This window comes from Haliotis rufescens, unplaced genomic scaffold, assembly GCF_023055435.1.
Source record: "Haliotis rufescens isolate VD_foot unplaced genomic scaffold, xgHalRufe1.0.p SCAF_18, whole genome shotgun sequence".
NCBI classification, from domain to species: Eukaryota; Metazoa; Mollusca; class Gastropoda; order Lepetellida; family Haliotidae; genus Haliotis; species Haliotis rufescens.
The window spans coordinates 10,984,900-11,092,500 of NW_025963868.1; the positions used below are offsets into that span (position 1 = coordinate 10,984,900).

The window sequence follows — 107,601 nt, forward strand, 5'->3', positions numbered from 1 at the left end:
AAAGTAGTGATGCTTACATGTGATGGTTATTTGGGGCCTGGTCTGTAGGAATTAATCCATAATCCCCACCCAATGGAGTAGTGAGTGAGTATGGTTTTACGCCGCTTTTAGCAATATTCCAGCAATATCACGGCGGGGGACACCAGAAATGGGCTTCACACATTGTACCCATGTCGGGAATCGAACCCGGGTCCTCGGCGTGACGAGCGAACGCTTTAACCACTAGGCTACCCGACCGCCCCTTCCAATGGAGTACTGATATAAAGACGAGTCGTTGACCAGGATGGTATTTCTCGGACATGTCTGCACTGTGATAACGGCCTTGACGTCCGTTGTTATTTCCAAGTCTAATCCATCTCATCTCGTGCTCTCATTAACCAATCCCTCTGCGGCCCTGACAGAAACCCGGCATTTCCCTTTCATCAAATACGACTGTTTCATTGGTTGATCACATATCATGAAACCAATCAACTTCCTTGTTGAACTACTGAAAAGTATCATCTGCGTATCCCAACTCAGACGCGGCGCTGAATACCTTTCAGTTGACAAAATTGCCGTTGTCAACCCGAACCATGAGACTAGAACTTGTGTCTGTCTTGCTGTGCTCACTTGCACCCCTGACTGTTGCTGAAGGTAAATAGTTTTCATTGCACTATTTCATACTCTTGTTTATTTTTCTATCGCGCCAATAGATCTTGCCTGACCTCTGACGTCTTTACATTTTATGTATAATCCAAATATACTGAACAGAAAACGGGATCAAGATTATTTTGGGGGATAATTTTTCGATAAAATTGTATGCTCAGTTTTCACTGCAAAACATCCCCCAAATATTCATGATTCCTAACTTTGCTTGTTCAATATATAAGGTGAGTGTCTGAGACAGAGGCTATATTAAAGGTCACAGCTTCAAGAACTTTCTTCTCTGAAACGAGGAGCCGGTCGATTTATTTTGAAACATTACCACCAAAACACTTTTCAAGACATAATTATAATAATCCAAGTTACCTTCTTTAACCAAGGGGGCGGTCGGGTAGCCTAGTGGTTAAAGCGTTCGCTCGTCACGCCGAAGACCCGGGTTCGATTCCCGACATGGGTACAATGTGTGAAGCCCATTTGTGGTGTCCCCCGCCGTGATATTGCTGGAATATTGCTAAAAGCGGCGTAAAACCATACTCACTCACTCTTTAACCAAGGCTTTCAATAACAGCGTATCACATCTGTGTCTTCTCTGTTCTGCAGGCATATGCCCATGTCCCACTGGATTTGTTCAGTACCAACAAGCCTGCTATTGGTTCTCCAACATAGCGGGATCATTTGCTGAGGCAAGGGTATGTATGATGTTTATCAGAAGAAAAGTCACACCAAAACCGGAGTATCGGTGGTTCGTACCAAGCTCCTTCCCAGCGCGTGACACCTTCGTTACACTCTCGGTAACATCGCTGCCACCAGTGTGGGCGCGGCCATTACAAGAATCTTGAAATTTACCCTCTAACCCCAAATGTAGCAACGTTGATACTTTTGTTTATGTCTTTGGGAATGAAATGATAATTCATTTTGAAAAGGTTTACGACTGACCATGTTTTCCAGAGGAATTTACTTTGTTGTTTTAATAATCAGATTGGTTCGAGATTGCATTCTAACGGAAAATCAACCAACTTCTCCCTTCCATTCTTACTATATCAATAACACGATAGTTTTAATGAAACAGAAATTCAAAGTGACCAACGAATAAAGTAATTAAGCAGCGGTAAGTGTATTCGGTGTCATGACAGTCGTCACTTGTTTGTAAACATAACGGTCATTCGGTTGTGAGTTCAACTCCAAGCATGGTTGTGGCCACCTATCACAGTGGGGAGTTTTGACTGGTGGCAGCGATAGTATAGAGAGCTCCGCGAACGGGCTATCGCTGTGAGGAGCTTGGGTTCGTACTGAGAACGGGAGATCACTCTAAGTACATTCTGGAGCCGTCTCCGCATTCGTGACCCGTTGATCGATGCTCATGATGTCAATCACCGGATTGTCTCGACTCGATTTTTTACAGACCGCCGTGAAATAACTGGTACATTGCTGAGTGCGGCGTTTAACAAACAAACAAACAAACACCAAAATATGTATTGTGCAGTGACCTCCGCCGCAGGTATACAATGTCTATGAAGTTTTAATAGCGTCATTCGATAACACAATTTTGCAAATATAGTTAAAAAGCAATAAATCTACTTCAAATTAAATTTCGAGAGGCAATCGAACTGCTTTTTCCACAATCTAATTATGAAGGTCAATAAGTGCGTGTGAAAGTATTGTTTTACGCCGCTTTTAGCAATATTCCAGCATTATCACGGCGTGGGATGCCAGAAATTGGTTTCACACATTGTACCCATGTCATTAAATTCAGATCTAAGATCTGGCTGTCACTAAACAAAGATCTGAGGACATCCCAGTAGGGGTCACGTCAGAACGATCTTTCGCGAAGTTTGACCGACATCAGCCAATAAGAAAGCAGCTTTCTCGAGCTTTACGGCACTCGTTTCAACCTGGCGACATCCATTTCAGACAACACTTGAAACATAAGTTGACACAGTTCTCGATTAAAATTTTGAAAACTGAACAAACGAACATTCCGGAATGTCCTTTATATGGTTGCGATTGTATGGCAGTGTTGCCTACGCACTGTGTAACGCCTCCTCCGTTCAAATGTTTATCCCACGGAAGCGAGAGACATGCGATAATTTTGACGGAATCGGTCGTATGGGCCGTACATATCGTTCGGAATACCCCGTGTTAACCTTTTCGAGGTTGCATGATAAGAAAACACATCCCGGCTGTCACTTTCATGATCTGGAAAGCGACGCTTTGATTGGTCGGATGAAAGGTCGTTCTGACGTGACCCGTTATGGGATGTCCTCAGATCTTTGTTTAGCGATAGCGAGAACTAAGATCTGATTTGAATGAGATTGACATTGTACCCATGTCGGGAATCGAACCCGGGTCTTCGGAGTGACGAGCGAACGCTTTAACCACCAGGCTACCCGACAGCCCTTGAAGGTCAATGAACAGGAAAATTATGTCTAAACCTGTATTTAATGAGGCAAGCTAATGACGATGACATCAAACTTTTATGGAACTTGTCCACAGAGTAATCTGTCATACAGTTTGAAATATCATGTCGTGTAGAAATGAAAGGTACATTATCACCTACTCAAGTCAGTTCATTTGGAATAAAAAATATAGATTGTAACATACAACGTCTTTTAGCAACTATTATACTAGTCATAAATCATTGTTATGTTGTCGTCATTGTCACTGTTAAATAGGGGGCACGGGTGGCCCAGTCGTCTAAGGCGCCGCGATTCGCTGTGCAGAGTTGCGTCCCTTAGGCACGCCAGAAACCTATGATTGTGGGTTCGAATCCCGGTTCGCCCCGATTATGTTTCTAGGTTTGTGAGCACCATACCCGTGCTTGTGGGTTTCAACGAAGTGGTTAACATCTGAGACCTGCATCACTTCGTGCTTTCCTCCCACATTAAGCTGACACGCGGTGATATAACTGGAATACTGTTAAAAGCGGCGTTAAACCCAACTCACTCACTCACTCATTGTTAAATAAGCTCACAGTTTGAACATGTTTATCATTCTGATGTGTTTAAATATCCTCGTGGTTTAATTAATCCAAACAAATTGACTTCACACCAAAATATTGTCGACGTCATAACAACAATAAGGCGGGGGGGTGATGGACTGTGCATTTGTGTTCCTTGTTGACGTCAACATTAAGTCTTGTTCACTCGTCAAAATGCAAAATAATGATCATAACATATGCAAAAAACGTAGGGGATATTTTTCTAGGGGACACTGGTGAACTGGCAATGAAAGTAAGTGACTGATATGCAAGAACATTACCGAAGAAATCAAGCTCCCAAACAACATTGTGACATGAATTACGTGACCTCGGACAGCACGGACACATTTACCATTGAATCGGTTATAAGCAGACGCATATTGTGTTTTTTTAGAACTAAACGCTCAAAGACACTTTATTAAACACATTGAATCATTTAGGAAGCAACAGCATTGATCATGCGACGTTTGGAACGTGCTGAACGTTCACCTGCCTTAGGCATGCTTCCGGTGGGTACACGTCATAGGCGCCGCGATTCGCTGTGCAGAGTTGCGTCCCTTGGGCATGCCAGAAACCTATGATTGTGGGTTCGAATCCCGGTTCGCCCCGATTATGTTTCTAGGTTTGTCAGCACCATACCCGTGCTCGTGGGTTTCACCGAAGTGGTAAACGTCTGAGACCTGCATCACTTCGGGCTTTCCTCCCACATTAAGCTGACACGCCGCGATATAACTGTAATACTGTTAAAAGCGGCGTTAAACCCAACTCACTCACACGTCATAGTATTGATGCCCAAACGCTGCATGTTTCTCACTGGCATCAGACGATTGTGGGCCCGCTTCCAACAAACACCGTGTTGTTTCAGGTGACCAATTGACTTGTATTTGCATGTGTTTGTGACGGGTGCCACCGGTATAGCAGGATACGCTCACCTTTTCGCGAACACCTGGTATCATTACTAGTTGATAGTGATTCTCATACACATGCTCATGAGGCAGTCGGAATTGTACAATCGACTCTGCTTTATGCAGAGATTTCTATTGGATATAGAAAGGGTTTTGTCGCTTTATGTATTTGTATGTGTTTACATGCTAAACACTTGTTACACTGTAGTCTGTTCCACGGTTAAAGACGTTAGCTGATATCGATTGTATCTCAAAAGTTGTGAATTGTAGACTCATTGGGCTGGAGCTGATTGCATAGTGTTAGAAGAGTTCTATACGTTCGCCCTAATGTTCTCTTGTTAGAGGAATAATATTAACGGCGTTAATCCCAACTCACTCATTCACTCACTCTCTTGTTAGAGCTACTGTCAGTTCTTCCGGAGCCACCTTGCCAGGATAACAAGCAAAGAAGAGGACGACTTCGTCAGAAGCTATGCAAAGGAAACAGGAAGAGGTGAGATGTGAATTTATCTTCAAATGGCGTTGTAAAGCAATATGTAAACCTTCATTATCTTAGTCCTACCCAAAGCCTATACTCACCCAGGGCAACCCCTCCTCTTAGTTGCCACCTTGTGTTATTCCTCCAAAGCCTATACTCACCCAGGGCTACACTCCTCCTCTTAGTTGCCACCTTGTGTTATTCCTCCAAAGCCTATACTCACTGAGGGCAACACTCCTCCTCTTAGTTGCCACCTTGTGTTATTCCTCCAAAGCCTTTACTCACCCAGGGCAACAGTCCTCCTCTTCGTTCCCTCCTTGTGTTATTCCTCGTTAGCCTATACTCAACCAGGGCTACACTCCTCCTCTTAGTTGCCACCTTGTGTTATTCCTCCAAAGCCTATACTCACTCAGGGCAACACTCCTCCTCTTAGTTGCCACCTTGTGTTATTCCTCCAAAGCCTATACTCACTCAGGGCAACACTCCTCCTCTTAGTTGCCACCTTGTGTTATTCCTCCAAAGCCTATACTCACTCAGGGCAACACTCTTCCTCTTAGTTGCCACCTTGTGTTATTCCTCCAAAGCCTATACTCACCCAGGGCAACAACCCTCCTCTAAGTTGCCACCTTGTGTTATTCCTCCAAAGCCTATACTCACCCAGGGCTACACTCCTCCTCTTAGTTCCCACCTTGTGTTATTCCTCCAAAGCCTATACTCACTCAGGGCTACACTCCTCCTCTTAGTTCCCACCTTGTGTTATTCCTCCAAAGCCTATACTCACTGAGGGCTACACTCCTCCTCTTAGTTCCCACCTTGTGTTATTCCTCCAAAGCCTATACTCACTCAGGGCTACACTCCTCCTCTTAGTTGCCACCTTGTGTTATTCCTCCAAAGCCTATACTCACCCAGGGCAACACTCCTCCTCTTAGTTGCCACCTTGTGTTATTCCTCCAAAGCCTATACTCACTCAGGGCAACACTCCTTCTCTTAGTTGCCACATTGTGTTATTCCTACAAAGCCTATACTCACCCAGGGCAACACTCCTCCTCTTAGTTCCCACCTTGTGTTATTCCTACAAAGCCTACACTCACCCAGGGCAACAGTCCTCCTCTTAGTTGCCACCTTGTGTTATTCCTACAAAGCCTATACTCACCCAGGGCAACACTCCTCCTCTTAGTTGCCACCTTGTGTTATTCCTACAAAGCCTATACTCACCCAGGGCAACACTCCTCCTCTTAGTTGCCACCTTGTGTTATTCCTACAAAGCCTATACTCACCCAGGGCAACACTCCTCCTCTTAGTTGCCACCTTGTGTTATTCCTCCAAAGCCTATACTCACCCAGGGCAACCCTCCTCCTCTTAGTTGCCACCTTGTGTTATTCCTACAAAGCCTATACTCACTCAGGGCAACACTCCTCCTCTTAGTTGCCACCTTGTGCTATTCCTACAAAGCCTATACTCACCTAGGGCAACACTCCTCTTAGTGTTATTCCTCCAAAAGCCTATACTCACCCAGGGCAACACTCCTCCTCTTAGTTGCCACCTTGTGTTATTCCTCCAAAGCCTATACTCACCCAGGGCAACCCCTCCTCTTAGTTGCCACCTTGTGTTATTCCTCCAAAGCCTGTACTCACTCAGGGCTACACTCCTCCTCTTAGTTGCCACCTTGTGTTATTCCTCGTAAGCCTATACTCACTCAGGGCAAAACTCCTCCTCTTAGTTGCCACCTTGTGTTATTCCTCGTAACCCTATACTCACCCAGGGCAATACTCCTCCTCTTAGTTGCCACCTTGTGAAATTCCTCGTAAGCCGATGATCCTCAAGGGCAACACTCATTGCATTCCCACATTGAGATATCAGTAATAGTCCTAGACTTATCTGGAGCAGCACAATTCTCCTGAGTTGCCTCCTAGTGCTATTCGTCATAAGCCTTTACTCACTTAGGCCAACACTTTGGTTGGTTGGTTGGTTTGTTGTTTAACGTCGCACTCAACAATATTCCAGCTACATGGCGGCGGTCTGTAAATAATCGAGTCTGGACCAGACATATGTGATTGATATCATGAGCATCGATCCACGAAATTGGGACACGATGACACGCATCAACCAAGTCAGCGAGCCTGACCAACCAATCCCGTTGGTGGCCTCTTACGAAAACATGGGTTACTGAAGATCAATGTTACCCCTGATCTTCACGGGCGGTCACTCTTTGTGAGCAAGAGTTCATTAACTTTTTGTGAAGGCTTTTGTTCTTTTCCATTTGGATCAGAAGTGTGCATATCACATGGTGTCAAACTGCAACAGTAGAAATAGTACTTTCTCTCTCCAGCCCCAGACTACTGGTTGGGTGCCACTGATCTCATCACGGAGCGGACGTTTGTGTGGGAGGTTGGCGATACCTTAAACTACACCAACTGGCACTCTGATGAACCTAATAAAAAAACAGAGAACTGTCTGGGGTACAAACAATTATACGATTATCTCTGGAATGATTATCGTTGTGATGTAGCGATAAACTTCATATGTGAAAGGAAAGTGCCCAGATGTTGCTAGATTAACGGACGTTGACTTTTTGATCATGTTTGTTTTTCTTTTGTTGTTTAACGCCGCACTCAGCAATATTCCAGCTTCACGACGGCGGTCTGTAAATAATCGAATCATGACCAGACAATCCAGTGATTGCGATCATGAGCACCGATCTACTTAATTAAGGTACGATGACATGCATCAACTAACTCAGCTAGCCTGACCACCCGATCTAATTAGTCGCCTCTTACGACAGGCATTGGTTGCTGAAGACTAATTATAATTATTTCCCGCATCATCACGTGATTCTTTGATGATGGAACATTCTATACTGAAGCGAGTTTTCGGCATTGCACCTTCAGTATATTCGAAATTCAACAATTAATAAAACAATATGATATTTTTTGTTAAAATATATTTTTCTGTATATATACGATTTGTAAAGAAAATAAAGTTTCATAAATTTAGGAATGACTTTATTGTACTTTTCAAATGTCCTTTTCTGAACGATTGTTGGAATCCCTGGAAATATGCTATAAGCACAGACTGGTTCTGATATAATTTGGTTATTGTATATGTTGTTGTTTAACGCCGCACTCGGGAAAAATCCAGATATATGACGGCGATCTGCAAATAATACAGTCTGATCCAGACAATCCAGTGATTGGCACCATGGGCATCGATCCACGCATTTGGGATACGATAACATGCATCGCCGAGCATGACCACCTGATCCCGGTAGTCGCCTCCTACGAAAGGCATGGGATGTTGAAGACCAATTCCAACTAATTCTGACTATTGCACATATAGCATTAATCACTGTTTTACACATATGGTACTCAGTTTTCGAACGTATTTGTTTATTGATTGACGCTTTACTCAGCTATAGATATCTATATCATGGTGGTCTTTTGTCATTAAATCTGGACCAGATAATCCAGTAGATGGTTTTATAGATACCTGACCATGCTGTAGGGAAACGAGGTAACGCTTTCAACGATGCAGAGAGCCTTCCACCCGATTGGGGCAACGTGTTGTAACTCATGTCCCCATGTGGTGACAAGATGTTTGGTTGTGTGTGTGTTATTTAACGGCACACCCAGGTATATTCCAGCTGTATGACGGCGGTCTGTAAATAATCGATGTTTGTCTTAAGAGGCGACTGACGGGATCGTGTCTTCAGGCTCGCTGACTTGGTTGATGCATGTCATCGCATCTCAATTGCGTGCATCGATGGTCATGATGTCAATCACTGGATTGTCTGGTCCAGACACGATTATTTACATACCGCCGTCATATAGTTGGAATATTGCTAAGTGCTGCGTTAAAAAACAAACAAACAAACATCTCCTACTTCCACATTTACCTCTACCACTAACCCCGTACCTCTATGTCTACCCTACCCCTGGGCGGTCGGGTAGCCTAGTGGTTAAAGCGTTCGCTCGTCAAGCCGAAGACCCGGGTTCGATTCCCGACATGGGTACAATGTGTGAAGCCCATTTCTGGTGTCCCCCGCCGTGATATTGCTGGAATATTGCTAAAAGCGGCGTAAAACCATACTCACTCACTCACTCACTCACTCTACACCACCCCTAACGTCAACCCCAACACACGATGACGGTGCACGATGACAGGTGTGTGCTACAGGGATTACACGTTGTACGTGAGACCGTATGCTAATGCAATCCGACCGGATATCCTCCTCACTTTCGTCACCATAGGAAACTAAGTTATTTACATTTAACTTTGAACCGGTTTACCTATATCACACTAACATATCAAATATTTTTAAAAAATATTCACCTTTCATGGTATCATAAACATCCGTTACAGCAGGCGCAAAATAGTAACGAATGATCGATGTACCTCATCTTCCCGAAGCCTAGTGGTTAAAGCGTTCGCTCGTCACGCCGAAGACCCGGGTTCGAATCCCGACATGGGTACAATGTGTGAAGCCCATTTCTGGTGTCCCCCGCCGTGATATTGCTGGAATATTGCTAAAAGCGGCGTAAAACGAAACTCACTCACTCACTCATCTTCCCCAAGCAAGCAATGGAGTTAACTGACTATAAAAGTCAGTGAGTGAGTGAGTGGGGTTTAACGCCGCTTTTAACATTATTCCAGTTATATCACGGCGTGTCAGCTTATTGTGGAAGGAAAGCCCGAAGTGATGCAGGTCTTGGACGTTTACCACTTCGGTGAAACCCACGAGCACGGGTATGGTGCTGACAAACCTAGAAACATAATCGGGGCAAACCGGGATTCGAACCCACTAGCATAGGTTTCTGGCGTGCCCAAGGGACACAACTCTGAACGGCGAATCGCGGCGCCTTGGAGGACTGGGCCACCCGTGCCCCCTATAAAAGTCATATTCAAACTGGATAATTAACTCCCTTGACTCGGGAAGATGGATTTAACTCTACTGTTGATTGTAGACATAGGTATATGGTGTTTAATACAAATGTGAAAATTTGGTCAACCTTCGACGGACTTCGTCAATCATAATAAAGCCTGGCTGGTGTTACAGGCAACGTATAAGGCATCGTCCCAGGTTATGTCCTAACTGCTTTCTGTTTCGTCGCTCGGTCGACCGGCTCGAGCGATAGGTAACCCTGGGAGCAACGTTAGAGCGAGGTCTATAACACATCTACAGGAGGTGAGGTGAAATGGTGTTTAACGTCGCGTCCAAGATTATTGCACTTAAATAGCGACGTGCATGCACGTGTGTGTGTGTGTGTGTGTGTGTGTGTGTGTGTGTGTGTTTGTGTGTGGCTGCTTGTACTTGTCCGGACTCCGAGCGGTTTATTCACCCTGCAGTGTCTTATATAATTGTACTATAAACCACGACCACGAGTCATTTATTTGTTATATGAAATATCAATCTTATGTACCGCCTCTTTAAGGATGTTCATAAAATGTTCAAGCTTTATAATTATTTAGCCGTATATAGATAATGATGTATGACTCCCTGAATAGAATCCGAAATCGGCAATATCGGACAAGTCCATTTTATGAACAGGGGGGTTATAGTGATTTGGCCTTTCCCGCATATTCTTATAACTTGCACGTCACATACCTGTACCTTTTCTCCCAATAACGACTGTCATATCTCTCCGACTTTTGGATGCGAGCGTTCGGCAATTGTGTTTATCTACGTTGCCCAGCTACATCTACGGGGAACAACTCACTGGAGGCCCCCATCTGAAGTTGCGAGCGCATGGTCGAATCTCCAGAAATGACGTCATGATTGGACAATGTTTTACCACACATCGTTCTTCATTGGTATTTTTGTGATTTATCGCATAGCTATCTTATAGACAGGAATATAAGCAAATAAGTACTGTTAACAAATCAGTTCGTTTGCAAAGACACAGTGACCGAATCAAGAAGGTATCTTTTCTTGGCTTAGTTTTCTTTGTATACGCCGCACTCAGCAATATTCCAGCTATATGACGGCGGTCTGTAAAGCATCGAGTCTGGACCAGACAATCCAGTGATTGACATCATGAGCATCCATCCACGCAATTGGGATCGATGACATGCATCAACCAAGTCAGCGAGCCTGACTACCCGATCCCGTTAGTCGCCTTTTACGACAAGCATAGTCACCTTTTACGGCAAGCATGGGTTGCTGAAGACCTATTCTACCCCGTATCTTCACGGGTCCCAACTCTCTGTGACTGACCTCAACTGTTGTTCAAGCTGACCTGAGACTTCAACATGTTCGAGTGATTTCTCTGACTTAATCCATGCTATAGTTGATACATTTTCTATAATTTGGCATAATGACCCATATTTGCGTCAGTTTTACTTGCACCTTCAGAATGGATAGTGAATTCCTGGCAATAGAATAGAGTGCCGTCATCATAAGGTTTTAGTTGTTGTTTGGTTGGTTTGTTGTTTAACGCCGCACTCAGCAATATTCCACCCGATCCCGTTGGTTGCCTCTTACGACAAGCATATTGCCGCCTTTTACAGGTCTCATAACGACAAACAAAACAAATCTTATCGTGCGTCTTCCTCTGCATTAATGTAGGGTTGAGATAGCTATATAGTTCAACAAATGTGGCAGCGTTGCTATGTCTGTCTTCATACCTCTCTGGGGGCACGGGTGTCCCAGTCGTCTAAGGCGCCGCGATTTGCTGTGCAGAGTTGCGTCCCTTGCAATTGGGCACGCCAGAAACCTAAACATGTGTGTTCGAATCCCGGTTTGCCCCGATTATGTTTCTAGGTTTGTCAGCACCATACCCGTGCTCGTGGGTTTCACTGAAGTGGTAAACGTCCAAGACCTGCATCACTTCGGGCTTTCCTCCCGCATTAAGCTGACACGCCGTGATATAACTGGAATACTGTTAAAAGAGCAGGGTCAGTGAGTAACCTATAAAGCGATCTTGTTGTTAGTATTGTACCTCTGGGTCGGCCAGAACGTGGTCGATCAGCAACCCACCTTATTTGCATGTGACGCGGGGCAAGTCTTGTGATCGTGGTGCGGATAATGACATCGTAACTGTCTGGCTCAAGCAGTTGCAGTATTCCAAGGGCCATTACACTTTGTACCCTTACAGGCGGCAGTCTGGCATCGTTGACTTCATCTGTGGACCTTTAAATTTAGTGTTAATATTGAACCGGTGTTTGTGTGAATATTGAACCGGTGTTTGTGTGAATATTGAACCGGTGTTTTTGTGAATATTGAACCGGTGTTTGTTTAAATATTGAACCGGTGTTTGTTTAAATATTGAACCGGTGTTTGTTTGAATATTGAACCGGTGTTTGTTTGAATATTGGACCAGTGTGTGCGTGAAAAATAAATCGGTGCATGTTTGAATATTATTGAATCGGTGTTTGTGTGAATATTGAACCGGTGTTTTTGTGAATATTGAACCGGTGTTTGTTTAAATATTGAACCGGTGTTTGTTTAAATATTGAACCGGTGTTTTTGTGAATATTGAACCGGTGTTTGTTTAAATATTGAACCGGTGTTTGTTTAAATATTGAACCGGTGTTTGTGTGAATATTGAACCGGTATTTGTTTGAATATTGGACCAGTGTGTGCGTGAAAAATAAATCGGTGCATGTTTGAATATTATTGAATCGGTGTTTGTGTGAATATTGAACCAGTGTTTGCGTGAATAATAAATCGGTGCTCGTTTGAATATTATTGAATCGGTGTTTGTGTGTATATATTGAACCGCAGTTTGTGTGAATATTAAATCGGTGCTAGTTTGAATATTGAATCGGTGTTTGTGTGAATATTGAACCGGTGTTTGTGTGAATATTGAACCGGTGTTTTTGTGAATATTGAACCGGTGTTTGTTTAAATATTGAACCGGTGTTTGTGTGAATATTGAACCGGTGTTTGTTTGAATATTGGACCAGTGTTTGCGTGAATAATAAATCGGTGCATGTTTGAATTTTATTGAATCGTCGTTTGTGTGAATATTGAACCAGTGTTTGCGTGAATAATAAATCGGTGCTCGTTGAATATTATTGAATCGGTGTTTGTGTGAATATTGAACCGCAGTTTGTGTGAATATTGAACCGGTGCTTGTTTGAATATTGAATCGGTGTTTGTGTGAATATTGAACCGGTGTTTGTGTAAATATATTGAACCGGTGTTTGTTTGAGTATTGAACCGGTTTTTGTTTGAATATTGAACCGGTGTTCGTTCCACAGAATAACGTTATATGGACGTAACATCCGCAACGTTACCACAACGTAAACACAACGTTATCACAACGTTCCCACAACGTAAAATACAACGTCATCACAACGTTGTGACGACGTGAATATGACGTAACACAACGTTAGGCCATGACGTTGTGACAACATAAATGGGAGTCCACAGAATAACGTTATATGGACGTAACATCCGCAACGTTGCCACAACGTAAACACAACGTTGTCACGACGTTGTCACAACGTGAAATTGTTAGCTGGGTATATTGAACCGCAGTTTGTGTGAATATTAAATCGGTGCTAGTTTGAATATTGAATCGGTGCTAGTTTGAATATTGAATCGGTGTTTGTGTGAATATTGAACCGGTGTTTGTGTGAATATTGAACCGGTGTTTTTGTGAATATTGAACCGGTGTTTGTTTAAATATTGAACCGGTGTTTGTGTGAATATTGAACCGGTGTTTGTTTGAATATTGGACCAGTGTTTGCGTGAATAATAAATCGGTGCATGTTTGAATTTTATTGAATCGTCGTTTGTGTGAATATTGAACCAGTGTTTGCGTGAATAATAAATCGGTGCTCGTTGAATATTATTGAATCGGTGTTTGTGTGAATATTGAACCGCAGTTTGTGTGAATATTGAACCGGTGCTTGTTTGAATATTGAATCGGTGTTTGTGTGAATATTGAACCGGTGTTTGTGTAAATATATTGAACCGGTGTTTGTTTGAGTATTGAACCGGTTTTTGTTTGAATATTGAACCGGTGTTCGTGTGAATATTGAATCGGCTTTTTACATCCACTTTTATAAGATACTTTAGACTGAAAATTCACACCCTTTTATTCCGGATCATGACTCCATGTGCAAAATCGATGTTTTTTTGTTTTTTGTTGAGCGCCATATTGCTTGGCATCAATTCATCTGTCGTCATTTCAACATTTTCCAATCAAGATAGACACAAGATAGACACAATTTTATGGATAACAACTTCTTTAATACTGTAAAAAACGACGTTTCGGTATAGATCCTTATACCGTTGTCAAGCAATTTTCCAATCAATTCAAACAATATGAAATATGGTTGAACTTATAAAAAATTGAAAACATTTGGAGCATTTCTTTTGCTGTTCAGTATAAGAAAAAAGAAAAAACGGTTACGAGCAGATTGACTAGTTTTTCTCTGGGTTCATATGAAGGCGAACGTTTGTTTGCATGTAGCTTTATTATTGTGGTATTTGGCACACCTTCAACCTTTGACCTAAATTCGACTCTATTCCGCCAGTTATTCATTTATTAATGTGGTTCCAACATAAACAAGGTTCTCGTGGAATATTTCGGGCTTTTGAACACGCAGTGGCCATAGTAAACGTATCTCTCTTCAAAACATGTTTATTTCTAACTTTAATAGGCCTACGCCTGTTATATCCCCGTGTTATGGGCTTTCGGACGCTTAAGAAACATTCGTGGTTTACTCGCTAATCACAAGAACAACTGTAAAACATCTCACTCACTTATAAAACCCAACTTTCTCTTAAACACGAGCCATCATCTGGGTATAAATTTACAATGTCCAAGTGACGCCACACCCCTTGTAATAGCGCGCATAATCGCGATAAACATGGCCGTCCGATAACGTATGATATCCGAAAAATTATGATCCGACGATACTTGTCGATTTTTATTAATTCACTTATCAAGAACTATTCATGCATTTGGCTAACCATGTCATGTTTTTTTCCGATTTATATTTTCACTCGACCAAAATGAGAAAGTTTGATTTCGAGTTACTTCCCTTTAGGCGTCTCTTGAAATGAGGTGTGTTTGTGTCAACTTCCTGTGACGTGCCGTGTTTTGTTTTGATGATTCGTATTTTCGTTAGTTGATGTAATAGAACACGTATTACAAGGTGTTCAGTATCGACTGCGCTGTTGTGAACCACGGCCAAGCACCATGGGAGATGCTGGCGGTGAAGAGAGTCCACAGCCAGAGGTTTTGAGGAATGAATACCCAGCTTTAGTCACCACCGTGTTTTCTACAGGTATTTTGTTTAGCCAATTAATTAAGGGACCGGTCATTTATTATAGGGGTGGGTAGTTCAGAGGTAATCAGGGGAGGGTCACCCAAAAATATGCTAGTTTCTAGGGGAGGGTCATAAAAAAATAATACACGCATTTGGGGAGATTCATGAAAAAACGGACATTTAAATAAAAGTGTTTTTTATTTTGGCTTTTCAGGGTGGGTCATGAAGAAAATGTATCCGTGTGTTATGAGTTTCATACACTGAGGAAAGATGTTTAGTTTTCTCTCTAATCACATGAACAACTGTAAAACATTTCATTCACTTCTAAAACCCAATTTTCTCTTCAAAACAAGCCATCATCTGAGTATTTTCAATGTCTGTGTGATTCTAACCTCCCGTAATAGTGCGAGCAATCGCGATAAACATGGCCATCTGAAATATATGATGTCCGAAAACCTATGATCTTACGTTACAAGTACATGGGGAGGGCTATCCAAAAATATGACAATCTGTCCTTATTTTCAGTATGTAAGTGCATCAAAAATGTGTGAGTTTACATAAAAATGATCAATACCCGAAACACAATTTTTTGAATCAATAGAAGACGATACACTTGCAAAAATATCTAACTTACTACTATATACTACTGCACCCCCTCCCCAGCGTTTTTGTCCGTAAAAGAATAATAGTAATTAACATTTCAATTTCACTGCTAAAAATAGCCACTACGAACATGGGTCTACAGCTATATCTTTGGAACCTGCCCTTTGGAATATTTATAGTGAAGATGTTTCCACATGGTTTGAAGTGAATATGTGATTCACAATGCATATATCCCATTGTGACCTATGTATCGAGACACGTATCATATCGTGCCCTATCTTCCCGAGGCAAGAGAGTTAACTGACTATAAAAGTCCAGTTTCCACCCTTGCCGAACTAGGCTGGGATTATGGAGTTACATTTTGGCTGGACTAACAAGTCTATGCATAGTCCAATCAAAATCACGCACCGAAATTGAAATTCGGTTCGTAAACTGTAATGCAGAGTTTGGTCGATTGCAGGATTTGCAAAGCATGTGCATGGCCAACTCGTTGTCAAAAGATATGTTCCAAATCTTTTCATGTTTTTAATCAAGGTGCTCACGTGATTTGATGCACTTCGCGAAGTAAGAACCGTTTTATCACAAAATAGATCTTGATGGTCGATCAGATCGTCTTGACTAGGCACCACCATTTTGTTTGAAACAAATGCATGTGATACGAGAGGTGGAATCTGATTGGTACATATGGGAGAGGCATAGAATGGACATAACTTGTAATAGCCACTGGTGGCGCTACGATCGAGCCCAGGAATTCCAGCCTAGTTCGGCAAGGGTGGAAACTGGACTTGTAAAGTCAGTTAACGCTCTTGCCTTGGGAAGATGCTCGTGCCCACTCTCCTACCCAGAGTTCCATGCGGCCGGCAGCCAGCTAGCATAGTACCTCTGCCACAGGCCAGCGCCATGTGACGATTCGTCACATCTTTCACAGTCCATTCAAGATATTGCATATGCTTTTCATCCGTTTCATGTTTGACAAGTCTACACATTTTCAGAAACAAATGTCAAATAATGGTTAACTTTCATTGAGAAAGTATGCAAATACGTAAAAATCTACTTGTTTTTGTGTAGTTATCCTATGTTTACATTGGTTGTACGGCTCCACGTGCTGTCATCGAAGCCCAACGGAGAGCTAGCGACACGGTCACTTTGATGCATAAATATATATTGTCATGCAACTCACTGTCGCAATTGTAGTAGCATATCTATATAGTTATGCAAAACAATATGTAAAGCGCCCCCAAATACTTGCATTAGTCCGTTCTATACTGATTTCTGAAAAAAGGGCGTTTGTTTACAAACAAGAGAAAAGTCCGGTCACGTGATATGCAAATTAGCCTGTGGCAGTGGTGTTATGCTGAGTCACCAGTGCGCCGGAGTGTGGATCGTGCCCTTGTTGTTGTGTATCACCCCTACAACCTAGACTGATCTCTGTGGGCATGTGTTGCAGGTGTCGAGCTAATACAAAGCTATGGCTGGTTCCTGCTTGCTGCTGTTCTGCTCCTCCTGTACCTGCGGAACAAGTTCCAGGCCACATGGGACAAGATGCAGAAGTCTCGAGAGGAAGAGAGCTACAAGAAATATGGTAAGCAGAGATTTGTTCTCATAGGCCAATATTCAACTACAGGCCTAGATCAAGTGTTCTGAAATTTTCGAAATTAGAATTAAAAATTTCCAAATTCAGTTTGTGATTACTCCAGAATGTATATTTTGATTTGAATATATTTGTTTTGCAAAGGTGATTTGTATTTCATTGATAACAGGACAAATAAGGAGCATTCTCGATCTTTATGACATTAGTTTCAAAGTGGCTACAGTAATTCCTGACTACGCTCTGAAAAATATTTTGCTGAAGAAAATGTCATGCATCCTGACAGAAAAGTTACCAGCCATCGGGAGTCAGGCAGGTAGTTATTTCGAAACTACTTGAATGTCTGTGGTAAAACTGTTGAACTCATTGCTTGCTCCAGATGTAGGTGCAACACAGAGCCGCCTGGAGGCCATGGAGCGATCCCGCCAGCGCATGCAGGAACAGCTCGATGCACAGGCAGAAGAATATACAGAGAAGCAGAGAAAGGTAGGGGCTTGGTGCACACCCATGGGATACCGGGGACAATAGCTCCAGTACTTTGTTTCAACTTATTTCATGAATGAAGATGGAGTTGATGGCTGCTCTTGTTTTCAGTCTCTGGTTGAACATTTCTTTTGCCTTTGAGTATACAGTCATGCCCCGCTTATACGGACTTCAGATATCCGGAAACCTCGGTTCCTGGACGATTTTCATTCATAACGAAATAATTACTATATAAATTTACCCGTATATACAGAAATTCAGTGTCCGGAACCAGATGGTCATTTTCATACACAAAACACTGAAATGCACACAAAATTGTCTCACTTACCCGGACAATACACTTCCGCCTGTGGTAATCCTTCCGCTGGTGGTAACCCTTTTTTTCGTGAGAAGTCAATTAACCAAGTGACACTGAGTTACGTTTGAGACGAGCTTGTTTATTGTACATGTAATCCCATTCGATATATATGGCGTCTGTGGAGGTCAGAGGTCATGTGAGTATGGCCTGTCAACCAGCAAAACATAAGCGACACTCAGTTACAGCACGCGAAAAAAGGGAAATTTGTCTGTTTTAAGGAATAACACCCATCAGCAAGTTTGGAAACCATCAGTAAGCCTTATGGCACTGAATTTGGACATACCAGAGGAAAATCGACAATTGGTGACATTTTAAAAGACAAACAGAAGTGGCTAAATCTCCCCGGATAATTCAAATGACTTATCAGGATCCCGTGTAGCAAAACACCAGAAGCTGGAAGATGCATGGTAGAGAATAGAGAAAGTAACTCTTCCAGTAAGAAGCTGGTTTCAGTTATACGGAAATTCGTTTATACGAACGAATTGTGAAATGACGCAAGTGTCCGTATAAACGAGGCACGACTGTTTATCATAAAAGGTCAGACCCCAAAAGGTCTGCACTGAGTGGGCCTTTCTGCAAAATATTCCGTGGCCACGGAATACAGTGGGGCTGATCATACCAAAAAAATGTTTAAAAATGTTACTTGTTGTTACCCTGCCTGGCAGTATTCTTTGCCTGAGTGGGATATTCGTGTTGAGCTGCAGCATGGTATGTGAGTGGACTAGCACAATAAAGTCTGAACAAGTGCAATCAGCCACGGGTCGGTCGGGTAGCCTAGTGGTTAAAGCGTTCGCTCGTCACGCCGAAGACCCGGGTTTGATTCCCGACATGGGTACAATGTGTGAAGCCCATTTCTGGTGTCCCCAGCCATGATATTGCTGGAATATTGCTAAAAGCGGCGTAAAACCATACTCACTCACTCACTACAATCAGCCACACCCGTATACATACATTCACGTCATTACACAAGTGCAATAATGTTGCACGTGGCGGTAAACCCCATTTCTCCTCACTTCACCCCCACTCACTCACTCACTCACTCACTCACTCACTCACTCACTCACTCACTCACTGATTCCCTTTGACAGAAAGAAGAAGAGAAGAGGAAACAAAAGATCGAAGATTGGGATCGTCATTTAGAAGGGAAAGGCTACAGATCCAAGTACAAGCCGGTATGTTCAATTTATCTGTCGTCATCACTGTTGTCATGGTAACCAATTCATGTCCATTGTACTTTAATTTTAATTCTCCTAATTGTATGATTTGATGATGCATCGCAAATTTACGGCTGAACATAGGCGGATGCAGAGGGAGGATCTGGGACCCCCTGTTTGAAAACAAAACCCAATGTAGTGGTACGATGTTGAAGGTAGTAAAACTGATTGAAGAGGATTTTGATATTTTGGACCAATCCAATTGGATCCGCCATTGCTGATGATACGATACATGATACACCTATCTAAGTATCGATTCATGTTTAGTTCTGTATCGATTGTCTTTATATTTACTGTTTTGGTAGACCCCTACTGCTCTAGGTAGAATACACATACATACATGCTAAATCTGAACTCCTCAAAACAAGCCTCAATTACTTCTTTGAGAAGCTTTTAGAAGTTGGAGTACTAAGTAAGGATAAGATAAATGAATCTTGACCATCCATCTGTTTGCTTCCCTTCCTGTGGCTCTAGTCAGTGATTCAAGGGAGATAACTCTTTATGTTTTAGTTTTTAAAACATCAATATTTGCTGGTGTTTCTGAGCTGTCAAAAGCTTGGCTTATTGTTAGTTTTTGTAGCTTCAACCTGACACAAGGCTCCATGTTGGTTTTCTTCAAAGGAGCCAAGTGGCTCCTGATCGTAAAAACATAGGAGCCAGTTGTGAAACATGGGTGTTTAATGTCATATTACAGGGATAGAAATGTTTTTGTTTTCAAGTGACCAGGGAGCACTCATCAACATGTTCAGCTGTGCCCTTTAGAATTTAAGTGTGCCAACAAGAAGAAGAATTTGATATTCGAATCAGGCATATCCAAAACATATGCTTGGTTCTTGTTACCCGACCGGACTTACACACAATCTCATGAAAATCAGATCTTCGTTTAGCGGTAGCGGCAACTAAGATCTGATTTTCAGAAATGTGCCCTTATGAATTTAAGTGTGCCAACAAGAAGAAGAATTTGATATTCGAATCAGGCATATCCAAAACATATGCGTAGTTCTTGTTACCCGACTTGGCTTACACACAATCTCATGAAAATCAGATCTTCGTTTAGCGGTAGCGGCAACTAAGATCTGATTTTCAGAAATGTGCCCTTATGAATTTAAGTGTGCCAACAAGAAGAAGAATTTGATATTCGAATCAGGCATATCCAAAACATATGCGTAGTTCTTGTTACCCGACTTGGCTTACACACAATCTCATTAAAATCAGATCTTAGTTCTTGCTACCGCTAAGCAAAGATCTGAGGACATCCCACTAAGGGTCACGTCAGACCGACCTTTCGCGAACTTTGACTGATCAATGGAATGACTAACAAGAAGTCGACAATAGCCAATCAGAAGGCAGCTTAATTGAGCTTTACGGCACGAGTTTCAAACTTGCGACTACGCTTCGAAACAGATTTTGACATACACGCGATTAAAAATTAAAAACTGAACAAAAGAACATTCAGTAATGGCTAATATTGATTGTATGAATACAGACATAAAGCCATAACTGTTGTTCCGAATACCCAGTGTGTGTTTTTTTCAAGGTTACACGATCAAAAATCACATTCCAACCGTAACTTTTATGATCTGATAAGCGATGCTCTGATTGGTCAGATGAAAGGTCGTTCTGACATGACCCGCAATGGGATGTCCTCAGATCTTTGTTTAGCGGTAGGGAGAACTAAGATATTATGTTAATGAGGTTGGACTTACACTACTCCCTATCCTACCTAATTTTACTAAGATTTATTAAATAAGACAATCTCCCGACCCTATCTTAATGATTTTCATCATTTTGTTCAGTGCTGACAATATGATTTCAACGTGTTTCATTAAATTCTTTTAACCCTATTTAAAGATTGATTGTAAATTTAACATGATGGTGAAACATGTTTTTGTTGTCATCCATGCAACAAGAGACTTTAAGTGATAATATGCCATGTGAATATTTTAAAAACTAAAATAATTTTCCAACCTACGTACCCTCTTTTATTTTTCTACATAATAGGAACCAAACTTAGGTTTTTGATAGGCCTCAGTGAAGCATATTTCACCATGTTCACTGTGAGGCAGATAATAATACTGAGCAGTTATGATTTACAAAGTTTGCCCTCTTCTTTTTCCGTTTCAGTTTCTGAACCCCTAGATTAGGTTTGTGAGTTGTGTGTTCATATGTTCATACAGAAAAGAACGATATGCAATGCAAGGCTTCCCGAGGCAAGAGCGTTAACTGACTTTAAAAGTTCAGTTACCACCAATGTCGAACCAGGCTGGTATTATGGAGTTACATTTTGGCTGGACTTACGAGTCTATGCATAGTTCAATCAAAATTGTGCAACAAAATCTGAATCCGGTTCGTAAACTGTCATGCAGATTTCGGTCGATTGCAAGGTTTACAAAGTATGTGCACCGCGAACTCGTAGTCAACTGATATTTTCCAAATCTTTTCATGTTTTTAATCAAGGTGCTCACATGATTTGATGTAAGACCCGTTATATTACAATATAGATCTTACGAGGGGTGTTCATTAAAGATTTCCCCTGACCCACTTGGAATGAAACTTGGCATAGGTATTAGTCTTTCTCCACATAGGAACCACCAAGAGTTACACACTTGCTTCGTTTTATGCAACTATGGAGACCTCGCTTGTAAAAGCCCTCATTTTGCGTCTCAAACCAGGACTTGACTTCAGAAATCAGTGTTTCATCATCTGTGAAACGTTTTCTTTAAAAAATGACTTCATGGTTGGAAAGAGGTGGAAGTCAGATGGTGCAAGGTCAGGAGAGTAAGGACGATGTGGAAGGATTTCATAGCCACAGGACCGCGCTTCTGTCTGGGCAACATGAGAGTTGTGTACTGGAGCATTATCTTGCAGGAGACGGACACCCTTGGTCAGCATGCCACGCCTCTTAAGCTTGATAGCGTCCCGCAATTTCCGCAGCAGTGAAGCATAATAAGCTCCTGTAATTGTGGTACCCTTTGCCAAGAAATCCATCATCACTACACCGTGCTGGTTCCAAAACATCGTGAGCATGACCTTGCCTGCAGAGAGTTGGACACGTGCCTTCTTTGGGGGTGGTGACTCCACATCCTATCATTGCATCGACTGAACTTAAGTCTCAGGATCATAGTGATGGACCCATGTTTCATCCTGTGTGATAAGTCTGTCAAAAAGGTTTGCCTGTTTTTTTTGGCACATGTCCAAAAGATCTTTTGAGCAGTTGACTCGTTCCTGCTTTTGGAAAGGTGTGAGCAACCTGGGAATCCATCGTGCAGACACCTTATGCATGTTCAAATTGTCATGGATGGTTTTTTCCACAGACCCTACACTGATCTTGACATCTTGTGCTAACTTGCGAACAGTTCTACGTCGGTCTGCCAAAATGGTGGTCTCCACTTGATGGATAGTGTCCTCATCAATGGCTGAATGGGGGCGACCAGGAATGGCAGCTGTTTCCACAGATGTCCGACCACACTTGAACTGGAGATGCCAGTGTTTAACAACGTCATATGATGGGGCATCTTCCTCATAAGTTGCTTTCATTTCATCGAAAGTTTCTTTTATTGTGCGACCTTTCAAATATAAAAACCTAATCACTGCTCGGTATTCTACTGGCTCCATTGTCACACCCTACTCGGTCATAACACCTGTAAAAGTGGTAAGATAAATAGTTCGGTGCTGCAAATTCAGACATAACCCATAGATACATGTATCATTACACATGTGAAATTTCAACCAAATATGATAACCCTAAGTGGTTTAGGGGAAATCTTTAATGAACACCCCTCGTAGATTATTGATCAAATCGTCTTGACTGGGCGTCGCCATTTTGTTTGAAGCAAATGCAAGTGATACGAGAGGTGGAATCTGATTGGTCCATAGGAGAGGCTTAGAAGGGACATAACTCGTAATAGCCACTGGTGGCGCTACGATCGAGCCCAGGAATTCCAGCCTAGTTCGGGAAGGGTGGAAACTTGACTTTAAAGTCAGTTAACTCTCTTGCCTCGGGAAGATGTGCAAGGCTTCTAACTCATCATTTTTAAAATCCTCTGTCAACTCGTCCTCAACCCCGCAAATGATTTTATTGTGCAAAATCAACTCATGTTGCTGCTCGTCAATATTTTTGTGTGCAAAATAGAAAAATTAGCATACACAGTTCTACGTTTTTGAATGTTAATAAGTTCGGCTTTTTGTGGTAGGGCTCTTTTTGATGACAGAATTCAAGTCACCAACATCCTTGAAACATCAGCCTCTCGCTGTGACACTCGCTTGTAATCACTTCACCCAAGCTGTGCACTTAGTTCCCACATCTATTTAGCACTGTCAAATCTACGGGTAAGATAGCTCCATGTTGAAACACAGTTGTATATGTCCTAATTAATTGACTCAACTGAGTATCAGCCATCACGCCCATCACCATCAGCCATGAGAGCATCAGATGAACCCGACACCCCGGGAACTGCCTGATGAGAGCAAATGGGTTATACAACAGTGGGTTTCCAGGGTGTCAACCGGAACTTGTCTCGTAATTGTGATGGCAATTAATTATTGATATGACATGAAGTATATAGCGTTATAGATGTATCAAGCTTCTAAATATGTGTTTTTAAATCACTATCAAATAGTGATGATACCAGGTGTTTGAGAAAAGGTGAGTGTATCCTGCCCCCCCCCCCCCCCCCCCCGGTATTACTAACCACAAACATTTTGTTTCCTGAAACTGTTCAATATTTTATTACTAATCTTTGCATATGGATCAGCACATGCTGAACTGGTGCCTTTTCATGTTTTGGTATTTCTCCAAAAAATAAAAAATTGTGTTTCCTTGGCAACAAACCTTACTTACACTCAAATACGTGTAGCATTCGTTTCCAGAGCATAACTCTAATATTATAACCATCTAATATTATATCATGAAACTTTGTAAAAAAAATTAACAAATGCTGAACTGGTGCCTTTGCTGTTTCCTTGGCAACAAGTTGGACTCTTTGTATATTCAGTACTACATGAACAAATAAACTTTTAATGTGCCCAATGGTGATCGAGGTATAACCCAGTAATGATAATGCTGTTTCTTGTTTTCTGGTTGCTTTTTGACCGAAATTAAATGAAATTAATGACTTTTGACTGTGCATTCAAAACTTATATTCAATAACGGGAGAAATTGTTAAAATTTTTTTTCAAAATAAGCACCATGGCACCCAAAAACACTGACTTTTTTTAAATGACCCCAGGGTTCTACCTTGACCTACAAAACAAGGGGTACATGGGACCTCAGTTATATATTTCAATGGACCTTAAGGAAATATGAGGGTCCTGTAATGATATAGTGTAGTGTACTCAGGGCTTGATTTAGCTCCTGGTAGGTAGAACATGCACCAGTGCAACCAATCATTGAAAAGTCCAACTTAATAAAAGTGCATGTAACACAAATTCAAATTTGTGTCTGACGTACCCTACTTTACAACCTATAAACGATTTTTTAACCCGCTCAGTACCTTTAAGCTTTATATATCATACTACACCATGAACCCCTGTGTTTTGTGTGATTTGTCATGATGCGTTCTTGGGCTTGTCATCAAACTGGGGGCGTTCATGGGCTCGTCATCAAACTGTGGACATTCTTGGGCTCGTCATCAAACTGTGGACGTTCTTGGGCTCGTCATCAAACTGTGGACATTCTTGGGCTTGTCATCAAACTGGGGGCGTTCATGGGCTTGTCATCAAACTGTGGACATTCTTTGGCTTGTCATCAAACTGTGGACGTTCTTAGGCTTGTCATCAAACTGTGGATGTTCTTCGACTTGTCATCAAACTGTGGACGATCTTGGGCTTGTCATCAAACTGTGGACATTCTTGGGCTTGTCATCAAACTGTGGACATTCTTGGGCTTGTCATCAGACTGTGGACATTCTTGGGCTTGTCATCAAACTGTGGACGTTCATGGGCTTGTCATCAAACTGTGGACATTCTTTGGCTTGTCATCAAACTGTGGACGTTCTTAGGCTTGTCATCAAACTGTGGATGTTCTTCGACTTGTCATCAAACTGTGGACGTTCTTGGGCTTGTCATCAAACTGTGGACATTCTTGGGCTTGTCATCAAACTGTGGACATTCTTGGGCTCGTCATCAAACTGTGGACGTTCTTAGGCTTGTTATCAAACTGTGGACGTTCTTAGGCTTGTCATCAAACTGTGGACATTCTTGGGCTCGTCGTCAAACTGTGGACGTTCTTAGGCTCGTCATCAAACTGTGGACGTTCTTAGGCTTGTCATCAAACTGTGGACATTCTTGGGCTTGTCATCAAACTGTGGACATTCTTGGGCTCGTCGTCAAACTGTGGACATTCTTGGGCTCGTCATCAAACTGTGGACGTTCTTGGGCTTGTTGTCGGCTTGTCGTCAAACTGTGGACATTCTTGCGCTTGTTATCGGCTTGTCGTCAAACTGTGGACATTCTTGGGCTTGTCGTCAAACTGTGGACATTCTTGGGCTTGTCATCAAACTGTGGACGTTCTTAGGCTTATCATCAAACTGTGGATGTTCTTCGACTTGTCATCAAAATGTGGATGTTCTTGGGCTTGTCATCAAACTGTGGACATTCTTGGGCTTGTCATCAAACTGTGGATGTTCTTAGGCTTATCATCAAACTGTGGATGTTCTTCGACTTGTCATCAAAATGTGGATGTTCCTGGGCTTGTCAACAAACTGTTGATGTCCTGGGCATGTCATCAAACTGAGGTACTTCAAGATTATTAGCACATGTTGCTTTTACAACATGGAAGGTAAATGAAATTCCTTACATTGAGCTCTTGTACTGTACTGTAGACTTTTGTGAGTACTAGATGCACATTTTTGCGTCGTGTAAAACCCTGGACCCCATCGTTTTGTTACTTATTTTATTAGCGGGCTCAACTAGAATGAACACTGTGATAATGTGCTCTTTTGTTACCAAGGAGATAGAAAATCTACATATTACCCTCAATTTCCAACGTGCAGCGTGTTCCACTGATGTCACAAAACAAGTTTTCAATACAAAGAATGTTGTGGTGATACTCGCATTTGGTGTAAAGGGGCAGTAGGGTAGCCTAGTGGTTAAGGCGTCAGCTTGTCAACCAAAGGACTGAGTTTGATTCCCAACTTGGATACAATGTGTAAGTTAATTTTATGGTGTGCTGGAATATTGCTAAAAATGGCGTAAAACCTTACTCACTTTTGCCATAAGCATGATAAGAAATATGCAGCCTGACATGATTTGAGATTTCACTTTTACTACTTTTTGTGATATGTCTTTTCCTATTTGACTTTTAGTCTGTAATTAAAGATATCAGCGCTAGATTATTTACAATAATTCTCGCTGCATAACTTTCACTTCATGCTTATTTACTGTTTCAATGTTTCAATATACCCATTAGTTGAAGTGACGTCATTTCAACACATTGCCGCAAATGATTGAAAATGATGGCGTTTATTCATACACATCACCGACTTTCATCTCGGAATAACAGATAATCTGTCCCTTGGGACAAGATCAGGAATACCCAATGTCATTGCGAAGAATATCATGTGACCTTTGGCTATCATTCAGGAAGACAGAATGTGTAAGTTCCACATTCAAGAAGGTCATTATTGTCTGCTCAAACAAACTTTTTGCACGTGATATTGTTTCTTTTTGTTTGTTTGTTGTTTAACGCTGCTGTCAGTTTCTGTGGGGTATTCAAACATGAATTTGGAATTTACTCGATTCTGATTGGTCAATCAGAGGCTATTAAATCACAATAAACCCCCTCTGATCGAAACAGCTGGTTTTGATGGTCGCATCACCAATCACAGCTGAAGTTAATATTCATAGAATAGTACTTTTTTCAGACATTGTCGGTAGGCGTATTTAAATAATTATCTGCACTTACAGGTTACTAAATGCAAAGTTGCGGTTACCATGGTTACGACAATATTAAATTAAACGGATGTGTGGCAATACATTTCGTGCAGAAAACAATGGAAATCTACAAAGAGAATGTATCTTAAGTTTTCAGGACAACAGAGAGCTTGGAATGTGACACCTTTCTATATACGACTGTGACGTCGTATCTTTTGTGTCACAATGAGCGATATGCCATCATAATGGTAACTGCGGTGTAGAACGAAAGCTTGGCAAAACTTGCTTAGTTTTCTTTTGGGGTGCCTACCTCGCGAAACAAGTTGCTGGCTTATATGCTTTCAGTGCCTGTCATATGTTCGAGTGAAGTACTACGGTGTGAACAAACTGCTTGAGTATATACAGCGCCATATTGTGTTTACAGGCTGTTGTCGGTGAATCCATAATCCACATTGACAACCCACTCCAAACACTGGACTCAACCCATGCCGCTTCACTCAATATATTTGCTAACACCAAAGAGTTCGCATTTAATTTAGATAGGTAGAATGGAGATGAACATACTGTGTTTTCAATATAGAGCTAGGTGACATGTAGACTTAACTGTGCTAAACTTAACATTTCAAACCCCACGCTGCGTGTTCGACTCCAAATTCACTTAGGGCGGTTAAATCTACAGGTAACCGAGCTCTACTTTGAAAACACAGTATTTTTATCTCCTAATTAAACATGACATTAAATAATTATAATTTTGTTTTTAATTTGTAATTCATTCACATACTCATCCAACTTTCTTCTTGATGGTAGCAAAAACCCAGAACAGGTCTCAAAGTTTAAATTTTTACCAAGTAGCCATATAGCTACAAGTATTTTTTTTCAGGTAGCCAGTGGTAAAATCAAGAAGTCAAGCCAATATTGTAGGTAGCCAAAGGCATTTGAAATTATCTTTTATCAAATAGCTATTACATGTACAAGTCATAGCACTACTCTTGGAATTTGATGAGTGGAAACTGTACTTGAGTTTTGTTATTTGTGACTAGAACAATGATGCAATTTATGTTACTAGATTACATAGGTATATCTTTGCTTATCCAATAAACTAACAACTAAAATAAAATACTAATTACATTAATTTCGGTTCATTGTTGACTTTAGGAGGAATTATTTGCAAGTACAGTTAGTAGCAGACATGTTTATTTTTGTGTCTACAGATGTGTTGCAATAGAATTTAGTCGCCACAAGATATTTTTCAAGGTAGTCATTTGGCTGCCTCTGAATTTTAGACAGTAGACAAATTGAAATTTAGGTTGCATTGGTGACAGTTTTAGTCGTCACTTTGAGGCCTGTAGAATGAGACCACTAGTTGACACTATTAAGGAGGGGGGCACGGGTGGCCTAGTCATCTAAGGCACCACAATTTGCTGTGCAGAGTTGCGTCCCTTGGGCATGTCAGAAACCTGTGATTGTGGGTTCGAATCCCGGTTCGCCCTGATTATGTTTCTAGGTATGTCAGCACCATACCCGTGCTCGTGGGTTTCACCGAAGTGGTAAACATCTGAGACCTGCATCACTTCGGGCTCTCCTCCCACATTAAGCTGACACTGTATTCGACGTATTAAGCGCCCCGCTCTAATAAGCGCACACGGCGATATTTGCTAATATATTGGCAAGCATCCCTTCCGAATGATCAATGTACAAAGACTTATTTATTCGTGTTTAATACGCACCCTTGTGTTATATGCACCCTTAATTATGGGAAATTAAATTCTGGAAAAATTTATCTGTCGTACATAAACAGTTCAGACCGTCAGCATAAACCACAAAATTTATCTTTCAACTCTGTTTTTCCACCAAAATAATATTCTAATAAGAGACCCTATTTCTAATTTTGAGAGTGCCCTGGTCGCTTATTACGTCGAATACGGTAACTGGAATACTGTTAAAAGCGGCGTTACACCCAACTCACTCACCCACTCATTATCACGGAGTGACATTCCTGGAGTTGACAGGGCTAATTGATACATATGAATAAGGGGCCTCCTGCTTCATGATGAAAGTGTTAACACCAGCTGTTGGTCAGTCTTCAGATGATGATGACAGATGGTCATTCACACAGCGGTCAAATCCAGTCAGTATGATAGATACATCTCGTCTCATGCATCAGATTGAATTACTGTGGATGAACGTCCTTTGAATCCCATGATGCTAAAACATCGATGCAGTAGCAGCAATATGTTTTAAGGTTTTGTAGCCAGTAGTTGAATGCTCTCTTACATCTTTCATGAATAGCGTCGCCATATTTCGGAGTACACATGACATAGCAAAATGATGTTGACAAGAAAAAAGTTGTTTCTGCTCAGAATCTTGATTGTTTTGGTGACTCCAAATTGCTGAAGGAAGCAGAAAACTGAAGCTAAAACATGGAATGTATCTTGGGTTCGATAACGATACAAATACGTAATAACAAAATAAAAATGAAATATTCATATTGTTATGTTACATTGTAAGCGGAATATGTTTTCTAATCATGCATCCTCTAAAGCTCAACACAAAACAACTGCAGGGGTAGAAACTAACATATTTAGTCCAATAGTCCTTATAATGATAACATATAGCAAAACCCTTAAAAATGGCAAATTTCTACTAGTCCTTATGATACCTTAACTATTGGGCAGTTTGGCAAGGACTACAGGACTAGTGCCAATTTCTAATGCTGAACTGTTATGGACTGTATGACTTATTCAAAATACTTTAAAAAGCATAGTCTGGAATGGAAGTCGCAAGTTTGAAACTGGTACCGCAAAGCTTTCAATATGATTCCAAGACTAATGCTACGACTTTATCATATTTGTTCTTCTCTATTTTACATATTGCTGTAATTGGAACCAGAACATATTATTTGTGTGACCTTAAATGCTAGTGTACAAGAACATAAATATTTACATGTATATTTTTAAATGTACAATTGAATGCCCATCTTTATACTTCACACGATGAAACACCTGCAGACAATTATGTCCTATCTCAAACTCTCACTGTTTGGCATTCTGGCTCCATGAAAACTTTTGGCTCCTAAGACTTACATTTGGATCCTAAATATTCATGTTAGGAGCCACTTGGCTCCCTGGTAAAAAAACAAACTTAGAGGGTGGAAGATGGTACTTGATATTACCCTGCCTGGCGACATTTAGGGAATAAAACAAGGACTGGTTGGCTCGGAGTTTGTATGATGAGTGAGGTATTCATGGTAAAGTTAGTCATGGTATCTCAGTGGGCTAGCACTATAAAACCGGCATTAGTCCAGACTAGTCAAATCAGCCACACACATGTGCCTGACCTTGGTGATGTAAATGCTGTAATCTTGAGGGGCGGTCGGGTAGCCTAGTGGTTAAAGCGTTCGCTCGTCACGCCGAAGACCCGGGTTCGATTCCCCACATGGGTACAATGTGTGAAGCCCATTTCTGGTGTCCTCCACCGTGATATTGCTGGAATATTGCTAAAAGCGGCTTAAATCCATACTCACTCACTCACTCAGTAGTCTTGAATGCGATGCTAAAACCCATTTAACCTCATCTCATTTGTAGAGATTTCTCAATGACTTGTTAACATGGTAGTGATCAGAGAGTGCGAGTTTAAACTTAGGAGCATCTCAGTGGTGTTACAGTTTCCTACTGAGACTATATATCCTCTGATCCAGTCTGGCTATATATTTCCTGATTACGACCCACAGGTGATCATGGAAGTGATCTGCCATAATTGAATCTTTGAAAAAGCTGCTTATCTCGTGAGTGATATTGCTTACAGCCATTCAGACAGATGAAAGAAGATTAATATTTTATCAATGATAGTCATTTTCTCGGAAGTGTTTCTCCGCACGTTATTGACCATGCAGCGAGAAATGAAGCAAAGTAATGTGACATTATCGGTGAAATTATTTTTGGCCTGTTGAACACATGTTTAAGAATCTGTCTGAACAGGTGTAGTCTGTCACGCAAAGGCTGACTTCTGGGAGGAGGATTTAGCAAGGGGAAGCTGTGTTAAAATGGAGTGAAGATGGTTTAATGGAGGAAATAAACCTGTCTGTGCCACTTTGTAAAGGAGGAGGGAGTGGGTGTGCTGCATTGGGAATAGTGTCGGAGGTTGTTTCTTATGAATGGATAGATGGATTGATTGGATATGTGATGGCACGCTGAAAAGGGATGGATGGATGTGGATTGTAGAGTGGATTGGAAAAGGGATGAATGGATGGATGTGGATTGTAAAGTGGATGGGAAAAGGAATGAATGGATGGATGTGGATTGTAGAGTGGATAGGAACAGGGATGAATGGATGGATGTGGATTGTAGAGTGGATGGGAAAAGGGATGAATGGATGGATGTGGATTGTAGAGTGGATGGGAAAAGGGATGAATGGATGGATGTGGATTGTAGAGAGGATGGGAAAAGGGGGGAATGGATGGATGTGGATTGTAGAGTGGATTGGAAAAGGGATGAATGGATGGATGTGGATTGTAGAGTGGATGGGAACAGGGATGAATGGATTGATGTGGATTGTAGAGTGGATGGGAAATTTAGGAATGAATGGATGGATGTGGATTGTAGAGTGGATGGGAAAAGGGATGAATGGATGGATGTGGATTGTAGAGTGGATGGGAAAAGGGGGGAATTGATGGATGTGGATTGTAGAGTGGATGGGAAAAGGGATGAATGGATGGATGTGGATTGTAGAGTGGATGGGAAAAGGGATGAATGGATGGATGTGGATTGTAGAGTGGATGGGAAAAGGGATGAATGGATTGATGTGGATTGTAGAGTGGGTGGGACAAAAGATGAATAGATGGATCATCATCATAGTGGATTGTAGAGAGGATGGGAAAAGGGGTGAATGGGTATAGATAGGTGTTGTAGAGTAATGGATACTGGGAGAGTACCCAGGTTTGCAGCCAGGAATACAGCCCTTCTGACAATCTGGGTGATGCAGAAGGCTGCAATGTTGGGAAGTCTTCAGATTCTCCAAAACGTACTTGGTAGGTTTGACTGGGCAGTGCTTTCTGGAAGAAATCCATCAAAATCTACAGAAGATGATGCTAATAGCCAAGTTCAAGCTCACTGACTCAAAGGGCGCACAGACCGCTACTAAGGTCATCTAACATTACCCCATATAAAAGCACTAAAATATCATGTCTAAGGTCATGAAGATTTTTGCAGCTTTTCAGGAATATATTTTTTCAATTACAAATAATTTTGAAATTGCAACAGATCCAATGTTTAGTTCCGAGCAGAACTGAAATTTGAATGAGTATGTTTTAGTTAAATATATTTCTAACGTCTTTCAACCTCTGAGGGTGTAATGTCTGCTTCTGATGACTCTTCAACCATATGTGACAAGTGGTGTGAGTCAGTAAATGCCAAGACAGGAGGGTAATTTGAAGACACTCCCCGACGAAGCCCATCTGATACAGGCAATGGTGTCCATCATCCTCCGGCACTTGTGTCTCAATACAGAATTACTGACGAGATATTCAATCTCATGAGATTTCAAGCATGTCAAGAATAACTCAATTTGAAAGTGTACGCTTCGGAATGACTTTGACAGATATGGTGGAGAAATGAAACAATATTGTCAGATATTAAAGCTATTTTTTGTAGTTTTTCTGGAGTCCCCTGCAGTGAGTGAGTGAGTGAGTGAGTGAGTGAGTGAGTGAGTGAGTGATATTGCTTACAGCCATTCAGACAGATGAAAGAAGATTAATATTTTATCAATGATAGTCATTTTCTCGGAAGTGTTTCTCCGCACGTTATTGACCATGCAGCGAGAAATGAGGGTTGGTATCTGTCCTGGCCATTTGATATTCTAGGGGCCTGGTATTTCATCAAAACAAATAAATTGCCCGAGAAAATGCATGAAAAAAATAATTATGCTTCAGACTGTTTAGAAAAAAAGAAGGAAATTGTCTGCCACAAAAGTTACATTGTTCCAAGATGTTTTTTAATTTATTTAATATAGGCTCTTAGTTTTTTATTAAAAAAATATCTGAAATTGCAGCTGTAGCATGTGAGTGAGTGAGTGAGTTAGTGAGTAGGTTAGTGAGTAGGTTAGTTAGTGAGTTAGTGAGTAGGTCTGGCATTGTACTTCTGCATCCCAGAGTTGAGCCCCTGCACTCAGAGTGAGTGAGTGAGTGAATGAGTTAGTGAGTGAGTGAGTGGGTCAAGCATGGTATTTCTGCACCCCAGAGTTGAGCCCCTGCACTCAGTGAGTGAGTGAGTGAATGAGTGAGTGAGTGGGTCAGGCATTGTATTTCTGCACCCCAGAGTTGAGCCCCTGCACTCAGAGTGAGTGAGTGAGTGAATGAGTGAGTGAGTGGGTCAGGCATTGTATTTCTGCACCCAGAGTTGAGCCCCTGCACTCAGTGAGTGAGTGAGTGAGTGAGTATCATACCCCACAATCCACAGTGGTTGAAACAGCAACATGTAATGTCACACAACAATTAACAGCTCCATTAAATGGCACATGCTCTGCAATGAATACACAATGAGGCGAATACGATTTGTACCACGAATATAGTGTAACGAATATGAATATCAATTCACGAATACAATAAGTCAGCAGTTGATGTATTATGTTATATTCAATGAAACAAAAGCAACACAAATTATTTGACATGGTTTGTTAATTATTCACATATTATTCATTTATATACTGCACTTATCCAGGTACTAGTATCTGCTCAAATGCGACAATGACCAGTGACCACAATACTGTCAAATTAAATGTTATAAGAGTGTTGTCTTTGAAGAAATCTATGCATATAGTATGTTCTTATGGATATTTTTAGATACATGGTATGTAAATGAACATGACTGCATATTCATAAATATTCGATTCTATTGGTCACGAATAATGAATTCAATTCATGAATGGATGCGGTTCGATTCACCGAATACGCGAGTGAACTGTAACAGCCCTGCTACTCACAATCACCACCAACAACCTGGAGTCTGTGGAAATGACCTGGGAACTTGATTTCTCCACTGGGAGACAATGATGACTGTTATAAAAGGAGCTGAATCATTGATGACAGCACCACACCTCATCAGTTTGTGACATCCAATAATTCACAGATACTATCACTTCTTGTGTGTATAGGGGCGGTCTTAGAGGGTGGAAGATGGTACTTGATATTACCCTGCCTGGCGACATTTAGGGAATAAAACAAGGACTGGTTGGCTCGGAGTTTGTATAATGAGTGAGGTATTCATGGTAAAGTTAGTCATGGTATCTCAGTGGGCTAGCACTATAAAACCGGCATTAGTCCAGACTAGTCAAATCAGCCACACACATGTGCTTGACCTTGGTGATGTAAATGCTGTAATCTTGAGGGGCTGTCGGGTAGCCTAGTGGTTAAAGCGTTCGCTCGTCACGCCGAAGACCCAGGTTCGATTCCCGACATGGGTACAATGTGTGAAGCCCATTTCTGGTGTCCCCCGCCGCAATATTGCTGGAATACTGCTAAAAGCGGCGTAAAACCAAACTCACTCACTCTTGTGTGTATAAATGGGTATATGTTCCTTTACCAAAACCAATTGTTTGTCATAACAAATGTATAAATAGAATTGAAAAAACATCTACCGTATTCAACGTAATAAGCGCCCAGGGCACTCTCAAAATTAGAAATAGGGGGCGCTTATTAGAATATTATTTTGAGTTGAAAGATCGTAAATTTCGTGGTTTATGCTAACAGCCTGAAATGTTTACATGCGACGGATATATTTTTCAAGAATTTAATTGCCCATAATTAAGGGTGATATAACACACGAGTGCGTATTATACACGAATAAAAAAGTCTTGTGTACATTGATCAATCGGAAGGGGTGCTGATTGGGATTGTTCACTAGTCAATATATTAGCAAATATCGCCGTGGGCGCTTATTAGAGTGGGGCGCTTATTACGTCGAATACTGTAATTCAAAATAATCTCTGAAGAAGTATTGTTCTTGAGTAAAGTAAAGAAAGAGTCCCTTCCCTAGGTCTTTGGAACACTAAAGTTTTCTCATTTATTTTTTTATCAGGTATATTAAAACCTTCAACCAGATGTTACCCATGAATATCTGGGGTAGAATAGGCCTTCAGCAGTCCATGCTTGTCGTAAAAAGGTGACAAATGGGATCGGGTGGTCAGACTTGCTGACTTTGTTGATGCATGTCATCGTATCGTCATATACATACCGCCATCCTATAGCTGGAATATTGCTGAATGCGGCATTAAACAAACAAACAAACAAACACAGAGTTGTGTCGTAACCCAGGGCTTGTTGTCTCTAATCCAGAGTCAACAGATTCTCATTATTTCTCCATTACATATTGTATCAGTAAATTGTACCTCAAATCCCTTCATCATATCCCAATTGGGTGGATCGATGCTCATGATGTCAATCATTGGATTGTTTGATACCAGACTCGATAATTTACAGACCACCGTCATATAGCTGGAATATTCCTGAGTGTGGCATTAAACAACAAACAAACTAAACATATTCGCTCACAAAATAAATCTTAGGATTATTTACAGGCAATCGTCATGTTGATGGAGTTTTGGTGATTGTGGCATTAGACAAGAAACAAACAGTACCCAAGCTTTTGGACTGTGTGACACTGACATCCAGATCGTTGGTTTGGGTCCATTTGTCAAAAATGAAATTACGGAGAAAACAATTTGTGAAATGCTGGACTTCCTCATTGATTACTTCTATGTGAAATTTGGGGGGTAAGACATTCGGGCAAGGGGTAGACATCCCCATGGGCACCAAATGTGCTCCCCTTCTTGTGGATCGGTTTCTTATTGGACATGAAGCAGAATTTCTGCTTGGATTGGCAAAGTCATAACAAGGGAATATGGCCAAGAAGTTTAACTTAATCTTTAGGTATATCGATGATCTGATATCGTTAAGTAACAATCAAACAACCAAATCCCTTCCACTAATTTTGCCCGCTTTTACTAGAAATAAAGGAGACCAGTGAGACTGCTTCATCTGTTTCATATTTGGATCTATGCATAAAGATTCAGAGTGACGAAACACTCTCCTCAAGACTGTATGACAAGAGGGATGACTTCATCTTTCCAATAAGCAACTTTCCCTTTATCATGTTTATGTCGAGCAATATTTCAGCAGTTCCAGCCTACAGTGTTTACATTACACAACTTTTGAGGGACAATGAAGCATGCTCTTTCTACCAAGATTTCAAAGGAAATCATACCACTCTTGCTCAGAAGTTGTTTGATCAAGGTAACAACATTCAAGGCCCCCCATTAAAACTTTCAAAAAGTTTTGTGATAGACATGTTGAGGATATTTCCAAATTTGATGCTTCAGTGACAAAAATTATGTCTGATTCAATTCCCTATTTTGATTTGTACCATATGTTCCCAAGGTTTTTCAGGTGAACTACTTACTTGCCTTTGCATGTGTTTGTGATGGGTGCCACGGGTAGGGCAGGATACACTCACGTTTTTGCAAACATCTGGTATCGTCACTATTTCATAGTGATTCATAAACACATGCTCATGATATAGCATGATATAGTTGGCATCGTTTTTGGCAGAGGTTACTTATGAATATGGAAAGGGTTTTGTCGCTTTTATTATTTCATTGTCAGCATCACTCTTACAATTCCTGCAATTCATTAGAAATTGTTGAACTGTCAAAGGGTTGGTATTTGCAAAGGAGCAGTTGCTTTTTGGTTTGTGTAGTAAAACGTGTCTTACTTTGCGAAGTACATCAAATCATGAAAAGAGTTCAAAAATATCTGTTGACGCCGATTTGGCAGTACATATGCTTTACAAGTCCGTCAATCGACCGAAATCTGCACGGCAGGTGATGAACCGGATATGATTTCGTTACGGGATATTGATTGGACTATGCATAGACTCGTTACTCGTTAGGTGCAAACACCTGGTCTCATCACTATTTCATAGTGATTCATAAACACTTGCTCATGATATAGCATGATATAGTCGGAATCGTTTTTGGCAGAGGTTACTTATGAATATGGAAAGGGTTTTGTCGCTTTTATTATTTCATTGTCAGCATCACTCTTACAATTCCTGCAATTCATTAGAAATTGTTGAACTGTCAAAGGGTTGGTATTTGCAAAGGAGCAGTTGCTTTTTGGTTTGTGTAGTAAAACGTGTCTTACTTTGCGAAGTACATCAAATCATGAAAAGAGTTCAAAAATATCTGTTGACGCCGATTTCGCAGTACATATGCTTTACAAGTCCGTCAATCGACCGAAATCTGCACGGCAGGTGATGAACCGGATGTGATTTCGTTACGGGATATTGATTGGACTATGCATAGACTCGTTACTCGTTAGGTGCAAACACCTGGTCTCATCACTATTTCATAGTGATTCATAAACACTTGCTCATGATATAGCATGATATAGTCGGAATCGTTTTTGGCAGAGGTTACTTATGAATATGGAAAGGGTTTTGTCGCTTTTATTATTTCATTGTCAGCATCACTCTTACAATTCCTGCAATTCATTAGAAATTGTTGAACTGTCAAACGGTTGGTATTTGCAAAGGAGCAGTTGCTTTTTGGTTTGTGTAGTAAAACGTGTCTTACGGTACATATGCTTTACAAATCCGTCAATCGACCGAAATCTGCACGGCAGGTGATGAACCGGATGTGATTTCGTTACGGGATATTGATTGGACTATGCATAGACTCGTTAGTCCAGCCAAAATATAACTCGATAATTCCAGCCTAGTTTGGAAAGGGTGGAAACTGGACTTTTCCTCTGGAAGATGTGGTTTGTCTTTCTGAGGGTGGTGTTAATTATAAACAAAAGCAACAAACATTCTTAAATATCCCAGTTGACAAATTCCTATTTAAATTTTTTGCTTTCCAATCGCCAGATTATGCAGCTACAACTCAGTCATACTGTATTCGACCCAATAAGCACCCATGTCCCAATAAGCACCCATGTCCCAATAAGCACCCATGTCCCAATAAGCGCCCATGTCCCAATAAGCGCCCATGTCCCAATAAGCACCCATGTCCCAATAAGCACCCATGTCCCAATAAGCACCCATGTCCCAATAAGCACCCATGTCCCAATAAGCACCCATGTCCCAATAAGCACCCATGTCCCAATAAGCACCCATGTCCCAATAAGCGCCCAATAAGCGCCCACCCCTTCTGTCTTTATTTAAAGCGCCCTGGGCGCTTATTGGGTTGAATACGGTAATTGCCACACCACTAATTACCATTCAAAAGTGAAGCAAAACTTGACTGAAGTTTTAGCCCACACTATCCGTATCTAGATATGACCTCGCGTTGTAAAGCCACAAACAATTTGTTTTGAAATATATCAAAACCTTTCTTAAAAACTTGTTTGTATAAGTTAATACAATTGACATTAATCAATCACCAAAATCGGTATTGCCTAAAGCCCGTCAGATTTGTTCCTGCTCAGCTTTTGTGTTTCTAATGAAAAGAAGCTTATGATATATTGTTATCTGATGTCGGATGCTGCAGGCCGGCGGGGTGTTCGGTTACCAATCTTTCTATCGTGGGGACGAATGTGGAAGAGGTGAAAAACGTTGTGGGATGTATATATGCTGTCGTCCTTCCTCCAGGGTATAACTGACCTTTTGAAGTCAACAATGCCGGTGTGATGGACTCTTCATGTGATTGTCAGGACAGTTTCCTATTTAATTGAGTCCTTGATCTGACCTCTGGCACCGTCATTGCGGATTGTGTATGTGTCAAAAAATGACTTCCCTCACAGCGCCATCTTTGACAGATTCTGTGCCCTGTAGTGTCTGTGGAATTTTAGATTTTGCAGAACAGAATGTAGTGGTCTTTTTGCTCAATTAGTAGTGAGTTTGGTTTTACGCTGCTTTTAGCAATATTCCAGCAATATCACGGCGGGGGACACCAGAAATGGGCTTCATACATTGTACCAAAGTCGGGAATCGAAACCTCGGTCTTTCGAGTGACGAGTGAATGCTTTAACCACTAGGCTACCCAACCACCCCACTCAATTGATAGGCTGATATACTGCAATTCAAATTGGGGATTCACGGATATACGCACCCAATACTTCATGCTTGTTGTGATAGTGAGTGAGTATGGTTTTACGCCACTTTTAACAATATTCCAGCTATATCACGGCGGGGTACACCAAAAATGGGCTTCACACATTGTACCCATGTTGGGCATCAAACCCGTCTTCATCAGTTTTCTATGGGTATGAATATATTTATAACCTATGGTCGTCAGTGTGTGTGTGTGTGTTAAAAGATGAAAAAACATTTTCGTGTCAACAAAGGCAGGCAGTGGTGTACCAGTTCTGGATGTTGATTTTGTGACTATTCTCTGATTGGACTATCTATATTAGCACAGTAAAGTGGGCTTGATGTGGCAAGGATGGTAACAAGACTGATAAAAAGGCAAGAAGCTAAATATTAATTCTGTTCTGGTGATTTGTTTTACACAAATACACAGCTTATCTCTCACTCTCACGGGAAGGGTGGTCGGGTAGCCTAGTGGTTAAAGCGTTGGCTTGTCACGCCGAAGACCCGGGCTCGACTCCCAACATGGGTGTATACAATGTGTGAAGCCTATTTCTGGTGTTCCCCGTCGTGATACCACACTCACTCACTCACTCACTCACTCACTCACTCACTCACTCACTCACTCACTCACTCAACATGCTGGAGCTGTATTGGTGTCAGTACCTCCTGGTCAGGCTGTGAAACTGAAGGAGACTTGTAAGAGTTTTTAAAACATGTTAAATGGTCTTACAAAGTACATATTTACACTTCCAAAAAGTCATGTGATTTCATTGTTATCAAAAAGCAACGAACAACTGCCCTGATCCCACAAACAGCGCTTATGCATATTGAAATCCCACCTAGCGGCCGAGCTGTAGCTGTGACGTCACTGTGGAGAGATGACCGCCATTTTGTTTCGTTTAGAGTGCATTAATCTTCATGACAATGAAGTGATTTCAGTTATTCTCTGCTTATTGAAGACACAAAATGGGGTATTGTGGGGGTGTATAATTTCACCAATCGAAAGTACCAAGTGTCGAATTTCAAAGTGAAAAGACCAATTTTAAGAGCAGAAATGTTGGATAAAGCGATGTCAGTGTGGAATGCAAGAGGCCCCCACTTTGTTCGGAAAATGTACTTATATGAATATCACCGATGTTTTGTTCAACAACAAAGATTTATAATGTACTTTATTTACTGGTCCACAGGGACTGGCAGTCATATGAATTACCGGTCCAAGGCTAATTTTACCGGTAAAAAACTGGTAATTACCGGAAAACGGGAACACTGTATAGCAAATGCCACCACTTAAGCCTCTGGTAAATACATGTTACATACATGTAAATACATGAAAAATCTTTCATGGTTTTCAAGTGATGCTCTTGGAAGGAAATACGGACAGACGGAAGGGCAGACCAGATGATGATGACTACGTTTTGTGTTCCTTGCATTTTGAGGCATCTATCCTTGAAAGAGATCCACACAAACTAAAAAAACTTGATTACGAAAATAGATTTAGCATTATTGTCACATAAAATCTATGACTGACTACCATCTTACAACGATTACAAAGGACCATGCACATTGTTCAGACTACATGTTTTAGATACGTTTATATACTTGGCACAATTTTGGTGTACTTATTCACATTTTCAGCTCATGGTCTTGTTGGGCTGGGACGGGTAACTCGGGTACTCGGGTACTCGGGTACTTGGGTCGGGTGGGTACTGAGTAGGGCCCGGGTACCCACAGGACTACCCTGACCCGTAGTTGGTCATGTGATATATTGTTTAATGACAAAAATGAGCTGGAACTATATGGTTACACTACAAGTCACTAATGTTCGCATTTCTTTCTGGCTATGCACCCATTCCTTCTGACATTTATATGTTTGAATTAAGGTAAAACTTCAGTCAGCGTCAGTGTATGCATGACCAGATCGATTTATACGTGTATCTAAATACATTTTGTCCAGGGCTACAGTCAAACTATTCCCAATCAGACATTTTGAATCGGACATCTCTTGAGACCAACAGTCGGTTCCCGGGTAGGGTCAGGTAAAAGGTGGGTGGGTACCCGGGTAGGGTCAGGTAATAGGTGGGTGGGTACCCGGGTAGGGTCAGGTAATAGGTGCGTGGGTACCCAGGTAGGGTCAGGTAATAGGTGGGTGGGTACCAGGGTAGGGTCAGGAAATAGGTGGGTGGGTAACCGGGTAGGATCAGGAAATAGGTGGGTGGGTACCCGGGTAGGGTCAGGTAATAGGTGGGTGGGTACCCGGGTAGGGTCAGGTAATAGGTGGGTGGGTAACCGGGTAGTAATTTGGACTCGCTCCAGCCCTGTGGTCTTGCATACTTGGAACCCTTGTATGTGTCCGATTCTGCAGGAAACGCCTCTCTTATTTTATTCACAAACGTGCAGGATGAACTTTTCTACATTTTAATAAGGATGTCATTAGTAAACTAAACTTGAAGCTGATAGTCTTCTGTATGCACAGTATCAGTATGCCCTGAAACTAATTTAGTCCTCTTTTTAAAAAAGAATGTAAAACATATCTCAGTCATTATACATGAAAGGTAAAAAAATGATCAAGCCTTGGGATTAATTTTATGATAAATGTCAATGTGAAAAAAAATGTTTGTATGTCAGATTTATTGGATATATGTTTATTATCAATAAATATATGACAGCTACGCGATAAATCACAAAGAACAATGAAGAACGAAGCGTGGTTTATTACACGATGAAACATTGTTCTATCATGACGTCATTTCTTGAGATTTGAACATGTGTTTTCAACTTGATGACGTCATATATTGGACAATGTTAGGAGAGTGTCTGGTGAGTTGTTCCCCATAGATGTAGCTGGGCAACGCAGATAAACATGACGGGTGTGAGATGTGACAATTGGTATTGGAAGACAAGGTACAGGTAATCAACATGAGGATTGTGAGAATATGCGGGAAATACCCACCTGTGCATAAAATGGACTATTCTATTTGGTGTGAAGAAAACACAATGAACAATGGTAAGCATCAATCTACACCTGGTACATTTACACAAGAATAACTGTCCCACAATCATATTTTTATTGATAAACATCCAGGATGCCAGGATACCGTTTAACACCAGATTGTGTTCCCTTGTCTTTAAGTGTTGACATCAGACTGATCGTCCTCCCTTTCCTCGCTGCTGTCAAGACTGTTTTGACTAACCATCGGTTCATATTGATAAGGCAAATATGTCAGGTCACTGAGTGAAAATTCTACGTTTTCATCGATGGCATTGTCAGGTGATGCCATGGCGAACGCTAGTAATCTACCAAACACTATTCAGAAACCGTGATCGTCGTCAAGTCTTGTCTATGACGTCAGGTCACGTGATGACAACTCTGCTCATTAACTTTCCGAAGTTTCCTGAATACGAGTAGGTTTTTAAGTGTTTTGTCTCTAATATTGCCTTTAAAATTTGTTTTCTTCAAGATACTTGTTTAAATATGCTCTCTACTCGTTGCCATCATGCTCCGCAGCTGTGATATGGCTGCAGTGGTTGAAGAAGAGGCACTTAACCCCATGTGCACTTTTTATGTGTTTGTCGCTGATAATGAATAAAATTGGAGAAAATGGAATCTGGAGAATATTTGCCAGACAAGCATGGCCAGGAGATTTTGGGACAAATTCAAACCTACTAGATATTCTTGGATGTGAGAATGACACTCCCTCTGGTCATTGATCTGAGACTAATCGTGACCGTGGACCTGAGTCGTACCATGGACCTGAGTTGTACCATGGACCTGAGTTGTACCATGGACCCGAGTCCGTACTATGGACCTGAGTTGTACCATGGACCCGAGTTGTACCATGGACCTGAGTCGTACCATGGACCTGAGTTGTACCATGGACCTGAGTCGTACCATGGACCTGAGTTGTACCATGGACCTGAGTCGTACCATGGACCTGCATGAGTCCTACCACAGACCAGAGTTACCTCCTTACAAAATCATGAGCGCTCAATCCTGTATCTTTTTAAAACATAATCGTCCCATGCTGAAAAGAAATGTGTTTTGACACATCCTAATATATATTAACTCACAAGTTTCGGGTCCGGGTAGTCCTTTGGGTACCCGGGTCCTTCTCAGTACCCACCCAACCTGAGTACCCGAGTTACCCGTCCCAGCCCCACTGGACAAGTGTTTTAAGTCACTGCCAGACTTGAGTGTAGTTTTGTGACAGTGTTCTGTTACTGGTATGCACCGATGTGAGAAATTTGAGGTGGGAACTGCTTCATAGTTGTTGTCAGAGCCTGTCACAATGGTCAAAGGTGTCTAATTGTTAGCGATCGTACCACTGCAGTATAGATCGTTGTTCAAGCTATCAACCACTTGTTTTCCTGGCCCAGACTCAGAATGTTCTGATTTATCATCCTAAACTTGCTTCCACACGTGATAACTCTTGTTTTAGATCAAGCAAGGTCTCCCAGGAGAAATCGTGACATGGAAATCGCATCACAATCTTTTGCAGACCATTGTGATGTCATAGGTTGGTGTGACATCACTACCAAATGACATCACATGTTTTTCTTCCAGAAGCTGGTGAGCTGTACTTTTACACTCAAGACAGTGGTGTTTTTTCATAAATAGAGTCTCACCCTCGTCTTCTGATTTCAAATATATGAAAACAGTTTAAACTTTTATTGATTCATGATGATATATTTGATATCAAAAGACGAGGATGAGATTTTCTATCTGGCGTAAAACAGCAGTCATTCAATCAAGCAATGACTTAACTGATTAGATCCTCCAATCCTCATTTGGGGCGGTCGGGTAGCCTAGTGGTTAAAGCGATCACTCGTCACGCCGAAGACCCGGGTTCGATTCCCGACATGGGTACAATGTGTGAAGCCCATTTCTGGTGTCCCCCGCCGTGATATTGCTGGAATATTGCAAAAAGCGGCGTAAAACAATACTCACTCACTCACTCCAATCCTTATTTGGATTTTGTTTTTTAACCAATTTAAAAAACACAAGACTCTTTTATGATACCCATTTATTGCACAATGTTCCACAGTCCCCGCTTCTGCCGCCCATCGTTTGATTTTGTAACGATAAGTAGTTGTGCTGCCACTAGCCTGGACCCCACACCCAACACATTGTAGAAGTAGCCCCATCAGTGGAAGGAATATGTACAGGACCAGAGCTTCAGCATTGTTCAATAAGTTCTTTAGATTTCCCTTCTTCCTCAAGCCATTACAGGAATGTCTTTAGTAAAGCACTACTACCAGTCTTGAGGGAAGTACTACTGCCGATCATCAGGAATGTCCTACTGCAAATTGTTAGGAAGGTACTACTGCTAGTCTTTAGAGAACTATTACTATTTCTGTGCATGCATTGAGTTACAAAAATAGACCTTGGGTTAAGAATTATTTGTTGATTTTGAGAAAGTCAAATCCACACTGACAGCGTCTTCATTAAACTGTGAACATTTAGGACTTGTAACTGAACTGTTGTTTAACCGTAACGGAGGAGGTTGCTGACTCCATCCTTGCTCTCCGAACCTTCTGAAGCCTCGTCCTGGGGTACAGTCATGTATCCATGGGCAGGCATCCAAACCCAGTATCCGTTGTCTCGTTTGGCCGAAATGGGTTTTAAGTAAGGGGAGTAGCGGCTTGGGGGAGCGAGTAACGAAAGACCACTGGAACGCTTAGACAGGAGGTAGGACAAGCGACCTCCTGTCTGACTGTCCTGTCGCACTGACGGTTCCATACTTTCTTTCCCAGCGACGGCAACCGCAATCACACACATTGTTGCCAGGGCAACCATGGCGAGGTGGCACGCTGTTTGTCTCATGCCTGAAAGAAAAGAGAAATATTTCAGATTTAGTTCTTTATATACCGTATTCGACGTAATAAGCGCCCACGGCGATATTTGCTAATATATTGATTGGCTAGTGAACAATTCCAATTAGCACCCCTTCCGATTGATCAATGTACACGAGAATTATTTATTTGTCTATAATAGGCAGTCGTGTGTTATATGCACACTTAATTATGGGCAATTAAATTCTGGAAAAAAAATATCTGTCGTATATAAACATTTCAGGCTGTCAGTATAAACAAAGGAATTTACAATCTTTCAACTTTTTATTTCACCAAAATAATATTCTAATAAAAGCCCCCTATTTCAAATTTTGAGAGCGCCCTGGGCGCTTATTACGTCGAATACGGTAATTCAGATGTAAGATTCTATGTGTTGTCACCTTTTGAAAGGTAATATATGTAATAGTAGCTCTGCATGTGTACTGCAGGCTTAAATATAAAATTGTCTCCAGTTACCTAAACTTGTCATCGAGACAACTAAATGAATTGGGTGGCTAGCTCTGTCACTTTGTTGACTGCATGTCATGGCATGGTCATGATATCAATCAATGGTTTGTCTGGCCATGACTTGATTATTTCCAGGGCTCTGTGTTATGGCTGGAATGATCAAGCAAACTGAACAGTAGCGGTCTTGGTCGTATCGTAGTTGTATTAGCCATTGTCATAGTAGAAACAGGGGCGGTCGGGTAGCCTAGTGGTTAAAGCGTTTGCTCGTCACGCCGAAGATCCGGGTTTGATTCCCGACATGGGTACAATGTGTGAAGCCCATTTCAGGTGTCCCCCGCCGTGATATTGCTGGAATATTGCTAAAAGCGGCGTAAAACCAAACTCACTCACTCATAGTAGAAACAATATGAAAGGTTTAATTACGGTATTTCTTATGGCAAACAGCTCTAGTATTGTTGTGGAACAGAAATTACACATTACAGTTTTTGCAGCTTGTCTTTCTCATTGAAAGTCATTTGTTGATTTTGTCAATTTGGTTCATTTAATTGAATTGACTTTATAATCAAGTCTTTGAAAGGCATTTAGAAGTGATACACATAAGGAAGAGAATTTATGGATGTCAACTACTTTATTATGAGGAACACAACGTTTCGGAGTATATGCTTACTCAGAATGTGAAAGCTGGTATGGGTACATATTCATCGTATGTTATCAAAATGTGAAAGCGAGTATAGGTAATATATTCACCATAATTTATCAAAAACCACCTCCATGGTCTAGTGGTAGAGCGTCATCCTGGAGAGCGACCGCGTCATACCAAAAGACGTTAAAAGATGGTACTTGTTGTTACCCTGTCTGGCGCTCGGCATTAAGGGGCTAAAACAAGGACTGGTCGGCTCGGAGTCAGTATACTGTGTCTGAGTGGAGTATTCATGTTAAACTGCGGCATGGTATCTCAGTGAGCTAGCACTATAGTCGGCATTAGTCCGGACTAGTACAAGCAGCCACATCACACACACACACACACACACACGTGCATGCATGTCGCTATATAAGTACAATAATCTTGGACGCGATGTTAAACCCCATTTCACCTCACCTCAACCACCTAATTTATCAAAATGTGACAACTAATATAGTTGACATATCATCTGATGTTTAATGTCATCACACTGTGAAAAATTGCCGACATGAAGTTTTCAATTTTGGTCATGTCAATCAGGTCGGTTGACTTTATTTCCTGCTAAGACTTGTTTTTCTTAATCCCCCTGTGGTTGTTACGTACAAATATTATCACTCATAAGACTTACACTGAGCACCATAAAGACATCAAAATCCCCTCCTAATTACTGTCCAGATGCATCCACTTTAATCCCCAGTGAAAAGTCAGTTGTCATTTAATATGCTCTTTAATCATGTTCAAGCAAAAATATTGATTGATAAGGCTGCGATTGGTTTCGTTTGGTATTAATCTCTCGTTTGGCTAATCTTGGTTTGTGATTTCTTCCTGAGCAAATGTTTGCTGTTGGGATGACGATGATCACTAAGCATCACAATGACGTCATTAAAGTGAAGTCTGATTACATATATATATTTATGGCACTGATTCTTGTGTATCGGAATAAAAATGAAGTTAGTAAAGCAGATGAAGATTTATATGCGTTTTAAGCTGTGTAGATTGGGATTTTTTTAAAACTGTTTATAGAAACAAAAAACGATTGCTATTTAATCGAGCTCTTCTGGGACAAAGTCTTTCAATCGTAAGCATTAGCCAATGTATACACAAGTTGTTACTTTACTTCCTGTTGGCTGTAATAGATTGTTAGATTATCATCCCACACACCTGACCGCCTCCGTGGTCTAGAAGTAGAGCATCCGCCCGGAGAGGGGAAGGTCCGGGGATCCATCCCCGGCTGCGTCATACCAAAAGACGTTAAAAGATGGTACTTGTTTTTACCCTGTCTGGTGCTCGGCATTAAAGGGCTAAAACAAGGACTGGTCGGCTCGGAGTCAGTAAACTGTGTCTGTCATATGATACCAAAAGATGGTACTTGTTGTTACCCTGCCTGGTGCTCGGCATTAAGCGGCTAAAACAAGGACTGGTCGGCTCAGAGTTAGTATACTGTGTCTGAGTGGGATATTTATGTTAAACTGCGGCATGGTATCTCAGTGAGCTAGCACTATACATCGGCATTAGTCCAGACTAGTACAAGCAGACAGACACAAACATATAAGTATATAAGTGCAATAATCTGGGACGTGATGTTAATCCCAGTTTCATGGTTTCACCTCATTTCATCCCACCCACCTCACAATCAAACACTCCTTCTCACACCATTTTACAGTCTGCCAGTCAGTGTCTGAAACTCTGCAGGGTAAACTCACAGAGAGCCTTTCACATATATTATTTTATGATTGTCTATATTTGTAATATGTTTCAAAAGTTTGATGTAAAGGGATTGGTTTTTGAATAATGTATAATTGATGAAATGCTACACATTGTATTTTATTTGAAATGTGAATAAAGATTTAAAAAAACAATATATATATATTCATTAAAACTGAACAGTTACTACATTTATTAAGGAAATGATCAGTTTGTAAAACATGTTTGCGACTACATGTTATACACTATTGCTTGTCGTAAAAGGCGACTAACGGGATCGGGTGGTGAGGCTCCCTGACTTGGTTGATGCATGTCATCGATCCCAATTGCGTGGATCAATGTTCATGATGTCAATCACTGGATTGTCTGGTCCAGACTCGATTCTTTACAGACCGCTGTCATATCACTGGAATATTGCTTAGCGCTGCTTAAAACAACAACCAAACCTTTAGTATGTAGAAAATTTAAGCTGAATGTACAGTCAGCGTCAATCTCTGTCAAACACTTAAGCTCCCAATATATCGCAATATGCATAATTAAGATGGTTGTAACGTTGGAATAGTTTTGACCAAAACACAGCCCTACCAGTTTAGCAAGTCTCCAGGTGAGCAGATCTTTTAGTGCAGTAGGCAGCTATCTCATTAAAATCAGATCTTAGTTCTCGCTTAGTTCTCGCTACCATTACGGGGTCAGTCAGAACAACCTTTTATCTGACCAATCAGAGCTTAAAACACCAGGAAATTAACAGTATTTTTCTAATCATGCAACCTCAGAAAGGTCAACATGGAGCATTCCAATTGACAGGCAAGAGAGTTAACTGACTTTAAAGGTCCAGTTTCCCAAACTAAGCTGGAATTCCTGGGCTCGATTGTAGCGCCACCAGTGGCTATTACGAGTTATGCTTCGAACAAAATGGCGATGCCAAATCAAGACAAACTGATCGATAATCAAGATCTATATTGTGATAAAGCATGACGAGCGAACGCTTTAACCACCAGGCTACCCGACCGCCCCTCATAATTTGAGCAGGCAGTGTCCTTTTTATATATGTAGAAGTAGATAGTACTGGTCCCAAAGACAAGGTTTCCTGATTAACAAGGTTAAGACAGACACAGTTTCAGTGATAATCATGAAATTCTATATGTATACTGACTGAAAAATAAGCAAGTGGACTACATAATCCCCGAAATCATCGGGTCTGGAAACCCTAAGACCTGCTGATGTCTGGTGACTTTTATGACTATTAACATGCCAATCGTTTGTTGGTAATATTTCATTTGTTCTTGAGGTCAACTGGTGATGTGTAGGGTTAAGGTCAGTGCAAGCTCTTAAAGTCATTACGATATCGAGCAAGCTTATGACATCAGAGGCCTGTTACTTAGGCTTTCAGAATAGTGTTTAGGATTTGATGACCATGAGGGCATTGAAATGTCGCTTGATAACATTTGTTGTTGATTTGTCAGAAGACGCATTAACCCCAACACTTAATTTGGGATGGTGACTGTCAGAATGCTCTTTGGCATATCTCATGAAAATATCATTTTGATATTCACTGAACTTGAAATGGACTTGAAATGGACTTGAAATGGACTTGAAATGAACTTACCAGTCTTTAGTGTTTCGGGAACTGTAAATTAATTGCATCCATGGACTGTGTGGTTATTTTTTATTATAAAATGTTTTCACTCATAAATGTTTTGGGAACTGTTCATGTTCAATGCTTAATAATTTATTTCAGTTGTGATTGTTGGCATTCTTAGACTACAATAAAGTCCCCTAAATAACAGAATATGGTTAAATAGTTTTATAAAGGAAACCCTCAGGACTGCAGAGAACCGTCTCCGTGGTCTGCCCGGAGAGTGGAAGGTGGGTGTTCAATCCCTGTCTGCGTCATACCAAAAGAGGTTAAAAGATGGTACTTGCTGTTACCCTGTCTGGCGCACAGTATTAAGGGGCCAAAACCAGGACTGGTCAGCTCAGAGTCCGTATACTGTGACTGAGTGGGATATTCATGTTAAACTGGGGCATGGTATCTCAGTAGGCTGGCACGATTAACTTGGCATTATTCCGGACCGGTACAAGCAGACACTCACACACATACATGTGCTTGCATGTTGCAATATAAGTGCAATGATTTTGAACACAGCATTAAACCTTTCACCTCACCTCACCTCACCTCACCTCACCCACCCCACCTCACCCTCCTCACCCCACCTCACCTCACATCACCTCACCCAACCCCACCTCACCTCACCTCACCTCACCTCACCTCAAGCAGAGATTGGGATGAGAATAGAAGGGAGGTGATTGGTGTGTTATAAAACACACTGTTGGATCTGTAAGATCAATAATGAGAACCTGTTGCTTTTAAATTTGTAAAAGAGCCAAGTTATCCCTGAAATGTTCACAGTAAGGAAGTAGGGTGTCAAGAAGCAGTGCTTATTAATATACAATGAAAACAGTAGGAGTGTCTCACAACTTGAAATGTCGGAAGATGGCTTCAGCCAGAAGACACCTTGAAGTGCTGAAGCTGTCTTCTGTCAGTAAATGTCATAGCCGATTAGTTGGGTTTCAGGTGCAAGTCCCCACGTGAGACATTGTAATCAATTTTTGCATGTTTTTTACACCAAGTTAATGTTGAAGGTAATGATGGTAATTAGGATCTTCTTCCGTATGTGTTTTAGTTTCTTCCGTTTGAATACAATGTGAAACTTGATGCATTTTTCCAGTGCAATCAGTCATGATTAGGAATATTTTCATTCTGTGTGAAAATGGGGCAACACCTGCTCGCTGTGCTGACTGTCTGAAGGATTGCTCGAGAAAAAATCTCGACATATGTCTTGGCTTCAGTAAAAGGTTTGAAGAAGATTAGCTTTACAGACTGGCACCAGTCTTGTGGTCCTAAGGTGAGGTGAGGTGAGGTGAAATTGGGTTTAACGTCGCGTCCAAGATTATTGCACTTATATAGAGACGTGCATGCACGTGTGTGTGTGGCTGCTTGTACTAGTCCGAACTGATGCCGATTTATAGTGCTAGCACACTGAGATATCATGCCGCAGTTTAACATGAATACCCCAGTCAGACACAGTATACTGACTCCGAGCCGACCAGTCCTTGTTTTAGCCCTTTAATGCCGAGCGCCAGACAGGGTAACAACAAGTACCATCTTTTAACGTCTTTTGGTATGATGCGGCCGGGGATCGAACCCCGGACCTTCCGCTCTCCGGGCGGACACTCTACCATTAGACCACGGAGGCGGTCTGGTCCTAAGGGATTTTAAACTAGTTAAGACTGAATTAATTTGATTTTCATCCGTGCCCCTCACTACTAAACACACTGACTCATGTCATTATATTGTAGCCAAGTACTTTTGAAGATGAAGAAAATGCTGTGGGTTCCTTTCTGTCTTGATGAACATGATGAATTACACCATGCATGTATACATATCCCACCAAATATTCATATTTCATATGACTCTCATCTGACCACACTTTATGTATGATGCCTTGAACTGTTTTGAAAATATGAAAGACAATTCAGTGAGTGTGAGTGAGTTGGGTTTAACGCCGCTTTTAACAGCATTCCAGTTATATCACGGCTTGTCAGCTTAATGTGGAGGAAAGCCCGAAGTGATGCCGGTCTCAGACATTTACCACTTCAGTGAAACCCACGAGCACGGGTATGGTGCTGACAAACCTAGAAACATAATCGGGGCGAACCGGGATTCGAACCCACAATCATAGGTTTCTGGCACGACCAAAGGACGTAACTCTGCACAGCGAATCACGGTGCCTTTGATGACTGGGCCACCCGTGCCCCCTATGAAAGACAAAATGCCTCCTGCTTCCCATGTCTAGGTCACCTGACTGAATGTCAGAGAGAGTTCACATGGTACATAATATATATCGTGGCCTGTGTTCGCAGTCAGGTGTTACAGTGGCAAGCCATGCAATATGAGTGAGTGAGTATGGTTTTACACTGTTTAGCAATATTCCTGCAATATCACGGAGGGGGACACCCGAAATGGGCTTCACACATTATACCCATGTGGGGAATCGAACCTGGGTCTTCGGCTTGATGAGCGAACGCTTTAACCACTAGGTTCCCTGACCACCCCCCATGCAATATGAAGCGACTTAATATCAATTTATTAACATATTTTAGAAGTTATTATTATATCTGTGGATATTGAATACGTTCCCTATTTTCCTGAATAGTAAGGAGTGAGGCTGTTGATATGTGCACAAAGCTTAAATGAATACGGGGGCGGTCGGGTAGCCTAGTGGTTAAAGCGTTCACGCCGAAGACGCGGGTTTGATTCCCAACACTGGTACAATGTGTGAAGCCCATTTCTGGTGTCCCCCGCCGTGATATTGCTGGAATACTGAAACCATACTCACTCACTCAAATGAATACACACTAACTGCCTTCTAATTCTTTAATTGGCATTTTGGACAATAGTGTCGTTAGTCAGACCAGATGGCCTCAAGTATGTCTTCGGAATCTCTAGACAACCAAGATTTTGAAAACTCAGTTCACCAAGTTTAACTTCGCAGAAAACATTTTGAACTAGTCAGTTGAAATTAGAAGAAATCCAACGTGCATCTTTTTACAAGGTGACCAAAACTCATTCATTACATGCTTAATTAGTGACAGCTCAGATATTTTGTGTTAATACCAGCCATTTTGTGTCAGGAGACTTTTTCACGTTTCACATTTTCACATTTTCAAAATGTTGACATTTGAGAGTCTGAAAACATTGTTCTGAATTTGTTTCGAGATGATGTTTCCATCATTGCACATTCTTTTGCATCTCTCTCTTTTCAAATTCTGAATAAATGATTTTGACTTATTGATTACCTCTAATGTTCTTCTTTTAATGCATTTGATGGTTATTTTGGATGTAACGATTCACCAATCATCATTGCATCGAACGTTGTAAACAGCAATGGAACATTTTGGGGCGAAATAGGTCTTACCTGCATTTCAATAATTTTTTATTATTGAGAAATATTATTTATAAATATGAGACCAGATATTCAGGAAGTTTCAAGCTTTTTAGTGCCTCATTAATTATGAAAATTCTTTCAAAATTGGTGCGAATTAAATATTGCGACGCATATCGTATTATGAACAAAGCTATTACTAATCGTATTGGTAGATTGTGGTACATGTATTGTGACATCCCTGATAGTTCTGACCCATAGGTTATAAAGTGAGCACTAAATTATGGAAAGTTTTGTTTGTTGTTTAATCCCACACTCGGCAATATTCCAGCTTTATGACAACGGTCTGTAAATAATCAATTTTGGACCAGACAATCCAGTGATTGACATCATGAGCATCGATCTTACACAATTGGGATACGATGACATGCATCAACCAAGTCAGCAAGCCTGACCACCGCGATCCTGTTAGTCGCCTCTTAAGACAAGGATGGGTTGTTGGAGACCTATTCTAACCTGTACTGTCACTCGGGTCTGTAAGGTGGTGGTGCTCAGGCATGAGAAACCGTTGGAATTTTGAAAAGTTGGTTTGCGTAAATCTTTTATATTTTATTATGTTCGTCAATACTATAGCAGCACGGAAAATACTATAGCATTGATGTTTAATGTTGATATATTGACTTGTCTGAGATTCATTGCTTTGGAGAATTGTCATGCATTAGTAGTCTGTTTGACAGTTACCATACGCCCCCAGGATTATTTTAAGTTTGTAGGTAATGTGAGAAAATTTAACAGATATAGGGTAGTTTGCAGCATCATGTGAATATAATTGAATGATAAGATTTTGATGAATTTAAAAAAAATAAAAAATTTGAAATTAAAAATTGAGCTTGTTCATTGAAATTCACTGGGAGCTAGAATTTGTTGATTTATAGCCGAGAGGCTCATGAAAGTGTGTCTTCATCTCTACTGAAACTGACAGGGAAGTGAATTTGATTGCAGGATGAAATATTCGTGAATATGAATTTGTCATAGTGTTAGAGATTTGTGAGAGTGATACTTGCTCTTTATTGCATGCTTCATAACAAAAGAACTAAAAAAGTGCTGACTTGGCATGAAACACCACGTATACAGTCAGGATCTCAGAAGAAGTGTTCCTATCTTATTAATCTTTTTGCTACGTTGATTGTTATCAGGCAGCCCTCCAGATAATTATGTTCTGGAAAATAACTTGTAACTGTTTTTACCATATGTGGAGATAATAGAACATCCACTTAATGATACAGGATTGATCCAGGCCTGATATTTGTAAATGAGGCGTCCATGAAGAGTTGAGATATGAATTATGATCGCAGCAAATAGGAATAATTATTTTCATATTTTTCATTGAAAAAACTTAAAATTGTTATAGATTCACCAAAAAGGACGTAACATTTTTCAATATTAAATATATATTGAAAATTGTTTTTTATCATACCTTTTTTTAACTTACATAAGAAGGAAAAAGGGATTTATTTAGACCTGCTTGAATATTTGGCCCCAAGTCTGCAGCAAATGTTAGTAAACTTTCCTGAATTGAAGTTTTAAATTTCCCAATTCCTTTTATGTGTTTATAACAAACATTATAGCTTTGTAGAGAGACTTGTACTGTGATCACAGATTTGAGCAACATAATGAATTTTTCCCCCTATATTGCATGCCACGGGCAGTTAGTTTGGAATCTTGGATAAATCCCTGTGAAACTAATATCCCAATATTTGAAATACACACAATATCCCTGGAGGAACCTGAGGTTGAGATGATACACTGTGTTAAGTGTGATGGCTGTAGGGAGGGCAACACGGATCACACAGGCAGCCGGATGATAGGAAGGAGTGAGTGAGTGAGTGGGTAAAGGAGGCTCTGGTTAAGGTCAGGGTTGATAGTGATGGCTGTAGGGAGGGCAACACGGATCACACAGGCAGCTGGATGATAGGAAGGAGTGAGTGAGTTGGTAAAGGAGGCTCTGGTTAAGGTCAGGGTTGATAGTGATGGCTGTAGGGAGGGCAACACGGATCACACAGGCAGCTGGATGATAGGAAGGAGTGAGTGAGTTGGTAAAGGAGGCTCTGGTTAAGGTCAGGGTTGATAGTGATGGCTGTAGGGAGGGCAACACGGATCACACAGGCAGCTGGATGATAGGAAGGAGTGAGTGAGTTGGTAAAGGAGGCTCTGGTTAAGGTCAGGGTTGATAGTGATGGCTGTAGGGAGGGCAACACGGATCACACAGGCAGCCAGATGATAGGAAGGAGTGAGTGAGTTGGTAAAGGAGGCTCTGGTTAAGGTCAGGGTTGATAGTGATGGCTGTAGGGAGGGCAACACGGATCACACAGGCAGCCAGATGATAGGAAGGAGTGAGTGAGTGAGTAAAGGAGGCTCTGGTTAAGGTCGGGGTTGATAGTGATGGCTGTAGGGAGGGCAACACGGATCACACAGGCAGCTGGATGATAGGAAGGAGTGAGTGGGTGAGTGAGTGGGTAAAGGAGGCTCTGGTTAAGGGTTGATAGTGATGGCTGTAGGGAGGGCAACACGGATCACACAGGCAGCCGGATGATAGGAAGGAGTGAGTGAGTGAGTGGGTAAAGGAGGCTCTGGTTAAGGTCAGGGTTGATAGTGATGGCTGTAGGGAGGGCAACACGGATCACACAGGCAGCCGGATGATAGGAAGGAGTGAGTGAGTTGGTAAAGGAGGCTCTGGTTAAGGTCAGGGTTGATAGTGATGGCTGTAGGGAGGGCAACACGGATCACACAGGCAGCCAGATGATAGGAAGGAGTGAGTGAGTTGGTAAAGGAGGCTCTGGTTAAGGTCAGGGTTGATAGTGATGGCTGTAGGGAGGGCAACACGGATCACACAGGCAGCCAGATAATGGAAGTCAGTGAGTGAGTGAGTAAAGGAGGCTCTGGTTAAGGTCGGGGTTGATAGTGATGGCTGTAGGGAGGGCAACGCGGATCACACAGGCAGCCAGGTGATGGAAATCAGTGGGTGAGTGAGTGAGTGAGTAAAGGAGGCTCTGGTTAAGGTCGGGGTTGATAGTGATGGCTGTAGGGAGGGCAACACGGATCACACAGGCAGCTGGATGATAGGAAGGAGTGAGTGAGTTGGTAAAGGAGGCTCTGGTTAAGGTCAGGGTTGATAGTGATGGCTGTAGGGAGGGCAACACGGATCACACAGGCAGCCAGATGATAGGAAGGAGTGAGTGAGTTGGTAAAGGAGGCTCTGGTTAAGGTCAGGGTTGATAGTGATGGCTGTAGGGAGGGCAACACGGATCACACAGGCAGCCAGATGATAGGAAGGAGTGAGTGAGTTGGTAAAGGAGGCTCTGGTTAAGGTCGGGGTTGATAGTGATGGCTGTAGGGAGGGCAACACGGATCACACAGGCAGCTGGATGATAGGAAGGAGTGAGTGGGTGAGTGAGTGGGTAAAGGAGGCTCTGGTTAAGGGTTGATAGTGATGGCTGTAGGGAGGGCAACACGGATCACACAGGCAGCCGGATGATAGGAAGGAGTGAGTGAGTGAGTGGGTAAAGGAGGCTCTGGTTAAGGTCAGGGTTGATAGTGATGGCTGTAGGGAGGGCAACACGGATCACACAGGCAGCCGGATGATAGGAAGGAGTGAGTGAGTTGGTAAAGGAGGCTCTGGTTAAGGTCAGGGTTGATAGTGATGGCTGTAGGGAGGGCAACACGGATCACACAGGCAGCCAGATGATAGGAAGGAGTGAGTGAGTTGGTAAAGGAGGCTCTGGTTAAGGTCAGGGTTGATAGTGATGGCTGTAGGGAGGGCAACACGGATCACACAGGCAGCCAGATAATGGAAGTCAGTGAGTGAGTGAGTAAAGGAGGCTCTGGTTAAGGTCGGGGTTGATAGTGATGGCTGTAGGGAGGGCAACGCGGATCACACAGGCAGCCAGGTGATGGAAATCAGTGGGTGAGTGAGTGAGTGAGTAAAGGAGGCTCTGGTTAAGGTCGGGGTTGATAGTGATGGCTGTAGGGAGGGCAACACGGATCACACAGGCAGCCAGATGATAGCAAGGAGTGAGTGAGTTGGTAAAGGAGGCTCTGGTTAAGGTCGGGGTTTATAGTGATGGCTGTAGGGAGGGCAACACGGATCACACAGGCAGCCGGATGATGGAAATCTGTGAGTGAGTGGGTGAGTGGGTGAGTGAGTGGGTAAAGGAGGCTGTGGTTAATGTCAGGGTTGATAGTGATGGCTGTAGGGAGGGCAACACGGATCACACAGGCAGCTGGATGATAGGAAGGAGTGAGTGAGTTGGTAAAGGAGGCTCTGGTTAAGGTCAGGGTTGATAGTGATGGCTGTAGGGAGGGCAACACGGATCACACAGGCAGCCAGATGATAGGAAGGAGTGAGTGAGTTGGTAAAGGAGGCTCTGGTTAAGGTCAGGGTTGATAGTGATGGCTGTAGGGAGGGCAACACGGATCACACAGGCAGCCAGATGATAGGAAGGAGTGAGTGAGTTGGTAAAGGAGGCTCTGGTTAAGGTCGGGGTTGATAGTGATGGCTGTAGGGAGGGCAACACGGATCACACAGGCAGCTGGATGATAGGAAGGAGTGAGTGGGTGAGTGAGTGGGTAAAGGAGGCTCTGGTTAAGGGTTGATAGTGATGGCTGTAGGGAGGGCAACACGGATCACACAGGCAGCCGGATGATAGGAAGGAGTGAGTGAGTGAGTGGGTAAAGGAGGCTCTGGTTAAGGTCAGGGTTGATAGTGATGGCTGTAGGGAGGGCAACACGGATCACACAGGCAGCCGGATGATAGGAAGGAGTGAGTGAGTTGGTAAAGGAGGCTCTGGTTAAGGTCAGGGTTGATAGTGATGGCTGTAGGGAGGGCAACACGGATCACACAGGCAGCCAGATGATAGGAAGGAGTGAGTGAGTTGGTAAAGGAGGCTCTGGTTAAGGTCAGGGTTGATAGTGATGGCTGTAGGGAGGGCAACACGGATCACACAGGCAGCCAGATAATGGAAGTCAGTGAGTGAGTGAGTAAAGGAGGCTCTGGTTAAGGTCGGGGTTGATAGTGATGGCTGTAGGGAGGGCAACGCGGATCACACAGGCAGCCAGGTGATGGAAATCAGTGGGTGAGTGAGTGAGTGAGTAAAGGAGGCTCTGGTTAAGGTCGGGGTTGATAGTGATGGCTGTAGGGAGGGCAACACGGATCACACAGGCAGCTGGATGATAGGAAGGAGTGAGTGAGTTGGTAAAGGAGGCTCTGGTTAAGGTCAGGGTTGATAGTGATGGCTGTAGGGAGGGCAACACGGATCACACAGGCAGCCAGATGATAGGAAGGAGTGAGTGAGTTGGTAAAGGAGGCTCTGGTTAAGGTCAGGGTTGATAGTGATGGCTGTAGGGAGGGCAACACGGATCACACAGGCAGCCAGATGATAGGAAGGAGTGAGTGAGTTGGTAAAGGAGGCTCTGGTTAAGGTCGGGGTTGATAGTGATGGCTGTAGGGAGGGCAACACGGATCACACAGGCAGCTGGATGATAGGAAGGAGTGAGTGGGTGAGTGAGTGGGTAAAGGAGGCTCTGGTTAAGGGTTGATAGTGATGGCTGTAGGGAGGGCAACACGGATCACACAGGCAGCCGGATGATAGGAAGGAGTGAGTGAGTGAGTGGGTAAAGGAGGCTCTGGTTAAGGTCAGGGTTGATAGTGATGGCTGTAGGGAGGGCAACACGGATCACACAGGCAGCCGGATGATAGGAAGGAGTGAGTGAGTTGGTAAAGGAGGCTCTGGTTAAGGTCAGGGTTGATAGTGATGGCTGTAGGGAGGGCAACACGGATCACACAGGCAGCCAGATGATAGGAAGGAGTGAGTGAGTTGGTAAAGGAGGCTCTGGTTAAGGTCAGGGTTGATAGTGATGGCTGTAGGGAGGGCAACACGGATCACACAGGCAGCCAGATAATGGAAGTCAGTGAGTGAGTGAGTAAAGGAGGCTCTGGTTAAGGTCGGGGTTGATAGTGATGGCTGTAGGGAGGGCTACGCGGATCACACAGGCAGCCAGGTGATGGAAATCAGTGGGTGAGTGAGTGAGTGAGTAAAGGAGGCTCTGGTTAAGGTCGGGGTTGATAGTGATGGCTGTAGGGAGGGCAACACGGATCACACAGGCAGCCAGATGATAGCAAGGAGTGAGTGAGTTGGTAAAGGAGGCTCTGGTTAAGGTCGGGGTTTATAGTGATGGCTGTAGGGAGGGCAACACGGATCACACAGGCAGCCGGATGATGGAAATCTGTGAGTGAGTGGGTGAGTGGGTGAGTGAGTGGGTAAAGGAGGCTGTGGTTAATGTCAGGGTTGATAGTGATGGCTGTAGGGAGGGCAACACGGATCACACAGGCAGCTGGATGATAGGAAGGAATGAGTGAGTGGGTAAAGGAGGCTGTGGTTAAGGTCGGGTTTGATAGTGATGGCTGTAGGGAGGGCAACACGGATCACACAGGCAGCCAGATGATAGGAACGATTGAGTGAGTATGGTTTTACACCATACCTGTAAATATTCCAGAAATATAAGGATGTTGACACCACAAATGGGTTTCACACAATCTACCAATGTGTGGTATTAAATCTGGTATTGAATTAGGTTTGTTGGCACCATACCTGTGACATGGCTGTCATGAAAGTGGTAAATGTCTAAGACCTGCATCATTGTGGGCTGACACGAGATATGACTGAAGAACTGTTCAAAGCATGACAATTTCACTGACATTCTTTATGTGGAATGTTTTGTTTGTTTGTTTGTTGTTTAATCCCCCACTCATCAATATTCCAACTGTATGGCAGGGGTCTGTAAATAATCGAGTCTGGACTGGACAATCCAGTGATTGATATTCTGAGTATTTACCTACACAATTAGGATACCATGACATGCACCAACCAAGTCAGCGAGCCTGACCACCCTATCATGTTAGTCACCTCTTATGACAAACAAAGTCGTCTTTTATGGCAAGTATGGGCTGCTAAAGACCTACTGTCTCCGTGATCTAATGGTAGAGCAGAAGGTCCGGGGTTCGATCCCCGACCGCGTCATACCAAAAAATATTAAAAGATGGTACTTGTTGTTACCCTGTCTGGCGCTTGGCATTAAGGGGCTAAAGCAAGGACTGGTCGGTTCGGAGCCTGTGCTGTGTCTGAGTATGGTATTCATGTTAAACTGCGGCATGGTATCTCAGTGAGCTAGCACTATAAATCGGCATCAGTCTGGACTAGTACAAGCAGCCACACAAACACACATACGTACATGCACGTCGCTACATAAGTGCAATAATCTTGGACGCGACGTTAAACCCCATTTCATCTCACCTATTGTAACCCAGATCTTCACGGGTCTGACGTGGAATGAAAAGTGTAGGCGTAGGATTGTGAAAAGGAGAGATACATCTGTCAACACACCACACAGTTTAACAGAAGAAGAACCTTTGTTGTGACTGATGTCAATTTTTCATTAATCAATGCTTAATGTTGCGTCATGACATTTCTTGTTATAAAATATAAGGTCATGTAAATGTTAGTTGTCTGCTTGTCTTATTTGAAGAATAATTAATAAAGAAATTTATTTAATAATGCTTAATAATCATAGTCCAATTTCAGTCATAAAAAGACTACATAATGTGTTAAGATCTGGTCTTAGTTTCAAATACTGACATCATGTCAGCTCAACAATGTGGACAAAAAATGATTAAATTGAATGCCATGAAATAAGAAGACAACTTATTTGATGTTCTTCACTAACAATAAGACGATTAATTTCAAATTGACAAACAACATAGTTTGTGGTGGACAAGATTAGCACTGAAAGAATTAATTGTTTGACAGCTGATGAATCAAAGGCTGAAAACTTGAAATTGTCAAACATGGATCAAACAAGAAAGTTTGTTTGTTGTTTAATGCTGCATTCTGTAATATTCCGGCTTTGTGACAGCGGCCATACTTGTGCTTGGCATTCAGTCCAGTGAATGACATCATGAGCATCGTTATATACAATTGGGCTGCGATGACATGCATTAATCAAGTCAGCGAGGCCACAAATCCTCTTAGTGGGCTCTAACAAGCATGGGGGGGCACGGGTGGCCCAGTCGTCTAAGGCGCCGCGATTCGCTGTGCAGAGTTGCGTCCCTTGGGCACGCCAGAAACCTATGATTGTGGGTTCGAATCCCGATTCGCCCCGATTATGTTTCTAGGTTTATCAGCACCATACCCGTGCTCGTGGGTTTCACCGAAGTGGTAAACGTCTGAGACCTGCATCACTTCAGGCTTTCCTCCCACATTAAGCTGACACGCCGTGATATAACTGGAGTACTGTTAAAAGCGGCGTTAAACCCAACTCACTCACTCACTCTAACAAGCATGGGATGCTAAAAGCTAAACGGTGATAACAGTGCTGCAGTATATATCAACTCGATGACATTTCAATCTTTACTCGTGAAGATCCGGGGTGGAATAGGTTTTCTGCATCCCATACCTGTCGTTCGAGGCGTCTAACGGGATCGGGTGGTCAGGCTCACTGATTTGGTTGATGCATAACATTATATCCCAATTTCGTGGATCGATGCTTGTGATATCCATCGCTGGATCGTCTGGTCCAGATTCGATATTTTTACAGACCGCGGTCATTTAGCTCGAATATTGCTGAGTATGGCATTTAATAACAAACAAACAAACAAACAAACAAAACACTGGAGCTCACCTATATAAATAATATTAAATGGGGAAGGTAAGTTATTATGCCAGCTGTTTCTTAAAAACCATACAAACAAAGGTTTGCATTACATGATAACTTTTCATTGGTATTCTTTCAGAGGAATTCCTGAACATGTATTGATACATAAAAATCAGTAAATGCAGCATTAAACAACAAACAGACAAACAAAACATTTCAGCCTCACACTGGTCATGAGGTATTTCCATGGGAAGACAAGCAAGTTAATAAGTTTATAAGAGTGTTACTGGAACATGAGTATATATATTGACCTTTCCAAATGATGCAGTATGTGTTTCTAAATATATGTCTAAAGAAGAATTGTACAGTACCCTCAATCCCAGACATTAAAGTTATTTAAGGTATCATCAGTAATGATGTCCATCATAACATATGTCATAAAGACAGATGATCGAGCCAAGCGTCGATGCCAACTGATGGTTTAACCTGTCATCATTATAAAGTATGTTTTGATACATTGAGACCAGTGTCTGGAAAACTGGTGGAGCCATGGCTAAACTCCTTAGTATCATACCATCACTGTGTATATCATGAATTCCTAATGAGGGGTCATTAGTGGGATCAATTATGAGAAATACGGCCTCAGTGTAACATGTCCTGGAGAGGCCATTTATTTAATGTCCTTTCTTGCTAGGTTATATAAAAAAACGTGAGAATCCAGGCGGTATTAGTTGAAAGGTAAATTACTTCCTTGTAATGCTCATTGACATAAAGACCAAGTGTGGATATCCTGCCTAAGATGCTGTCTGTCTGTTTCCTGTATAATACATCTTTATATGGCTCCACTTACCGTATTCGACGTAATAAGCGCCCCGCTAATACATTGGCAAGTCAACAATCCCAATTAGCCCCCCTTCCGATTTATCAATGTACACAAGACTTATTTATTCATGTAGAGTACGCACTCGTGTGTTATATGCACCCTTAAATGCTGGAAAAATGCATCTGTCGTATATAAACAGTTCAGACTGTCAGCATAAACCACAAAATTTATCTTTCAACTCTGTTTTTTCCACCAAAGTAATCTTCTAATAAGAGCCCCCTATTTATAATTTTGAGAGCACCCTTGGCGCTTATTATGTCGAATACGGTATTTGAGGTGAGGTGAAATGAGATTAAGCACCACGGTCGAGATAATTTCACTTACAGGGACGGGCATGCACATGCGTGTCTGTGTGTATGGTAAAAGCCAATCTGACAAACATGATATCACTGTCCATTAAATATGCAAATGAGGTCACTGAGGATGAACTATAGTAACTTTTAAGTCTGATACTTCAGTAAAATGCCTGCTTTATCAATGAACCAGTGACTAATGTTTCTGATGAGTTTAGGTATTGGTTTCCTGATGTGTCACCATGTTTCTGTAGACAATCATGGCTGCACATAATCCAGCACTATATGATAAATGAGGCAGTTCACTCAAACATAGCATAAATATCTAGTTTTTTATAGGGGGCACGGGTGGCCCAGTCGTCTAAGGCGTTGATTCGCTGTGCAGAGTTGCATCCCTTGGGCACGCCAGAAACCTATGATTGTGTGTTTGAATCCCAGTTTGCCGCGATTATGTTTCTAGGTTTGTCAGCACCATACCCGTGCTCGTGGGTTTCAACAAAGTGGTAAACGTCTGAGAGCGGCATTACTTCGGGCTTTCCTCCCACATTAAGCTGACACTTTGGATATAATTGGAATACTGTTAAAGCGGCGTTAAACCCAACAAACTCACTCACTCACTGTTTCTTATATATATATATATATATATATATATATATATATATATATATATATATATATATATAAATATATATATAAATATATATATATATAAAGTTACTTCTTTGACTAAAAATACATCTTAAACATCAATTATTGTTAAAACATTCTGCAACATTATCTACTAGTCCATAGCCCAAGTCATGTAACATTTCTTTTGGTCCAGTAATATTTCCCCAAAACATCCATACATTTACACTAAGATCTGCTGAAAACGATGTCAAAAGACAGGTTGAGGGTGGTAGACAAACGTTTTTGGAACAGACTGTTAAAATGATATTTGAGAGAGACTTTAAAGCCCCGCGTTCTCGTAAAGTAAATATCATGTAGGAATTAACAATAAATATAAAGGCTTGCATAATATAAACTTTATTCCTAACAAAAAAAATCATATTAACAACATTGAAACACACCAGCTAATAATCTTTTCAAAATATGTCCGTCAAAATCAATGACACGGTTGATTGATGACAAGGCAATGGATGTCAGACACAGTCCTAATTACGTGATGAGTAATGAACAGAAAATAATGTAGGCGTGAATACGCAGATGTAACTGATAGTGAGGTTCCGGACAGGAACATCTCAACACTGACTATTGTTGATTACGCACAAGCTGTCTATCAGTTTGTACTCATCAATAACGATACATCTCAACACTGACTATTGTTGATTACGCACTAGCTGTCTATCAGTTTGTACTCATCAATAACGATACATCTCAACACTGACTATTGTTGATTACGCACTAGCTGTCTATCAGTTTGTACTCATCAATAACGATACATCTCAACACTGACTATTGTTGATTACGCACTAGCTGTCTATCAGTTTGTACTCATCAATAACGATACATCTCAACACTGACTATTGTTGATTACGCACTAGCTGTCTATCAGTTTGTACTCATCAATAACGATACATCTCAACACTGACTATTGTTGATTACGCACAAGCTGTCTATCAGTTTGTACTCATCAATAACGATACATCTCAACACTGACTATTGTTGATTACGCACTAGCTGTCTATCAGTTTGTACTCATCAATAACGATACATCTCAACACTGACTATTGTTGATTACGCACTAGCTGTCTATCAGTGAGTACTCATCAATAAAGATAACAGTTTATGGACATTACCGCAGACTCGTTATCAGGCCTCCTATCTATTTGAATGAAAAGCATTATCGGAATTAATGTAAGCAATATCGTGTGAATAGCTACCAAGTGTGAAGGAATGGTTTCAAATACGATATGAATGCAGTAACTATCTTTGCAACAGCGATGGAATTGGCCGCTCAGCCGCTGTTGGAACCGACAGCATCGGTAACCAAACACCACCAAACTACAACACTTACTGTTGCCACAGCGTGCAAAACATATCTGTCAGTAGCAGGGGCGGTCGGGTAGCCTAGTGGTTAAAGCGTTTGCTCGTCACACCGAAGACCCGGGTTCAATTCCCGACATGGGTACAATTTGTGAAGCCCATTTCTGGTGTCCCCCGCCGTGATATTGCTGGAATATTGCTAAAGCGGCGTAAAACCATACTCACTCACTCACTCACTGTCAGTAGCAAAAGTATTCTGACTAACCAAAAAATTAAACCGCTTGTTGCTTATTTGTTTATTGCCACCATTTATCGCATGCTGTTTTTCTGGAAAAGCAGTTGTCAATTAACTACGATCGGCTTTTGACGGATACATCCGAAGTTAATCTGCTGTATTTGACTGAGTTTCCCATAGCGGCTATGCATGTATTCTGTTAACGACCACTCTCAAATACAATAGTGTTTCTTTTCGTTCACGTGATAAATGCATTTGGTTCCAATACTGAAGCTGTGCTACCAATATATGAGTGAGTGAGTGAGTATGGTTTTACACTGCTTTTAGCAATATTCCAACAATATCAGGGCAGGGGACACCAGAAATGGGCTTCCCACATTGTACCCATGTACAAAAGGCAGGATATTTTTCTTTTCAGTTGTGATTCTGATCTTATAGAGATGAGCTTCAATACCTATACTACTTATAGGCACTTGTGTTGCTTGAATTTGTTTCAGAACAATATGAGAAGTGATATGGGTTGCCCTTTGGAAATTTGTTTCCTTAAGTTTTGAGATAATATCACACAAAGTGGAAAACGTCTCAGACCTGCATCACATCAGGCTTTCCTCTCAAATTAGGCCAACGCACTGTGATGTAACTGCTATTAAACCCAACTCACTCACTCACTCACTCACTCACTCACTCACTCACTCACTCACTCGTCTGCGTGTACTGGTATTAATAAGTGTCCATATGCACAACCTGGCAGACAATGCTCACTCTGTTGAATTGCCACTTGAACATATTCATATGACTTTTCTCATTTTAAGATTTATCTTTTTCTAATTACTTTAAATTGACTTAAATCAATAGTTAATTTTGTATCTAATATTATGTGAATTGGACGTCTTAACCTAATTATATTTAAATCAAAAAGGAATTTATTGCTTTGACCATTTCATGATGCTGATTAGTATCCCCTAAAACATGAAGGTCATGGATGTCCAATCTGTTCCATGAAAGGATTTCATTATATCCTATTAGTGTGTATGCCATAGGATATTTTCCTGATTATGATATGTGAGATGCTTGTTTTTCGAAAATCCTATTGCTTCCACCTTCAAAAAGATGTTAAAAGATTGAACTTGTTGTTACCCTGCCTGGCATTAAGGGGCTAAAACAAGGACTGGTCGGTTCGGAGCGAGTATACTGTGTCTGAGTGGGGTGTTCATGTTAAACTGCGGCATGGTATCTCAGTGAGCTAGCACCATAAAATTGGCATTTGTCTGGACTAGTTCAACCAGCCACACATACGTGCATGACCGTCACGATAAAAAAGCGCAATAATCTTGGACGCGTCTTTGAACCCCATTTTACCTCACATTCAAATCAGAATAGTCCCAAGTAATATTTATGATGATCATATATGGTCAAAATCTATCTGCAACGTTCGCCACCACTTTCCTGAAGCCCCAGTCTTGTACAAAAACCTGTCGGAGCAGTGGAACATTTTTTATGGTAGACAGTTTGGTCTGACATGAATCAGATGTTAGTCAGTTGAAACTAATCTATACATTGAACCTGGTGAACAAGCAAAAGACATTCTTGGAAACATTCAGCATTTACTGTACCAAACATTAAGCTCATCACTGAAATTTAATATTGCTAAATCAATGCACACTTTATGTGTAGAAACATGCTGTGGAACAATGCAATTGTTCTGAAACCGTATTAATATCAAATACTGGCAACCTATTAGGGCTGGGACGAGTCCAAATTTACTAACCGGGTACCCACCCCCCTATTACCTGACCCTACCCGGGTACCCACTGTAGGTCTCAAGAGATAGTACAAACTGTCTGATCGGGAATAGTTTGACCATAGCCCTGGCAAAATGTATTTAGATACACGTATAAAACGATGTGGTCATGCATACATTGAAGTTGACTGAAGTTTTATCACATTTTAAACATATAAGTCAGAAGGAACGTGTTCATAGTCATGAAGAAAAGCGACACATTAAAGACTTGGAGCTGTTGTGTAACCATGTAGTTATAGTGAATTTTTGTCATGAAACAATATATCCAGGTAGTCCTGTGGGTACCCAGGTTCTTCTCAGTACCCACCCGACCAGAGTACCCTAGTTACCCGTCCCAGCCCTACCACCTATGTTTAACTTGAGTAATATGCAGACAAGTCCCTTAATGGTGTACCATTCTGGCTGGTAAACTAATGTCTGCGCCATGGCCATGATTTTTCACTATCACTGCAACATTTACATAACAAATATACACAACTTAACATTCGGTCACCAATTTGTACTGCAGTGACAATGAATTCTAAGGTATTCTTCATTGCTGAGTAAAAATGTTTTAAAAGAACTGCAGAAATATTTTGTGGCATCCGGTCCCCATTGTTTTGCTACTGACTTTTTTACCCTGATTAAGAAGTACCTTAATTTGAAATTAATATTTCACTCATTAAAAAAATATATATTAAAAATATTGAATATGATATTTGTCCTTTAGGGATACTTCTGTGTGTAAATTATCACTTTTACATTACACAAAACCCAATTCATTAAAAGATTATTGGCAGTGTCCATTATAGTAAAAAGGAAATAATTTCCTCTACTATTTGTCTAAAAACTTATTTCTCTGTCAAATATATTCAAAAAATAAATCCAATGCATTATTACTTATCCAAGTATGATTTGACTCTCTCTTCTTCTAATTTCAAAATGCATTGTATGGGACACCTTTAGAGAAAGTCAATAGATATCCTTACATGAGGCTTAAAATAAGTTATATCTGTGAAAAAGAATAATACCAGGTGAAAAAAGCATTTTGAGGCCCAAATTGTTGTTAAACTATATGAGAAAATCAATTTTCTTTTACAATAAACTTTTTTATCTTCACAAGTAGTTTACAAATACCCATTGCAGACTAAAGAACAAACTTCTGAGACATGTTTGTCAGTGAAAGGGCAACTTTTTCACAACATGAAACTAAAATACAATTACAATATTGCTCTGGTACCCAAGGCAGGCCATTTTCCCAGTAGATCATTCTTACCTGAGTGTTGTGGAACTCTCTTGTGACTGAGGTAATTACTCCGGGCCGCTGTGTCCTAGCTTGTCAGTGTGATCGGTCAGTCGTTGAATCGAGGTGGAGCCGTGTGACGGCTTGCTTTTATACCATTGTCGTCGAGCCACTCTGATTAGTCCTCTCGCTTGCCTGGGGTCCGTGACGTCACGGTCGCTTTCCCTCCTCCACCCTCGTAGGAGTTACTTCGAGGATAAGGAAATGGTGTGGGTAAATTTAGACAAAATCCGTGCATCGGTAGAATATTTCACCCAAGCAGATATAATTGAGCATCATCGCTAAGTTTATAAGAGTATCACCATACTGTGGCAGGGTTTAGTTGTAAATTGAATTTGTTTTGCGGAAGTTGGAGACTGACACCGTTTTTTATATACAGTAATGAAAAAATTCTCATTATATCTTTGGATGTTATATCGCTGCAGATATGGTGATCATTATTCAACGGTAAACGCGCAACCAAGATTAATTCAACAATGGCATTATTATTGTCCATGATGTTCAAACTTCAAAAGATGATTTACGAGAGAATACCCTGAGCATCTCTGCTTGAATGCTGGCCTGTAGTGATTAATTAATAAACCTGCTCGTCTAGTTACCATTACCAGTTACGCTAGATTATCTGTCGATTGGCCCAGAGCTTGATGAGATGATGTGGTATGATAATAAAGTGAGCCCAGAGAGACAGACTTACTGGATGCATTTCTCTGCCTCTGGTTTGGTGTGGAGGGATGGGAGCGTGCGCATGTTAAAGTGTCGGTATTGTTAGGTGGTGATTTGAAGCTCGTTGTATCTGCATTCAACCCCATGATTCAACAGAAGAATCTCTTTTTACAGGGCCAGACTTTTTTTTCTTACCTTGATTTAATTTAAAAAAAATTAAATGAGATGTTTTTTTGTTTTTTTGTTTTTTTCTTCAATAAGTTATCTAAATATGTTGCTTTGTTAACAGTTCGTGTTTGCTTGCATCATCGTTTAACCTGTGTAATGTATAGTCTTGTAGTGAAAATTGTTTTATGTACATTCCTGGTGTGTGTACGTGAATATTTTTTTATGGAATTAGAAAACTATACTTTTCAAATTATTATTTTTTTAATCCACTTTTCACTGTTGTTGGTGGAATCCAGAAATGACTTACACAAATTTTGCCCAGGCACTCCATGGCTTTTGCAGTATTTTGATAAATTTCAGTTCAAGTTTGCTGAAAAAGGGTGGAGATATTTATGAGAAAAAGGATTATCCGCCTTGCGTGATTGGGTTTGATTTTACACCAATTTTAGCAATGTCCCAGTTTGTGACACCAGAAATAGGGTTCACACGTACCCATGTGGGGAATCCTAACCGCGGCTTTGCAATCCATGACAAGTGAAAGCTTTAAGAACCTGGCTACCCCACCACAATTCAACATTGTACATGGTCTTCAGTAACCCATGCTTGCTGTAAAAGGCGACTATGCTTGTTGAAAGAGGCGACTAACGGGATCTGGTGGTGAGGCTCGGTGACTTGGTTGAGGCATGTCATGGTATCCCGATTGCGTGGATTGGTGCTCATGATGTCAATCACTGGATTGTTTGGTCCAGACTCGATTATTTACAGGCCACTGTCATATAGCTGGAATATTACTGAGTGCGGCGTTAAACAACAAACAATACAAACAATACATAATGTGAATATATTCATGATGTTGTTCCGAATTAAACATTTGATTTTACTTTTTTTTCAAATTTGAAATTAGGGAGGCAGTCTGCAATATGAGCCCTTATTCCCAACTCCTGAGTCTTGTAAAATGCCTCTAGGTTAAATAAGTTCAACTAATGATAGTACATATATTAAAACTAAAATCTTCTGCAAAAAATGTCAACTATCACCAGGATGGCGGAGTGTGGGGATAGGATGGGGGCACAGGCAGTTGGATAATTTGCGTGTGCTTTCCTTAAATGAACTGAAAAAAAATGAGTTGTTGGTAAGAATAATATTTCTCTTAGTCATTCTCTTATTTCTCTTCTTCAGCATAGCTTGATATCATGCAAAAATGTTATTAATATTATTTCAATGATAAAAAAATGTTCATTTTCTTTCAAGAGTGCTTGCAAATTGTTTTGGCCTGCTCTTATCCTTGTTTAATGTTCTTTCTGTTTTAATATGCACATGTTAAAAATCAAAGTGAGTTGAGGTGATTGTTTTGGTGCTATTGTTTTCAAAAACATCACCACGCGACTGCCTTAAACTTACCCTGTCCCATTCAACCCTTATGGATTCCCCACATGGGTACGTGTGAACCCCATTTCTGGTGTCACTAACTGGGACATTGCTAAAATTGGTGTAAAACTCACTCACTCACTCCAGGGCTGGGCATAATGTTATCACTCCATTACTGCTCCGTAAGATAAGAACACACTCACAATATAAATTGAAGTCGATTGATGAAGACATTTCTGAAATTCAAACACTCCGTTCAAAAACCCACCAATCAAACAGTCACCTTCAAACAGAAACGATTAAGGTGGCAATTTTCAACAAGGATGTCCGTGATTTATTTTTGTGGAGTTTTAATTAAGTTTGTTATAAAACTCACCATTTCCGCTTCCTCAGCGATGCACGGCTAGGTTTCATTGCCGTGCCTACAGACAGTCCAAAGTCTTTAATACAAGATATGTTTGCAAGCATTAGATATCTACCAAGACAATGGGATTTCTCTACTACTTCCTGTTTGCTTCATGAACACCCTGCAAGGAGCCGTATCACTTGCATCGGACTCCATCAAGCCATGCTTTCTTGTTAATTCTCATTAAATTGGATTGTGCATCTACATGCTTATTTTCATTCCGTTGAAGTGAAAAGGTGAAGTTTTATGAGTAACGCCTCTGGGATGACAACTTTGATGATAGGAATCTAATTGGTGTGTGTTAAGGTACTGACTATTTACTATTCTCTGGATGGCCTTGGCCTGGGTTTTTATCCAAAACAATATATTGCTCCCCAAAATTCGTGAAAAAAATATTCATGCTTCAGACAGTTGAGAAAAAAAAGAAATTGCCTGCCACAAAAATTATATTGTTGCAAGATGTATTTCTTGAGAAAAAATCAGGCTTGTAATTTTATATGAAAAAATATCTGGTTTTGTAGCTGTATCTGAAAAAATATCTAACCTCGACATCGTCTGAACATCCAAAAATCAAATGGTCGATCCCTTCACATTAATGCAGGGGTGGTCGGGTAGCCTAGTGGTTAAAGCGTTCGCTCGTCACACTGAAGACCCGGGTTCGATTCCTGACATAGGTACAAAGTGTGAAGCCCATTTCTGGTGTCCCCCGTCGGATGTTGCTGGAATATTGCTAAAAGTGGTGTAAAACGATACTCACTCACTCACTCACTCACATTATTGCAGATGCTCAGCGATAGAAACTAACAGTTTTTGTCCACTAATCCTTATAAAGATAATTTCTACTGGTCCTTATGATACCTTAACTATTGGGGAGTTTGGCAAGGACTACAGGACCAGTGCCAATTTCTACCGCTGATGCTTTGGTTCAATAGGGGGGAAGATTTGGTTGGTTAGAGGAGGTTCAGGGGGAATTGTATCATGTTTTACTTGTTTAGTAGAATCTTGCAGTGTGGCCTCTTCTTTTTCATTTTCTGGTTTTACAGTTTTATTCCAAGCAGTTAGCTTGGGTAAGTCGAAATACCAATAGTTGGAACTAAATACAAATTTGTGCAGTGTGTAATTTGATCAGTGTTCTTCAAGGAGGTACTTTTTGTTTACTTTACAATTCCGTCTAATTATCTTTTTTCTTTTTGTGGCTTTAGTTTAAACTCAAAATTGTAAACAAATAAATAAAGTAGCTTTTAATGTCTGCTAGTCTTGGGACAAGTGAAAATCTACTTGCTGCTTCCTGAAATCTGGTTCTGTTTCAAATGATATTCATTACTAGTCAGAATTGAGCTGTGCATCAGATGGATTGGGGGTGGTTGGGTAGCCTAGTGGTTAAAGTGTTCGTTTGTCACGCTGAAGGCTTGGGTTCGATTCCCCTGATGGGTACAATGTGTGAAGCTCATTTCTGATGTCCCCTTGGTCATCTTATAAGGAGAACTAAGCCTCCTCATGACTAAATACATGCACATGTTACTGTAAGACTGTTGACTAGCCTGCTCTTTATACAGCCAACATTTAGTGTTTCTCTCTAAACTGACCGGGGGGGAAGGGGGGCCCAGTCGTCTAAGACGCCGCGATTCGCTGTGCAGAGTTGCCTCCCTTTGGCATGCCAGAAACCTATGATTGTGGTTTTGAATACCGGTTCGCCCCGATTATGTTTCTAGGTTTGTCAGCACCATACCGAAGTGGTAAACGTCTGAGACCTGCATCACTTCGGTCTTTCCTCCCACATTAAGCTGACACGCCGTGATATAACTGGAATAATTTTAAAAGCGGCGTCTAACCAAACACACTCACTCTAAACTGACTGACCCAAACAAATTGTGCCCCCCAAATAAATTATTGAGCTACAGAAACTTAATTAAAATTTTCATTTTGACAACCCATGCCTACTGGTAAACAAACCCTCTAAACCAGAAGTTTAAAAGAATTTTACCTTGTTCGGAAACTTGAGTGTATAAATGCTGATTGATTTTTTTCCTTCTACATTTTTACATACAGAGGAAAAAAATTATTATGGCCATCAGGTGTTGTATTTGTAAAGATTTCCTTACAAGACATCAGTATTCGACAACATTGTAATTGACCCTTGTAGCTTTACATTATGCTTATTGACCTGTGTAACACTCAAATTTGAACAGTCATCCGTGAGATTTATATTAAGTTACAGGAATACAGGACGTTTAGTTCAAGTCTTTTTCAGTATTCAAAACATGCATGTGTGTTTCAGTGTTTTTATTCAAGGAAGAAATTTGATTTTGTGTTAACACAATCAGCGTTATCGAATTATTTAAAGGCAACATGCTTCATTGGATCATGAAGGGAAAGTAGGGGACAGGTTTAGTCCTGGGTTACGTAAATAGAACGAGGCCCAGCCAGCTGATGTTATAGTTGAGTGATAACTTTGCCTTCCTTCATTCTCCACCGATAATAATTGACTGGTGTGTCATTGCGATCAAACTCTATGAGATAGATTGTGGAAAATTGAATTTCCGTTTCAGACTACTTTGTCTGGGATGCTGTATTGAGAAATCCTGTTTCCCAAAAGGTGAACTTGCAAATGAATTTGAGTTTGACAGAAACGAGATGCAGATTTACAGTTACACAATCTGTAGGAAATCTGGGTCAGCGAGGCTGCAGTCATTGCTGCACCACAGAGATATGGTAATAAAATGTTGATTGGGTGGTCAGTATGGCAGATGGGTGTGGATAATACATTGATTGCATTATGATGCCAATTGCGTGGATCGATGCTCATGATGTCAATCCCTGGATTGTTTGGCCCAGACTCGATTATTTACAGACCGCCATCATATAGCTGGAATATTGCTGAGTGGGTTGTTAAACAAAAAACAGACAAACAAAGCATTATGACTCCAGCTGTTGTTTTTGCCTTTAATTCTGTGTGAGGAATTCACTACCTATTTGAAATGTGCATTAAACCAAAACTACTGATCGTTAGGATTAATATGCAAAATTATAGAGAAATTACATTTTGACAACAAAGTAAAAATCTTACGTCATCTTTATTAACAAAATAGGTACATATTGCCTTCATCTTTACGTTGTACATTCCCACCATCAGTTATTTAGGAAGAAATGCAAAGTTTTATTGTCAAATGCTGGGTAGGCTATCGGACACCGGTTGACATCGCCAGTGGAAGCTGAAAGTGAAACAACTGAAACAATCTTCGGATCTTCGACTCCGTGTATAAGACGACCCCCCTTCTCAACCCCCTCATTTTAGGTATGAAAAACTCGCCTTATACACAGCGATATACGGTATCTTATAGTAGACATATACATTTAAAAACACAATAAATCGTAAAAGGCGCACAAGCTTAGAATGATAACATCCTGTCACGTGACTAATCCATTTTTAATCCATTTATCATACCCTGGTCTAAGTTGTTGAAATAACTCAAATCTGTTGATTCCGGGAATTATAAGAATCTCCAGATTCTCATGATTTTGCCTTTTACATAATTTTCATTTTGATTTCACAATGCTATGAAAATGTGTTCGCCAGTTAATTAAGTGCTTGTGTTTCGTAAGACAACTTTCGCCTACATATGAAGGTTTTATTCGATGTGGTTTTATAAGTTTGATTATTCCCTAATATCCAAAGGCGTTTATGAAAGGTTGCATAATTTGTCTGAGTGATCTCAATTAGTTGTTTTGTTGACAGGGGAAGGGGCTATTAGGCAACTGTAAATATTTTGGTGCACTAATGGATATGACAATAGTGTTTTTTTAACCTTTATCCTTATAAATATAAATATCAGTATTCTGTGTTCATCGTGGTGGAGAAGAGAATTGATATATGGATCAGGGGTGGTGGCCATGAGTTGTGATTCCAGTGCAATCAATATCAGCAGTCAGCGGACAATGCAGACCCTGACGCTAATAGAAAATATATTCCGTCAAATATTGGTAGGCACCATTTGTCATATCCAGCTGGACTACAACTCATGTCAGACTTGTGGTTCATGTAATGTAACTAGATGTTTAGGAGAAAACAATGAGTCTGTCTACATTTTCAGACTAACCTGACCTGTGAAGATCTGGGGTAGAATAGGTCTTCAGCAACCCATGCTTGCCATAAGAGGCGACTTGTGAAGATCCGGGGTAGAATAGGTCTTCAGCAACCCATGCTTGCCATAAGAGGCGACTTGTGAAGATCCGGGGTAGAATAGGTCTTCAGCAACCCATGCTTGCCATAAGAGGCGACCCGTGAAGATCCGGGGCAGAATAGGTCTTCAGCAACCCATGCTTGCCATAAGAGGCGACCCATGAAGATCCGGGGTAGAATAGGTCTTCAGCAACCCATGCTTGCCATAAGAGGCGACCCATGAAGATCTGGGGTAGAATAGGTCTTCAGCAACCCATGCTTGCCATAAGAGGCGACTTGTGAAGATCCGGGGTAGAATAGGTCTTCAGCAACCCATGCTTGCCATAAGAGGCGACTTGTGAAGATCCGGGGTAGAATAGGTCTTCAGCAACCCATGCTTGCCATAAGAGGCGACCCGTGAAGATCCGGGGCAGAATAGGTCTTCAGCAACCCATGCTTGCCATAAGAGGCGACCCATGAAGATCCGGGGTAGAATAGGTCTTCAGCAACCCATGCTTGCCATAAGAGGCGACCCATGAAGATCTGGGGTAGAATAGGTCTTCAGCAACCCATACTTGCCATAAGAGGCGACCCATGAAGATCCGGGGTAGAATAGGTCTTCAGCAACCCATGCTTGCCGTAAGAGGCGACCCGTGAAGATCCGGGGTAGAATAGGTCTTCAGCAACCCATGCTTGCCATAAGAGGCGACCCGTGAAGATCCGGGGTAGAATAGGTCTTCAGCAACCCATGCTTGCCATAAGAGGCGACTTGTGAAGATCCGGGGTAGAATAGGTCTTCAGCAACCCATGCTTGCCATAAGAGGCGACTTGTGAAGATCCGGGATAGAATAGGTCTTCAGCAACCCATGCTTGCCATAAGAGGCGACTTGTGAAGATCCGGGGTAGAATAGGTTTTCAGCAGCCCATGCTTGCTATAAGAGGCGACCCATGAAGATCCGGGATAGAATAGGTCTTCAGCAACCCATGCTTGCCATAAGAGGCGACTTGTGAAGATCCGGGGTAGAATAGGTCTTCAGCAACCCATGCTTGCCATAAGAGGCGACCCATGAAGATCCGGGGCAGAATAGGTCTTCAGCAACCCATGCTTGCCATAAGAGGCGACCCGTGAAGATCCGGGGTAGAATAGGTCTTCAGCAACCCATGCTTGCCATAAGAGGCGACCCGTGAAGATCCGGGGTAGAATAGGTCTTCAGCAACCCATGCTTGCCATAAGAGGCGACTTGTGAAGATCCGGGATAGAATAGGTCTTCAGCAACCCATGCTTGCCATAAGAGGCGACCCATGAAGATCTGGGGTAGAATAGGTCTTCAGCAACCCATGCTTGCCGTAAAAGGGGACTATGCTTGTCGTAAGAGGCGACTATGCTTGCCATAAGAGGTGACTATGCTTGTCGTAAGAGGCGACTATGCTTGTAAGAGGCGACTATGCTTGTCGTAAGAGGCGACTATGCTTGTCGTAAGAGGTGACTATGCTTGTCGTAAGAGGTGACTATCCAGATCAGTGGTTGATCTTTCAAGCAGTGATGTAATTGTAGAATATAATGGGCCTATGGCCTCCACTACTTTATGAATGAAGATTGACAATAATGTTAGGAAGAAATAATTTAGCCTTTCCAAATTTCTGAATCCCCTTGTGTAATTTGTGTATGATACTTGGCATTAGCATGTCCTTATCATCATGTTTCATGTGTTTGTCAAGTTCCCATGTATCACTGAAGTCAAAGTAACATCACCACAGAGTGTTATAACTATATTTGCTAATGTACCATTTAGGCATCTGGAGGGGGGCACGGGTGGCTCAGTCGTCTAAGGCACTGTGATTCGCTGTTCAGAGTTGCCTCCCTTTGGCATGCCAGAAACCTATGATTGTGGGTTCGAATCCCGGTTCGCTCCGATTATGTTTCTAGGTTTGTCAGCACCATACCCGTGCTCGTGGGTTTCACCAAAGTGGTAAACGTCTGAGACCTGCATCACTTTGGGCTTCCTCCCACATTAAGCTGACACGCCGTGATATAACTGTAATTCTGTTAAAAGCGGCGTTAAACCTCAACACTCACTCACTCAGGCATCTGGAATTTTGTTTAACTGTGCTATTATTATTTTACATGTGCCATTTGTACACTATTGTAACGATAATCCAGTGAATCTACTGGCCTCAGTTGGAATACCGCTTGCACAGAACTTGAGTTGATGACATTTACTCTCAAAATAATTTCTATATTTTTTCGTTATCACTAAACTTCCAAGAATATCAATTTTGACTGGATCATTTGGATTGTCTGAGTTATTTTAAGGTTTTAATGTTGTCATTAATTTAAGCACTTGGCTTAACATTCATACTGACAGCCAGACAACCCCCGAGGTCACCTTTTCATTTAATCCGATTTTTCTCACAATTCTGAGAAACAATTTGACCAATCAGATTCCACCTTTCATATCACTTGCATTTGCTTCACACAAAATGGCGGCGCCAAGTCAAGACGATCTGATCATGTTAATCAAGGAAAATATTTACTTTCACTGTCTCACACCACCCAGTGCATGTGGATTGGAGCACAACACTAGAGCATGTTGATTAAAAATATGGAAAAGTTTGGAAAAATATTCCTTGACGCACGGTTGATGGTACACGTCCATCTCTGATGTCACTGGCATTTGGTTCAAACAAAATAGCAGCAACCAGTGAAGACGATCTGATTGATTCCAAATTACGGGAAATCATGTTAGCACCTTAATTATAAACATAAAGAGATTTTTTAATATCTGCATGGCAGTTTAGGAACCAGTTGTTGATTTCGTTACACTATATTGATGGACTATGCATAGACTCATTAGTCCAGTCAAAATATTTCTCCAGTCTAGTTCGGCAAGGGTGGAAACTGGACTTTTATAGTCAGTTAACTCCTTTGCCTTGGGAAGATGTGTCAAGGTGTGTGTGTGTGTGTGGGGGGGGGGGGGGGGCGATGGGGTAGCACAGAGGTTAAAGCGTTCGCTTGTCACTCAGAAGGCCTGGGTTTGATGTTAAATTCACAATGACGTATGCATTGTACAGACAAAGCATTTGAACCCACAAGCAGCCGCGGTTTGTCATTTGTCCTCAAACACCAATGTTTGAGGTGGGGGCTTATCCCATTATATTTTGATTCGCTGAAGTAGTTCTGTTGTGCATGTTAATCCTATTGTAGTGTAAGCCAATCCTTGAACCTGAGGGTAGACTCAGCTTTCAGACAATATTAAGCTTTATATCGCTCCACCGTCTGACAAGTCTGGCAGAGATAAAGCCAATCCATTATGTTCACTCTTGTGCAATCTTGCGGCAACAGTGTCTTCCATTGCTCATGCTGTCGACCACTGGTTTGCCTGGCCCACACTTGATTAATAGACCGCCATTATATCGCTGAAATATTGACCGTGGTTGTCTGTCACTGCAACCGCATCAAAGCAAGCACATCCATCTTGTCGGGTTTTATAATCATGGACATCAACCCAGATTTTGTCCATTCTTTCAAAGATACACAGCTTTGTGTCTAAAACGACCTGCTTTGACAAAGCCTTTTGTCACCAGCAAATATAATCCTCTTGGTGAGGCGAAGTTAAAAGTTGAATTTCGTACATCACGAAAATCCGAAGTGAAGAATGATGTATTCATGGTCAGTATGCCAGCATCCATATATTTACAAATGTCTTTTCAGTTTATATATTCAATATTTAGATCTGATTTCCACAAGAACATCCAAAACAGACCTTTCAAATTGGAAATATAGAAATCATGTCGCCTCAAATCTGAGCTGATAAAAATGTTATAGTGATTGTGACACTCCAACTTTCAAATATTGTTACTTCTGCGTATTTTGAATATTGTATTTTTCTCAAATTGAAATATCCCTTCATGGACTACCTTATTTTTCTTGTCAAGTTATTTTTCTATCAACCTTCTTATTTCTAAGAGCTGCTGAGTTTTCGTTTGACCAGAAATGTTAGAAGTCGACCTTGATGCAATTACTTCCTGAGTTAACGTGGTCAAACATCAAACATTTACTTCTCAGTTGAGACTGAGACTGTGCAATAATTCATATTCCTCATTTGGTTGTTTTCTATGTTTGTGACCAGCCACGAGATAAGGGACCTTATGGGTGAAAATAACATTTTGACTTTTCATTATATTTTTAAACTACAGCATCTTTGGAACACAAAAATGCAGTTCACAAGCTCCAATTCATATTTTTTACAGAGATACATGACATCACACATCTTCACTGAAATCAGTTGACGTCAAACATCTATATGATGTCACAGCACAGTTATACATTATATAATTATACTCTAGCATCCATAAAGATCCTGATGTCTCCTGGCAGGTTACATTTGTTGTTTAAAGCTGCAGTCAGCGACATCTCAACTACCATATTTGACGTAATAAGCGGCCAGGGCGCTCTCAGAATTAGAAATAGGGAGCTGTTGTTAGAATATAATTTGGGCAAGAAAAAAACAGTGGAAAGATTGTAAATTTCGCGGCTTATACAAAACAACCCTAGGGTTACGCCTGATGTAAGTCTATGTTAAGGTATAGGAGTTACGATGACCTGAGCACGAAGATTTGATCATGCTCAGGTGATCGGGATCTGATCGTTTGATAAATGTGTCTATATTGTTTTAACCAGAGCTGCGGTAAAAAAATCCCAATCAGACAATTTTTTCCAAACTCTTGAGACCGGCAGTGGGTATCCGGGTAGGGTCGGGTAATAGGTAGGTGGGTACCCGGGTAGGGTCGGGTAATAGGGGGGTTGGTACCTGGTGTAGTAAATTTGGACTCATCCCAACCCTAGTTGACATCCATAAATTCTCTTCCTTATGTGTATCCAGCTATAGAAATTGGCACTAGTCCTAAAGCCCTTGCTAAACTGCCCAATAGTTAAGGCACCATATTTTCTTGAGTATAGTGTGCACCCATGTATAATGCGCACCCCCCCTCTAGCGGATTCAATATTTTGGGAAAAAGAAATTCGAATACCAAGCGCAGAAATCTTTTTACACCTTTAGCGAAGTCCGGCAAACGAACGGGTGATTAGAAACTTGGTCAGTACAAATTGGAAATTTGAGATCAAAAATCACCAGACATGTTGATTTACCGTTTAAATTGTATCATAAGGACCAGTAGAAATTTGCCATTTTAAAGGGTTTTGCTAAATGCTATCATTATGAGGATTAGTGGACTAAAGATGTTAGTTTCTACCACTGTGTATCACTTCTAAATGCCTTACAAAGACTCAAGAAATAGTTTCATTTTGCCACACTGTTGAGAAAGGGTAGGACTATAGTGTAATGACCCACACTTTCCAAGCCACAGAGTCTGACCATCCCATCATATTCAGTCCAAAATGACCTAATATAGCCTTTGAATCCCCAGGGCCCATGATCCTGAATTCAGATCATTTTCAATATCAGTAATAATGCCAGTTCTTAAATGTCCAATACTTTGCTCAGTCTGCCTACTCCACGTTATAAAACTAAAGCTAACACAGATTGAAGCAAACCAACAACCTTCCTCATCATCTGTTTGACAAATTGGGTGATGAACCTCTTGAGACGAATGAGAGTAAAAATACAGGGTTGACGTCAGACGCGTAACTTCATCTGATTGTAAAAACGACAGCCTGTTCTGTGCACATAAAACTCAAGATGGGGAAATGACTTCCTCGTAACCTGCAGCAATTAATTAGCAGATTAAAGCATTTACATGCTATTAACATGGGTGTCGGTTTCATAAGGCCCCTTCATCAATTCCTGCTGATAATGCCCCGAGACCCATGATTAGACCTTGTCATGAAAGTGATTCGCTTTTCATAACTCGCTCATTTCGCGTCCATTTCACTGATGGTAGGCATTGCCTGGAGGCCTGACAGGTCCGCGGATAACCGTTAGCAGATCAGTTTCAGTCATTTCCGAGAGGTGACGGATAGCTGTTTGAATAATCAGGTCCAGCGTGGAGAACGTCCTGATCAGTTCCCCCGGAGGAATCAGTGCGGTGTGTTGCAGTAAACACATACCTGCTGCAGACGAACTGTGAAATTATTTTTTCATTACCAAAGTTTGTGATGTATTTAAGCATGATTGTGTGGGTAAATATTGATGAGTGTCGCCCATTCACCCACCCATGCACTCATCCATCTATGCATGCACTCATCCATCTATGCATGCACTCATCCATCTATGCATGCACTCATCCATCTATGCATGCACTCATCCATCTATGCATGCACTCATCTATCTATGCATGCACTAAGACACCTGTCTATGTAACAGTCAGTTTCACGTTTTTGCCTTGATTTCTGTTGGTCGGGGCTTCAGTCACGTCACTCTCAAAAATACAGTATTACATATCAAGAAATAAAAAATTGTCCAAATTTATGACAGGTTGCCTATTGCAAAGTAGAGATAATTTATGGATAACAACTTCTTTATTTACTGTAAAGGCGACATTTCGGTATAGATCCTTATACCGTTGTCAAGCCTTGCCGAAACGACGCTTTACAGTAAAAAAAGAAGTTGTCATCTATAAATTATCTCTACTTCGTCATCCCTCAAATTCTAAGTAATGGGGGCACGGGTTGCCCAATTCGCTGTGCAGAGTTGCGTCCCTTGGGCAGGCCAGAACCCTATGATTGTGGGTTCGAATCCTGGTTCACCCAGATTATGTTTCTAGGTTTTTCACCATTACCATTCTCGTGGGTTTCACCGAAGTGGTAAACGTCTGAGATCTGCATCACTTTGGGCTTTCCTCCCATATCAAGCTGACACGCAGTCATATATCTGGAATACTGTTAAAAGCGGCTTTAAACCCAACTCACTCACTCACTCTTAGTAATGCCTATCACACAATTCAGGTTGTGTAATTATGCCTACCAAACATTGATTATATTAGCCCACTTCAGCCTACAGAAATTCTTGTATCATTTACTTATGGATCCATATTTAATCCATGTGAGGATAAAAACTTGAATATTATAAATTACACTTTTATGCAAACTTATTAATGTCTTTCCTCTATGACTCCAATGTAAAGTGTGAATTTATCTTGGTATTAAGTAAGTGCACCTTATACAAAAAAATGCACACTTACCCATCTAATCCTCAAATATGTAGACTAGTCCAAAATGATACTGATGAAAATCAAATGTATGGACTGTGTGAGATGTGACGATGTGACAGAGAGTGACTCGGCCTGCCTCAAGGAACCCTGGGAAGGAGAGTGATTGGCTTCACACGACCGAGGCATATTTATGTTGTAATCTAGGCTTTGATAAGCACTGGCTTCTGATTTAATCAAGGGGGCACGGGTGGCCCAGTCGTCTAAGGCGCCACGATTGGCTGTGCAGATTTGCTTCCCTTGGGCACGCCAGAAACCTATGATTGTGGGTTCGAATCCCTGTTTGCCCCGATTATGTTTCTAGGTTTGTCAGCACCATACCCGTGCTCGTGGGTTTCACCGAAGTTGTCAACATCTGAGACCTGCATCACTTGGGGCTTTCCTCCCACATTAAGCTGACACGCCATGATATAACTGGAATACTGTTAAAAGTGGCCTTAAACCCAACTCACTCACTCACTCTGATCTAATCAAGCTGACTGTTAGTATTTTGTAGCTCATCCGTAAGAAAAACACATGAACTTTCTCACCAATTTGATTCTTTTAGAAAAACAAGACCAAAACCAGTGTACTCTGCGCAGCGTTTGTGTTGGCGACTTCACTGTGCAGAGCTCTATTGTTTTGGTTTGAGAACTGAATCGGGCATGTCTCTCATAAATTATGTCATCATGATATAAAAACTACACAGAAGCGTTGACATACTGCCCCTTTAACATAAACTGGGCCTTGCCTCATTATGTTGTGATTTGTTTGTTGAAGCTGTTGAGGGGAGATTTCTGCTTCTGATTGAAGAGGGGCAAATAACTGATTAGAAAATCTTATGAAGATTAACGAAGAATTTCTTGTTCATTAGAGGGTAAATTATTGATATGTGTAAGTTTGAAAATGTGGTGTTAAAGGGGCTCTGCTTCAGGGTCCCAGATAATTTTTGAGCCACTGAGTAGTTACCATGTTTGTTTGTTTGTTTGTTTGTTTAACGCCACACTCAGCAATATTCAAGCTATATGACGGCTGTCTGTAAATAATCGAGTCTGGACCAGGAATCAGGCGGAAGGTGGAATGTTGTTGAGTATGGCGTTAAACCACAAACAAACATACAAAACAGGTTGCTAGGGATTTATTCATTTTGTGTTTTAAAATTTGACATTGCTTCAGAAATATCTTTGAGCTCTATGGCGTCTTGTGTCATTGTAACAATAAAACAACATGTGAGGCTGCCATCAGCACCCACAGCTGCAGGCCCTGGCTAAACTCCTCGGGCCCTGATCGTAGAAAAACTGTAGCGTATTGTGAGAAATAAGTCAACATGTAAATTTGTTGCAGGTCACTGGGATTTCATCGAAAAAAATTGTCACAGAAAATTCATGAAACAAATAATGATGTTACAGACTGTTGAACCCCCCCCCAAAAAAAATTGCCTAGCGCACAAAATACATTGTTTTGTGTTTTTTTAAAATATTTAGACTTTTTATGAAAAAATATATTTGGTGTTGTTGCTCAATACAAAATCCATTGTCCTGAATATTTTCTCTTAACTTCATTTTCCTGGTCCAGACAATCCAGTAAATGACGTCATGAGCATCGATCCACGCATTGGGATACGATGATATGCATCAACCAAGTCAGTAAGCCTGACCACCTGATCCCGTTAGTCGCCTCTTACGACAGGCATAGTCACCTTTTACGGCAAGAATTGTTTGATGAAGACCTATTTTACCCCTGATCTTCACACGTCTCAATGACCTAGATAAACTTTCTGTGACTGCTGATCCTAGTCTAACATTAATTACACTGTCCACTAACCCTTTGGCAATTTTACAAATCCTGCATTTCTAATAATGACATGAAGACCTTCCTGATATTTTATTTTGCTTCTTCCAGAATGAAGATGGAGAGGAGGCCTCAGGGCACCTGCCGAAACCCAAACCCAAGAAACCTCTTCGCCAATCAGGTCAGTGACCAATATTGGGTTTCTTTTGTAGGCTGAATACAGAGATTTATACTCAATATCTGTGGATTGTTTGACATTGTACTTGGGTATACTTCAGCTTTATGATGACAGCTGAACTTACTTGAGTCTGAACCAGACAAACTAGTGTTTGTTTGTTTGTTTTTTAACGCCGCATTCAGCAATATTCCAGCTATATGATGGTGGTCTGTAAATAATCGAATCTGGACCAGACAATCCAGTAATTGACATCATGAGCATCAATCCACACAATTGTGATACGATGACATGCATCAACCAAATCAGCGAGCCTGATCGCCCGATCTCGTTACAAGCATAGTCACCTTTTACGGCAAGCATGGGTTGGTGAAGACCTATTCTACCCCATGATCTTCACTGGTCGCCAAACTAGTGATTGATCTTATGATCACCATTGTATTGGCGGTATGAGGACATGCAATTAACCAATTCAAGCCTGACCTACCAATTCATTAAGGTTGCCTCAAACAGGAAGTACTGGTTGCTGGGACTGGTGGTCAGGTGATCGGGTGGTCAGGCTTGCTGACTTGGTTGATGCAGGTCATCACATCCCAATTGATGCGCATGATGTTCATCACTGGATTGTCTGGTCCAGATTGGATTTTTTGCAGACCGCCGTCACATAGGTGGAATGTTGTTGAGTGTGGCGTTAAACCACAAACAAACATACAAAACAGGTTGCTAGGGATTTATTCATTTTGTGTGTTTTAAAATTTGACATTGCTTCAGAAATATCTTTGAGCTCTATGGCGTCTTGTGTCATTGTAACAATAAAACAACATGTTAGGCTGCCATCAGCACCCACAGCTGCAGGCCCTGGCTAAACTCCTCAGGCCCTGATCGTAGAAAAACTGTAGCGTATTGTGAGAAATAAGTCAACATGTAAATTTGTTGCAGGTCACTGGGATTTTATCGAAAAAAATTGTCACAAAAAATTCATGAAACAAATAATGATGTTACAGACTGTTGAACCCCCCCCCAAAAAAAATTGCCTAGCGCACAAAATACATTGTTTTGTGTTTTTTTTAAATATTTAGACTTTTTATGAAAAAATATATTTGGTGTTGTTGCTCAATACAAAATCCATTGTCCTGAATATTTTCTCTTAACCTCATTTTCCTTAGATTTTAGTGTTATCATATTGACTATTATTAGCTTAATAGACTGAACAGAATTGAACTAGACTCGGGCTTTGGACAAGTGGCTAAAGCTGCAGATTGATTAATTGTTTGAAAGCTGCAATTAATCAAACATAAAATTTTAATATTTCCCACGGGCCTTCACTAAAATACCGGTCTCACTCACTCACTCACTCACTCACTCACTCACTCACTCACTCTTTTATTAACCCCAAAACTTTTAAAAATATCACAAAATGTGCTGAAAATTTGAAAATATCTATAAAAACCTAGATTTTAGGACATAGTTGTCTGGCACATCTTTACCACTCAATCTTTAAACCACATAAAAACCTGAGGTTCTGTCCCTCTGTTACTGAATTTTCATGTCATGATAACCAAGAAATATTTTTAATGTGGCCAACATACTAACCACAGTTTCACATAGGAGAAGCCCACAATTAGGCTTAACAAAGCCATGTGAAGGTTTACTTGCGCTAGTGGAGAAAACATCCTGTATAGTTTTCTTCTCTTTTTTTTGTGCAATCTGCATCAGGCCTTTGTTGATTTGATTGTGAGGAGTCAATGAGGTGTGTCTTCATTACCAGCCTCTATTGCCTGATGTGGGGCTCTGTGAGTGATTATCCCGGGTCGTTAGCAGTGTATCTCTCACATGGCATCCTGTGGTGCTGCTTCAACAAGCAGTTCATTTGTGTGATGAGTCAGGTCAGGTGTGTCTTGAGGGGTCATTGCAAAACTTCTGCCAGTATCTTCCTCTTGACCAACAATGACACCCAACCAATGTCATGACCCTAGCCAAGAAAAACACCAACCTGCAATGACAGCCCATGAGAACCATAAGTGAAAAAGACTTACAAGCCTCATGAGCCTCAGGTTCTTAATGACAACCAAAAGGCACCAATATGTTGACTGACAAGCAAGGCTACCACCCACCAAAAATTCCCCCACCCACCTTTGATGCCCCCATCCACCAACAAGGCAACTATCCACCAACAAGGCAACCACCCACCAACAAGGCAACCACCCACCAACAAGGTTACAACCCACCTACAATTCCCCCACCCACCTACAATTCCCCCACCAACCAACAAGGCAACCACCCACCTACAATTCCCCCACCCACCAACAAGGCAACCACCTACCAACAAGGCAACTACCCACCTACAATTCCCCCACCCACCAACAAGGCAACCACCCACCAACAAGGCAACTACCCACCAACAAGGCAACCACCCACCAACAAGGTTACCACCCACCTACGATGCCCCCACCCACCAACAAGGCAACTATCCACTAACAAGGCAACCACCCACCAACAAGGCAACTATCGACCTTCAAAGCCACTACCGCTAACTATACCACCATCCACCAACAATACCACTACCCTCTAAAAAGGCAACTATCCGTTAACAAGGCCACCGCCCACTAACTATACCACCATCCAGGCATCCACCAACAATACCACTACCCTCTTAAAAGGCAACTATCCACCAACAAGGCCACCGCCACTAACTATACCACCATCCACAACAATACCACTCCCCTCTAAAAAGGCAACTATCCACCAACAAGGCCCCCACCACTAACTATACCACCATCCACCAACAATACCACTACTCTCTAAAAAGGCAACTATCCACCAACAAGGCCACCGCCCACTAACTAGACCACCATCCACCAACAATACCACTACTCTCTAAAAAGGCAACTATCCACCAACAAGGCCCCCACCACTAACTATACCACCATCCACCAACAATACCACTACCCTCTAAAAAGGCAACTATCCACCAACAAGGCCACCACCACTAACTATACCACCATCCACTTACAATACCACTTCCCTCTAAAAAGGCAACTATCCACTAACAAGGTCACCGCCCACTAACTATACCACCATCAAGGCATCCACCAACAATACCACTACCCTCTAAAAAGGCAACTTTCCACCAACAAGGCCACCGCTACTAAATATACCACCATCCACAACAATACCACTACCCTCTAAAAAGGCAACTATCCACCAACAAGGTCACCGCCCACTAACTATACCACCATCAAGGCATCCACCAACAATACCACTACCCTCTAAAAAGGCAACTATCCACCAACAAGGCCACCGCTACTAAATATACCACCATCCACAACAATACCACTACCCTCTAAAAAGGCAACTATCCACCAACAAGGTCACCGCCCACTAAATATACCACCATCCACAACAATACCACTACCCTCTAAAAAGGCAACTATCCACCAACAAGGTCACCGCCCACTAAATATACCACCATCCACAACAATACCACTACCCTCTAAAAAGGCAACTATCCACCAACAAGGCCACCGCTACTAAATATACCACCATCCACAACAATACCACTACCCTCTAAAAAGGCAACTATCCACCAACAAGGCCACCGCCCACTAACTATACCACCATCCACCAACAATACCACTACCCTCTAAAAAGGCAAGACCGCCTCCGTGGTCTACTGGTAGAGCGTCCGCCCGGAGTGCGGAAGGTCCGGGGTTCGATCCCCGGCCGCGTCATACCAAAAGACGTTTAAATATGGTACTTGTTGTTACCCTGTCTGGCGCTCGGCATTAAGGGGCTAAAACAAGGACTGGTCGGCTAGGAGTCAGTATACGGTGTCTGAGTGGGGTATTCATGTTAAACTGCGGCATGGTATCTCAGTGAACTAGCACTATAAATCGGCATCAGTCCGGACTAGTACAAGCAGCAACACAAACACACGCACATACATGCACGTCACTATATAAGTGTAATAAAATTTCACCTCACCTCACATAAAAAGGCAACTATCCACCAACAAGGCCACCGCCCACTAACAATGACACCCTCAACCTTCTGGCATCCACATTATTCCTCCAAAGAAATTAAAAATAGTTATTGTCATTCCGTGAGGAGTAGGAAGTTCCCCCGGGATTAGATACTGTATATTAGCACTAAATACTTTATGCATGATTTCTTTGAAGGGGTAAATAAGTGGATATCCCCATGTGCCTGCTGTGTTGACTGAAGAGCTGTGCTAAATGAGTCGTGTGCCTCATTTCCTGACTAATTATGGCACTCAGGCCATTTAGGGTGAATGTCAGTTATCAATACAGTTATATCAGATTGTAATTGTTTCATGTTGAGATGCTAGAGAAAAAAAGTCTGTGGGTGTAAAGATATTTTGTGGAGAAGGATAAGACAGACACACGAACAGTTGTGGTTGTCTATATAAGACACACATACACAGATGGCAGCCCAGATCAGACACACATACACAGATGGCAGCCCAGATCAGACACACATACACAGGTGGCAGCCCAGATCAGACCCACATACACAGGTGGCAGCCCAGATCAGACCCACATACATAGGTGGCAGCCCAGATCAGACACACATACACAGGTGGCAGCCCAGATCAGACACACATTCACAGGTGGCAGCCCAGATCAGACACACATACACAGGTGGCAGACCAGATCAGACACACATACACAGGTGGCAGCCAAGATCAGACACACATTCACAGGTGGCAGCCCAGATCAGACACACATACACAGGTGGCAGTCCAGATCAGACACACATACACAGGTGGCAGCCAAGATCAGACACACATACACAGGTGGCAGTCCAGATCAGACACACATACATAGGTGGCAGCCCAGATCAGACACACATACACAGATGGCAGCCCAGATCAGACCCACATACACAGGTGGCAGCCCAGATCAGACACACATACACAGGTGGCAGCCCAGATCAGACACACATTCACAGGTGGCAGCCCAGATCAGACACACATTCACAGGTGGCAGCCCAGATCAGACACACATACACAGGTGGCAGCCCAGATCAGACACACATACACAGGTGGCAGCCCAGATCAGACACACATACACAGGTGGCAGCCCAGATCAGACACACATTCACAGGTGGCAGCCCAGATCAGACACACATACACAGGTGGCAGCCCAGATCAGACACACATACACAGGTGGCAGGCCTGATCAGACACACATTCACAGGTGGCAGCCAAAATCAGACACACATACACAGGTGGCAGCCCAGATCAGACACACATTTACCTGAGGCAGCCAAGTTCAGACACACATACACAGGTGGCAGCCCAGATCAGACACACATACAGAAGTGGCAGCCCAGATCAGACACACATACACAGGTGGCAGCCCAGATCAGACACACATACACTGGTCGCAGCCCAGATCAGACACACATACACAGGTGGCAGCCCAGATCAGACACACATACACAGGTGGCAGCCCAGATTAGACAAACATACACAGGTGGCAGCCCAGATCAGACACACATACACAGGTGGCAGCCCAAATCAGACACACATACACAGGTGGCAGCCCAGATCAGACACACATTTACCTGAGGCAGCCAAGTTCAGACACACATACACAGGTGGCAGCCCAGATCAGACACACATACAGAAGTGGCAGCCAAGATCAGACACACATACACAGGTGGCAGCCCAGATCAGACACACATACACTGGTCGCAGCCCAGATCAGACACACATACACAGGTGGCAGCCCAGATCAGACACACATACACAGGTGGCAGCCCAGATCAGACACACATACACAGGTGGCAGCCAAGATCAGACACACATTCACAGGTGGCAGCCCAGATCAGACACACATTTACCTGAGGCAGCCCAGTTCAGACACACATACACTCATGGGACCCCTGTCTGATTTCAGACACACGTACGTTTGTGGTAGCCCATATCAGAACAGTAGAGTCATCCAAGATCAGTCACACTTATATTTGAGGGACCCAAGAGAAGACACACGTATGTTTGTGGTAGCCCATATCAGAACAGTAGAGTCATCCAAGATCAGTCACACTTATATTTGAGGGACCCAAGAGAAGACACACGTATGTTTGTGGTAGCCCATATCAGAACAGTAGAGTCATCCCAGATCAGTCACACTTATATTTGAGGGACCCAAGAGAAGACACACATATGTTTGTGGTAGCCCATATCAGAACAGTAGAGTCATCCCAGATCAGTCACACTTATATTTGAGGGACCCAAGAGAAGACACACGTACATTGTATCACCTACTTTGATATGTCCTGTTTTCCTGATGTCTTTATTGGAAAATCTATCCCAGGCACAGCATATTTTCTCGTAAACTGTTACATATCTTGTCACATGATGATGCAACAACAAAGATTAATGGGAGAAAGTCGAAGTTGGATTGAGCCTAAAGTTTTCCAAATAGAAGCTCCTGGGGCTATTCTTTCAGATAAACCAAACACTTTTATTGTTGGAACAACCACAATGTAGACAATAAATTGATTTCTCACAATATCTTGTGACTAACTCGTTACTGATATTCAGTCTGACCTTTGTATCTTCAACTAGGGACTGATTACTTCTGGAAGGATTCCTGTTAATGTGCCAGCGTTTAGCAGTGACAAATACTGCGAGAAATGGCACAAGTACCTTTGTAGTCAGGCGATGGTATTTATGAAGTTGTTTCCTGAGAAGCAGCACCCTAGTCCATAGGGCAAACCAGCTTCAGCAACAATATACTGTCCTCATCAGACTGATGATCCATCTATTGGCAAATTAGTATTTCACCACCAGACAAATCATGCACATTAATATGCCGTCAAGGCTCCGATGTAGGATTGTATTACAGTTTGCTTCTCTGAGTTGCTGCATCGTGTGTGACTTGTTGTGTCCAAGTGAGCAAAGATTATCATGATCTGTCGATCTTCTGTCCATCGTCCATCTATGAACTTCTTCCTCATCCTACTGTTAAGTTCTTTCTCGTGTGAATTGACTGAAGGATTAAGTCTGAAGCTTGTCTAACATGTCTGGCATATACTTACTTGTCCATCATCCGTCAGACATCTGTTCATCGTCCATCTGTTAACTTCTTCTTCCTCATCCGAACCGACTGATTGAATGAATCTGAAATCTTAGGAACATGTGTAGCATATAATTGTTGATCATCCATCCATTGTCTGTTCAGGGTTCTTCCATTAACATGGGCAGTCCGGTAGCCTAGAGGTTAAAGCGTTCTCTCATCACGCTGAAGACCCGGGTTGGATTCCCGACATGGGTGCAATGTGTGAAGCCCATTTCTGGTGTCCCCTGCTGTGATATTTGCTAAAATATTGCTAAAAACGGTGTAAAACCACACTCACTCACTCACTCACTGACTCACTCACCTATCCTCTCTCATTCACTCTTCCACTCACTCAACCACTCCCTCAACCACTCCCTCAACCATTCACTCACCCACCCTGCCGCTCAACCACTCACTCACCCACTCACTCAACCACTCACTCAACCACTCTATCAGACACTCACTCAACCACTCACTCACTCACCCTGCCACTCAACCATTCACTCAACCACTCACTCAACCACTCACTTAACCATTCACTCAACCATTCACTCAACCACTCACTCAACCACTCACTCAACCACTCCCTAAACCACTAACTCAACCACTCACTCAACCACTCACTCAACCACTCACTCACCTTCCCTCTCTCTCATTCACCTCTCACTCAACCACTCACTCACCCAACCTGCCACTCAACCATTCACTCAACCACACACTCAACCACTCACTCACTCACTCACTCAACCACTCACACAACCACTCACTCAACCACTCACTCAACCATTCATTTAACCACTCACTCAACCACTCACTCAACCACTCACTCAACCATTCTGTCAACCACCCTGCCACTCAACCATTCACTCAACCACTCACTCAACCACTCACTCAACCACTCACTCAACCACTCACTCAACCACTCACTCACCCACTCACTCAACCACTCACTCAACCACTCACTCACCCACTCACTCAACCATTCCCTCAACCACTCACTCACTCACCTTCCCTCTCTTTCATTCACTCAACCACTCACTCAACCACTCACCCACTCACTCATCCACCCTGCCACTTAACCACCCACCCTCTCACCTTCCCTCTCTTTCATTCACTCAACCACTCACTCACCCACTCCCTCACCCACTCACTCACCCACCCTGCCACTCAACCACCCACTCACTCACCTAATGCGCTGCACACTGACTGACAGAAGCTTTGCACAAACAAACAAGATGTATGAATTCAAATTTAATTCACATTCTTATTGCCTTTTGTTATGTTGAAGATTAGGAAACCAGACATTGCATGGCCAAGAGCATGATTGGATACAGAGAATATTACCTCACATTCTACCTTATTTTGAAAATCATGATCATAATTCAAATCTGAGCACACAACTTAACATCCCTTATCTATAATTAGAATGAACATTGATATTAGTGTTTTTCTGCAAATCCTGCCTCGATTATCTCTCAGAGCAAAGAAAAACTTCTGACGTTAATGATAATCTATTCTGCTTTAAGAGTATCTTGGACAAGCTTGGTATCTTATCACTGAGCTTATACTACCAGTATTCTGGGGTAATGATAGGGGTGTGTTTAATCATGATGGAGACATGTCTTGTAGGTACCATTATTCCAGACACTGCAAAAATGACATTCTGATTCCTACTGATGAAAGTATTTACGGAGTTCTTCGTGCATGTTTTCAGTGGATGATTAGCATAGATTATAGAGTTTTGTTAATTTGAGTGAAGCTTTTGTAATATTTCCAAACATATTTAGAAGTTTTTGTTTCAAAAACTTTGTTCTGATTGTAAAAGGTATCAATGTTCTACTGAACATATCAATATCATTTTCACATATATTCAATAAAGTAAATTATGTTTACTGAAAAATTCAAAATGTCAGCTGCAGGAGTTCATTTTGATATTAAAAACATCAGCCTTGGCGCCAACCTCTTCTCTGCAGAAACCTTTGGCCGTATTTTCAGAATTTCAGAGGATGGTCATTAGAATATATTTCAATTGCTGTATTCGATGTAATAATTGCCCATGGCGATATTTGCTAATATATTGGCAAATGAACAATCCCAATACGCGCCCCTTCCGATTGATCAGTGTACACAAAACTTTTTTATTCGAGTATGATATGCACTCGTGTGTTATGCGCACCCCTTATTATGGAATATTAAATTCTGGAAAATATAATACGCACTGACTTTCTCTTTAGTATCATTTCAGGGGGTCATATAAATGACTGTCATGATCCGTCATCGGAAATAGAATATTAAAAATTCTGTATTGAATTACGCAAGTTAACCCTTTTGTGACACTATTTAAGTGTTCATTGTATAACTGGACTTATGTTTGTAATCTATTTTATTATTTAATTCAAAATTTCATTCAATATGTCTGCACCATACCCATGCTCGTGGTTAACGTCTGAGACCTGCATCACTTCGGGCTTTCCTCCCAACATTAGGCTGACAAACCGTGATATGACTGGAATACTGTTCAAAGCTGTGTTAAACCAGGACTCCCTCTCTAACTCCATCTCTGTGGAAATTGCCAGATCCTTTCAAATATGCATTGCCTCATGACCTCAAATCTCCGCAGAATCAGACCATCTGCAAGAAGAAAATAAACTTGACATTCAACAACTCATTTCCTAACTGATCTCTACTGATGATGATGATGATGATGATGATGATTATTATTATTATAATTATTATAATTATTATTATTATTATTATTATTATTATTATTATTATTATTATTATTATTATTATTATCATTATTAAACCACCTAGAGCCTCACTTGCAGATTGGCTTGTATACTCCCGGGGTAGCTGAAAAAATAAAATCGTGCGCACATTCATCCACTGACTGGGGTAAAATAATGTAGCGCTTCAAGTACGCCCCTCCGTGGTGTTGAAATATAGGGCAATATAATGGCCTTATTATTGTTATGATTTTTATGTATCAATAAATGTTCAGAAAAATCCTCTGAAAGAATACCAATGAAAAGTTCTCATGTAATGCAAAACTTTGGTTGTAAGGTTTTTAAGAAACAGCTGGCATAATAGTTTACCTTCCCCACTTAATATTATTAATATATAGGTGAGCTCCAGTGTTTTGTTTGCTTGTTTGTTTGTTATTTAATGCCATACTCAGCAATATTCGAGCTATATGACGGCGGTCTGTAAATAATCGAATCTGGACCAGACAATCCAGTAATTGATATCATGAGCATCAATCCACACAATTGGGGTACGATGACATGCATCAACCAAGTCAGCCAGCCTGATAATCCTATCCACTAAGTCACCTCTCACAAGCATGGTCGCCTCTTACGACAAGCATAGTCGCCTTTTACGGCAAGCATGGGTTGCTGAAGACCTATTCTACCCCGGATCTTCATGGGTCCTGTAGACTGTGAGTGAGTGAGTGAGTATGGTTTTTTCGCCTCCTTTTGCAATATTCTAGCAATGTCACAGCAGGAGACACCAAATGGGTTCACACATTGTGCCGGTGTAGGGATTTGAACCAGGTCCTTAATCGTGACAAGCCAATGCTTTAACCACTACTACCCCACTGCCCCGGTAGACTGTGAAGCACACAAGAGTATACAATGACAAACTGAAATTGAAAGGGCAGTCTTACATTTAATCCCAGGGACCAGGGATTATAACAAAGCTGTTAAACACACAGCACATTTGGACGACTAGTAGCTGTAACTGTTGAGACCCGTGAAGATTAGGGGTAGAACAAGTCTTCAGCAACCCATGCTTGCCGTAAAAGGCGACTTACGTGATCGGGTGGTCAGGCTCGCTGACTTGGTTCATGCATGTCATCGATCCCAATTGCGTGGATCGATGCTCATGATATTAATCACTGGATTGTCTGGTCCAGACGCGATTATTTACAGATCGCCGTCATATAGCTGGACTATTACTGAGTGCGTTGTTAAACAACAAACCAACAACCAACCAAGCAGTAACTGTTGAAGATATTCAGGCTTGAAGGCAGATATGGCACTTCAGTCATATTATTGATGACTGTCTTAGCTGTGAGATTTGTGAGATGGAATGCTTTTTGATAAATTAAGGTTGAGTGAATCCCATGTGTCATCCAACCCATGTCAGGCAAACACTTTAACCACAGGACTACCCCACCTCCCCACCGTGAGTGAATCCCATGTGTGATCCAACCCGATCCCTACATAAGTCTAGTGATTAACATTGTCATTTCTCTTGCAGATTACAATCCCCTGATGGGAGGAGCCAGCTCCGGAACGTTCCGCCCAGCGAGACGAGGGGGTGCCGGTGGGGGCGGATGAGGTTAATAAGTGTGAACCTTGAAGTCATGTGACTTATGGTCACTTGACTCGGTTCACACGTAATTGGCAACATGTGGTCCACAACAGAAAGTTCATGTGCATTAGTTATGTTCATTTTGAGGTTCTGTCATTTTGTTTACTGTTACATGTCAGGTTATCTTTGTTTATAGTTTTTTCATACAGTCTTCTTCCCCAAACGTGGGCACGGGTGGCCCAGGTGTTTAAGGTGCCGTAATTCGCTCTGCAGAGCTTTGTCCCTTGGGTGTGCCAAAAACCTATCATCGTAGGTTCGGATCCCAGTTCACCCCAATTATGTTTCTAGGATTGTCAACACCATCGCCATGTTCGTGGATTTAAAAAAAGTGGTAAACATCTCAGACCTACATCACTGTTGGATACCTCTCACATCAAGCTGATATTACTGGAATACTGTTCAAAGCGGCGTTAAACCCAACTCACTCATTCATTTTAACCCAAACACAACATAGCCCTTACCAAACATATCTAAATTCTACCCCACACCCATCAGAGCCCTACCAAACAGCCTACTATAGTCTGGAAAGTACCGACGTTTACTACAATATCTGAAAAACTATTGGACCTACTCCAGTCAAAGTTGGTATGAGATTAGTAAACAGTCATACATAACTGGATATTACATTTAAAGACAATCGGTGCATGAATAAAAAATCTGTCTATTCAGCTATCACTATATTTCATCAACAACCAGACCTGTTCGTCATTGAAACAGCCATCTGCATAATGCTACCCCTGCGTCACAGGGCCATATGACACAGTTGAACCAATAAACTCAACTCGAAAGGGTGCACGGGAATCACGCACGTTGAGACGCCCAACGCTAACACCGTATTCGTGTGTGCGTGATTCCCGTGCACCCTTTCGAGTTGAGTTGATTGGTTCAGATATTGTAGTAAACGTCGGCACCTTAAATTACCTTCCAGACTATAAAATGGTAGATCTTCCAAAATCAGCACTAAGACAGACCAGTCATACTGTCCCCTCCCAAACTGGAGGTCTGCCCCCACCCAAAGTCAGTCTACATGTATTCCCAAAGCATCCCGATCCCCCATCTGACCCATACCTTTCCTTGCCAACACTTGCCCGCCACCCTGTCTGAGTTGCAAAGCTCTTTACGTTCATTATCGTAGCCACAAGGGCTGGAAGAAATGAGGCGTTATGATACATCTAAATTTAGTGTGAAATACACTGGCTCAACTCAAATCAGTGGCTGACATTCTTTGGAGAAAAAGATCTGGACTTTTTTAGTACATGCGAGTGTGATGTACCTTCTGGCACAATGTCATCACCACGTTCAGACTCTTACGCTCTGGTAATTAGAAACGCAAGTAATTAATTTGCACAATTAATTCAGGATGTGAAGCAAGCATTTCCGATCAGATTCACACACCTGAGGAATTTCGGAGAAAAAAGCTCTTATTCATAATTGCGTGCCGGTAACTTGAGCCATATGTATTTCATGTTTAGACATTCTTGGAAACAGTAAGGCATTGTCTGGCTACTGGGGAAATACGTAGTTCATGTGCTTGCATTTTTGTAGGAGCATCTTCTGGGGGCTGGATGCGAGAAGGTGGGTAACTTTTCTAATGAAGACAGGAGTTTTTCCAGAACTTTTGGATGTAGATGGAGACTTTGAAGTCTGAAAGAGGCTGAGTCCAAGTGTATTTGTATTGTGGATGTTTTCAGTCATGTGGGTAATTTTTGACAAGACTGACTCTAGATTCTTGACCTTGTGGCCCCATTCACAAACTGATTGCTGTGTTTTGATTGTTGCAATTTATATTCTTGATGTAGCCTAACACAACTTAACACAATCTTTTGAAATTCAACACAACAAACAAATATCTTCAAACCGATCAATACAAGCTGTCCCCTACCCTCTGCCCATTCCAAGCAGTTCATTTCAATGCAGCTTTTTTTTAATACGACTCCAGTTTTGTTAGGGATCATCAGAGTGAGTGAGTGAGATTGGTTTTACGCCGCTTTTAGCAATATTCCAGCAATATCATGGCGGGGGACACCAGAATTTGGCTTCAAACATTGTACCCATGTCGGGAATCGAACCCGGGTCTTCGGCGTGACGAGCGAACGCTTTAACCACTAGGCTACCCGACCGCCCCAGGGATCATCAGAAATGTCAGTTAGTTTAAATATACACTTGACATATTATGTGTGTATTTCCACAAAATTACCTAATAATTGATCTTTGGCAATTGCAAAATGTGTTCAACCTTTTCCAAAAAGCTATATCCGCGCTTGACATCCTTATATTTCTGTTGGATTTTATTGAATTAATGACAAGGTAATGTCATTATTTCTGTTGTGGACTATATTGTGTTTTGTGTTAAACAGCTAAGAGCCCTGGCCATCAAGACATAAGAAACCCAAATAGTGAGGTGCTGAGATTAATGTCATGTTCAGACATCTGACAACGATATATTACAAATTATAGTTATGATTATGATGACCAAAAATGACTCATATATTTAAGTTATTATATAAGTTTGTGGATTATAATAATAATAATAATAATAATAATTATTATTATTATTATACATTTTTTAATTATTATTTATTTATTTATTTATTTTTTTTAAATTTTTTAATTTTTTTTTATTATTATTATTATTATTATTATTATTATTATTATTATTATTATTCAAAGGACAATGCAATGTCTGTTCTCTTCACAAAGACAGGGTCCATCTTTAGGACAGGGTTTAACAGTATTTGGTTTTCTTGTGTGGATTGTACAGGTTCCGTTACAGCGGCCAGGGCCTTGTGATGACGCTAACCCTGACAAAGCATGTGATTGCTCCAGTGTTGGCTGATGGAAGGCTGTCATGTAGATGTACATATTGTGTATGTAGCACGTGCAATGATGTGCACATGGAAGTTGTGTCAATAAACAATGTGGGAGGAACATCTAGTCTTGGTCATCTTGGTGTGTGTGTGTCTGTGTGTTTGTGTGTTTAAGTCTCTGTGTGTCTGTGTCTGTGTGTGCTTGTGTATACATATGTATGTTTGTGTGCTTGTGTGTGTGTTTGTGTGCTTGTATATACGTATGTGTGTTTGTGTGGCTGTGTGCTTGTGTATACATGTGTGTGTATGTGTGTGCTTGTGTGTGCTTGTGTATACATGTGTCGTTGTTTAACCATAGTAGCCTGTCGGCATGGCACATGCACCAGTTGATACAATACAGCAATGATAAAAAATCAGCATTATCTCAACACCACTATGATCACAATCACACGATAGTCACAATATCAAGATCAAAATACCATGCTGGTCACAATATCAAGATAACAATACCATGCTGTCACAATATCAAGATAACAAATGCCATGCTGGTCACAATGTCAAGATAACAATACCATGCTGTCACAATATCAAGATAACAAATGCCATGCTGGTCACAATGTCAAGATAACAATACCATGCTGTCACAATATCAAGATCACAATACCATGCTGTCACAATATCAAGATAACAAATGCCATGCTGGTCACAATGTCAAGATGGCAATACTATGCTGGTCACAATGTCAAGATGGCAAGACCATGCTGTCACAATATCAAGATAACAAATGCCATGCTGGTCACAATGTCAAGATAACAATACCATGCTGTCACAATATCAAGATCACAATACCATGCTGTCACAATATCAAGATAACAAATGCCATGCTGGTCACAATGTCAAGATAACAATACCATGCTGTCACAATATCAAGATCACAATACCATGCTGTCACAATATCAAGATAACAAATGCCATGCTGGTCACAATGTCAAGATGGCAATACTATGCTGGTCACAATGTCAAGATGGCAAGACCATGCTGGTCACAATGTCAAGATGGCAATACTATGCTGGTCACAATGTCAAGATGGCAAGACCATGCTGGTCACAATATCAAGATCTCAATATTAAGATCGCAATACCATGCTGTCACAATATCAAGATCACAATACTGTGCTGGATACAATATCAAGATAACAAATGCCAAGCTGGTCACACATCAAGATCACAGTTCCATGCAGGTCACAATATCAAGATCACAATACCATGATGAGCATGACCAAATTATCAATATGACCACAATCAAATGAATTACACTACCACCACCACAACTACTACTACTACTACTACTACTACTACTACTACTACTACAAGTACTTCTACTTCTACCACTATTATTACTACTACTACTACTACTACTACTACTACTACTACTACTACAAGTACTCCTACCACTACAACTACTACTACTGCTAATACTCCTACCACTACTACTTCGCTCGATCCGTGTTCGTTATATCCGTGTTCTACTGTAAGCTTTTTCATTGTCTCTTATTAAACCTTTATTATATTCACTATTAAAACATTGTAAATGAACTGACATGTGAACACAATATTTATCATTACAAACGTTAATCAGTTACGCATCGATATATTTAATTTTTAAACGATTTGAATTTAACTAAGGTGGCTAACAAAATCGTCAAATTCTGCGGAAAGACTGTCGCAGTGATTGAGTCGTAAACAATCCTTATAATTCATTTTATTATAACACAATTGTGTATTTCACGTTGAACAGACGATAATAATAGCAACAAATAAATATAAAGAAAACAATAATGGCTACTTGTAATGCGCCATATCCAAACACGAATGTAGGCGTAAAGCGTTATATAATTTGCACAACTTTTTAAACGATCACATAATGCCGTAATTGATCAAAGTACACGAATTTGTTTGGTCAAAATACCTGTCTTTACGCGTATTCTGATTGATTTGTCGTATTTTCTCACATAAAACGGATCGATATTTTCGTTTTGAAAAAAATAATGTGTTGTGGATCCCCCCAAAAAGTGTTTCGCTCTTTTTTTCCAGAGAAATATTTTATCTTGAAGCAATGACTGAAAAATATTTTATCTCTAGCAAAACTCCCTGAGCGCACTTGCACAAAGCGATCTTTGCTACGACTGTGATAAGTATATGCTTAAGTGTGGGGCGTAAGATCGCTTGCACCTACTTTTCACCAATTCACTTTAACGCCGATCTAAGCAATAGTCAAGCTGTATGAAAGTGACGAAGGTGCCTTTTACACACTTTCGCAAATTCGAATTCACATTACTTTCTCGTGTGAAAATAAATAAATAATTTATACTCAGGTTTTACAAAAGGAAAGAAATCGTGACCCTTCAATGGACATGCTTGATGTTCTGAATAATATCAATATGTCTTCAAATCCCAAAACGTAAAGACCCGGGGTAGAATAGGTCTTCAGCAACCCATGCTTGTCGTAAAAGGCGACTATGCTTGTCGTAAGAGGCGACTAACGGGATCGGGTGGTCAGGCTCGCTGACTTTGTTGATGCATGCCATCGTATCCCAATTGCGTGGATCGATGCTCATGTTGTCAATCACTGGATTGTCTAGTCCAGACTCGATTATTTACAGACCGCCGTCATATAGTTGGAATATTGCTGAGTGCGGCGTTAAACAACAAACAAACAAACAAACAAACAAAACCAAATTCGTTCATCGCCGGTCAAACTTTTGAATCTGCATCTGTCATATATACATTCCCAGTTCTCCGTACAATCAGTCGGCTTCACCATAGACTGTATCGTCCACCGTGAGTCGCAGGGACTCACACCCACCCTCACTCACTCACTCACACACTCACACGCCTTCTCTCACCCCCACCCTTAATCACACCTTTACTCACTCACAAACACTAACCAGAGCGTCTGCCCGGAGAGCGGAAGGGCGTTGGCGTTGTCCCGGCAGCGCCATACCAAAAGACGTCAAAAGATGGTACTTGTTGTTACCCTGCCTGGCACTCGGCATTAAGGCGCCAACACAAGGACTGGTCGGCTTGTCAGTATACTGTTTCCGAGCGGTCTCCATGTTTCAGTTCTCAATGGATTCAGATCCTAAACAAACCTAAACGCTTTCCTTGTGACATAGGTCTTCAGCAACCCATGCTTGGACTGAAAGGCGACTAACGGGATCGGGTGGTTAGGCTCGCTGACTTGTAGGATGCGTTTCATCGTATCCCAATTGCGTGGATCGATGCTTGTGATGTCAATCACCAGATTGTCTGTTCCAGACTCGATTATTTACAGACCGCTGTCATATAGCTGGAATATTGCGGAGTGCGGCGTTAAACAACAAACAAACAAACAAACAAACAAGATTGCATAAGAACGTAAGAAAGGTCTTACACGTTTACCACTTTGGTGAAACCTAAGAACATGGGTATGATGCTGACAAACCCAAATATTATTAAGGGGATTCTAGGATCCGAACACGATCACTAGTTTTTTGTTTTTTTTTAACTTTTTATTAATTAGCAGTTCCTGGCTCGCCTAAGGGACGCAACTCAGCAATTACATAACATCCAAACCTAAGCTATGTCGGAGCAGTGTACCACCCAAAATGACTGTGTACGAATAATGTGAACATTATTGTGTTACTACTTTAAACGTCACACTCAAAATGCAAATAACAGGTTTGGAAAGACAAAATAATTGGAAACAGCGTTGGTAAATTCTGGGGCGTTTTACCAATAATCTATAACCATCACCCATTCATTTAACAAAATCCATAGCAATAATTTTCAAAATATGGACTTATTTCAATTCCTGTGTATTAATACTGGTACACCCAGTACAATTAGAAATCGTTGCTTGTAAATTGTTTTGATAGTGGGAGTCGAGGGGGCATTTGGAATTCAAGAACTATAACAACATGTTATCTTTTAACGTTTAAAGTGTGTCTTCTGTTTGCATATGATAATACACGATGTTTCAGCATCAAACAGGAAGCTAGGCTATCTCATTAAAGTCAGCTCTGAGGACATCCCTTTTCAGGTCATGTCAGAACGACCTTTCATTCGACCAATCAGAGCGTCGCTTATTTGCTAGCGAAAGGGAAGTCCGGAAGTGTTTTGTAATCACGCAGGCTGGGAATATTGTACTAGGGTTGGTGGGGGTGGGGTAGGGGGGTGGGGGGGGGGGGGGGGGGGGATGTGACTTTCGGTACATCTACTGCATCACTTCGGGCTTTCCTCCCACATTAAGCTGACACGCCGTGATATAACTGGAATAATGTTAAAAGCGGCGTTAGCCCGACTTACTCACTCACTCTGCTACCTGCATGGTACCCCAGCAGGATTTACACCCTCTATTCTAGCTACTGGCCACTGTTTGCAGGCTAGGACGAAAATTCAAATAAGCAATTATTCTACGATTAAAACTGACGTAGATATAACAATTCTTTGAATGACATGGGCCCACGATACCCTTTCTCGTGGACAATAACTGTACACTACTTACAACCCCCATCGAGGACACAGCCACTAACAATTTCAGCTAATATTTTCAGACTACCAATGTATGAATAACTTACTTTTTTTACATCAAAACACAGCGTAAAATTATATATATTTCTTTAAAAAGCCCTATTCCAACAAATACCGTATTTTCCTACACATGTAATGACTTGTTCAATAGTCTAGATTTGCGACATTTTTCTGTATAAATTATATACATGATTTTGTGTCGTAAATATTTCATCAGTATAAATATAAGTCTTCAGGGTTCATTGTGATAAACCTCCTATGTGACAAAGTAGACACAAGTTATGGATAACAACTTCTTTAATACTGTAAAGCCTGTTTCGGTATAGATCCTTACGCCGTTGTCAAGCAAGACTGAATGAGGATGCTGCCAATCTTATTAAAATCAGACCTCAGTTCTCGCTACCGCTAAACCAAGATCTGAGGACATCCCATTTGGGGTCACGTCAGAACGTCCTTTCATCCGACCAATCAGAGCATCGCTTACCAGATTATGAAAGTGACAGTCGGAATGTCATATCTAATCATGCAACCTCGAAAACTTTAACTCCGAACGATAGTTACGGGTTTAACGACTGAATCCATACAATCTAGACCATCTATTAGCCATTCCAGAATGTTCTTTTGTTCAGGTTTCAAATCTTAATCGAAAATTTGTCAAATTATGATCGTAAATATTTCACTTCGGCCACAATCTTCCGGAATAATGAGGTTTCATTTTGAGTCAGAATCAAAAGATGCTATTTCGCGGCCATCCGGTTCCTATCATGTTCCGCTGGTGAAGCTCATATATACAGTTCATGTAGCCGTTTAAGTGACATATAGAGTGAAAATGTTATAGTCGTGAAAGCCAATGTGATGAGACCGTTGTCATTTAAATGTTAAAGGGGCACTGATCTAACGCAATTCCCCGGACTGGTTGTTGCCTTTGTTATTGTTTTTTCCCCCGTGAGTACCCGGATGATACGCAACGCAACTGAGCGTGACCAGAGACTGGGCTACCGTCTGCAAGGACAGCTAAATAAACTTTGAGGCTGGAGGCAATATTTGTTTTACGCATTTTTGCATAAACACTGATTAGTTAACTGTGATCTATACAGATTTCGACAAAGGGCGCATGTTAATTAATTTCTTCAGCCTAAACAAGCAGACAAAAAGAACAGCGGAGCTCATCGGATGTCGTCATTTGGAAATACTCCAGATGGTTATAGTTTTATACTAAAAAAGTATCCATGCAGTGAAAGCATTTTCGGATTTCGGCTTGCGTCGATAATACGATTACTACTCCCTTGTTGACATCCACGTTTTCTCGTATATCCCTTCACTTGTGTATTTGTCGTTATTCACTGGATGCTCAGTTAATGAATTTATTACAGGTACAATTAGTGGTAGCACCACTTAGATTACCTGACAAAGGTTCCCATTTGGCATTTATTGTGTCTGGGGTAATTATTCAATCTAAATCCAGGTTTGAAGTGAGGTGAAATGTGTGTTATGTAATATGCACGTGGTAGCCCAGCAAGAGATGAATGATCAGTTGATTTTATTTTTTTTGAATCAACGGAACGTTCCTAGTCATCAAAGGATTAACAGAAAATACGTTGATTGATTAATCACTATTATCTTGCACAGTGGATATGTAAAGAGTGAGTGTTTACATGTCTAGGTTTACTAAAACAAAGGGAATACACTCATACCATGGCGTGAAGTGCCGATGTAAAAACAACATACTGTGTTCAAAGGGTTAACTTATAATGCGTTGATTGATTGATCATTGTTATCTATCTATTGATTAAGACGATCAAAAGGGCCTACAAACATCACAACAGATTATTATGTAGGATTAGAAGCCAAACAACATAGAAATGTACTTTTCTCAACGTAACATTTTCAGTCTCTTGGTGATGACATTAAACATCAAAATGTTTGGAATTCGTTATCATAATAATACAGATGGAAATGTTTTTCAGTCACTTTGTAAAATAACTGAATATTTAGACGTTTAATAAATTTGTTACACATTTGACAGTAAAAAAATATACACACTATAAAAAAAGCAATGCTCAGGTGAAATATGTACTTTGTGTTGCAAGTCAAAATAGTGTAAACGAAAATCGCAAAATTTCCAAGCAAGTGACTTATCAAAACTTCGTCACCATTACCGATGCTACCCACAAAGATACCTACATTTCCTTATTATCTCGAAAACTGTATTTCATTTTGTTCATCAATGTGACCATACGCCCTTAGTACTACCCATAAAAGCGACAAATGCGCTTACGAATGGCGCAGCAGAGGTCGCGAACTAGTCTAGATTTCTGCTATACATCCGGGTACTCACTGGGAAAAAACAATAACAAAGGCAACAACCAGTCCCGGGGAATTGCGTTAGATCAGTGCCCCTTTAAAGCTCTTCGCATTAACACTTTGCGATAGACAGTTGAACTCATTCCCTCCCATACATTACAGTTTGATGTGATGGAAGGATACAAGTGGAGGGGAATTAAGAACAGATGGATGGCTGGATGATTGGATGGATGGATTGTCGTGGACGGATTGATAAATGGATTGATAGCTGGATGGGCTCGCTTGATTGGCTTCATGAGTATAGATCTTAGCAACTGTGGGGTGAGTGTGTGTGTGTGTGTGTGTGTGTGTGTGTGTGTGTGTGTGTGTGTGTGTGTGTGTGTGTGTGTGTGTGTGGCTGCTTGTACTAGTCCGGACTGATGCTGATAATAGTGCTAGTGCTAGCTCACTGAGATACCATAAGATGGATTGACACGGATGGACTGATAATGGAAGATTGAGAAATCGGTAGATAGGTGGATTGACATGCAGGTGTTATAGAAATTGGGTAAATACTGTTTTTTAGTGTACATATTATATGGCTTGCGGTCGTCCAGTGTTGAATAAATATTGATTGATTGACATGATATAAATTGGCATGGAATGACATGGCATTATATGGTATGATATGATAAGATATGATGGGACAAGCTATGAAATTGCTAATGTGTTGTGTGATATGACATGTTGAAATGTGATATAATATAGGTGTGATATATGGTACGATGGTATGTATGGTATGTTATGATATGATAATGGTATATGAAATAATACTATATAGTATGATCTTATAATAATGATACAATATGATATGATGTTATAGAATTTGTTGTATGATATAACAAGTTGTGATATGGTAAAATAGAAATTATGAAATTACAGGGTATGGTATTGTACTGTATGTGTGAAATTATGTGACTGTGTTGAGATGCGATGTGGAATGACGTGAGGTGATTTGGTGAGATATGTACATAAATTGTATAAAATTGTATATTCTTCAAATTGTAATATAGGCCTGTGGCCTCTTCAGTACGTGAAATAAAGATTGGACATGCAGGCATTAACAAATGGCTAAATGACTGATCCATTCGATAAGCTCCATCGTCTTGGCATTCAAGCCCAAAACTACAGCATCAGAGAACAAAGTCACTTCACGACATAAACTAGACATACACTGTTTCGCTTCTGATAAGGATATTTTTTTTTTATCTTTTCATGACACACCGAGCTGATTCTCATTAAATGTAAATTTATGTTTAAAATATATCAGACATATTTGATTATCCCCGTCACATGTGAGAGGTATACATAAAAATGTCAATCACCGATTGTCAGGTCCAGACTCACTTATTTTGAGATCGCAATCATGCTGCTTGAATTTAACGGAATCCGGCGTGAGGAAACAAACTAACACATTGCTATAGTAACAACTCCTTCTAACAACACAGCTATAACCAAACCACCTTATAACAATATTGTCCCTGATTGTAGGTTCGAATCCGTTCGCCCTAAATGAGTTTCTAGGTTTGTCAGAACCATATCCATGCTCGTTGGTTACATCAAAGTGGTAAATATCTGAGACCTGCATCACTTCGGGCTTTCCTCTCACATTAAGCTGACACGCCGTGGTCTGCCTGCAATACTGTTAAAAGCGGCGTTAAACCCAACAGACCCACTCACGACACTGTTGAACTGGGTTCCGTCTCTTGTCATCCTTTGTTGTAATGATCAACGATCAACGCCGTCGTGGTATGATGAAACCAGTCATTAAGTCGCTTCATGCAACAAACTAGGGTTGCAATCACACATATTAAAACCAAAAACGATAAATCCTACTGTTAAACATCATGTTAAAATGTTAAGTTTTAAGACCACGGCCGTATTTTAGCTAATGTAGATGAGGTATTTTACCTTTGTATATCGAAACCGACAGATATGCCAAGCCTCCAATACCACAGGCTGAGAGCATTGTAAGTGTTGCATTTTATCCAACAATATACAGAAAAATGATAAAAACACACGTCATCATCAAGGTTACACTGTGAAAAGAAATGACATTAATATGATAGATGTTGAATGTAATTTCTTATCCCTGTGTAACTCATATGAAGACGCGCGTTTTAATCATTTTTAATGCAACATTCGTACAGAATAATTTTTTTGTAATTTAATGATAAAGATAAGTATAAGCATTCAACATCTTTTAGTTTTAACACGTTATTATATGTTTCTTATTAAAACTGTTTTAAGTTTAACTATTGTTATGCATTCTCTACGTACACGAAGGGCTGAACGCACTGTAT

The 107,601-nt window shown here is 41.3% G+C and overlaps 2 protein-coding genes and 1 long non-coding RNA gene across 3 annotated transcripts; 2 read left to right on the plus strand and 1 right to left on the minus strand.

The window, feature by feature from the left end:
* The first annotated feature begins 517 nt into the window (after positions 1–517).
* LOC124119116 (perlucin-like) lies at positions 518–7,696 on the plus strand. The gene is made up of 4 exons (XM_046481525.2): positions 518–633; positions 1,243–1,331; positions 4,924–5,017; positions 7,332–7,696. The coding sequence occupies exons 1-4, from the start codon at positions 573–575 to the stop codon at positions 7,553–7,555; spliced, it is 468 nt and encodes a 155-aa protein (XP_046337481.2). The 5' UTR covers positions 518–572; the 3' UTR covers positions 7,556–7,696.
* Positions 7,697–15,008: 7,312 nt separating this feature from the next.
* On the plus strand, positions 15,009–96,231 carry LOC124119119 (selenoprotein S-like). Its single transcript, XM_046481530.2, has 6 exons — positions 15,009–15,241; positions 17,274–17,408; positions 17,794–17,900; positions 19,344–19,427; positions 84,049–84,118; positions 95,464–96,231. The coding sequence occupies exons 1-6, from the start codon at positions 15,154–15,156 to the stop codon at positions 95,541–95,543; spliced, it is 564 nt and encodes a 187-aa protein (XP_046337486.2). The 5' UTR covers positions 15,009–15,153; the 3' UTR covers positions 95,544–96,231.
* Positions 44,426–69,430, minus strand: LOC124119120. The gene is made up of 2 exons (XR_006858584.2): positions 68,210–69,430; positions 44,426–45,244 (listed from the first exon to the last, which is right to left on the minus strand). It is a non-coding gene; the product is annotated as an uncharacterized LOC124119120 (long non-coding RNA).
* Positions 96,232–107,601: the final 11,370 nt, after the last annotated feature.

Bases quoted from the DNA above. Each gene is read 5' to 3' on its own strand.
- LOC124119116 (XM_046481525.2), top strand. From the start codon at position 573: ATGAGACTAGAACTTGTGTCTGTCTTGCTGTGCTCACTTGCACCCCTG. The intron at 1,332-4,923 runs GTATGTATGATG...CTCTCTTGTTAG, and splicing joins GATCATTTGCTGAGGCAAGG to AGCTACTGTCAGTTCTTCCG. The intron at 5,018-7,331 runs GTGAGATGTGAA...TTCTCTCTCCAG, and splicing joins TGCAAAGGAAACAGGAAGAG to CCCCAGACTACTGGTTGGGT.
- LOC124119119 (XM_046481530.2), top strand. From the start codon at position 15,154: ATGGGAGATGCTGGCGGTGAAGAGAGTCCACAGCCAGAGGTTTTGAGG. The intron at 17,409-17,793 runs GTAAGCAGAGAT...TGCTTGCTCCAG, and splicing joins AGAGAGCTACAAGAAATATG to ATGTAGGTGCAACACAGAGC. The intron at 84,119-95,463 runs GTCAGTGACCAA...TTTCTCTTGCAG, and splicing joins GAAACCTCTTCGCCAATCAG to ATTACAATCCCCTGATGGGA.